At 37.1% G+C, this 144,179-nt stretch overlaps 7 protein-coding genes, 1 long non-coding RNA gene, 4 other non-coding genes and 1 pseudogene across 17 annotated transcripts; 9 read left to right on the top strand and 4 right to left on the bottom strand.

Moving 5' to 3' along the window:
- The first annotated feature begins 8,197 nt into the window (after nt 1-8,197).
- On the top strand, nt 8,198-8,928 carry LOC122136063 (C-type mannose receptor 2). The gene has a single exon (XM_042717595.1). It carries the CDS (start codon nt 8,204-8,206, stop codon nt 8,924-8,926), a length of 723 nt encoding a protein of 240 aa, XP_042573529.1. The 5' UTR covers nt 8,198-8,203; the 3' UTR covers nt 8,927-8,928.
- A 17,263-nt stretch (nt 8,929-26,191) lies between these two features.
- Nucleotides 26,192-27,720, bottom strand: LOC122136062. The gene is made up of 2 exons (XR_006153891.1): nt 26,975-27,720; nt 26,192-26,680 (listed from the first exon to the last, which is right to left on the bottom strand). It is a non-coding gene; the product is annotated as an uncharacterized LOC122136062 (long non-coding RNA).
- Nucleotides 27,721-36,755: 9,035 nt separating this feature from the next.
- LOC109105031 lies at nt 36,756-60,972 on the top strand. Of its 3 annotated transcripts, XM_042716486.1 has the most exons (7): nt 58,306-58,696; nt 58,829-58,886; nt 59,710-60,036; nt 60,376-60,420; nt 60,516-60,647; nt 60,734-60,774; nt 60,862-60,972. In XM_042716486.1, the coding sequence occupies exons 1-7, from the start codon at nt 58,694-58,696 to the stop codon at nt 60,949-60,951; spliced, it is 696 nt and encodes a 231-aa protein (XP_042572420.1). In that variant the 5' UTR covers nt 58,306-58,693; the 3' UTR covers nt 60,952-60,972. The 3 variants fall into 3 exon arrangements, with proteins under 3 accessions (XP_042572419.1, XP_042572421.1, XP_042572420.1); XM_042716485.1 differs by lacking the exons at nt 58,306-58,696; nt 58,829-58,886 and adding an exon at nt 36,756-36,936; XM_042716487.1 differs by lacking the exons at nt 58,306-58,696; nt 58,829-58,886; nt 60,376-60,420 and adding an exon at nt 36,756-36,936.
- Nucleotides 60,973-61,851: 879 nt separating this feature from the next.
- sc:d189 (uncharacterized protein LOC100002334 homolog) lies at nt 61,852-73,423 on the bottom strand. 2 transcript variants are annotated; one of them, XM_019116418.2, is made up of 8 exons: nt 73,266-73,423; nt 71,968-72,031; nt 71,630-71,705; nt 70,389-70,721; nt 69,196-69,525; nt 66,405-66,686; nt 66,202-66,307; nt 61,852-62,494 (listed from the first exon to the last, which is right to left on the bottom strand). In XM_019116418.2, exons 2-7 carry the CDS (start codon nt 72,004-72,006, stop codon nt 66,219-66,221), a joined length of 1,149 nt encoding a protein of 382 aa, XP_018971963.2. In that variant the 5' UTR covers nt 72,007-72,031; nt 73,266-73,423; the 3' UTR covers nt 61,852-62,494; nt 66,202-66,218. The 2 variants fall into 2 exon arrangements, with proteins under 2 accessions (XP_018971963.2, XP_018971966.2); XM_019116421.2 differs by having other exon boundaries at nt 66,202-66,277.
- Nucleotides 73,424-75,910: 2,487 nt separating this feature from the next.
- On the top strand, nt 75,911-79,961 carry tpt1 (tumor protein, translationally-controlled 1). Its single transcript, XM_019116427.2, has 6 exons — nt 75,911-76,066; nt 77,377-77,450; nt 77,764-77,951; nt 78,283-78,388; nt 79,021-79,137; nt 79,504-79,961. The coding sequence occupies exons 1-6, from the start codon at nt 76,039-76,041 to the stop codon at nt 79,504-79,506; spliced, it is 516 nt and encodes a 171-aa protein (XP_018971972.1). The 5' UTR covers nt 75,911-76,038; the 3' UTR covers nt 79,507-79,961.
- LOC122136106 lies at nt 77,516-77,586 on the top strand. The gene has a single exon (XR_006153929.1). It is a non-coding gene; the product is annotated as a small nucleolar RNA SNORD58 (small nucleolar RNA).
- On the top strand, nt 78,059-78,192 carry LOC122136109. Its single transcript, XR_006153932.1, has one exon. It is a non-coding gene; the product is annotated as a small nucleolar RNA SNORA31 (small nucleolar RNA).
- Nucleotides 78,663-78,732, top strand: LOC122136105. Its single transcript, XR_006153928.1, has one exon. It is a non-coding gene; the product is annotated as a small nucleolar RNA SNORD58 (small nucleolar RNA).
- On the top strand, nt 79,247-79,379 carry LOC122136108. Its single transcript, XR_006153931.1, has one exon. It is a non-coding gene; the product is annotated as a small nucleolar RNA SNORA31 (small nucleolar RNA).
- Nucleotides 79,962-81,737: 1,776 nt separating the features above from the next.
- On the bottom strand, nt 81,738-88,294 carry LOC109103091 (general transcription factor IIF subunit 2-like). Of its 3 annotated transcripts, XM_042716484.1 has the most exons (10): nt 88,078-88,294; nt 87,827-87,900; nt 87,722-87,740; nt 87,489-87,633; nt 85,936-85,947; nt 84,790-84,831; nt 84,408-84,489; nt 83,047-83,146; nt 82,806-82,949; nt 81,738-82,296 (listed from the first exon to the last, which is right to left on the bottom strand). In XM_042716484.1, exons 1-10 carry the CDS (start codon nt 88,141-88,143, stop codon nt 82,177-82,179), a joined length of 804 nt encoding a protein of 267 aa, XP_042572418.1. In that variant the 5' UTR covers nt 88,144-88,294; the 3' UTR covers nt 81,738-82,176. The 3 variants fall into 3 exon arrangements, with proteins under 3 accessions (XP_042572418.1, XP_018971968.1, XP_018971969.1); XM_019116423.2 differs by lacking the exon at nt 85,936-85,947 and having other exon boundaries at nt 88,078-88,293; XM_019116424.2 differs by lacking the exons at nt 84,790-84,831; nt 85,936-85,947 and having other exon boundaries at nt 88,078-88,291.
- A 1,034-nt stretch (nt 88,295-89,328) lies between these two features.
- LOC109067704 lies at nt 89,329-92,865 on the bottom strand (annotated as a pseudogene).
- A 314-nt stretch (nt 92,866-93,179) lies between these two features.
- Nucleotides 93,180-123,488, top strand: pibf1 (progesterone immunomodulatory binding factor 1). Its single transcript, XM_042716483.1, has 17 exons — nt 93,180-93,630; nt 93,730-93,830; nt 94,921-95,119; nt 95,256-95,375; nt 97,061-97,194; nt 97,452-97,560; nt 97,890-98,071; nt 98,311-98,436; nt 99,349-99,447; nt 105,944-106,109; nt 107,342-107,492; nt 109,097-109,187; nt 109,306-109,408; nt 116,869-116,999; nt 118,311-118,395; nt 122,822-123,001; nt 123,259-123,488. The coding sequence occupies exons 1-17, from the start codon at nt 93,382-93,384 to the stop codon at nt 123,310-123,312; spliced, it is 2,280 nt and encodes a 759-aa protein (XP_042572417.1). The 5' UTR covers nt 93,180-93,381; the 3' UTR covers nt 123,313-123,488.
- A 140-nt stretch (nt 123,489-123,628) lies between these two features.
- On the top strand, nt 123,629-134,598 carry klf5a (Kruppel-like factor 5a). The gene is made up of 4 exons (XM_019084620.2): nt 123,629-125,329; nt 127,968-128,862; nt 129,950-130,009; nt 133,148-134,598. The coding sequence occupies exons 1-4, from the start codon at nt 125,159-125,161 to the stop codon at nt 133,324-133,326; spliced, it is 1,305 nt and encodes a 434-aa protein (XP_018940165.2). The 5' UTR covers nt 123,629-125,158; the 3' UTR covers nt 133,327-134,598.
- Nucleotides 134,599-144,179: the final 9,581 nt, after the last annotated feature.

The following is a 144,179-nucleotide window of genomic DNA, read 5'->3' as shown; positions in this document are numbered from 1 at the left end:
CCATGGATTGGCTCAGCTGTAGGGATGAAGATGGCAAAATATGAAAATATGGTAAAAAAATAATAAAAATATGGTCTTTTACAACATGCATTGTTGTAGATTAAACTGCCCAACTGTATATGAAGTAGGCTATTTTAAATTTATCAGTTTAATTTATCAATTCAATTTATCAAACTTGAACATATTCAGAAGCAAAATGCAACAGACACAGTAGTGTAGCATTAGCCTAATGTTAATGTTAAACCATCCTGATAAGTTCTTTTTCAAAACAATATTGTACATACCTCTTTTACTCTTAATACCTTAAGTATATTAAATTATGCAATATAATGCTTTTACTTAAAGGGTAGTTCACCCAAAAATGAAAATTCTGTAATCATTTACTAACCAGGTTTGGAACATCTTTAAGGTGAGTAAATGATTACAGAATTTTCATTTTTGGGTGAACTACCCCTTTAACTAAGGTTTTAAATATGACCAGTAGCTTTTCCCCAATGTGGTATTAGTAGTAACTAAAAGTAGTTTACTAAAGTATCTCAATATTTTTTTCTACCAATTACATTGTCAAAGCTCTAAACAATGTTGCCCATGCTGAACAGGTTTTTTAATGGTTTCCGGCTGAGCAGGATGGCCCTGGCAGTGCTGCTGGATCTTCTTGGAAGTGAGGCAACACGGATAGGGTGCCACAGTCCAGATCCTGGTGTCTCTTTTCTGTTCGGCCAGTGGTACAGATGGTCTCCAGAGTGTTTGACATGCCTCGTTCCACTGCCAACGTATGTCCTCTGAGTCACTGAGGAGGTGGTGGCCATTCACCACCAAGAGATTCACCTTCCAAAATCCCCAGAACACATGGAGGCAGTTTGCCGTGGGTTTGCAGGGCTAGGCTTAGATTTTTTGTTGTTTTTTCTGATGTTAAACATAAGCCATGTTGTAAATAGTTGTAAAAAGTACTTTCAGTAAGGTATAGAACAGTTTGTATTAATGTGTAAATGGACAATAAATAAATAAATAAATTTAAACATATCGAAGAAATGTTTGTGTAAAAAAAAAAATATAAATAAATAAAAAAAAAAACCTGTTTTCTCTTGCCTAATAGAGAATGGCTTATAAATAATTTATTTGTTAACCATTCTCTCAAGAAGAAAAAACATTTTTTCTATTCTCTCACTGCCCTCCTGTGCTCTTCTCTGTCTCTCTATGGAGTTTGATGTCTTCCCTGCTGAGCAACTCCACCTGCTCACCAGTCACTCGCTTGTTTCACTAGGTATTTGAGTAAATGAAAACAGAATATTTACATTGCAATGTGAATTCCTCTCATCCGCCATGTTCTTGTAATATAAATTTGTCGTCGTCTGCGTGCAAGTGCTTCTGGCATATGGTAGGGTGCGAAGTGTCCATCAGATGTACACTTAATTTCCATGGGAAACGGTGGGCGCATTTGAAGTCACTTTCGAATTATGGCAGCCTTCATCATGCCGCTGTGACGTAACTGGCTGTGGAACGTGGTCTTTGGAGGGTGTATCCTAAATTGGGAGAGCTTACGTTGTGCTGCTGTGACGCAATTGCATTTCAAATGCGCACTTTGGAGTGCGCGCACTTCACATTGGGACAGCTTACTTTGTGATGCTGTGACGCAATCGCACTTCAAATACGCACTTCGCTTTGGGACAGCTACTGAGTTTGTAATCTCCACAGATTCAGACAGAGCAATCAGGTTTCTTAACAAGCACTATGGGAGCTAGCCACTCAGCAAATTTCACTGGTTCGATGATTCTCTTAACCAAGGGCTTGATGGCAAATGGAATTTGTCTGGGGTTTGACATGAATTTGCACTGTGGTGCCTTTGAGCTGCTCCAGCTCTTCTTTAAACACCTTTGCATGACTGTCAAGCACATCTGCTATCTTTAGTGCTGGTACTGCTGTACAAGCCATGATCAGAATTAATGCTAGTGATTTCTTCTAACCGCATAAACTCCGGCGCTCCCGTCCCCCACTCACGGAATTCATATCATACGTTGCCTTTGTTATTATAAACACTAGTTGTGCCACTGTTTTCATGTGGGTGTGTGGTGCTGCTTTTCTTAAAGACGCCAGTATTGACACCATTCATATACTTTTAATGATAGCCAACATTACAACCCCCATTGAACGTGTATGAGTTGATAATGTAGAACTCCAAACAAGTTTTAGCACGTCTTCACTGTCGTACAGTCTGACATTAATGACAACTGAGATTCCACAGTGTGACATGATCATCATGTTTGTACAGTCTGACAAGTACAAATCGCACAGTGTGAGCCTGGCTTTCCTTGATTCACCATCTGTGGCAACAGCCTGAAGTCTTTTAGCCAGCCTTGCCCCAAAAAGTTGGGGCCCTCTCCATCTACCACAACCATTATCATTTCTTTTCTTACTTTTTGAATTTCCGCTGTTACTGTTGCTTGGCCCAGTACTTCCATCTTTTCCCCTGTATATGTCTTCAGTTTCAAACTGCAGGGTCTCCATTCTGACATGTCTGTCTGTTTCAACAACTTAGAATATTGGTCTTTGCTTTTGATTGTCACTCCACATCCTGTGTCGACTTCAAAGTCCACTTCCATGTCATTCACCTTCACTTTCTGTGTGATAAGAACCACTTTAGGTTGGACTTGGGTTACACTGTATATTGTGTTAATATCACTCATATCCTCTCTCTCATTACTTTCCTTCTCTCTAACAAGATAAGTCTTCTCTTTTTTCTCCCCTTTTTTTACTTTGAACTGCATGCTCTTTTTATGTGTCCCTTCTTTCCACATTTATGCCAGAGATCATTCAGAAACTTACATTCCTCTGGCGCATGTTGTCCTTTGCATCTGTAACACACCATGTATTTTTGTCTGCCCTTTTTCTCAGCTGAGTACACTTTATTCACTGCCGTTGTTTCTTTAAATGACTTCATATTTTGTCCTCCCTCATCAACTAACAATCCTTGCAAATCTCTCAGGTTTTTGTTCGCAGACTCCATTGCCTGGCAGATGTTAAGTGCGTTCTCAAACGTCAACTCTACTTCTGCCAGTAGCCATCTCTGCATCTGGTCAATGACAGACGAGTCTGTCCAGCAGTATTTGTGTAAGTGTGGCCCCGTACTCGCAGTGCCATGCTAACTTTTTCAATTCTGCCTCAAAATCAGCAACAGTCTTACCATCTTTCCGTGTACATGAGTTAAACTTAAATCTTTGTACAATTTCACTTGGCTTAGGATTGTGAAGATTTTTTAGGACAGTCACCAGTTCGTTATAAGTCTTGTCTCCTGGCTTTTCAGGACAGAGAAAGCTTCTTAATAAACTATATGTGGATGCCCCAACTCCACTCAACAGCACCGCTTTCTTTTTATAAACTCCCTCAATTTCATTAGCTTGGAAAAAATACTCCAGCATTTCAAAATATTCATCCTATAACTGTGATGCACCATCAAAAGGACTCACCGTCCCCACCGTTGTAGTAATTTTTTCTTGTTAATTATCGATTAGGTCTCTTTGCAAGCGGTCTGTTTATTCTTCAGTACCGGTGTTTCAGTGGCCACCAGGCACCCACATCAACTATTTCCTCCGACACCGACTCATTATGCAGACTCGAAACTCATCTGTTTAGCTGTGCATTTATTGAATGAGTCAAGTCAAGTCAAGTCTGCTTTAGTGTCAATTCTTCCATGTGTACATTACATACATACAGAGAATTGAAATTGCATTACTCTCAGACCCTTGGTGCATACAGATAACACTAACAGTAGAACATTAAATACAGATAAAATATAAAATACAAATTAGTCTGATTGAAGTGTCAAAAATCTCAGAGAGCTCATTGCTCCCTACTCCCTGAGAAGAGGTAGTTGAATGAGGTCAGTTAAATGCTGAATGAGGCAGTGAGCAGACCAATGCTGCACAAAGTGTCTGGTGCAGGTCACAGTGTGTTAGTGGGAGCTGAGCAGACCAATGCTGCACAAAGTGTCTGGTTCAGGTCAAGTTGTGTTAGTGGGAGGGGGGAAAAGAGGGGAGGGGGGGGGCAATGTTGGGAGAGTGTTCAGCTTCTTGACAGCCTGATGAATGAAGCTGTTCTTCAGTCTGCTGGTCCTGGCCTGGAGACTCTGCAGTCTCCTCCCTGATGGCAGCAGACTGAAGAACCTGTGTGTCGGGTGGGTGGGATCACCTGCAATGCAGAGGGCGTTACAGGGTGAGATGGGTTCCATAAATGTCCTGGAGGGAGGGGAGGGAGACACCAACTATCTTCTCAGCTGCTCTCAGTATGTGTTGAAGTGACTTGCGGCAGGGCGTGTTGCAGGTGCCATACCACACAGTGATGCGGGCAGAATGCTCTCGATGGTGCCTCTGTAGAAGGTGCACATGATGGGAGCCGGAGCTCTGGCTCTTCTCATTTTGCAGAGAAAGTAGAGACACTGCTGTGCTTTCTTGGCCAGTGCTGCAGTGTTGTAGGTCCAGGAGATGTCCTCTGTGATGTGCACACCCAGGAACTTGGTGCTGCTCACTCTCTCCACAGTCGCACCATTGATGGTCAGAGGAGCATGCTGAGTGTGCACTCTCCTGAAGTCAACAACAATCTCTGTCTTCTCCACATTTAGAGAGATATGAGCACTGTGCAGTGTCCGAACTGATTGCACTATATTTTATGTATAATCATTTTCTATTCTTAACTGTTTTAAATGCATTTTAAGTCTTTTAAATCAATTTTTAAATCATGTCGTTTTTTAAATTCCTTTTTTTATTGTTGTGATTATTTTTTATTATTTTCTTTTCTTTTATGTAAAGCACTTTGAATTGCCATTGTGTATGAAATGTGCTATTTAAATAAACATGCCATGCCTTGCCTTGCCTTTCCTAAGTCCTTGTCGGCAGTTATGTGATATCCTATGAGGCAGCAGAATATGGAGACAGAGGGATGCAATTTACATTTCTTTATTTTACAGATGCTGAACACTGCAACCACAAGCAGGGGCATGGGCATCACTAGGCCATTTTTAGGGGGGCTATAGCATATACAGCGGGGAAAATAAGTATTTGACACATCAGCATTTTTATCAGTAAGGGTATTTCTAAGTGGGCTATTGACACAAAATTTCCACCAGATGTAGCCATCAAGCCAAATATTGAATTCATACAAAGAAATCAGAACATTTAAGTATACAAGTTGAGTTATAATAAATAAAGTGAAATGACACAGGGAATAAGTATTGAACACATGAAGATAACAAGGTGCAAAATGGCATAGAAAGGCAGGAGATCACCTGAAATCTGTCAGTATTGAGAGAGAAACCCTGCCCACTATCAGTACTAATTGATATCAGCTGCTTTAGTCCTAATTGATGGCCTATAAAGGATTCTCATTACCCAGGAGGCACACAGGAAAGACTTCATGATGGGTAAAAGCAAAGAACTCTCTCAAGATCTTCGTAATCTTATCGTTGAAAAGCATTTTGATGGGAATGGTTATAGGTGCATTTCCAGAATGCTGAATGTTCCTGTGAGCACTGTGGGGGCCATTATCTGGAAATGGAAAGAGAATCAGTTCACCATAAACCGGCCACGATCAGGTGCTCCACGTAAGATCCCTGTCCGAGGAGTTCAAAGAATAATCAGGAGAGTTCTCCAAGAGCCAAGAACCACTTGGGCAACTTCAGGAAGACCTTGCATCAGCAGGTACTGTTGTTTCAAAGAAAACTATAAGCAATGCACTGAACTGCCATGGCGTCCATGCACGCTCACCACGCAAGACACCATTGCTGAACAAAAAGCATGTTGAGGCTCGGTTAAAGTTTGCAAAAGAGCATTTGGAGAAGCCTGTGGATTATTGGGAGACAGATGAAAGCAAAATTAAACTTTTTGGCAGTCATTCTACACACCATGTTTGGAGAAGAAATGGCACTGCCCACCACCCCAAGAACACCATACCAACAGTTAAGTTTGGGGGTGGAAGCATCATGGTTTGGGGCTGCTTTTCAGCAAGGGATACTGGCAGACTTCATATTATTGAAGGCATGATGAATGGAGAAATGTACCGGGACATTCTGGATAAAAATCTGCTGCCATCTACCAGAAAGCTGAAAATGAAAAGAGGATGGACATTTCAGCAAGATAATGATCCCAAACACAAGGCCAAGGAAACAATGAAATGGTTTCAAAGAAAGAAAATCAAGTTGCTTGAATGGTCCAGTCAATCACCTGACCTAAATCCCATAGAAAATCTATGGAGAGAACTGAAGATCAAAGTTTATAAAAGAGGCCCAAGGAACCTTCAAGATTTAAATACCATTTGTGTGGAAGAATGGGCCAGAATCACTCCTGAGCAATGCAGACGACTGGTCTCTCCCTACAAGAGGCATCTAGAAGCTGTAATGACCAACAAAGGCTTTTCTTCAAAGTATTAAATAAAGTGTTCAATACTTATTCCCTGTGTCATTTCACTTTAATTATTATGACTCAACTTGTATACTTAAATGTTCTGATATCTTTGTATGAATTCAATATTTGGCTTGATGGCTACATCTGGTGGAAATTGTGTCAATAGCCCACTTAAAATTTCCCCTTTACTGATAAAAATGCTGATGTGTCAAATACTTATCTTCCCCACTGTATACTCGGAGTTGAATGAACTTACTCCCAGATGCGTTTTTTGGAACCAGCATACCTCGAGTAAGGAAGGTTTGGGTTAATCAACTGGGAGTTTGGGGTGTAGCACATGGTAATTTAACCTTGCTTTCCGAAATACCCCCCTGGTTTTGGCTAGGACAACAACAACTCTTCTCAACTCTCAGTGGTAAATTCGGTCCAACTTTATATTAAGTGGCCTTAACTACTATGCACTTACATTTTAATTAATCATTTGGTACAATGTACTTATTGTGTACATACATGTTTTTACATTGTACTTATACTTTAAAAATACCTGCATGTAATTACATCTGTAATTAATTTCTGTAATTACATTTATAATTACACTGTTGACCCATCTCTTACACCTTAACCCACCCTTAAACCTACCCATACCACCAAACCTGTCCCTAACCTTACCCATATTCCACCTTAATAGCAGCAAAAGTGTTTTGCAATACAAGTATGAACACAATAAGTACATTGTACTTATTTTTTGATGCAAGTACATAGTAGTTAAGGCCACTTAATATAAAGTGGGACCGTAAATTCTCTGTTAACCTAGAACGCCCTCTAGTGGTCACACTCCCAAATTACATAATACTTAATACTTCACTACAGTTCCAAAGGAAAACATAAATGTTTTGAAATCACGTAATGCAGAATGCACAATATGCAGAAATAACACTCAGGACTGTACTATGAGGTTACACAAGACGTAGAAAGATGTAAATAATTTACATTATTTCGGTGTGAGCAGGCAGGAGATGCTGGCCTCTTCTGGAAAAATGACAGTAGTGCAGCAGTAGATCTAGGATGCCTAATAAATTAATAAGTTTATTTCATAAATTAATAAGGTTGCTTCATATTCAATAAATTTTAATCATGTTAATATGTATGAAATATGATACACCAGGCTTTTGAGGAACATTTCATCTTATTATTGTGCATTTCTGTTCCCTAATTATTGCACGTATTATTGTTTATTTACCCAGCAGGCACAGGACACCAATATAACGTCAGATTGACGTTGGACATGATGTCAGACAGACGTGCATTTTGGTTGAGAATGAAAATCTGGTTGAAGTGTATTTGACATTGACTTAATGTTGGATTTTGGTTATACAACCAAAAACAACAAATATTAAGGACAGATGACCTTGGTATTGGACATTACATTAAGATTGATAATTAAAATAACATTGAATTTTGGACATCCGATGTTGCAACTGAAAATTAACCAAATATATATTTATAGCCTGAATAAGTTGTAAACATTGGTTGATGTACAAAAGTTTATTTATTGTTGATCTGTGACTCATCTGTGACATTTATCAACAAAAATTAGAAGAAAATAAATAGTTTTAGCCAAATGTGCTTGCGTGAAGTAGGGTTGGATAGACATAAAAACCTGGTGAAATTTTCATGAATGAAAATTAGTTTGTCTGGGTGTGTGGCCTGACTGAATTTTATTTGCGTGTGTAATTTACACGTGATACATTTGCTGAACTCACTGAACTCACTCAGTCATTCCAATACTAATTCAACACCTCACCAGAAAGATGAAAGCATACATCATTCTCTTGATTGTCATCTGTGGACTGACTAAAGCTTTGATTAGAGAGCATGTCTATTTGAGGATACCCAAGAACTGGACTGATGCTCAGAGTTACTGCAGGACATATTATGAAGATTTGTCAACCATCACAAGTCAAGAAGAACAAGACATGCTTATACAGCTGTCAGGAGGAAACCAAATATTTCAATGGATCGGGCTCTACAGTCACATACAACACACTAGAAACTGGCTGTGGTCTGATGGAAATTCAGTCTCCTTCACTGACTGGGACAAAGGCCAGCCTAATAATGTGAATGGAAGTCAGTACTGTGTCGCAACAATCAACAAGTGGAATGATTATTACTGTAATTATTTGTTGCCTTTCTTCTGTATTAAAACCAAATTCATCCTGGTGAAAGAGAAGATGACATGGGCGGAAGCGCTGCAGTACTGCAGGACTAACCACACTGATCTGGCCAGCATCACCACTGAGAGACAATTACAGCTGACAAAAAATGAGACAAGAGAATCTCAGACAGAAAGTGTGTGGACAGGCCTGCGTTACCTGGTTGGTCAGTGGTTCTGGATCAACAACAAGCCTATAGGGATTCAGATTTCACTGCCAGAGTGCCCAACTCAGCCCTGTCGTTGTGGAGCCCGTAACACAAAAACTGACAAATGGGAGAACAGAGACTGTGACGAGAAGCTCAACTTCCTCTGCAACTGATCAGGAAGGTAATGCAATTCACATGCAGTAAATTAAACAATTACTTAGAATTAGAATAATTAAGCATTTTGAACTATTAAACTAAAGAAAAAATTTAAATTAAAAGAGTCATATGACGTTGCTAAAATGAACATTATGTCATGTATTTGGTGTAATGCAGGGTTCCTCAATAGTTTTCATCGAGGGCTGAATTCTGCCAACAATACCAAGCCAAGGGCCACTGACATACAGTATATATATATATATATATATATATATATATATATATATATATATATATATATATATATATATATATATATATATATATATATATATAAGATTATTATTATTTCAATTATTAGGCTATATTATTGTTGCTTTTGTTAAGAGGTTAAAATAATCAAAAGATGGTCACAAGATAAATATTCAGATTTTTTTCTCCCAGTAGTCTATTTTATTCAAACAATTATGAACATTTGCATATAGATACAGAAGAACTTTGCCTGATGAATATTAAAAACAAGTAAACAAACAAAAAATCTGGATCTCCACGTCTGCCATGGCGGCGGCAACAGCGAGAATCAAAGTAACGCCTTCTTTCTTTGCGTGAACATTTGGGCAGCATTATGCAAATCTTCCCAGATCATGACGTAGACATGTGGGGCGTGTTAGAATGAGCCGTTTTAGGAGGGTTTAGACGAGTCTTAACTTTTATCCAGAATATCTCTTTGGATTTGAGACTTTAGTCTTTGTGACTTTACAGATCTTCTTTATGCACTGTGAGCTTGTAACACTCCGAAGACAAAGGAAAAATTGAAATCGCATCATATGACCCTTTAAAAAAATATATATATATATATTATATTATAATATATATATATATATATATATATATATATATATAAATTAAATAAAATTACAATCAAGATCTAAAAATATAAATGGTAGAAAGATCATAAATGTAAGGTGCTTGCATTCTTGTTCATTCATTCTTTTCTTTCTTTCTTTCTTTCTTTCAGCAGAAGGCTGGCCATGATGAAGTTGATTTTGAATTGGAACTACTGAACTTATATTTTATTTATATAATAAATTTTTGTTTTTCCCACATTAATATAATTAATATTTTAAATTACATCTATCTAGGCATTGATGTCCATTTTCTATACATTTTCAGAAATTCTTTTTGATGTTTACTTTTTATGTGTACGCTGAAAAGTGACCACTTTAATCACTATTTTAACTAATGGAAATATACTGATTGAATTAGTTTCTCTTATCCAATTTACATACTCAAATTCCTGCTGTATCTACAAAAGGCAAAAGTTTTAAAATTGTGTACTTTGTATGTGCTTTAAATATTGGCACAAGTTGAAAGAGTACATATGGTGAGTTTTTCAACTGGCCCTGACTGTTTCTATCTAATTATACTTGAATGCTCCAAGCTTATTTGTCTCAGGTAAATCATTTTTCAGTTAAGTTAACGAACAGGGTATATTGAGTTGCTGTTGCTCTGAAGACCAGCACGCAATAGCAATATTGTGCTAATTTATTTGTTTTCTTGCTTAGTCTTAACCTTTCATTTTAATAATGTATTAGTAAATGTGAAAATCAACATTCTCTAAGATTAATAAATGCCTTTTTCATTGTATTTTCATTGTTAGTCTATGTTAACTAATGTAGTTAACTAATGTTAACAAATAGAATCTTACTGTAAAGTATTACCATAATCAACTGAATAATTTGTGCTTATGCTACAAATTATTAAGTTTCTGAAATCCTCTGAAAAGTTATAGCCATAGGAACCAAAACATGAGATAGTCTCCATTAATTTTAACCAATAAGAAATGGATTGCAGCTTGAACGACTTTATTCTCGTTTTCATAGTTCGAGGCAGTTTTTGGCGTTATTTTAATGGCAAATGTAGAGAGTGCATTATTGTAATACGAGCGGGTGCCAGCACAAATCTCTCGGCTTGCAGTGGGCTTGCTCTCCCATATAGAGATCATGGCTCTGTGCTCCCTCAAATATTAGGGATTATATTACATGATTATCACATATTACATGTGCGCCCTCAAACTTTGTCCTGTGTACACATGAATAAGTGCTAATTGTTAACAGTTATTTATTAAATAATTGTATTGTATTTAACACTTATAGAAAGAATGGGCCTCATTCATAAAACACAAGCAAATTAATTTTTGTGTACATTGTTCATAAAGCTGTTCTGACGTAAATTTCGTATTTTCAAAATTTATGTCAAACAGCTTTACGAACAATTTACACAAAAATTCATTTGCTTGTGTTTTATGTACACCAGGGGCCGGATTCACAAAAATCTTCTTAAAGGGATAGTTCAGCCAAAAATTTAAATTCTGTTATTAATTACTCACCCTCATGTTGTTTCAAACCCGTAAAACCTTCGTTCATCTTCGGAACACAAATTAAGTTATTTTTGATGGAATCTGAGAGCTGTCTGACCCTGCATAGACAGCAACGCAACTGAAATGTTCCCAAGTCTAGAAACGTAGCAAGGAGATCTGAAAAATAATTCATGTGACATCAGTGGTTCATCCACAATTATACGAAGCTACAAGAATACTTTTTGCGCACAAAAGAAAAAAAAAATAACGATTTTATTGAACAATTTGTCTCCACCCTGGTGCCATTTTGGAGAATATCTGCTGGACGTATGCTGTTCTATGCTGGACCGATATGCTGTTTCCGTTCAGATCAAATCACAACAACAGGAAACAGATCTGGCATGATGCAGGTGGAAATCAGAGGTAAAAAATGATATAAATACTGTTCAGTTTATTGCACAGACTGATCGTTTTGTGTCTGTACACATCAATGTATCGTCACAAGCCGCAGTCTTTAATTAGATTTTTTTTTTGTATGTTTTTTTGACTCCCAAACCATGATTCCCATCCACTTACATTATAAGACTGATAGACTGCAATGATTTGAGTTCAAAATCTTTGTTTGTGTTCTACTGAAGAAACAAAGTCACCTACATCTTGGGAGCCCTGAGAGGAAGGGTTGGGTATCGAAAACCGGTTCCATTTTAGAACCTGTTCCAAATTTCCAAGAACCGGGTATTCAATAAGACGTGTGCATTTAGATTCTGCTTAACGATTCCTGCGTTCACATTTTAATGTGATTTAAAACTGTTTAATTGCAGGAATGGAAATAACATGTGCCTTGTTTGTGTGCAGCGCACACGAAGCACGAGAACAGCATGAAAAAAAGAAAATGCACATGTACAGTATTTTAGATCTGCGTGCATTTGGTGTTAAAGAGACAGCAGCCTAATAAACACGCTGCCTGTCATTAATGTTAATCAAAGAACTAACGGAAATCATTCACTGATCTTGACTGAATATATTTAATAGCTTTAATTGATTAATCTATATTTTATTTATGAAAAGAAAACTATGCAGTGTTTTTAAAACTTTAAATTACAGTTTCTGTACCTGAAATTTGGTTCACTTGTATTTATTTATGCTATTGCTAATTGTTCCTATTTTATTACTGACTGTTTACTTGTCTTTAACACTTTAATATTTGAAATTTATATTAATCTAGTTGTTTTTGCTGAGGTCTTTTTTTTTTTAAAGCATAGGCATTCCTCTTGTAGTGTTCTGTAAGCTGCTGATTTTTGTTCACACTTTATTGTCTTTTTGCACTTTCTCCAGATTACCCTAATAATCATAATAAGCATGCACACTATTTTTTGATTTGTGCTCAGCTTCACATTTTTAATGCGGCATGTTTTTGAAGAGTTACTTTTAAATAGCCTGTCTCAAACTGCAGCGATATGTTTCATTCATTTTTGTGCACTTTTTTTGCGCTCTCATCCGGGTGAACGCTTTCAGTATGTGTGTCCGTGCATCTTCAACAAATGTGTCCTGCGCATTCATATGTGCTGAATACTGCCAAAGATTATGTCGTATTTACAGGCTTAAATTAAAAGCATTCAGTTAACCCATTTAAGCCCACTGGCAACTATAGTTGCCACAGTTTATAGTTGTAATTTTCCTTTTGTTAATATTTTTCTCGATGTTATCCATATTTTATTTCTCAATGTCATGCAAGCAAGCAACCAAAGGTATTCACTTCCTTCCTGTCACATGAGGCTGTAAAGGTCCTACCCCTACTTCCAGGAAGCACGGAGGAGGCAAACCTTCCCAAAGAAATGTTATTTTCATGTTACTAATAAGTATTTTTTGTTGACATATATATATCTACATAATCATGAAGGTCTCTAGAATTATCCAAATTTTACAGGAGATCTATAGTTTTTTGTATATTTCGTCAAAAGTCCAAGCAGAAACTATAGTTGACTTGTAAGTACATATTATAGGGGAATGGGGTATACTGTGTTAATAGGTTAATAAATCAAGGTTATTGGTCTTGTTTAGTGCTTTTTGCTTTCATAATATCTCACCTAAAACATAACTGACATCTCTACTGTACAGTAGACCTTAATTTGATAGGGAATAAATCTGTTCAAAGGAGGAGATGACAGAGCAATCTTTCCACAGCTCTACTGCCTCACTTCTGTTTCTGCTTTTGCCATGGGGGGTGGGAATTTCCAGTTTTCAAGTGACAGCAGCAGTTTACAAACTTCAGTCAGTCACACAAAAGGAAGAATGAAAAGATAAACGCATGAAATTAATTGCTGTAGATTATCTTTTTCTCCCTTTTATGACATTATGTCTTGAAAGGGGCAAAATATTGAGGCCCCTTTATCCAGTTCGGATGCGTTTCATTATAATTGGTCAAGGACCCTAATTCGTTTTATGACTAGTAGCTTATGATTCCATTATAATGTTGAAATTCAGTCAATTCAGGAATGAGTTTAAATTTACATTATTATATGAATCACCTACTACAGCCAGCCATTGAATACTGTTGAATACTGTACCATCAGAGATGCAGGCTTCTGAACTGAGCGCTGATAACAACTTGGGTTGTCCTTGTCCTCTTTAGTCCGGATGACATGGCGTCCCAGTTTTCCAAAAAGAACTTTAAATTTTGATTCGTCTGACCACAGAGCTGTTTTCCACTTTGCCACAGTCCATTTTTAATGAGCCTTGGCCCAGAGAAAACGCCTGTGCCTCTGGATCATGTTTAGATATGGCTTATTTTTTGACCTAAAGAATGGCACGGTGGATTGTGTTCACCGACAATGTTTTCTGGAAGTATTCCTGAGCCCATGTTGTGATTTCCATTACAGTATAATTCCTGTATGTGATGCAGTGCCGTCTAAGGGCCCGAAGATCATAGGCATCCAATATGGTTTTCCCGCCTTGACCCTTACGCACAGAGATTGTTCCAGATTCTCTGAATCTTTGGATGATATTATGCACTGCAGATGATGATAACTTCAAACTCTTTGCAATTTTTCTCTGAGTTCATTATTTAAAAACTCCTTTCTGATATTGCTCCACTATTTTTCGCCGCAGCATTGGGGGAATTGGTGATCCTCTGCCTGTCTTGACTTCTGAGAGAGACTGCCACTCTGAGAGGCTGCCAAAATACCTTTTTATACCCCCAATCATGTTGCTAGTCTACCTAATAAGTTGCAAATCCTCCAGCTGTTCCTTATATGTACATTTAACTTTCCGGCCTCTTATTGCTACCTGTCCCAACTGTGGGATTTTTTGGAATGTGTAAGCTCTCATGAAATCCAAAATGAGCCAATATTTGGCATGACATTTCAAAATGTCTCACTTTCAACATTTGATATGTTATCTATACTATGCAAGGACCTGTATTATTTTTTGTGAATAAAATATAAGTTTATGAGATTTGTAAATTATTCCATTCCTTTTTTACTCAAAATTTGTACAGTGTCCCAGCTTTTTTGGAATCGGGTTTGTAAAACATATATTTTAGATTTTTATAGAAATATGACAGCAATCACATATATTACACAGAGATCGCACTGTTATAGTGTTTGGGAATATTCATGCATAATTTAAACACATATAATCGAATGAAATCAGATAAAAAATAAATTAAACATTTTAGAAGAGAATGCAACATCACAGTTGTCTGAACCAATGATCATTAAGCTGTTCCCATCATGCTTTTGATCAGCACAGTTGGTGGAGAGCAACTGCGGAAAAACAGCAAAAGCAGCAATAGGATTAAAATCCTTGATGGTCTGTTCTGTAGTGGAAGAAAATAAATGGATAAAAGGAGTAATCTCCTATTGTTTGTATGTGATGAGACAATAAAAAAGGATATTACATGGGCATCAGCGAGCAATGCCAGAAGGTTGAAATGTGTTAGAAATAAGGAAAGAAGGGATAGTTTGTCAGTCATGTTGCAATTTGAAAAGGAGAAGTTACCAGCTAGAGAGTTTCTTGGATATGTAAGTTATATGGTACGGCCATATATTCCTCCTCTGCTCAGATGCTACAAATGCCAAATGTATGGTCATATATGGATATATATGTATATATATATGTATATATAGCCTACATGTTTAAACAAGCCAGCAGTTTTTAAAATTAAAGGCTGATTTATACTTCTGCGTCTGACCTACGCTGTAGCCATAGGCTATGCATCAGCAATCGAGATGTTCCTTTTCATAGGTCACTTCAATGCTGCGGCTGACGTCACCGTATGGGAATGCTATACCATCATGCCTGACATACCTGAGATAGCTGGGATCCAAGGAAACATCTGCTCAAGCGGAAAGAACCCGGGGACCAGGGGCCGTCCTCACATCCAGGCTGTAGAATTTGACAAAAGTGCTCGATGAGGACCATCCTGCTGCAGCACATATCATCCATAGAATATCCACTAAGGAAGGCTTACGACGAAGCCACCGCCCTCATGGAATGAGCTAGGATTCCTAAAGGCGAAGCGTGCCCGCGCACCTCATAGGCTAAGGATATAGCCTCCACCAGCCAATGGAACATACGTTGCTTTGTGACAGCACAACTTTTAATTTTTGCTCCCAAAACAGACAAACAGCTGGTCAGACTCACGTCATAGGGCTGTACAATCAACATAGATCTTCAGCGCCCTCATAGGACAAAGGCTTAGATCTTCTGACCCCGCCACTGTGGGGGAGAAAGCTTCCAAGACCACCTGCTGGAAGCGAAAAGGATTCGAAGCAACTTTAGGAACATAATCAGGCCTTGGTCGCAGCAAAACCTTCACCGATCCTGGTGCGAAGTACATGCACGAAGGTGAGATAGAAAGAGCTTGTAAATCCCCAACTTTCTTGAGGGAGGATAAAGCTATCAGTAGGACTGTTTGTAGAGTCAGGATCTTTTCAGTCACAGTTTACAAGGGCTCAAACAGATGTACTGATAGCCCTTGTAATACAATGGACAGATCACATGATGGAACTCGCGCAGGGCGGAAAGACCGCAGCCGTCGTGAACCCTACATAAATCAAGAGACCAGGGGATGACGGCCCACTGAAACACTGTCTATGTATGCGTGGTTAGCGGATACCTTATAAGAGTATACTTTAAAAGTGGCTGGCGTTACGCCCTCTGAAAAATGACTTTGAAGAAAATCCAGTACTAAAGCAACAGGGTAGTAAGCTGGATCCATATCACAACGTCTACACCAGGTGGTAGTAAGCTTTTTTATTTTGGGGGTATTTTAAGATTTTGTAGAAACCACTCTAGAATTAATTATAGTCTCGGTAACCTCCACTGAAAGACCAGGAAATATTAACTCTCTACTCTGAGGGGACTCTGTGGGTGCCAGATCATTCCCCATGCTTGCTTCAGCATGTTTTTTCTGAGTGGTTTCTCCTACTGAGAGCCCGCTAAACAGACTTCCGCTTTTTCAAACCATGGCTGAGTGGGCCACCCGGAGCTACCAACATATCCACTCTGCTTACCATTTGGATAGGGGAATTAGCCGAATGCATACAACCTCGTGGGCTAGAGCATCCAGTCCCAGGGGCGATGGTTGGATAGGGAGAACTCGTGGTGGGTGAATTAGTCATTCTTGATTAGTGTGGGTACAATTCCACTTTTTTTTTTTCAATCACTATATATTGTTTACTTTTTGTTTGTGGGTGCTAGATCCATCCCCCTTCCTCCAGGCTCTGTCTCGAGAGCATATCCACTCCGAAGGTCAGGTGTCTGGGAGATGTCTCGTCACAACTTTTACAACTCTCTCAGGGCAGCCGATCAGCTGTGGAGTACGCCATTGAATTCAAAACTCTTGCAGCTCAGAGTGGTTGGAACGATGTCGCACTCAAGGCTGTATTCCAACGCAGTCTGAATGTTGAATTACAGGCGGAACTTGCATGCAAGGGTGAGAACCAGTCGTTTTCGGATTATGTGACACTTGCTATCAGGATTGATAACCTCATGCGCAGCAACCCCACTAAATTCAAGCCACAAGCACTGAGAGTATCTTCAGCCAACCCGACTTTTCCTTATTTCCAATCCTGCCCTTCCCACTGTTCCATCCAATCCTGAACCTATGCAGCTGGGGGTTACAAAACTCTCCACGGAGGAAAAATCATGCCGGCTGTTTCACAACCTGTGCTTTTACTGTGGAGAGTCAGGCCATATTAACAACGGTTGTCCTCTAAAGGCCCTGAGGACCACCAAAATGACCAGCCGGGTGAGTGTTGACAATCTTTCTCTCCCCATCATGAAATTTCTCACTGTAGGCCATTTACCACGGATCTTCACTCTGACTCCGATTTCACAGCGTTGATTGACTCCGGATCTGCTCCAACATTGGGCCAATTCGCCAAGAAGTAATTTTGGGTTACCCATGGTTGTCTGTTCACGACCCAGCCGTCTCTTGGCATCATGGTAAGATTACACAATGGCCACAATTCTGCTTTTCCTACTGTCTGCACCCCAAAGTTATCAAGTCTTGTCTGTCTACAAGTATTGAAAGCCCAGATGCGAGATCAGTCACCATTCCATTGTGCTACCAGGAGTATCAAGAAGTCTTCAGCAAGATTAAAGCCACCCAGCTTCCGCTATATCGTTCCTGGGATTGTGCCATAGACCTCCTGCACAAGACAATGCCTCCCAAGAGTAAGATCTACCGCTTATCACAACCAGGAGCCCAGGCAATGGAGGAATACATAGAAGAAGCTCTCAGTTCTGGTTTCATTCGCCCATCGACTTCTCCAGCAGCAGCTGGCTTCTTTTTTGTGGAAAAGAAAGATGGAGGACTTCGACCTTGCATAGACTACCGTGGTTTAAACAATGTCACAGTTAAATTCCGCTACCCACTCCCCCTAGTGCCTGATCCCAACCTGCCATTTGTCGTAGAAGTTGATGCTTTGGATAGAGGAATTGGTGTTGTGCTCTCTCAATGCCACAGACAGCCAGGGACGCTCTTTTTTTTTACAAGATTCCAGTTTACAGTCACATACAGACCAGGCAGTAAAAACAGTAAGGCCGATGCACTTTCCAGATGACATGATCATCCTCGAACCGAATCCCAGCCAGAATCCATCTTACCCTCATCAATAATCATTGCGCCCATTTCATGGGACCTGATGGATGAGATTCAAAGAGAGCAACAGAAGGAACCCGCACCACAAGGTTGTCCCCCCAACAAGCACTATGTACCTGGAAATCATCGGTTTAGAGTCATGCAATGGGTCCACACATCACTTTGCTCTGGCCACCCAGGTATCTCAAGAACTCTCCATCTCACACAGAACTTTCTGGTGGCCATCAATGATTAAAGATGTAGCTAACTATGTCAAGTCTTGCTCAGTCTGTGCCCAGTTCAAAACACCCAAGGAGTTACCCTCTGGTTTGCTACAGCCTTTGCCGATTTCCCAACGCCCTTGGTCACACCTTTCAATAGACTTTGTCCCTGATCTAACTATGTCTAATGAATTCACTACAATTTTAGTTATTATTGATCGCTTCTCAAAAGCCTGCCGTCTCATTCCGATGAAAGCCCTCCCCACGGCCATGGAAACCGCATTAGCCTGGTTCCATCACGTTTTCAGAGTTTATGGCATACCTGAAGACATTGTCTCTGACAGAGGAACACAGTTCAATTCACAAGTATGGAAAGCCTTTTGCAGACATCTGGACATCAATGTCAGTCTAACATCTGGATATCATCCTCAGTCCAATGGACAAGTGAAAAAACTGAACCAAGAAATTGGCAGCTATCTACTATCATACTGTAGTCGTGAACAGCATTGTTGGTCAGAGTTTCTACTGTGGGCCGAGTATGCGCAGAACTCATTAAGGCATTCTTCGACTGGTCTCATCCCATTTCAGTGTGTGCTTGGATACCAACCCCCTATGTTCCCGTGGTCAGGAGAACCATCATTAGTACCTGCAATAGACGACTGGATTCATTGTAGTGAGAGGGTGTGGGACAGTGCTCATGTACGTCTGCAGAGGGCGGTCAGGAACCAGGAGATTCAGGCCAATAGGCGGTGTCGCCCACACCCTCCCTACCAACCTGGACAGAGGGTCTGGCTCTCTACACGGGTCCTCAAGCTGCGGCTACCAAGCAGGAAGCTCACCCCAAGGTATGTAGGCCCATTTAAAATCCTAAAGCAGATTAACATACAGGTCACATACCAGTTGGAGCTTCCTGCTAATTATCATGTTTCTCCATCCTTCCATGTTTCCCTCCTGAAACTGGTCCACCTGAGCGCTAACCCCAACGTTGAGAATCAGGAGCCACCTCCGCAGCTGGACATTGATGGATCTCCTGCATATGCGGGGAGGGAGTTGTTGGACTCCAGATGGAGAGGGGGTCGCTCCAATACTTGGTGGACTGGGAGGGTTACGGACCTGAGGAGAGATCTTGGGTAGCTGCACATGACATCTTGGATCCTTCGCTCATCGGGGACTTTCATCAAGCCAGACCCGATCGTCCAGCACCACGACCAAGGGGACTTCCTCGTCAAGCACCAGGAGTCACTACTGGGGGGGGGGGGGGGGGCAGTGTTATTTGTAGTGTCTGCAATACAGATTCCGAATAGTGTGCATTCTAGTGATCCCCCTGCTTCTACATTCATTACCTGTTTGAACAGTATTTAAACAAGAGTCTGTGTGTTTGCTCCTTGCGAAGTATTGCCAGTTCTCCTGTCTTACTGAGCGTTTACCCCTCTTGTCTTGACTATTGTGTGTATGACCATTGACTGCCTTGTTCTGTTTGGTCGCTGTGGATTTTAATAAACATCTGCACATCGATCCAAACACGGCCTCAGCCTCGTTACAGCTGCTTTGTTTTCTGTATGGCCGTTTACAAGCCGCGAGCTTCTCGTGGAACATTAGCGTTCTGCGCGTGGGTGTGATCACATTAGATATAATGAAGGGAGACGTGAAAGATGGACATTGCGTTGTTTTCATATGGATTACTTTATCACAGAATATTTGTTTTAGGTAGCACTTGCTTAGTTTAAAAGTAGACATGTCAAGCTTTCTATAGATATATCTCTCATGTCTCTTCGTTGAGTATTCACTGAGTTACAGTTCATTTTAATGACGCATTTCTAAATGAAGATCACTGCAGACCAAGGCTGCAGACAGCGCACCTTGTTTGTTTTCTTTATTTTATAAATGCACAAAGTTTTGTTGTTATTATGTGTGGATACAAATAAAAGTAGACCCTTTACAGATTCGATTGATGTATTGCTCTTATCTGTACGATCAAAACTGAAAGTGTAATTTAAGTTCTTTTCGGGGTTATTTGGAGAAGATGCCTCAATACACTGTGGGCTCCTAGGGTGAAATTAGGTTTTAGTTGCCGCAAAACACAACCACCAAGAAAGGCAGATGCAGAGTTAACCAAACTGAGGCTTTTATTCAGCCAAGGAAAATGGAGGGTCCAAAAAGAAATCTAAACGCAAACTTAAGTTCTTCCAAGTCTGGGGTATCTTCTTTATCTTTATTGGAGGTGTTCACTCTGTCCATTTCATGGCAGGGCCACCTTAGAAAGGGAGACAGAGCATAGAAAAAGCAGGTCAGTAAGCAACATGTAACAAAATTCACCCGCTTTGCTCTTCAGCCAGTTGCCTTCAGTTACTCTTCAGCTTGTCCACTCTAGACCATCCAAAGGTTTCAGCACCTTCTCCTGTGGCCACCCACCCAGACTGAAGCAGAGATCCTAACTTTATGACGACCTCCATCAGGTCATCATTGACTACAGCTGTGAGTGGTTCCATGTCTGGAGGGTAAGCAGGTGGAAGTACTCATGCTTGATGACCTTTCCTAGCCGGGGCCTGCTCCTCTGTTCTGGGGTTTCTCCTTCCCACATTGGCTTACCACAGTTATTTGGGGAAGATGCCTCAACCAGAGGGTTAAGCCTAGACGGATTACAGGGGACGCTGCTGCCAATAGACCCAAAAGTCTGAGGTCACTGTATGGCCTGCTTTGAAGTGGTGAAGGCATGACTTGAAAGACTGAATGTGCATGGGAGACAATCATGCCCTCATCGCGCAAAAATCCAGATCTATCCCCAAAAAGGTTATCCCTTGGGAAGGGATCAAAATGCTCTTTTGGAGATTCGTTCATAAGCCCAGGCTGCTTAGATGATTTAGCACGAGATCTCAGTGAGAGTGTGCTTGAGTCTGTGATTGCGCTAATACCAGCCAATCGTCCAGGTAATTTAGCACATAAACGCCCTGGAGCCGCAACAGGGCCAGAACTACATCCATGCATTTCGTGATTAGGTTCATGGAGCCAGGACTAATCCGAAATGAAGAACACGGTATTGATACGCTTTGCCCTCTATAGCGAATCTGAGGAACTTCCTGTGTCTCTTGATGATCTGAATATGGAAGTATGCATCCTTCAGATCGATCATGACAAACCAGTCATTTGGTTGAATCTGAGACAGAATAGATTTCACCGTCAACATCTTGAATTTGCTCATTCTGAATGCAAGATTCAAACGGCGTAAATCCAATATTGCCCTTAAGCCACCATCTTTTTTTGAGGGGGGCACAACACAATATCTGCTGTAAAAACCTAACTCCATCTGAGAGGGGTGTACCACGGTCATGGGACGAATTGTGCGTAATACCCATTGCGGAATGTCGGGCAAGCATTCCCACACTGCTCGAAAATGCTTTAATGGACTCAAGACCTCTGTCTGTGGCTGTGATGTCTCCGTATGCCTTAGAATTTCAGAGCACGGAAAGCTTGCGGCGTCCGTAAGAACGGGAAATGCATGTGTCCAGGTCGCTGCGTGTCATTGTATAGGATCCTGAGGCGTGTATACGGCAGGATTTATTCAAACAGGATGCACATCGGGCCCCACTGCTAGCACCCAAGCGGTCGCTTTGTGGGCTGTCATAAACTGGCCATCTTTGCCAGACCCTTGGGCCATCCCTCGAACCTTGAAGGCCGAAGTGCGCAGAGTGTTTGAGGGGGCGTTCGGAGTGGTGGCTCGCTCCAATGCTGCTTGAGGTGCATTCTGCGGCAAACCAGTCAATGGGGGACTGCAAGGACTGCAAGGAGAAGGTTGGATGCACATTAGCGGTCCAACAGCACTCTCTAGTGGAGGGCACAGTCCCAGACGAACAGCAGAAGGATAGGAACTGCTGTTAGGAGCCTGAGGACGAGAGGTTTTCGCCGTTGAGCTCAGGTCCAGTCATTTCCTTTATATCGGTGAGGTTGAGCCAAAGGTGGCACTCAACTATCACCATCCCCGCCATCAAACGGTCGACTGCTCGGGTGGTGTGCTTGATAGCAAAGAGCGTCAAGTCCGTTGCCCGCCGCAGTTCCTTCACAACCTCCAGGGTGATGCCTTCCCCCTTATTGAGCTCTTTCAATCGCTCCGCCTGGTAGCCCGACATCGCGTCCGTGAAGAGGAGTTGAACACTGCTGGAAGAAGTTGTCACTGTGAACGCAAGATGCTTTTCTAGGGCACAGAAAATGTTGCATAAAATTTGCTTTTGAGTGAAATAGCGCGTGGCATGCAGGTATACTATGCTTACGCATGCGTAAGGTGGTGCCAAGTGCTATTTGGCCAATAGGATTGGCGGGATGGTACAGGGCTTCAGACATTCATCACACCAAAGGGTGTTCCCATACGGTGATGTCACCACAGCATTAAAGTGACCTATGAAAGGGGACATTATTTAAAACTACAAAAAGGAGACAACAACGGAAAAAGAGAAGATGGCATTCTTTCAATCTCCACAAGGACTTGTACCATGGCAGATCAACATTGTTGGTCACAACTAGTGATGTATAATGCTGTGTAGTATAATAAATGATAAGACACTTGTTCTTTGCTTTGTTTTATTTTATATAAGAAGGTGTAACATTAAAATATATTAAAGTCCACATAAACACACACAAAACTCAAGTACATACGGAGGGAGGGGTTCTAGCAGACCAATCACAGCACTTGTGGTCCGCATAGAATTGACGCGCTGTTAGATTTTTGGAGAGGTGCACATCAGGCTACGCCGTAGTACACATAGTCTACAGCGTAGTGACGCATAAGCATAAGTTGGGATTACCTGTGGATGCACATTTCCTTTTCAAGTGTTTTCCTCAACAATGTACAGGGAATTCCTGTGGCATCTGCATGATGATGGTAAGAATGTTTCATTTGTCACAGCTGTGAAATAATTAAATCAAAGTCTTACAGTGTTATTTGTATTTTTTGTTATTGTATGTTATCTCATGTATTTTATGTCATTTAAATTTATTTTATTTGAGGTAGATTTTCCCTATAATATACCAAATTACTGTTATGTGGCTTTTTTTTCTTGCACTCTTTTAGGAGGAGGTGCCATTGATTCGCCAGTGGTGGTGCATTCAGCTGATGGAGAGGTTATCTTTACAGATAAAATTTCAGTATCTCAGCTGTATTGAGTCACTGTTGGCGAAGGGATACTACAAATGTGTTATACAAACAGAGTGCATATACATTTACATATTTTACAAAGGCACGGACAGAGATTTGCAACCAGGACAGAAGAAGCATCCAAACTCATTCAGGGAACCATTGAGCCTGTCTTTAGGGTGTCAAAATCCACCATCACCAGACATTCACCCAGCAGAAGAGCTGTGGTTAAAGAGGACAATGATAAGGTAAATGATTGTAGTGGTTATATATCAAGGAGTTGTATGCAAGTTGGATAAACAGTTAAAAAAAAAAAAATGCCATTATATATTTATATTTATATTTTATATTATACTGTTCTTCACCAGGTGCAACAGCCTACCATTGTGAGAGACCTTCATACAACTTGGTTCTTGTACACAATCACAGAGACTTATTCAGTGGAGAGGTGACAGAGACTGCTTTTCGGCTTATTTTGAACTGGGGAGTCCTAAAGCAAAGGATGACTTTTTATTTATATTGCAGTCTCAAGATGACATGGAAACATTTTTGTCATACTGTGTTGATGAACCAGGACTAAAGGTCAATGCCTTGTTCCTCAATCAGCAATTGTTGTAGATGAATGGGAAAGGGAGGGAATGAAGGAATGAAGGATGGAAGGAATTAATTTATTTATGAATAAATTAAATAAATAAACATTTTGTGTATCTTAGATGCAGACATTTGTTAAAGTATGCTGAAATAAGTAAAACATATATTTAGAAAATTAAATTTAAAACACACACTTACAAACACATCAGTATTACCCAAATAGAGTCTAACAAATGTAAACTTTATTTTTCTTTTATTTAATTTTACTGAATTAATTTGTGCAAATTTAATCAATCACTCTATTTCATCAATATAATTTAATTGATATATTTTATTAAAAAAAAGTGTATTTATATCAAGAGAATCACTAGTAAAGAAGTATTTTTGGTACAGATTGGGTAGTGTCAACAACACATGAAAACATTACATTATTATTAGTATTATAACAACAATATTATAACTACCCAAAACTGCCGTAAATTGTTTCATCATACTTCAAATGTAAACACATTTCTGCACATGCGCAGTACAAATCGGGATTCCAGTATGGATCAAGTAGAGGTAGCGCCCGACTGCGCAATCTGACACAGCTGCCTCGCCATCGCGAGAGCTTTCTAGCACCTTTCAGCATGACATCAGAGCAAGTCGGACGTAGCTCAGACACTTTTCTAACCGACATGCATATCGCGGTGCAATTAACTGCACTTAAAGCTTTCATAAAATTAAAAATTAAACCATTCATCATCACGAAGACAAACTATATGTTTATGCCTGAAATTCTGGAGGGGATATCAGATGGCATTATGTGGGGACGTAATGACGTGCCATTAATCGATCTGTGAAAACCAATAGAACGTTCCATTGCAACAGCGGTGCCCAGCAGCAGCCCTATGCTCAAAGAGTATAGAAGACCAAGAGGTGAAACTCTGATGCCAATAGGTGGCACTTCAGTAGTGCGACCACCATTTTGGAGTGAAAATTCCAACTGGACAACAGCACAGATACACAGAAACAGACAGAATAATAATGAAAGGGAAGTCAAAGTGGAATAAAAGAACACAATTTTGGGCAATCCACTACAGAAACTATCAGTGTGACAGTAAAAGTCTTGCCTTTCATTGTTTTCTCATAGACACTGACAGGTAATTATTCCCAAAAGTGTACAAATATTGTGTGTTTTGGAGTGGGACGTAACGCTGTTTTATGCACCTGCTGACTTTAACTGTTTTTAGTCTAGAAGTAAACTTAATTCCTTTTAGGAACTGCAGGTCCTAGCCATAGAAACCATAGTCTCAGCCTCAGACATCATACCCACGGACCGTTGGCTAAACGTCTGAAATATATGAGACACAAAAGTGGAAACACTTTAGGAGTGTCGAGTTCGTCATTGGATTGGTTGAATTCCACAGGATTTCCAAGAGACGTGTGTGTCGCTTTCTTTAACGTTCCACCTGGAAATAAAGATGCCGTGGTGCCAAACCCCCTCACGAAAGAAGAAAGCCGTTGTGTTTACAACTGTAACGACAAGCACTTATCCGGATCAACTAAACGCTGGATTCTCAGAAGTTTGTGAAATTTTTAATGTTTGCAGCATAGAATCATTACAATACGTCCAAGAGTTTAACACACCGGACTGTTATTGTGGCGACATTTCCACGCCCCGAAATGTGACCATAAACCAAACAATCTGTGATTGGTTGTTTGACATGTCGGTCAAACAGCCTCATGGGAGGTCTTAGCCAATGAAAGCTGCCATGAATTCCAGACCTTCAGCCATCAGTCTGAACCTAACAGTTTGTGGTTGGTTGTTTGTGTTGTGAGTCACGCCCCTTCCTAATTTCCACCTCGAGGAGGTCCCAAGAACACCCCAATGACCAGACACACGAGAGCCGGTAAGTAAATTTTAAAACAGACTTTATTAAATTACAAAAAAAAGGGTATGGGGAAGGGAGGCTAAAATCCAACCCTCCTTTTGGAGAGTAACAGTCTCGAGTCTCTTAGACTCCGTCACGGGAGATCTCAGGTGAGTCCTTCACTCCTCTTTCCTTCTGGCTATGTGACGACAATCAGCTTATTCACAAGTGCCCCTTTGTTCTGGCTTGCAGGACGACTGTCCAGGGCCCTCTCCTTTCCTGGACGTAACAGATACAAGTGGTAAGTATTGAGAGTTTGGATGCACAATGAATACCTGCTGCTACTTTTGACGAACTCCGAGGCGGCCCAGCGGGTTGTACTCCCGATCGTCCAGATGCTGGTGGAACTGCACAAGGGCTGCCGGGATCCAACTAAAACCGTACTGGTAAGTGTACGGGAGGGGGTTTCCGCGGTCTCTGTATCCTGAGTGACGAGTCGACATGCAGGTAGACGCTTCAAAGGGACCCGCTAGATCTGCACAAGAGCATAAAGGTAAGTGTAACAGGACTGGACACGGATAGTGGCTCTTCACTCGGGGGCACAAGTAAGTCCGTAGGAAAGACAACTCGGGCTTCACTTGAGCATACAGGCGAGTGTACAACACAATATGCTGGCTTTAGCTTTGGGCATAAGGTAAGTACATCCAATATATCTGGGACTTCACTCTGGGCAGACAGGCGAGTGGACAACACAATATGCTGACTTTAGCTTTGGGCATACGCTTACGGTGAATATACAGGGAAACAGGAAGTGATGTAACTCACAGACCTTCGAGGGAAGAGACGCCAGACGTTCCTTTTCTGAGGCTTCTACCAACTGCTGATAGAGAGGCGAATCGAAAACTGTTGCGTTGGGCCGAACACGGCCTCCGCTGGCGTCACACACAGGTAAGTTGTTTCACCCGGGGTGTACTATACTGGATGGGTCGAACGCTTCCCTCTTCTTTCTACCAACCGACAAGTCAAGAGATCTAGACAGGGGCGAACCTTTGAAGAACTCCACAGCAGGTAATACACGCACAGCTGATTTCCTCCTACAGCAGCCAACTCCTCACCATTAATACTTCCCAGGAGATCCACACTGTTCTTACTTGAAATTGTTTCCCACCACCGTCCCGTGGGGAAGAAGGGTCAGGATGTCATCGACGGCATATAATTGGAGATGTTTTCTTCGCCCGCCTCGGTACTCACTTTCCTTCACAGGATTTCGTCGGGCCGGAAAGGTGGTTGTTGACGACACAGCACAGCACTTTTCAAGTGTATACACTCACAGCAAAGGACAAAGACTCACCCACTGCACTCCACACACTCTGGTGAATTTAGGGTCAACACCCCGTCTGACCAAAGACTCTTCCTGGGAGTCGTGAAGACACTGATGCCACGAATATTCAGATTTAAACGTTGCCGCCACAACAGCCCAACATCCTCTCTCACTCACTGGTCCCGGCTCACCCACAATCCTCCTCCACGGTGGGGCCGCTCACATACTATGCCACAAACTCACAAAACGCTCACAGATGGAAACTCTAGAGTGAACACTCTAGATGATTATATGCTGTACGATGGTTTAGGGTACTCACACTGTTACTACATGAGGTCTCTTTTTCCCTCTTCTTTCCAGCTCCTGGATACTTCTCCTGCTACCACGTGCCCTGTCGAAAAGGCCTCCTTCGGCGATACTTCCAGTGAGTCTTCCTGTTTTCAACCACTCAGAATTTGTTACACATGTCCATGGAGCATTTCACAGTTAAGTAGACATCCCAATATACTCAGCCCGGTGTCTGTTTCTGCCAAACCCTTGTCTCCGTCTTTGCCCAGCCAACAATATCCTCTGCCTTCTTTCCACTGTACTCGCCCAAACACTCCAACTCACTCGCCGTATCAGCTGAAATAAAACAAAGAACTTCCTGCCCTCTGCAGTTTCTGAAGCCCTCTTTGTACTCCTCCTTCTCTTCATACTGCCCAATCCACGATCGCCCCACTCATCTATCCACCTGCGATCAATAAAACCCTGATTTCCCTTCCCGGAGCTCCCGGTGTTCGAGAATTATGGTCCGGGCGGAACCAATCTCTGTCATTTTTTTAGTTCCGCCCTTACGAAGTCACCCCGTGACACAATGAAAGCTGCCATGAATTCCAGACCTTCAGCCATCAGTATTTATATGGATATGACACTAAGTTAGAATGCACTCATGCGACTTCACACATTTACAATTATTATATTATTAGTAACTATTGCTCCACTACGTCTAAGATACATATATTGTATGTTTTAATACCCTGGAACACAGTACAAACATTATGATCTTATAGAACATGATGGATTGCCGTGTCTTTCATAATTAAATATATAAGTAATTTTGGAGACAGTGGCTGTACGTGTTTTTTTTTGTTTTTGTTTTTTTTTTACATACAAAAAGTTTTTTTTGTTTACAGTCTTCCTTTAACGGACATACTGCAAAAACAGTTTAGTGTCAAGCTGTTATATTCCTGTTATATATTTATTTTCCAACATTCCCAATTTTTCTGATGCATATATCATTAATTTAATTTCATATGTTGGTATTACTTAAAATGAACTTAAAATAATTTCAACCGAAACTGACATGGTTTCTACACTCTAAAAAAAGTGAAAGTGAAAGTAAAAGTCATGACATTTGCCAAGTATGGTAACCCATACTCAAAGTTACGGAAACTAAGCAACCAAAAGCAATAAATGTCTTCCTCAGATGTAATGTTAGTTCTGTACTTCAGCTTTGGGTAAAATAACATTATAATCCCCTTTATGGTAAAGAAAGCTGCTTACGGGAAACAGCGAAGATGTTGAATCAAACATACATGGTCTGGGTACGTTTTGATCATTTAATTTCCTATTTGAAATGGAATAACGAGAAACGAAAAGATGGCTCGTTTATTCGTTTTTTTGTTTAGCTTAACAAACGGAAAATTAGATTTCAGCTCAATTGCTTATGTTTCATTTCTGGTTTACAAGTTGGTGTATAGTTTCAATATTTCATTCACACACTGTGGATAATAGAAAGAGACTTTAATAGAATCCTACACAGAGGGTAAATCCAACACAGGGAACAGGAGGTTGACACACGTACATCACTGGTAGACCCGACAGAGAGAAACTGAACAGACTAGGACTATTAAACACAGGGCAATCAGGGGAACACAGGTGACATCAATGGAACATAATCAAACTAATTAACAAAACAAGGACAGGAACATGACCAAATAAGGGAACAGGAACAAGGGAAAACATGACACAGACAGTCCATGATCCAGGGGGTGCTTGGAGCAGGAGGAGCCCAGCTGGACCCAGGCCACAGCCATAATGTCGACCCACGGTGGAGCCGACAGATGGGGAGCCATAGAGGAGGAATGGTGAAACACACAAACAAAGGCATGGATACATGCGCACACCAAAACACGGTCGAAAGCATGACACATCTCCACACGCACACACAAACAAAGGGATGAATACACGCGCTAACCAAAACACAGTCGAAAGCGTGATGTCTCAAACACACACACACACACACACAAACACACACACAAACAAAGGCATGGATACATACGCACACCAAAACACGGTCGAAAGCATGACGCATTTCCAAACGCACACTCAAACAAAGGGATGAATACCTCACCAAAACACGGTCGAAAGCATGACGCATCTCCAAACGCACACACAAACAAAGGGATGAATACACGCGCTAACCAAAACACCGTCGAAAGCGTGACGTCTCAAACACACACACACACACACACACACACACACAAACAAACAAACGCATGGATACATGCGCACACCAAAACACGGTCGAAAGCATGATGCATCTGCAAACGCACACTCAAACAAAGGGATGAATACCTCACCAAAACACGGTCGAAAGCGTGACACCTCAAACACACAAACAAACACAGGCATGGATAAATGCGCACACCAAAACCAAACTTTTGTATGAGCGAATAAGTGAGTCTCACCACATACATACAGTAAATGTTTTCAAATATAATGAAACACTTACTTGTCGAGAGTGACGTCCTCCCCGTCCAAAAACAGATCCTCCGCTATGGAGTCAACAGATGAAACATCGCTCTCTCCGTCACTAATGTCATCTTCCGACTCATCACTGTCACGCCGAGTGCATTGTTCCACAACTTCTTCAAGTGAAAAGTTTGTCTTCATCGTTCTCTTCGCCATTTCTCTCTTCGTCAAACTCTCTCCAAACTCAAAAACTCTCTGTGAACGGTCCACTATATGAGCAGAGCCCGTCTACGGAGAGCCTTCCCACTCCCTATTAAGTCTTATTGTACCGAATTTTGGTTGCAGTTCCACCAGAGTTCCACTGGGGGCGATCGCCATGAGTGCAAAATGAATGGGAGTCTATGGGGCTAGACGGCTAAATTTGTCCCTTTCACCCGACTGCCGTTGAGAAATCTCAGATTTGATTGTAGGTTTTGCAAGTTCAACATGGGTTATAGGTCGAAAGTTGAATGAACGAGTACTTATGTCCTTTCGATTTCTTACATGTTGAGTTGTTGTTGCCCATAACACGCTAGCATTCTGCTAATGAACGTATAACGTATGACGTCATTGACATTTTTAAAGCAAATAAGTGACTCTAAAAAATCTAACACCCAGCAATGTGTAATTTCTTTGCATCTCCTTTCGAATACAACATTCAAATTACTAGACAAAAAATTATATCCTGAGAAAAGTGGATTTTGAGGGGTATACCGCCATTGACCTCCATTCATTCTGCACTCGTCCTGTGAGTGCCCTCATATGGAATCAGAGTGGAACTGCAACCAGTGCAGAAGCCGGAAGTGTAGTGAGAGTGAATCTTCTCACCATATTAGACATTCTCTGATATGAGTGTCTTTTGCGCACGCCCCATGGCGCATGACGCACGAGGTACTTTCACACATTGTGCACAGAGCTATGTGTTGATAGGTTGATCCCCCTGGCTAAAAATGCATATTAATCTTCTCAGAATTTCATTGGCTATCAGAAACGACAGTCATTTCCAAACTCTGATGCAATAGGCTCGATCTATTGTCCATCAAAGAGAGGCTGACCAGTCCATTGAAGGTGAAGCTTATTGGCTATAACTGGCCATAAACACCTCATAGAAGCAGCTATTGGCTCAAGAGAGGTGTCTATCAAAAGGGCAGAGTTCAGCGGCCATTTTAAGACAGGCTTCTGAGGCAGCGTAACATACGTCGTTGCTATGTTACCAGCAGCTCGTTACCGCCACCTGGTGTATTCAGTCAGTGATTTAATTTAATAAAAATGGAAATAAAACAGCTAATACAGTTATGTATGAACTCTATGATGATTTTTGAAGAACTTGATGAACTCGCTCGCCAAAGGTCTGTGCACCGGAGGAGGAGGTTGAGAATGGCAGCTACTTTTTACTTAAATGGAAGCACAGTGGTAAGCCTTAATTGAAGGTTAGGTATTTGTTCTCATTTTCTAAAATAAACTTATATTATAAACAGCAATACTGTTTTTTTTATAATTTCAAATGTTGTTTGTGGGGTATAAAGGAAATATATTTTGGGGTATTTCAAAATATACATTTTGAAAATTAAAATACCAATTGATTTGTTTTGGTAAAGCATATCTAGTTGTGTGGCTACAATGATACCTTAGAATAATTCTTTACTATGAAAATACTGCTTAAAAGTGGAAACCTTGTATTTTATAATGACAGTACTGTGTTTATCTGAGGTGAATGTGAAGAATTTTGTTTAATTTGGCTGTCAACTAAAATAATAACTTGTATTTGTCATCTCTTTTGAGGTTTTTCACCGGTTTACTGCTACCAAGGAATGGTAAATAAAAGACAAACAACTGTTCCCATGGCTGTTCATTGAGTGAAATCCAGTTAAGATCTTCATGTGGAGGGACTGTCCTTTTCAAGTGAGGAATTGCACAAGTAGTAAATCAAAACTTGACAATTACAGATGACAAAAATTGAGATAAGGGAATCTCAGAAAGACAGTTGTTTTGTCCAAATACCCACACTTGCAGTCTTGGCCACTTGAGAGCCTGTGCACTTGACAGGCAGTAAGTGCACAAGACAACAGTCCTTGTCCAGGTCTTAAAAACACCAAAGCAAAGTGCTCTTTACGCACACTAAATCTATACTATCTCAAGCGCGTATCCTGTCATGCATCATATTCTGGAAATAAATTGTGAGACTTTTTGCCGAGATCTTGTGAGAGGTCACAGAAACCTTTCCAATGTAAGTTAAATATTAATATAATAACTAGATATTGCATATAATTTGTTATAAAAACAAAGTGTTTTTTGTTGGTGCAAAGATGAGTAGTGGTGATATTTATTTTGTGCAACATTTGCAACTGCTTTTTATCACTTAATTAAAAGCACCGCAAAGTAAATTGTGTCATGTTATAGGGACTACTGAACAGACATTAAGAAGTTGATTTTAAAATGCAAAGTATTTAAAATAAAAATAAAGCTATATGTAAATGCTTGCATGTTTACATCACTTAGTGTGTCTCATCAGGTGAGGAAAAGTTTGACACACACATGTGGTCTTCATTCTCACTTGAACACTTGGGCCAAATACAGGAACTGCGTCATATAAGTAGTCAAGTGGTCAAGTGCAAAGAATGCAAGTGTGAGTATTTGGACAAGGCAAGTATGTGGACAGGCCTGTGTTACCTGGCAGGTCAATGGTTCTGGGTCAGTAACCAGTTATAGTGATAAAAAGATAAATAGTTGATTTTTTTTCTTCCTTTACATTTTATTTTGGTAAGTTCCATTCAAGTTACTTACACCAGAAGAAGGTTCGAAATCTGTCTCAGCAGCAATACCCTTTCAGAAATAATTAATAGGAATTAATATAAATCAGAATGTACACTTTAGTTACTATTATGCACCATTTATAATTAAATAAGGTACAAAGGTGTACCTTTAAAAAAGGTACTGCTCCTCTGATAGATTTTGTACTCGTTTTTTATTTGAGAGTGTACAAATCATGTCAAAAATGTTTTCAGACAATTGGGGAGGTTGTACTTACTGTATACTAATCTCTGATAAGTATGTTTATAAGAGTTAATATAATTTATATAAAAAAAAAATGTAAAGGAAAAGCCAAAGTGTTATATATAACCTTTATTAAAAAGTTAATAGTCCTGAAATGCTAAATATAAAGGCAGATATTAATATTATTCAGGCAATACAGAGTCAGATAAATGTTTTAAATGTTGAATAAAGTTTATGCATGTTATAGTTTTATAAACTAAGTATTAAGTATTTATAAACTCATGTATTTATTCAGTCTGCTTGTTACTCGCATACATTGGTGTTCTTCGATCACAGTGTGTTAAATTGCAGCTGGTGAAGACAGTATTGCTCTGAAACCTTAGACAGTGATTCTGAGTGAATGAGAAACTTCTGAGCGATGAAGTCCCAGTACCTGATTGTAAAGCCCAAAACCTACCAAATGGGAGAGCCTTAAATTCTCTACTGAAAATAGAGTGGTGAAGACACATATTATTTGCATTTCTTTTAAATAAGCTTGACGTGAATGTATCACTGAGTAAACTGAAGACATTAAAGAATCAACAGATTTACATGTTCCATGCAAGCATGACTTTGATGAATTTGTATAAATTAATTTGTTAGAACGATGACTCATCAGTGTCATCATCGTGACACAGCATCTCGGAGCCTCACGGTTATCCTTCGTAAAATAACTACAGAAAACACAGCTTTCACTTCCTTTGCTTAACACTTCCTTCGCCAGCTGAGGAAATTCAACCTGCCCCAAGAGCTGCTGAAACAGTTCTACTCCGCCATCATCCGTCATGAATCCGTCCTCTGCACTTCAGTAACTGTCTGGTTCAGCTCAGCTACCAAATCTGACCTCAGAAGACTACAGAGGGTAGTCTGGACTGCTGAGCGAATCATCGGTACAACCCTCCCTTCTATTCAAGAACTGTACTTATCCAGAGTGAGAAAAAGGGCTGGCAAAATCACTCTGGACCCCTCACATCCAGCACACTTCCTCTTTGAACTGTTGCCATCTGGTCGACGCTACAGAGCTCTGAGCACCAGAACGGCCAGACACAGGAACAGTTTCTACCCCTGGGCAATCCATCTAATGAACACTTGACAATAACTGTGGAACACACAACACTATTTATACACACATACACTTATTTATCTAACACACATACTTAGTCTACACTTCAAATTTGCACATAATATACCTGTACATACAAAACTGCCTATTTTAATATACCTGCTCATTGTCAGTTTGTATATTGTTATTTCTTACCTACTTATTTGTATTTTTTATTATTTTATTATGTGTTTTTTGTTCTGTCGCTGTCATTCTGTTGCACTCTGGAAGCTTCTGTCACGTAAACAAATTATTTGTATGTGTAAACATACCTGGCAATAAAGCTCATTCTGATTCTGATTCTTTGTTGCCAATGTCAAAAACAAAGCAGATCAAAAAAGCAAATAACCTATAGCATTTGCAGAGTGCCTTTCATGGAGAAAAAAAAAGCTTTAATCTAGTTCTAGGTATGAATTTGCATGCATTTAAAATGACTTACCAGTTTTAAGCAGGATTTGCATAGTAATCAAGAAATCACCGTCCTTGAGGAACATGTTTGCATAGTTTCCAATCTCCATCTAAGTCATAATTTACATCAAACAATAATGTGGTTTATTTTTTTATTGCGATTAGGAAGAACACAGATAAGTTAAGTGGGGTTACGTAGAGTTTGACACAATCTAACTTAACGTTTATCATAGCAACAACAACACAAACTCACTGAACTTGACACTCCTTGTACACATTAACACAGTGCTATTCACATCTCAGCAACAAAAATCGTTTGACTTAATCCTAATAAAGCAACCTGCTGGAAGATATTCCGAACAAGAGTCAGTCAGGAGAAGTGTAGCAGATGCATATAAAATGGTAAAAAATCTTAAGGTAAAATAAATTTGATTCTTTTACGTGCTTTTCTTATATTACATACATTGCACATGTTTTATTCACAAGAAAAGCAGACTTTTTATCAGACTTTGTGTTTTTGTATTCTCAATTTAAAGAGTGCAGTATCGAAGTATTCTCCACTTGAACGTGTGCATGAATACAAGCATTCAGACATTCGCAGACTACAAAGTTTTATCTTTGTGCAGTGTTTGCACTATTTCTCTCCAGAAGTTATGACTAATCAAAATGTCTTGGTACCCGTTAAAGTCAACATGAAATCAGAATTGATATTTCTTTTTTCTCATTCAAGAAGCTGTGACACAATAGGGAAGAAAAGACAAACACAACCTCCACTGCAGGCTGAATTTAAATTAGGAAGGTTTTTTTTTAAACTAGCAAGTTTTTCTTTTGGGATACTCCATCCCAAAATGAAAATTGTGTCATTAATCACTTACCCCCATGTCGTTCCAAACCCCTAAAAGCTTCGTTCATCTTCAGAACACAATTTAAGATATTTTGGATGAAAACAGGGAGGCTTGAGACTGTCCCATAGACTGCCAAATAAATAACAGTGTTAAGGTCCAGGAAAGTATGAAAAGCATCATCAGAATAGTCCATCTGCCAAGCCTCCCTGTTTTCATCCAAAATATCTTAAATTGTGTTCCAAAGATGAACAAAGCTTTTACGGGTTTCGAATGACATGGGGGTAAGTGATTAATGATAAAATTTTCATTTTGGGATGGAGCAACCCCTTAACCCCATCACACAAGTGCTTGTCAATGCAGGGGACTGTTATTGTTGCTTGGGCCAGTGTAGCCACCTTGTGGCCATTTATGACCTGCACTTCCAAAGAAAAAATCAGCTTCATGTGCAGTATGTGTACTGTATGTATACCCTAATGTACTGGTGAAAAACAAACTATACTTTGGGCTTATGCACAATCATATCTCTTTCCAGTGTCACTGGAGACATAGGTATTAATGCCACGCATATCTCTTCAAAGAGACCTGAAAAATGGTTAATAACAAACTTGGACTGGTAAAAAACAAGTTCTCATTTCTGCATCAGTCAAGCAACTGCCATTTAAATAAAAATAAATTCTAACAAATAGGCTAATTGTGTAGACCTCCTTGGAGAGAAAAGACAGTTTGCTCTGGTGTTCAGTCATTGTCCACAAGGAGGTGTCACTGAGTTCATTGTCTTTCTGTTTCGTCATTCTTTTTCTCTTTAACATATGCATGAAAGTTCAACCAACCTGGACAAGGTTCAGACAACTTGAAACCACTACAAGCACACTAGAAGAGGTTTGACACTGTCAATGACGAAAGAAAGCAAACCAAAAAGAACAACCATCAAAAACGGACACAAAGACGACTAAAAAAATCAAAGAAATGCTGAGGAATAATACAGGTGAAAAGAGCCTATGATCAAAGAAGGTGAAGATAAAAGGTGTAAGAGAAGAGAGAGAGAAAAAAAATGTTGTGAGAGGTGTTATTGTGGTTTATTTATTGCTTACAGCACTTTTACTTTTCTCTTTTTGTTTTTAATATACGCGTTTTCGGACATACAGTCGTGACAAACAATGTGCACAGCTCTCATTTTGGACATTAGTTTTTAAACACACATTGTCTGATAAAACATTAGATCATGGGCAAATGTGTCTTCCAGATCATCTATAATCTTGCTGTTTCTCTCCTACTGCTATCGCTTAGTGTCAGCGGCACCACAAATGGTAAGTATTAAGATCTGCTCTATGATGCCCTATTACTGACTAATGTCGGTCAGTAATATATTGTTAATTGTGATTTCTAGGGAACATTGTGGTATGTGTATGGTTTTGTGTGTTACTATTTAACCTTTCATCTGACAAACTGTTTTCTGACCTGATGTTAATGTCATGGTATATTATGCATAGTAGCTGGTAAATATTTTCTTGAAGTACTTAAATATGAAAATTAATTTTAGATTAAACATTCTTTTTACTTTCAAAACCTTTTGACGATAAGCTGATTTCATTTTACCTTTCCAGGATTGGAAGTTGTGATGTGAATATTACACTTATTGTCAATGCTGATACCACCTTTCCAGGATTGGAAGTTGTTGTTAAAAATAAGCAGATTTAATATTGTCAATGCCGATACCAAACTTACTTGAAATCTCTATAGGCTTTTCTTGGCCTTACCTACATTTTTGGATTTTGTTTAATTGTTTTTGGGTGTTAGGTGTGTTGTGATTCAGTGTTTTTATTGCTACTGTTAGGAGCGTGTTGAAGATAAACAGTACTATAACTATACATGGATGTCACAGGAACCCAAGAGTCTCATGGTGCAAACTCTATGGAGATGACTGTAAAGCTTTAAATTACTCAAATCACATAAGAACTGAGTGGAAGAACATCACAGAAAATGAATGGATGGCTTTCCTGGTTTTCCTGAACATATCAATGGAGGATGCAGGTTTCTACAGATGTAAAGAAGGCATGTCTATAGGCCACACTATTAATGTGACTGTGACAGGTAAGAGACATTATCTTTAGATTCACTGATAAACTGTAAACATACACATATTTTGTTAAACGTAAATAAAGACATTACTAGGACATTTATTATATTTTTAATAGATAAGGAGGATGAGGTTTCACACAATCAAAGCAACACAAGTAAGGGCATGACCATTACTGGTAACGTTTTGTTCGGACAAATGCATCTTCATTCGTTGATAAGAACCATAAATTGATAAAGACAACAACTCTTAAATATCATTTTATTCAATTCCTTCAGTATTAGGTGATCTGAATTCAGGTCCAACTGATGATCTACAGTGGCTCTGGCCATATGTGTACATCTGCAGTGGAATAGCAGGGCTGGTGGTGATAGTTATTACTGTAACATTGTTTATCATCAGATGCCAAGGTAAGTGGTTTGAGAGTTTAAACAAAACTTTACTGTTCTAGATATATACATTACAATACAACTAGATATAGTTTGAATAAAATTCTGCTTTTAATTATCTTTTTCCTTGGATGATCCTGTAGGGACCAAATCAACAAGAAAAGATATGACAGTTAAAAATAAGGTATCTTTTATCTGTTCAGTGAAACTGTTTATTGTATCTTTTGAAAATAATGTTTTGGTTTTAAAGGTTGTTTTTTTATGTTTTCACTTCCACAGTACATGGAAACACAAAGAAGTGATCTGCCTCCTCTTCCTCATCACAACACCCGTTCCCCTTCTGATCAGCTGATCTCTGCTTCATATCGTTGCTGTGAAACTCCACCTATCAGAGGATCATCATTAGCTGGAAGAGTTTCAGATGGTAGACACAACACTGTTGGCACAGAAAGAGGAGAAGAAGAGAATGCTCTGGTTTATGCTTCTTTGAATCACCAGACTATGCCAAGAGGGCCGAGAAGAACAGCAAGATATGAACCAGAACCTTCAGAATATGCTGCAATCCGGTTCCAGTGATTCAGTTAATCATTTATTGGACAATTTTATAATAATACTGAGAAATGGCCAGTGAAAAATTTTCTGCCCTACTGAAAGAAAATAATAATAATAATAAATAAAATAATAAATAATTGTGGCCAATGATGTTGTAAATTGTGGAAGGTAATAAACCACTAAACAAATGACAACAGCTTCTACAATGGATTATCTTATATGTCTATATGTAATATGTTATTTTATTAGTAAGTAGTGTCGTGTAAGTAGTGTAATATGTTATTTTATTAGTAAGTAGTGTTTTTTTTTTTTAGGCTGAACTTTTATTTATTATTTCCATGTGGTTTAGTGGTTCATATAATTTCCTAAAGTTCATAAAACAGTTACTGAATGACTTAAGGCTTTGGTAACTTTATGTAAAGGTGTCCTTGTTACATGTTACATGTACTTTCTATTATAATAACAATTAATTATGCATAATTACATGCAAGTAACCCTAAACCAAACTATAATCCTAACCCTAACCATAAATTCATGTAGTTAATTAATATTAATCCGAACTTAAATGTATAATTACACTGTAACAAGGACACCCTATAAAGTGTAACCAAGGCTTATACGCAAAAGGCAAATATTCGGTATGGAAATTCAGAGTGATAAATTTTATTTTGAATGAACAGATGTTTATATGTCTGTTCAGACTGATAAGTTTTTTGTTTTTTTATAAGAGAGGGGTTCTAATATCTTTTACATTGCATTGCGAAGAAAACTGGCTAACCAATCCACCTTTTCTTGTCGTAAAATGGGCGTGGCGATTTGTGAATTCTGTGGGTCTGGCTTCTGGTCTCATCTGTGTCTATTCCATCAACAAAACAGTTTGTTTTGCTGCTTGATATTTAAAGCTGATGTGTCTTATCATATTATTTTAATGTTTTATCTTAATTATGAACACACTGGTTTGTAGTGCAAACAGTTTTACCGTTTACTGCACGTTTGTTATTCTCCTCGTTATTTACCTATAGCGGCTAATGAACCGGAAGTCTCACCCACAGGCTTACTTCCGCGTTGAAGAAAATGGTGGATAAGAATTATTTTTTTCCTTTGGTCACCGAGCTGTTACATAAAATGAGTCATGGTGTTGTTTGATAAACACCATAGTGAATACAAAAATCTGAACTGCTGCTTGAAAAATCATGCTGAATTTACATGCCAAACACTTGAGTTGTTTAGAGAGGCCTTAAGCGATAAGAATAATTGTTCCTTTGTGTTGTTATAGTTACATTGGTGGTGTAAACTTCCATATTATCATAGAACTATAAAAATGTATAGCAGTAGATGTCATCATAGGGCCTTTACAGTAAAGTAAAGGCCCTATGATAATATTTAGTACAGTAAATATTTTACTTCATTCCTTTAGAAACAGAATTGTATAACTAAATCATTTTTTCTACTCATAAATGTATTGTAAAGTGTATTGTTATGTTTTTTTGTTTGTTTGTTTTATGCTTCTAATAGATCACCAGGCATAAGTATGTTCAAAGTTATGATTTGTATAGTATCTACACAGAGTACAAACTGAGAAGCCCACAAGAGCAAAAGCATGCAAACACATTTCCTGTATGAGCAGGGGGGAGAATGCAACTTACCAGATATGATGGTGGGATTCTTTACCACCCACAATGAAGAATAGTACATACAACCTCCTTAAAGGTCAATGAGTATAATCACTTCTATTTATACTGTACACCCACAATAAAGAACAGTAGGTATATATGACCTCCTACTGTCAATGAATTAAAGATGAATGAGTAACATACTCCCTTCTATTTATACTGTACATACTGAGTGTTTGTGTGAATGTGTGTGTGTGTGTGTGTGTGTGTGTGTGTGTGTGTGTGTGTGTGTGTGTGTGTGTGTGTGTGTGTGTGTGAATAACTTAACCCGACAGCCTATTCCTTATCAAGCTCAATGCTTACGTGCAAGTTTATAAATCAGTGTGCTGATGTTGTATTTCTGTGTGTGTGTCTATGTGTTGGTGTGTCTAGACTGGTTTCACCCAAGACTGTGACTCATTCCATTGAAGGGACCTTCCAGAAATGATTTCCTTATTTAATCTCAACACTTTATTTACCTTGACATGAGTCAGTTAGAGCATGGTTTCTCTTGGAATACGTACTAGAAGCACAGTTATAGAATGTATTTGAAAGACTTTCTTCTCATAGGGGAGCCCTTTGCTCCTAGATATTTTTAAATAATAAAAAAATGGAATAAATGTGAATATGTATGTTTGCTGCAGACTGTTGTCTGTAAATAACTAAACTGGGGTAGTATTTAAAAATAATTCAAGCAACCATCATTAATAAATGTTAATATCTTACTTTCCATCATAAATTCACCATAAAACCCCAAGAAAAGACATTCAATTTGCACTTTAAAGTGTGAATTGAATTCACAGTGTGATGTAACTGTATTAGATAGAAAACATCAAACCAAGTGGCATCTGCAAACAAATCATGCAACCTAGCTTTCTTCACTTTTTTGCAATGCCTTTTAACTGCTGTCAAGGTGATTTTATAGCGGATGTATGAAGACGAGTTCACCTAGCAGAGTAACCACAGGTGTAGTTTATCATATTAGCATATATGGTATAAACACAAGTTTGACAACAATTTTTTCTTAATTTTGAACAATAAATAGATTATTTTATAATTTGGTGAAAATGTATGTAAAGATGTGTGTATGTTTAGAAAATAAATACCACTTGATTTTATTTATTTATTTATTTTTATAATCCAATGACATAAAGTATCCATAAACTTTTGGGGACACTGTATATGACGTTTCCAGTTATGTCAAAAAAGTTCTTTCCAGTTCTGTCAGAAAGCAGAAATCTTTTCTCATTTCCCTGTAACAGGTTTTAGGTCACATGTTTTGAGTTATCCTGAGAATCATTCACCAGTATAGATTTACTTTTGGTTGTCTCTCTTCTGTTTTTCAAAATAACACCGCAAAACCTTATAGAGATCTGAGAATACAAAACGCACAAGACCACTTAAAAAAAAAAAAAAAAAAAAAAAAAAAAAAATGAGTCTAAGACTCAAATTATCAATTGCAACATTACTAAGTTATGTGAACGTTATATGTTGAAGGAATAGTTCACCCAAAATGAAAATTTTCTGAAAATGTACTCACCCTCAGGCCATCGAATGTAGATGAGTTTGTTGCTTCATTGTAACATATTTAGATAAATTTAGCATTACATCACTTGCTCACCAATGGATCCTCTGCAGTGAATGTTGTCAAAATGAGCACAAAAACAGCTGATAAAAACATCATAATAATCCACAATTAAGACGATTAACTTGAAATCATTGTTTCTGGCTAAAATGCAAGTCCTATATTCATAACATTACTTTCTCCAGATATTAGAAATTATTATTATATAGTAATAGAAACGTCAATGTCAATGTTTCAGAAGTGAAATATGCAAACATATTTGTGTCTTAAGATGGCTGCACTCAGCAGTGTTATGTTTGAGAATGAGTGTTTATAACAAACCTTTGAACAATTCTGTGAATATAAACCAAGGAAAATTTTAGATCTGCTAAGATGTTAGTTTCAGAATGCATAAATGCTCTTTCTGGAGATTATCTTCTTCAGTCTTAAGTCAGACAAATGACTCACCATATGATGCCATAAATCATTTGTCACCACCTACTGGCATAATGATATAACCTTAAGGGTCAGTGAATGAATGAGTATCGTTTACATGCACCCTCGTAATGTGATTATAATGAGATTTTGGCAATATTGCAATTAAATGCAATTCTTTGATTTAAATGATGTGAATAAACTCATAATGGCAGAAAGCATAATAGTATTAACATAGGTGGTATACGCCAATTTTAATCGAAATATACAGGCATGTAAACACCTTAATCGCAGTAATGCCACTCTGACCAAAGTGCGCATGTGCTTGTGACATACATAAATGATGTGACCTGCATCTGTAATAATACGCAGATTAGTCTCAGCCTCAGACGACACACCCACGGACCGTTGGCTAAACGTCTGATGCATATGAGACACAAAAGTGGAAACACTTCAGGAGTGTCAAAGTCATCATCGGATTGGTTGAATTCTACAGGATTTCCGGATGACTTGTGTGTCGCGTTCTTTAACATTCCACCTGGAAACAAAGATGCCGTGGCACCAAACCCCCTCACGAAAGAAGAAAGCCGTAGTGTTAACAACTGTAACGACGAGCGCTTATCAGGATCAACTAAACACTAGAGTTTCAAAAGTATGTGAAATATTTAAAGTTTGCGGCATACAATCTTTCAAATATGTCAGAGAGTTTTACACACCGGTCTGTTATTGTGACGACATTTCCACACCCCGAAACGTGATGCTGAAACTAAACAAACTGTGAATGGTTGTTTGACATGTCAGTCAAACGGACTCATGGGTGGGCCTTGGTCAAAGCAAGCTGCCATGAATTCCAGACCTTCAGCCGTCAGTCTGAAGGTCTGGCTACGCGAGACTATACGCAGATTAGAAATGATGGCTGGGAAGAAAGAATCACATTTCTGGGGAAAACATCTAGAAACGGCAAGTAGAATGCGACGGAAGTGTAGGCAAACGAATTGCCATCACATTTCTATGGCACTGAAAAAGCATGGAATACAACCGTGTTTTGCATTAGATGTAGCCTAAATAAATTAAAACAGTGGCCTAACACACCTGTTCTTTCTGAATCCATTATTTGTGCGGTGCAGTGGGGTATGTGAATAATGGTAGTGAAAAAATACCCACAATTCATCATTTGTAATCTGCGTACTGCAGGTGAATGTCACGTCATTCATGTATGTCACAAGCACATGTGCACTTTGGTCAGAGCAGCAATACTGCAATTAAGGTGTTTTTACATACCTGTATATTTTGATTAAAATCAGAGTACGCCTATGTTAATACGCTTATGCTTGCTGCGAATATGAGTTTAATCACATTATTTAAATTGAAGTATCGCGTTCACATGAGGTAAAGTTTAATCGCAATATTGCCAAAATCTCTTTATAATCGCATTAAGAGGGTGCATGTAAATGCACTCATTGGCCGAATCTTTTGGGTGAAAGGATTTAACAAGAATATTTTGCTGTTTTTTTTTCTTTCTTTTTTGCTATTTTGATTATGACTTTGCACCCCAACCCTAAAATAAAACCAATACCCACGGCAATTTGCACATATTTTACAAGGTGGCTAATTCATACGAAATTCATACAACTTCACTCATTCGAATTTGCACTTTTTGTGACAAACCATACGTATTTTACGAGGTGGCAAATTTGTAGGAATAAGTACAAAGGACCACCCCTTAACCTACCCCTCACAGAAATTGTAAAAAGAATAAGCCACCTTATACAATAAGTATGAAATTGTTGTTTTATTTTTTTTTTTATTTTTTTTTTTTTTTTTTTTTTTTTTGCAGATTTAGAAAATGTGGCTCAGCTTCAACATACAGTCATGGCCAAAAATATTGGCACCCTTGGTAAATATGATCATAGAAGGCTGTGAAAATTAATCTGCATTGTTAATCCTTTTGATCTTTTATTTTAAAAAAATCACAAAAATATAACCTTTCATTGGTTAATAAGAGTTTAAAATGGGGGGAAATATCATAATGAAATTAATGTTTTTCTCAAATACACGTTGGACACAATTATTGGCACCCCTAGAAATTCTTATGAGTAAAATATATCAGAAGTATATTCCCATACATATTCACAATTTTGAGCTCTCCAAGGTGATTATGAACATGAAATTATCCATCCAAGGCTTCCTGTTTCACAGAAATATAAATATGAGGGAAAACAAAGCCCAAATTCCCTTAATATATTTCTGAAATTAGTCAAGTGGCTTTAAGAAAAGAGCTAGAGCAGTGAAAATTCCCATTTCCACCATCAGGGCAATAATTAAGAATTTCCAATCAACAGAAAATGTTATAAATCTGTGTGGAAGAGGATGTGTCTCTATGTTGTCCTAATGCACAGTGAGAAGGAGAGTTTGAGTGGCTAAAGACTCTCCAATGACCACAGCGGAGAATTGCAGTCTTGGGGTCAGAAAACCTTAAAAAAAAAAATTGTCAAACAGCACCTACTGTACATCACCACATGTTGTTTGGGAGGGTTTCAAGAAAAATTCTCCTCGCTCATCCAAAAACAAACTCCAACATATTCAGTTATCAGACACGACTGGAACTTCAAATGGGACTGGCTTCTATGGTCAGATGAAACTAAAAAATGAGCTTTTTAGCAGCAAACACTCAAGATGGGTTTGTGAACACACGGATAAAAGTACCCCATGTGTACAATGAAAAATACTGCTGTTTTTTTGATGTTGTGGGCCTATATTTCTGCTGGAGGTCCTGGACATCTTGTTTAGACACATGGCATCATGGATTCTATCAAATACCAACAGATAAAAAAAATCAGTGACTGACTCTTATAATGGCCATGTTTGGATCTTCCACCGTACAATAATCCAAACACAAACACTCAAAAAACACACAAAATGGGTCACTGAGCACAAAACCAAGCTTCTATCTGCTATGGCCATTCCAGTCCTCTGACCTGAACCCTATAGAAAAATGAGTGTGGTGAACTGAAAGAGAAGAAGCACCAACATGGAGCTGGGAATCTAAAGGGTCTGGAGTGATTCTGGATGAAGGCATGGTCTCTGATCTCTTGTCAGGTGTTCTCTAACCTCATCAGGCATTATAGGAGAACATTTAGAGCTGTTAAACTGGCAAATGGAGGTTTCAAAAAGAATTGAATAAAAGGGTGCCGTTAATTGTGACCAATTTGTATTAGAGAAAAACATTTATTTCATAATGATATTTACCCCCATTTTTTAATTCTTATTATCCAATGAAAGGTTAGATTTTTGGTGATTTTTTTTTTAAATAATAGATCAAAAGGATTAACAATGCACATTAATTTTCACAGCCTTCTTTGGTCATATTTACCAAGGGTGCTTTTCCCAAAAGCATTGTTAGTTAACTATGGTTGCAAGTTCCTTTGAACTCTATTGGTAACAAAAGAACTTGAGAGCATAGTTGCTTTTGGGAAACATGCCCCAGATTAGCAAACCAATGTGTGAAGATAATAATAATGTCTTCAAATAAAATTCCTTTTGCATAATAAAGAAATCCCTTTTGCATAATATAGAAATCCCAATGGCTTTTATATACACTACAACCATTTAACAAGTTATGAACATCACTTGTAGACCCGGTGAAGTAACTGTGAAATGTGGTGTGACTTTTTTTTTTATTTCCTTAATGAGTAGGTGGATGAAAACACACAAGGTAGATGCCTCTGACCTAATATCACCTTGTGTTTCTCTTTCAGAAAACAAACTACACACAGTATTGTGTGATTGACAGTGTTTGGCAGACTTCGGTTAACAAAGTGTTTATTTCCTTTTTTATTTCAAAGAACTTTATATACAAAACAAATGAAACTTTTGGTTGGGTGAAAAGGAATAGAAACACTCAAATTACATGAGTGAGCTTAGCATTTTCAGTTATGAGTACACTTCCCCCTAGAGGGACCACAGTTTAAGTAAAACTTCCCTTTCCTTATTTTTTTTAACTACTTACACACAAAATATTTACTTGTGACACAATTTTTGAAACCTGACACTCAAACATCAAACATCAAACTTCACACAAAATCTGCAAAAACATATACTAATTCTCAGCCTTTAACTCGGTTTTCAATTTCATAAAACACCTTTTTTTTGCAAAACAACACACAATTCTGTATGTAACACACACAAATCTAACATGAATTAATATTATGGCAAATGTGTTTGCAAATGTTTGCTTTTGAGGTGTGTTTGTGATATTTTGAATGCATTGCTTCATTTTGAAAGTGATGTGAGGCTTTTTGTGTGTGCAATTCTTGGATTTGTGTGTAAAGTTTTGAAAGAAGAGGCAAAGTTTTGAAAATGTAAGCAGTTGAAAAAAACTGTAATGTAAACATTAAGAAAACAATAACCAGAAGATGCTCGTGTAAAAAAAGTGTTAAAACTGTTGTTTCATAAACACACCAACAAATCAGTAAAGCATTTTCTCTATTGATTTTGGTTACTGAGAATGTTACAGACAGAAGTTCTCTGTCTGTCTGTCTGTCTGTGTGTGTGTGTGTGTGTGTATGTGTGTGTGTGTGTGTGTGTGTGTGTGTGTGTGTGTGAGAGAGAGAGAGAGAGAGAGAGAGAGAGAGCAATAAGGTATGAGAGGACATGTGTCACGGTTGGTAGAACTGTCGTCTCTGCTGATTACTGTGTTGGTGGAGTTTTGTGTGTCTCTCGTTTGCACTGATTGTTTCATGTGGGCGTCTCCATTAATTGTTCATCAGTCACAGCTGCCACTCATTACCTGCTCCCTATTTATTGCCCTGTCTTCCGTCTTGTGTTTGTCAGATCATTGTTTGAAGCTCCTTGTGTTTATGCCTGGTTTCTTGTCCTTGTTCTGCCTGTTATCATTTACGCTGGATTGCTTCACTTCTGGAACCCCATCCACTCACCTCTCCACTAGATCGCCCATCTCAGTTCCTCTCCTGCTGTCTGGTTCCACCTCTACTTCCTGGCCTCCCATGACTGTATCTATCAGCATCCGGTTGTCCTGTTGGTTTCCTGTCATCATCTGTGTCAAATTCATTAAACCTTATTTTACTTGCATTTGCTTCCACACCCATTCCTTTTCATTACAACATGCAGTATCATGAAGTCACGACTGAAGAGCGTTGTAAGGCATGACACAAAGTGCACTTCAGAAACCAGACAGAAGTAATGTCATTCAAGTACTTTTGCCTAAATTTTTTGAATACTGTGAATTCGACTTACTGCACTTTTGGTGTACTGTTTTTTGTATACTATATAGTAGGAAAGTGTTTGATTTCAGACATGGTGGAAGTGTGAAATGTTGGACACTTCATGCACTCAACTGTTGTCTCCCTCAACAGGGGGATGGGCTATCACATTTGATTGTGAATGACATTATATATATATATATATATATATATGTTTGTATACAGTGCATCTCAATAAATTAGAATGTCGTGGAAAAGTTCATTTATTTCATTAATTCAACTCAAATTGTGAAACTTGTTTATTAAATAAATTCAGTGAACATAGACTGAAGTAGTTTAAGTCTTTGTTTTTTTTTTTAATTGTGATGATTTTGGCCTACATTTAACAAAAACCCACCAATTCAAACAAATTAGAATACTTCATAAGACCAATAAAAAAAATAAAAAATATACATTTTGTGAATTGTTGGCCTTCTAGTAAGCATGTTCATTTACTGTACATGTACTCAATACTTGGTAAGGGCTCCTTTTGCTTTAATAACTGTCTCAGTTTGGCATGGCATGAAGGTGATCAGTTTGTGGCACTGCTGAGGTGGTAAGCAAGCCCAGGTTTCTTTGACAGTGGCCTTCAGCTCATCTGCATTTTTTGGTCTCTTGTTTCTCATTTTCCTCTTGACAATACTCCATCGATTCTCTATGGGGTTCAGGTCTGGTGAGTTTGCGGGCCAGTCAAGCACACCAACACCATGGTCATTTAACCAACTTTTGGTGCTTTTGGCAGTGTGGGCAGGTGCCAAATCCTGCTGGAAAATGAAATCAGCATCTTTAAAAAAGCTGGTCAGCAGAAGGAAGCATGAAGTGCTCCAAAATTTCTTGGTAAACGGGTGCAGTGACTTTGGTTTTCAAAAAACACAATGGACCAACACCAGCAGATGACACTGCACCCCAAATCATCACAGACTTTGGAAACTTAACACTGGACTTCAAGCAACTTTGGCTATGAGCTTCTCCACCCTTCCTCCAGACTCTAGGACCTTGTTTTCCAAATGAAATACAAAACTTGCTCTCATCTGAAAAGAGAACTTTGGACCACTGGGCAACAGTCCAGTTCTTCTTCTCCTTAGCCCAGGTAAGACGCCTCTGACGTTGTCTGTGGTTCAGGAGTGGCTAAACAAGAGGAATACGTCAACTGTAGCCAAATTCCTTGACACGTCTGTGTGTGGTGGCTCTTGATGCCTTGACCCCAGCCTCAGTCCATTCCTTGTGAAGTTCACTCAAATTCTTGAATCGATTTTGCTTGACAATCCTCATAACACTGCGGTTCTCCCGGTTAGTTGTGCATCTTTTTCTTCCACACTTTTTCCTTCCACTCAACTTTCTGTTAACATGCTTGGATACAGCACTCTGTGAAGAGCCAGCTTCTTTGGCAATGAATGTTTGTGGCTTACCCTCCTTGTGAAGGGTGTCAATGATTGTCTTCTGGACAATTGTCAGATCAGCAGTCTTCCCCATGATTGTGTAGCCTAGTGATCCAAACTGAGAGACCATTTTAAAGGCTCAAGAAACCTTTGCAGGTGTTTTGAGTTGATTAGCTGATTGGCATGTCACCATATTCTAATTTGTTGAAATGGTGAATTGGTGGGTTTTTGTTAAATGTGAGCCAAAATCATCACAATTAAAAGAACCAAAGACTTAAACTACTTAAGTCTGTGTGCATTGAATTCATTTAATACACAAGTTTCACAATTTGAGTTGAATTACTGAAATAAATTAACTTTTCCACAACATTCTAATTTATTGAAATGCACCCGTATGTATATACATACACACATATATGTTACAGGTCCTGGGCAGTCGGGAAGACTGTAAGCAGTAATCAACTGGACATTAAATGAGAGAGAGAGACAAGAGTTAGTTGTTTCCTTAACGGTCCTCTTTGTTGTCTGAGGATGCGCTGCAATCGCCATGGTAACTCTAATCTCTCAACTGCCACCCAGAGTTCAGAAAATGCAGCTGAACTATTCAGTGCAAACTCATCATATATTTAAGCAATTAAAAAGATTAAATTTGTCAGACTGTGTACCGCTCATTCAGGGGAGGAGTTACGCTGTTAGAGTGGGGGGGGGGTTGCTGTTCCAGTTTAAAAGTATTAGCAGTGCACATTAGGAATATTTCAATATGATAATATCAAAACTAGCTTTAAGTTGACATGCTCTTGTAAGTTAACTATCAATCTGATGGCTGACTTGACGCTCTTTATTTCCTTCCTGTCAGGTTCCATTCTATTAAAATTATGAAATTGAATGACAATAATAAGTGCAAGTGCTTGTCAAGAGCATATTTATAGATTAATTCTCCTACAGGCAGAGCAGTTTTTGATAGCGCCACAACATTACACACACTTTAGCACTTCAGAATTTATATGCTTTTCCTCTGAAATAACTTTTCTTTTTTGCTGATATCACATAGGCCTTGAGGTGTATTGCATAATGTTAACCAATATACCAAACAGCTACTTAGGTATTGTTTTTTTTTTTTTTTTTACTTGCATTGGTCTCACTCCATTCTGGTATGTAACGTTCACTTTCTTGATCTAAACATTAACCCATAAATAAAGTATTTTCTTGTTGAATATCCTGTATCACTTGTATATGGGTGACATTATGAGAGTATGACTGGCAATAAATGACACTTCACATTGATTTTAAGTAGTTTGTCAAAACAAGTGAACATATTTATTTGAATCTGTAGAAGCACTTTATTGAGGTGATTTATGATGATTTTAAGCAATTTTTTCCTGTTACCAATGACAACTAAAAAGCCATCAGTCATGGTATAAGGTAAGCTTAGGGCTTCTTGCAAGAGACAGGAAGTGGTAACTCCTTAGACTTCCTGTGGTTCTGTACATAAACAAAGTTCTGTTAAAACTACTTTGGTTGCACTAGATATTTTGTTATAGTTCACTCATACAAATTATCATCTCATTCATAGTTAATATTCATTTCATACTCATGGTTTAACACATATATTTTTGTATGTTTGCATATATACTAAAATGTATAATATTGATGTATTGGTAGTGTGATGGCTCGTAAAAGAGGAGGAGGCAAATGCAGGCAATCAGAAGAAGTTTATTGATAATAGAGTCCAGTATGTAGGCAATGGTGAGAGAAGGTCTACGGTGGCGTGAGAAGTGCTGATGGTGAAGTCGGTGGTGAATGTGAAGGCGGTCGATGGATGAAACCAGGAACAGACCGGAACACTCACACGAAGACGACAACACGAACACAATCCAGAACACGAACACGGGAGACGGTAATCCAACTGGGAAGCTGAGACATGAATGAGGATCTGACAACAGACAGAGAGATGAGTGAGTTTATGTAGCTGAGTGGAGATGAGGATCAGCTGGAGCGAGACAATCAACACACAGGTGACAACAATCAACCAAACGAGCACATGGAGACTACGTGAGTACAAAAACAAACACAAAACATGACACGGAGGAACCAATGGATTTCCTACCGTGACAGTACCCCCTCCCCTAGGACGTCACCTGACGTTCCCAGCCTGCTTTACCTGTAGATTGTGATCATCAATAAGGCGGTGATCCAGTATGTCCCGAGCAGGAACCCACCTTCTCTCCTCCGGACCGTAACCTTCCCAATCCAGCAAGTACTGAAATCCGCGTCCCCTCCGTCTAGAGTCCAGAATACGATTAACCAAATATGTGGTTTCCCCCTTTAACGATACGAGGCGGGGGGGGAACCGGGGCAGGCGGGTTAACGGGGAAAAAAATCACCGGTTTAATTTTGGACACATGGAACACGGGATGAACCCTCCTGTACGCCGGAGGAAGGCTAAGACGCACTGTTACCGGATTAATGATTTTGGTAACAGAAAACGGGCCAATAAATTTGGGAGCAAGCTTATTCGAAACGGAACGCATCTGAATATTCTGGGTTGAAAGCCACACTCTTTGACCGACGACGTAACGGGGAGGCTTCGACCGGTGGCGATCGGCCTTAGCCTTGGTGCGCGACCTAGCCTGGAGCAGAGCTCTGCGAGCTCTGGTCCAGGTGCGGTGACACCTCTGGACTAGTGCGTGTGCGGAGGGGACCGAAACCTCGGATTCCGTAATGACAAAATTAGGTGGTTGGTACCCTAAACTACACTTAAATGGAGACATGCCCGTAGATGACACTGGTAAAGAATTGTGTGCGTACTCCACAATTGAGAGTTGCTGACACCAGGACGAAGGATTATTGGAAAGCCAAACATCGCAAAACCCTTTCGACATCCTGATTGGCTCGCTCGGTTTGACCATTGCTCTGGGGATGGAACCCGGAAGAAAGACTAACAGTCGCTCCTAACAATTTACAAAATTCTCGCCAAAATTTGGACACAAATTGGGGACCCCTGTCAGAAACCACGTCTGTCGGAAGGCCATGTATACGGAAGACGTGGTCAATGACAGCTACCGCTGTTTCCTTGGCTGATGGTAATTTGGGCAAGGGAATAAAATGAGTCGCCGCCTTCGAGAACCGGTCCACTACGGTTAAAATCACCGTATTGCCCTTAGAGGGCGGGAGGGCGGTAATGAAATCTAGCGAAATGTGGGGACCAGGGTCTCGAAGGGACAGACAGCGGTAAGAGTAACCCATCTGGAGGTCGATTGGAAGTCTTACCAATAGCGCAAACTGAACAAGCCAAGACGAAGTTGTGGACGTCACGAGCCATCCCAGGCCACCAAAATCGTTGCTTGACTAGAAACCTAGTTCTACTAACCCCTGGGTGACAAGCAACACTGGAACAATGACCCCACTGGAGAACGTCTGACCGTAACCCCTCCGGCACAAACAATCGGTTCGGTGGGCAACGAGCCGGGGGCGTTACCCCTTCTAAGGCAGTCAACACCTTCGATTCAACCTCCCATCTGAGCGCGGAGATAATGATGGTCCCCGGTAAAATGGGCCCGGGAGTAGCAGTACGATCGGAACGCTCAAAAAGACGGGATAAAGCATTGGGTTTGATGTTTTTGGAACCCGGCCGGTAAGAAAGTGTAAAATCGAAATGACTGAAAAACAATGCCCACCGAGCCTGCCTGGAGTTAAGTCTTTTGGCAGTTCTAATGTATTCGAGATTCTTATGGTCCGTCCATACAATGAAAGGTACACCCGACCCTTCAAGCCAGTGACGCCATTCTTCCAGTGCAAGTTTGACTGCCAACAACTCTCGATTGCCAATGTCATAATTAACTTCTGCAGGAGATAAACGGTGAGAATAATACGCGCAAGGATGCACCTTTCCGTCTGAGGATGCGCGTTGGGACAACACTGCTCCTACCCCCACCTCTGACGCGTCGACCTCCACTATGAATTGACGTGAGCGATCAGGGGTGACGAGAATGGGAGCTGAAACAAAGCAGCTTTTCAGTTTGGCAAACGCAGCCTCGGCTCGGCTGCGTTTGACCACCTGAACGTCAAACTAGGGGAGGTCAAGGCGGTCAGAGGAGCGGCTAGTTGGCTGAAATTGCGAATGAAACGCCGGTAAAAATTGGCGAACCCCAGAAATCTCTGCAGGGCCTTGCGAGACTCTGGGGATGGCCAATTTACCACAGCCTTAACCTTCTCAGGATCCATGCGAACACCCTCAGTCGAAATGATGTGTCCTAGAAAAGAAACAGACTGTGCATGAAAAACGCATTTCTCCGCCTTGACAAACAATCCATTCTCTAGCAACCGCAGAAGCACTCGTCGTACGTGTTGCACGTGTTCCTGGAGAGACGAAGAAAAAATCAATATGTCATCCAGGTAAACATATATGAACAGATCGACCATGTCTCGCAACACGTCATTAACGAGTGCTTGGAAGACTGCCGGCGAGTTCGTTAGCCCGAAAGGCATCACGCAGTACTCAAAATGGCCTCTAGGGGTGTTAAAGGCAGTCTTCCACTCATCCCCCTCCCTGATGCGGACCAAATGATAAGCATTACGTAAGTCCAATTTAGTGAAAACGGACGCTCCCTGCAACCTCTCAAAAGCTGAAGACATAAGCGGCAAAGGATAGGTATTCTTTACCGTTATGTTGTTCAGCCCTCGGTAGTCAATGCAAGGTCGCAAGGATCCGTCCTTCTTTCCCACAAAAAAGAACCCCGCCCCCGCTGGAGAAGAAGAAGGGCGGATGAACCCCGTTGCTAGAGAACTGGATATATATTTCTCCATGGCCGCCGTCTCTGGAATAGACAAAGAATATAACTTGCCCTTAGGCGGAGGAAGTTCCTGGCAATAACTCTATCGCACAGTCATAGGGACGATGAGGAGGAAGAGAATCAGCACGAGACTTCCTGAACACCTCCTTCAGGTCGTGGTACTCCGCGGGCACGTTAGCCAAATCCACTGCTTCCCCCTGAAACACAGACTCAGAAACATTAACACCAGCAGACAAAAGACAAGACCAATGACACTCCTCGCTCCAGCTAGCCACAGATCCGAGGCGCCAATCGATCCTGGGGTTGTGTTTCTGGAGCCAGGTGTGACCGAGAACAATGGGAGATTGAGGTGAGTCCGTGATGTAAAATGAAATCTCCTCCGTATGGTTGCCAGATGTGATGAGAGAAACAGGTAAAGTGGTCTGTGTGATGACTGGCAGTCTGTGTCCGTTGAGTGCAAAAGGTGCAATGGGGTGTTTGAGGGAGGTGAGAGGAATGTTGAGTCTAGTAGCAAACTTAAAGTCCATGAAACTACCCTCGGCCCCAGAATCCAACAAAGCGTGATGATCGAGTGTGTGGGTGGACCACCGTAGACTCACCGGAAGGAGTGTCGATGTAGATGAGGTCTTCCTGGCAGAGATCCCACCCGATAGTAGCCTCCGTTTTACTATCGGGCTTGGTCTTTTACCGGACAGCGCTGGATGTGATGTTCTTGGCTGAAGCAGTATAAACACAGTCCCAGGGATCTCCGCCTGATCCTCTCCTCCCGGGAGAGCCGAGCTCGCCCCACCTGCATGGGTTCAAGATCTCCCGGTGGGCTGACCGCAACCTCTGAGCGCTGACGCTGAGCCTCTGGTCTGGTCGCGAGAACTGTTCTCCCCCTCCGTCTGGCGGCTTGGTCGAGTCGGTTGTCTACTCTGATGGTGAGGTCGATCAGGCCATTGAGAGAAGTGGGGAGCTCGATGGCGCGGATCTCCTGTTGGATGTGGTCAGCCAACCCATGCAGGAAGTGATCCCACTGCGCCTCTTCGTTCCACTTACACTCCGCCGCCAGGGTGCGGAACTCAATGGAATAGTCGGATACGGACCTGTCTTCCTGACGTAGGTCCGTAAGAAGTCTAGCCGCCTCCCTCCCGGCGACGGAGCGTTCGAAGACCCGTCTCATCTCCTCCGAAAGGGCGTGGAACGAGGCACAGCAGCTGTCTTGGTTCTCCCACACCGCCGTCCCCCAGAGGGCAGCCCTCCCCGTCAGTAGTGACAAGACGAATGCCACCTTCTTTTCCTCGGTGTTAAACGTGCGGGGCTGCAGGGCGAAGTGCAGAGAACAATGAGACAGAAATGATCGACAAAACTTTGGCTCACCCGCATATTTCTCAGGGATGGGGAGGCGTGGTTCGGACTGGGAAATCCCCCCCGGAGACGATCGGCGGTGTGGGTGGCGTGGGAGGCGCAGCGGGTGGCGGTTGTTGTTGTTGTTGAGCCTGGAGAGCGAGCTCGGACACCTTCGTCACCATTGCTTGGAAAGCTCGACCCATCTCATCTATCGCCTTGTCTTGGCGATCCATACGACCAACGGCTCTCTGCAGAAACTCCTCCAGATGAGATGGGGAGCGATCGCCTGCTGCTTCCATGATGTTCAGATCCTACTGTGATGGCTCGTAAAAGAGGAGGAAGCAATTGCAGGCAATCAGAAGAAGTTTATTGATAATAGAGTCCAGTATGTAGGCAATGGTGAGAGAAGGTCTACGGTGGCGTGAGAAGTGCTGATGGTGAAGTCGGTGGTGAATGTGAAGGCGGTCGATGGATGAAACCAGGAACAGACCGGGAACACTCACATGAAGACGACAACACGAACACAATCCAGAACACGAACACGGGAGACGGTAATCCAACTGGGAAGCTGAGACATGAATGAGAATCTGACAACAGACAGAGAGATGAGTGAGTTTATGTAGCTGAGTGGAGATGAGGATCAGCTGGAGCGAAACAATCAACACACAGGTGACAACAATCAACCAAACGAGCACATGGAGACTACGTGAGTACAAAAACAAACACAAAACATGACACGGAGGAACCAATGGATTTCCTACCGTGACAGGTAGCATATAAAATGTAAAAATGTTTAACAATTCTCACAATTTTTATATTTTTATTATAAATATATAATTACATTTTTAGTATTATATAGATATATTGAGAGTCCCTTAACCACCCCTACCTTAAATCTTATATATACATATATACACTCACTAGCCACTTTATTAATAACACCTATTCAATTGCTTGGTAACACAAATTGCTAATCAGCCAATCACATGGCAGCAACTCAATGCATTTAGGTATCTAGATGTGGTGAAGAAGACTTGCTGAAGTTCAAACCGAGCATCAGAATGGGGAAGAAAGGGGATTTAAGTGACTGTGAACGAATGGTTGTTGGTGCCAGACGGGCTGGTCTGAGTATTTTAAAAACTGCTGATCTACTGGGATTTTCACACATAACTATCTCCAAGGTTTACAGAGAATGGTCTGAAAAAGAGAAAATATCCAGTGAGCGGCAGTTGTGTGGAATAAAATGCCTTGTTGATGTCAGAGGTCAGAGGAGAATGGACAGACTGGTTAGAGATGATAGAAAGGCAACAGTGACTCAAATAACCACTCGTTACAATCAAGGTATGCAGAATAGCATCTCTGAACGCACAACACGTCGAACCCTGAAGCAGATGGGCTACAGCAGCAGAATACCACAATGGGTGCCGCTCCTGACAGCTAAGAACTGGAAACGGAGAGTACAATTCGCACACGCTCACCAAAATTGGACAATAGAAGATTGGAAAAACGTTGTCTGGTCTGATGAGTCTCGATTTCTGCCGTGACATTCAGATGGTAGGGTCAGAATTTGGCGTAAAGAACACGAAAGCATGGATCCATCCTGCAGTCACCAGATCTCAATCCAATAGAGCAGCTTTGGGATGTGGTGGAACGGGAGATTCGTATCATGGATGTGCAGCGGACAAATCTGGGAGAGGAGAAGCACCAACATGGAGCTGGGAATCTAAAGGGTCTGGAGTGATTCTGAATAAAGGAATGGTCTCTGATCTCTTGTCAGGTGTTCTCTAACCTCATCAGGCATTATAGGAGAACATTTAGAGCTGTTAAACTGGCAAATGGAGGTTAAAAAAAAAAAAAAACATTTATTTCATAATGATATTTCCCCCCATTTTAAATTCTTATTATCCAATTAAAGGATACATTTTTGTGATTTTTTTTTTTTAAATAAAAGACCAAAAGGATTAACAATGCAGAAGAATTTTCACAGCCTTTTTTGATCATATTTACAAAGGGGGCCAATATTTTTGGCCACGACTGTATATATATATATATATGTGTGTGTGTGTGTGTGTGTGTGTGTGTGTGTGTGTGTGTGTGTGTGTGTGTGTGTGTGTGTGTGTGTGTGTGTTTACAATAGAAACATATGGGGGAAAACATAATTAGGCTGCAAACATATGTGTAATGGCAATAAAAAGGCTTCTTCAGTGCAAACACCACAACAATGACCTTTCATTGCCCTACTTGTTACACACAAGGTAAAGAATTGATATTTTCCGTTATAGACTGTAGAATGTGCTACTTGAAAGGGAACCACATCACAAACATACAAATAATGTGGTTGATTTTTGATTGAGATTATGATAGGAGGAGCACAGAAGAATGTTAAAAAACACTGAACAATCTAACATTTCTAGATCAATGTAGGATTTATGATGCAAAAAATGTAACGTACTTATGTCTTGTAGTAAGGTCTTTTTTTTTTTTTCTTTTTAAAATTTAAAATTCTGCACACTGTGTATCTCTGAAAGCTAATTTAGGCCTTTGTTTAGGTCACAATTAATGTGTGTATTCTGACTGTGCTGCTGTTCAGTCATTATCCACGAGGAGGTGCCACTGAGTTCATTTGAACTCATTGTGCTACAGTCAGTGTTGCCAACCAATTTTCAGTGGAAGTTGCTTAAAGGTAGGTTGATTTGTTGATAAATGAGGTTGAAATGTCATTACACGATAACGTCATTATGTAACAACATAAAATTGGTAAAATCGTGTAATTGCATGAAATAACTCAAAGTGACTAGCCATCTCAGTGAAAAATTAGATTCGAAATATGTTCATTTAGAAAAGTAATTTAAAAGTAATATAAACATATTATTTGTAGTTAAACACTGCATTGGATTATTGAAGTTACATGTTCATAAACAATTACATTGAATGTATGTTCATAATAAATATTAAAACCACACAATAGGCTATAGATTTAATTAGTATATTTTTAATTAATTATTAGAAAGGTTTGTGAAAAAAAATGGGCACATTTACTGTCAATATGAAATAATTTTCAGTATTAGTTTTCAGTTATTTTACCTATATTTTTAATTATGCTTTGCAATTTGTTGTGTTGTAGGGTTACAGGAAATGTCTTTTTATTGATTGAATCACTTTTCAAAAGTTGCTAAAAGTTGCCAAATACATTTCAAAAATAGCTAAATTAAATTAAATAAAATAGATAGTTGCTAAGTGCTTTTTGGAAAGAATATTTTTTTCTATAGGGTAGTCTAGAGAACCAAAGTTACCAAATCTAGCAACAAAACTGCTAAATTGGCAACACTGCCTACTTTTTCTTAATCCCTTTTATCTTCAATATTTGCATGAAAGTTCAAACACCCTGGACGAGGTTCAGACAACATGAAAACACTACAACTTGAAACCACTACAGACACACAAGAAGAGGTCTGACACTGTCAATGTCGAAGGAAGACAAACTAAGAAGAACAATGATCAGAAACGGACACAGACACAAAGCCGACTAACAAATAAAAATGATTGGTGAGAAACAACACAAGTGAAAAGCACCTGTGATTCAAGGATTTGAAGATACAAGTTAAGAAGTACAAGAAAAGAGAAACAGAGATGGTAAGAGATGTCTTGGAAGAACTTACAGCTTCACAAACATATGAAAGTGTGCACTGCTTTCATTTTTATATTAGATTTTAAATACGCATTTTCTGATAAAAGACCTTCAACATTAAGCAGCTCTGTCTTCAGATTATCCTGGCCACTATTGTGATATTGATGTGTGTCACTGCCAGCGGCACCATGGATGGTGAGTATTCAGACCTGCCCTATAGACTGACTGATGTTAGTCAGATATATATTCCTAAATGTGATGTGTTGGGATGTATTATGGTATATTTGTTAAATGTAATGCCATGGCATGTGTGCAATGCATATGGCAGATAATGTTCAGAGGGTTTTATGAGTAGTACCTGACCTTACAAAAGTTACAAAAGAAGAAAAAAAAAATCACTGATGTATAATAGTTTTATATACAAATATTATGTGTTATACATTTATTTATAATATACATGCTTGTAAATGTTTGCTTATAAATTTGAATACCAGAATTTTCATTTATATTTTAGATACCACTGTATACTTTGAATAATTATCTAAATGATCTTAAATCAGATTAATTTAGATGAAGAACCTTTGACTTGTCCAAAAGCATAGAATAATCAAAGGTAAAGCCTCAGACATTAACGTGCTGCATTACACTAATGGGTGTGATGCACGATTACTATGAAATGCTAAACCACCTCTATGAAAAAAAAAATTAAAAATCTAAACAAATCATCAGATGTTTAGGGTGATGTGTTTCAGCATTTGTACAAACACGTACACTTGAGATTTGTTCTTTATTTGTTCTATAAAGTTGTTCTATTAATGTTTATACCAGTAAATATTCTTGTTAGTTTAAATAACAGTATCAAAAACTTTTTTTCAGGATTGTATGAAAATTCTGCTTGTGGTCTTAAACAGTTTAATTTAGTGGATGATGTCAATACAGCTATCTAAAGACCTGACATACTAAAAAAGATTACTCTCTACTTTTTTTCTTGACCTATTTTTTTTCTTCATTCCTTTAGGGTCTGAGATGAATTGTCATTCAGTGGTCAGAGTGCCACGAAACACAGTGTTTCTAGCTCCTGTTAGGAGCGTGTTGAAGATAAACTGTACTATTACTCTAGATGGATGTCACAGGAACCCAAGAGTCTCATGGTGCAAACGCTATGGAGATGACTGTAAATCTTTAAATTACTCAAATCACATAACAACTGAGTGGAAGAACATCACAGAACATCAAGGGATGGCTTTCCTGGTTTTCCTGAACATATCAATGGAGGATGCAGGTTTCTACAGATGTAAAGAAAGCGACATGTCTATAGGCCATGTTATTAATGTGACTGTGACAGGTAAGAGACATTAGGAAAAGAAAGACATGTTTCTACATTATATAGGCCAATATATTTGTAATAGAATAAGGAGGATGAGGTTTACACATTCAAAAGCAACACAGGTAAGTTTTTTTTTTTTTTTTTTGGACAAATGCATTCATTGTTGATAAGAACCATAAGTTGATAATGACAACAACTCGACATGTCTATAGGCCACACTATTAATGTGACTGTGACAGGTAAGAGACATTATTATTAGATTCAATAATAGAATGTAAATATTCACACATTTTGTTGATTATAAATTGTAAACTATTATTTAATGTCTTTACTAAGACATTTTTATTATATTTTCAGCTGATAATAAGAATGAAGAGTTTTCACCCACTCCGAACAACACAAGTAAGGACATGACCTTTACAACATGGTATTATTGTTTTTTATTTATAATTATTACATCTCTTTAATATTTTCTCCTTGTTATGTACCTACAACAGTACATGATCTAAATACACCTCCAAACGATGGTCTGCAGCGGCTTTGGTATTCTGTATACATCTGCAGTGGAATAGTGGGGCTGGTCTTCATAGTTATGATTGTATCATTTCTTTATATCTTTAGACGCCAAGGTGAGTGATTTGAGTGTTTTAACTAAACATAACAGTTGCTTTATAAATGATACTAGTTTTTTTTTCCTTGCATAACACTTTTTTAGGGAGAAAGTCTACAAGAAAAGATATGGCAAATAAAAATCAGGTACGTTTTGTTTTAAATATGTCTGTGGAAATTTTTATCGTATCTGTTGAAACATTTTTTTTTTAAATGCTGTTTTCACTTCCACAGTTCATGGAAACACAAAAAAATGACCTGCTTCTTCCTCCCCATCTCTATCTGAACTCAGACGTGCTGACCTCTGTTGTATACCGTGTTTAAGAATCTATACTCTCACAGAAATAAGTTACAAAGCTGTCACTGGGATGATGCCCTAAGTTACAAAAGCTAAAATGTACATCTTTGTACCCTATTTACCCCCTACAGTACATATACTTCATATGTACACATTAATACTTTAAACATACATACATACGTACTAAACCTTTATAAAGGGTACGGCCCGAGTGACAGTTTTGTACCAGTGTACCTGTGCACTGATGCAGAGCAACATCAGAAGAACAGAATTATATTTAATATGCTTCTGAATCACAGGCAATGTGAAGAGAATTTTTTTTTTTTTTTTTTTTTTTGCCCATTCAGTTGTTAATGTTCAGTGTAAAGATTAAGTGATTGTAATGCTTCAGAAATTCGGTTCATATATTGCAGTTCAGATTGCTTTGAAGTAGTAATATGAGAAACTGTGGAAATTATTACCCCACAGTTGCTTCAGAAATGTTGTGCTGTTGTATTTGTGAATTGCTGATTGTAAATACATTTTTTCTTTAATAAATTCCTTATACAACATGACGAAACACAATATATTCACCGTTTTGTTTTTATATCAATAAGATATCTAGATAAACCCATTATCCACAAAAAATAAATAAATATAAATACAGCATATAACAATAAGTTCAGAAAGAGATATGTATAAAGATATGAAACTGATAAGGAATTATTAGTTATACATTTTTATTGTATGTAATTATTAGTTATGAATTTTTTATGTATAAATATTTGATACTTTTATTGTTTTTATTATCATTATTATTATTATTATTATTATTATTATTAGAGTGTGTGGATGAAAACACAGTGTACACCTCTGACTCACCTGATGTTTATCTTTTAACAATGCAAAATTAAATAAAGTCTCTTTTGTCCGACAATGTCACACAGTTTAAAATTAACAAAGTGCATGTTTACTTTATTATTTGAGAGATTTCAGAGAACTAATATAAAACACATAACATACAAAGAGGTGTGAAGGAGAATGGAAATATATAATTTCAGAATGAGGAGGGTGGGCTAAGTGTTTTTAACTCCCTCTAGTGGAAAAAATGTTTGTAATACTTTAATCACTTTAATCCAAACATAAAGACAATAACTTGGCACAAAGGACCATGTAGGTGCTCATGTCTGTAAGAGTGTTCCCCTGATAAAACTCTGCTATTTATTAAACATATCAAAATATCAGTAAAGATAACAATAATATTTTCTGGTTATTGACTTTTCTATGATTACAGAATGGCTGCATTCAGATAATGTAAGTCTGCTTATATTTAGGTCACTTTAAAGAGTATGATTTAGTACAGATTCGCTAAGAAATAATGCTTTACTAAAATATACAGTCTATAATAAATAAGGCATTTAGTGTTGAAAGTGTTGTGATTAAATGTTTGTTTTTATACTGTTACACTGAATATCAGTTATATTAGAAGACGTTGACTCAGATTCGTCTGTGATTCAGACAGAGGGAACACTGTTGTTTGGTCAGGGTGAACATCTGAACATAGCAGCAGTTCCTTTCATTTCAGTCAGCCTGAAGAAAGAAAAGACAGGGGGAAAAATGTTTTAATATCCTATAATTACACAGCAAAAGCCCTTTTTAACAACAACAAGTGTTCAATATAATCCTCCAGCTCCTACAGCTAATGTTTTACTTAATGTTCTCCATCTTGAGTTGATACAGGCCTGGGTTGAGTGATGAACAATGTTTCTTTATTATTCCAGTTGAGGCTTTTAACTGTCTCACATGAGATTGCATCAATATTGAAACGGAATGAAAAATTATCTACTTTTACAGCTTAAAACTACTGCTGCCTGGGTTCATTTCTACTGTGTGGTACATCTTCATGACTCCATCATATAAGTCTTACAATAATTGGTAACATCAAAGTTAGTTTTATTTTATCATTATATCACATAATTAAAAAAAAAAGAAAAAAGAAAATCAGTAATTTTGTTCAAGCAGATGTGACCATTTTCCCATGTCCTGAGGTGCTTCCAATGTGAAAACCTGGATTGTTCCCCCCTCTCTCTATGAAAATATTGTTTAAAGTGAAAAAGAAAAAAGAAAAAAAAACCCTTTGTATTCAGTTTTTGTAATTGGCTATGCTTTTAACTGTGAACACTACAGCATAAACATGGGCAAGTCTATTTATAGAGTATATTTGTGGTCTGTTATACAATTAAAATATTTATTTAAATGATATTCATTTTTCTAAATGTTACAGAGGTCAAAAATAAACTAGTAAATTCTGGAATTAACAAGTTACTACATATAGTTGAGCTCAGACTGATTGAGCTTGATTTTTATTTTTGTAAATGTTAAAGTGGTAAATTATGGAATTGTACACATACACACCACTATACAGCAGAAGCAGTGTTTTGACAAACACAACAGAGCCACAATGTTTCCACTGTTCACAGAATTCAATGTATGAACAGATCTGCAAAATACACTGGGTTAAAAAAAAAAAAGCTCTGCAGTTTTCAACTTCCAAAGGTCCAATGCTGTAAAAAGACATTTAAGATCAAAGCAGGTGTAGAGACATTTATTCCTTGGGAAGCAAGTCAAAGATGATAGTAGCAAAGGAAAGCTCAATAAAGATGTTTATGTGAAGAGGGAGAACAATCTTGGGAGGAACCAGGCTCAACTGGAGGAGCTCATCCTCTGGAAACTTAAGACAGATGAGACACTCAACTTTTAAGAAACAGCAATACAGTTTTGGGTCAAATGGAATGTAACATTGAGTTATAAAGGGCCAAGTAACTTTCTCCAATCTTCTTATTGTGAATGATTCATCAGAGCTTGTTATTGGGAGAAAAAAAATAATGATTCATCAGAGCAAAAAAAAAAAAAAAAATAGTTATATAGACATCATCTACTATCTCAATATATATATAACATCCCTTTTATATAATATTGCAAGTGATAATATAAATATATATCCCCTCATATTTAATCAAGTTGATGAATAAATAATATCCCCTCCAGTTTAATCAAGTTGATGAATAAATAATATCATTAACTTTGTGTTCATTGTGTTCTTTAACTCTGTAAAGCATTTTAAATATTAAACGGTCATGATATAAGATGGGCTTCTTGCAAGAGACAGGAAGTGGTAACACTTTAGGCTTCCTGTGATTCTCTACATAAACAGGGCTTTGTATAAACACAATTCACCCCTGGCTTTGGTTTCACTATAACCTTTGCTACTATACTATTTTTTACATTTTATCTGACAACAAAACATATTTAGTGCTTACTAAATTACTTACTTATTTTAGTTACTTTCTAATGCAATAAAATTCAAACCAGAAATCACAACTGAGCAGAAGAAATTTAGGACCACTTCACTGATTATAAGTCATGTGTTTAGTGCAGTAATGAGCTATAAGAGAATGACTCCGTGAACACAATCTGAAAAGAATGATTTGACTTCCCGTATGATGGGCCTGAGGCACTTTTTTCACTCCCCAAGGCCTCTTGGGCAGATTTAGCTTCTTTAGTTTGAATGTAAAACTAATATGAAATGCTTTTTTTCCTTTTGAGCCTCTCAGGTGACCTGCAGATTTTAGGAGAGGAAAGTTGAAGAGAATGAAGCAGGAAGGAAGACTTGGATAAAGAATACAGATTGTGCGAGGTTCATTCTGGCGTCTCTCTCTCTCTCTACTTCCAGTTATACATTTCTCCAATAGCTATTTTCATCATCTCCTCTGTAAAAGGCATCTGGGGTATTTATTAACAATAGTGCAGTCTTTAACTTAATTAACTTTAACTTAGAGTGAAACACAATATATCACATCTAAATCTAAATTCCATCTAAAAATCTAAAATGTATGAAGTATTGACTATTATATTATATTATACTACGGAGGCATTGAATGCTTGCACAAACGTAGATTGGCTGACGCATTACAGTTCCATAACACTTCGCATATATACAGTGAAGCAGCTTAAAGGCTACACATGACATTTCTCACTAGCAATGTAATAACAGCGCTCTTTAGAGACGCTGCAGCAGAAGAGTGTTTAGAGACACACAGAGGTACGTTAGCCTAATTCACACAATCTCTCTCTCTCTCTCTCTGTGTCTCTGTCTCTCTCACTCTCTTTCTAATAACTTCATTAATGACTGCATTAGAATGCTATCAACGTCTCAAGCCTCCATTACCAGTTTAAAACAATGTTTTGGTACTAGCAAAAGAGGCATTGGATGAGATGCGGAAGAAATAGTCCTACTCACAATAGCGATTTAAGTACAAAAACCGAAAAAAAAAAAAAAAAAACCTCCCGCTCCCACTTCGTGGCAAAAAAAAAAAAAAAACTCCACTTCTCGTTTATTTTTCTAATAATTCAATGGCCCGTCCTCTATTATTCCTTACTTATATTATATATTATTGGACTATTTCCATCTGAAAATGAGATATGACAAACTGGAATACATCAAGAGTGATATTACCATATATGTAACATAAAGGGCAATATATCATTTTCATACATACTTACATTAACTGGGTAGATATAATTTAGTTGATAACATACATAAAATCCCCATTGTAAATTTGTATATGTACATATGTTAATAACATCTATATAATGATTTTTTTGCTATCATATGTAACAACCACTTTTTATTTTATATATCTAACTTCATTAAAACAACATATTAAAAATCTGTATGTTTATATATGTTTTTGTAATACATTTATTAAATACATGTATATCTTTTATATTGACATGACAGGTTTACACATACATAAACGGTAACACTTTAGTGTAGGGACCAATTCTCACTATTAACTAGTTGCTTATTAGCATGCCTATTATTAACATATTGGCTGTTTATTAGTGCTTATAAAGCAAATATTCTGCATTACCATATTCTACATCCCTAATTCTACCCAATACGTAAACTTAACAACGACTTACTAACTATTAAGCAGCATATAAGGAGTTTTTGAGGCAAAAGTTTTTTTTATTTGTTTTTTTGGTGAAGGTAGTTTGTTAATGTTTTTTTAGTGTGAAGAATTGGACATACATATTTGCAAGAACTAGATATATATGTCAATATATAAAATTGTTAAAATTTCTAATAGACTTCAAATATGTTTTTACTTCATATGACAGCATATTTCATATGTGGAAATTAAGACTTAATTAAGAATTATTCAGAATTAAGAATTAAGAATTATTCAGAATTAAATTAATATAAGACATGATATTAAAGAGGACCTACTGACCATATCAGCAGGTGAAGTTAGCACCTCTTCAGGCAGACACACAGACATATGAGCAGCACAAGGGCCACACAGCTGGCTGAAATGAGAATGACATGGACGTTCCTGGCTGCAATAATAAAACACACACAAATATTCACAACAGTCTAGAAACAAAACCAGAACATAACAGGACAAAAACATAGAGTTGAGTAAGTTTCACTCACATTTATTCAGAGAGACGTAGATGGCAGACTCAAGGCCTTGGTGATGAACTTCACACTTCACAAGTTCATCGTGCAGTAGCTCAGTCTGCATTTCAATGGAACTGACCACCAGGGTGGTGCCGTCCCCTAGCTGATAAAGTGATGTGACGGCAGGGCCCAGAGTTTGATTATGACCCGGGACTTTCCACGAGAGTGCTGCTGTTTTGTGTGATACGGCTGAGCAGTTCGCCTCAACAATGCCCTGCGATACGGTGATGTAACTGGCCTCAGGTTTGGGTAAGACTAGAAAAATGACATGAAATTCCTTATGTAATTATATAAGACATTAACATAGTATTTTTTTAAACAGTGTAAAGATTTTTAAATATGACTGTGAATCAATTAAGCATTTAATTAACAACATTAATCACACATCAGTGTATTTGCTGGAAATTTGCCCCAAATGAACATATCTTAAAGACACTGAAACATTGAAAAGACATTATGAAAGGTGGTTTTAATAGTATTGTTTAAAATTAGCACTTAAAGCTTAAACAATAATTTAACACATTCAATTTACAGTCCTAATTTTAACATTTGTTTACTTTTTAAATCTTTAGACTTAAAATCCATAGAGATATCCTGTTTAGCTGGGAACCCTCACAACAGTCTAAAGTGTGCCAAATATGTGAACTTTGTATATGTCCATTACAACATCTGTATGGGTCATGTTGAACTTTTCTTTGTTGTATTGTAAGTGGTAGCTTCATTCAGAAGACAAAAGAAGGCACTTGTGTTGTAATGCTGATTACAAGCCGTCAGACGCTGGTCATGTCTGCGGTAGACTCCATCAAAGAGGGACTGTGTGACATAAGTCAGATACAAGAGAAAGAGACAAACCATAACAAGACGAGGGGAGAGTGAGGCTCTGTCCACTTCTGTGGCTGTGTGAGCTTTTTGGGGACAACAGCCAGACTGTTTGGGGAATATCAACAGAGGGAAAGCAAACACAGTGGAGCTCTGTTCTAGAGGAACAGAGACGCAGTAATCGCACTGGCCCTTATCCCAATCTATCATACAATCACAGCCAAGCATTATAACCAGTGTCAGCTTTGAGTGATTGTGAGCTTCCTCCCCAAAAAGAACTAACTATTCTCTTAATTGTATTTTTTTTTTCAGGTATATATATATATATATATATATATATATATATATATATATAGATATATATATATATAGACAGTACATACCAAAAGTTTGGAAACATTACTATTTTTAATGTTTTTGAAAGAAGTTTCTTCTGCTCATCAAGCCTGCATTTATTTGATCAAAAATACAGAATAAAAAAATAGTATTGTTGTGTATTATTATTACTTGTTATAATAGTTTTTTTTTTGTTTGTATTTTATTTAAATGATTTATTTATTTGTTTGATGGATGGATTTTTTTTCAGCATCATCCAGCCTTCAGTGTCACATGTAACATCCAGTCTATCACATGATCATTTAGAAATCATTCTAATATTCTGATTTATTATGAGTGTTGGAAACAGTTCTGCTGTCTAATATGTTTGATGAATAAAAGGTTAAAACTGCATTTATTCAAAAAAAAAAAAAAAAAAATTCTAATAATATATATTCTAATAAATATATTTTCTTTACTATCACTTTTTATCAATTTAAAACACATCCTTGCTGAATAAAAGTATTGATTTTTATTAAAAAAAAAAAAAAAAAGAAAAAAAAAAATTACTGACCCCAAATTACTGACCAGTAGTGTATATTGTTATTACAAAATATTTATATTTTAAAAACATAGCTTCTTTTTTTTTTTTTTTTTTTACTTTTTATTCATCAAAGTATCCTAAAAAAGTATCACATGTTCTGAAAAAATATTAGGCAGCAGAACTGTTTTCCAACTTTGAAAATGAATCATCATATTAGAATGATTTCTAAAGGATCATGTGATAATGATCCTAAAAAATTCAGCTTTGCATCACAGAAATAAATGATAATTTAAAGTATAATAAATTTAAAAAACAATTATTTTACATTATAATAATATATCACAGTATTAAATTTTTTTTTCTGTATTTTTGATCAAATAAATGCAGGCTTGTTGAGCAGAAGAAACTTCTTTCAAAAACATTAAAAATAGTAATGTTTCCAAACTTTTGGTCTGTACTGTATAAACACTTATTTTTTTTTTTTTTTTGCATTTTTACTTTTTAATTACAGCATTTACTCTGTAGCCAAAACCTGAATGACACACACACAAACACTTTATCTCCCTTTCTCACTCTCACTGCATCTTTTACTTTATTGCAAATACACCCCGAAGAGAGGCAAGGGGGCTGTTAAATACCCAAACCATGCTAATGGAAAAAGCACATTGATTTTCCGCTTGTTATCATATTCTACACACGTGTGAAATGTTCCAAACCCACATGTGTGAGATTTGACGCAAAATTACACGTGTGAAATGTATGTACCTTTTAGCTGTCGCAGCTTAATTCTGCAGCAGTGCTATTTACTGTAGTAACATCCGTGTGGGTATTATAAAACATCAAGGTTCAGTTTAATTCAGCAATTAAAAACACATATTAGAAGAGGTACATGCAAGCTTTTTAAGTACCTGTTCCTTTTATTTTAACTAAATCATGACAAAAAAATATATAAAGAGAAAAATATTCAAAAGTGTCAGTCTTCGATGCACTTTCAAAAGAACATTTCTTTTTTGGGTAACTATCTCTTGAATTTTAAAGCAAATAAACATGCCTGTAAGTACTGCCATTACTACTCTTTGCACTTACCATAAACTGACAGACAACCTGTCGCACTCTTAATGCCATCTGGATACGTGTGGAACTCGCAGGTGTAACAGCCCTCATCCTCTGTCTGAGCCCGGTGTATGGAGAGCTTGGTTTGCCCAAGTGATGGATTTAGTGTGATCCGATTCTTAAAAGGGGTTTCGATGATGGGTCTGTCATTCTTCACATAAGAAGCAACAGTGGCAGTGTCCCCTTGCTCAGCTGTTTTTTTCCATAAAACCTGCCGGACTCGCTTACTGAGAATGTACTTGCACAAAAGAGTAACAGGCTTTCCGCTCACAACTGTTTTATTGTCCATCATTTCCACCATTGCTGAAAGGAATACAAAAAGAAAAGTGAAGAGATTTTACATGCTCTTTAACTATTAAGTAGGAATGTTCACCCAAAAATGAAAATCATGTCATTGTTTACATCATAGTTCACTCATAAAGGTGCTTCACGATGCCAAAGAAGAACCTTTTTGTCTAAATGGTTCCATAAAGTACCTTTAACATCTGAAGAACCTTTCTGTTTCACAAAAGGTTTTTTGTGGCGAATGAAGGTTCTTCAGATTATGAAAAGGTAAGAAAGAGATGGTTCTTTAAAGAACCTTTGACTGAATGGTTCTTTGGGGAAAAATCTTATTCATGTTCCACAGAAAAAAAGAAAGTCATACAGGTTTGGAAAGACATGAAAGTGAGTAAATGATAACAAAGTTTTCATTTTTGGGTGAACTATGCCTTTAAGACTTCGTTCGGGTTAATATTTGGAATAATATATGCCTTCAGTTGTAACCCACACTCACTTAGGCTGATTAAAATGAACTTATCAGAAACCCAATGGCAGTTTTTATCTGATGTAGAGTCTTGTGGTTTTCATGATAGTTTGTTACTAGTTTTTTAAGTAAAAGAGGCCAGGCAGGAAAGTGGTTCTCACCACTTCCTGTTGGGGCACTATTTATAACTTATCGTCAATGTTTTGTGAGCGCAATGTGATTACCACCAATAACAGCCATTCATATGATGAAACCATCATAGTGCAGGTCTAAAAAAATAGCATTTCCCCTGACACACTTTTGCAGTCCTTTTGATGAGTAATATTTCCTTCTAAATTCATATTTTCAAATCATCAGTGGGGAAAAATATCAAGAGCACAGAAACATTTTAGAAAGTTTGAAAGTGATTACCAAGCCTCACCCATAAGTGAAAGACACGTCCTTCCTCTCTGCTGCCCGGTTGGGTACACGTCAAAAAGACACTGGTAGCAGCCCTCGTTGGCTGGTGCGACTCTTCTGATGGTGATGACGCTGGTGTGAGCTTGCAGTCCTATGATCTGCTTTGAAAGCTCGACCCCATCCACTTGGGTGACGTCGTTATACTTATCAGGCTGATAGTGTAGTATCGTTTTATTTGTCACGTCTAACCACAGCACTTGTTTTAAAGTCTCTCCTGTCTCCAAGGTAATATTGCAGGCCAGCATGAAGGGAACTCCAGTCATCGCCTGCAGATGAGACGGTGCAAGGACCTTACCTAGGACATATTGACCAAACAGATATGTTTTAAAATGGTATCATTTTGTAAATATTATAATAATATTTAACCACGTGGGTCAATAATTTTTTATTCCATTTTTTATTCATTCATTCGTAAATTTTTAAGTCATTTTTTATTCATACCTATTAATTTATTAAAAAATACATTTAAAATGCAATGAATGTATCAACCTCTTCTATGATGAGCATTTATATTTTTAATTAAAACTTAATTTTGTTATTTTTATAGTGGCCATAAAGTATAAAACTATACAACTGTCCTGTTCTTTTCATAATGAAGATAAAAAGCAATTCTTTTGTTTATAATCTGTATTCATTAGATTTTTTTTTTTTTTACTTTTATAATCATGTGGCACAACCAACCTGCAGAAAAAAATAGAAGAAAAAAAGTAAATGGTAAAACAGTAAATGTGTGTTATAATGAGCTCTTGTAGATAAGGAAGCATATTTCCACCACCACCACCACCACCAAAAAAAAAAAAAAAAGGCTTCTTTTTTTGAGTTGATAACCTTTTTTATTTTGTGGCACAAAGGAGATTTGTTAGATGTAAACCTCGATTTGGAAGGGGGGGAAAATCTAAATCAATTTTCACAAGGTGAAGAATGGTGGATTTTCACATTTTAGATCTCACAATTCTAATTTGTTTTTCTCAGAAAAATATTTATTACATTTAAGGGTTACACTACTCAGTTTAATCTCTAGAGGTTGATCAAAACCATATAAAACCAACACAAACACAAAAAATACATTTCTAAGAACCATCTGCTACATGTGTTTTAAGATTTGTCCTTTTCTTTTATCATGGTCACTCTTACATGTCACTGATCTACATTCTGTTCGAGATCTTAGATACTCTAATGCTCAGAAAGGAAACAAACAGGCACCTTGAAGTCGAGAGAGCAACATCAGTGTCACCCAGACTCGCAGAGATACTGCAGACATAGATCCACACATCTTGACCTGCAAGATCATTTCGCAAATAAATTTCACCAAAAAAACAAACAAACATTCGAGTTAGACAAATAGTGTTTTACCAAATAGATTTCCAGAATCCTGTCGCTGTATTAGTCTTGTACATTAAATCAGATTCTACATAAACAAGTTTCACAACGGCATAGTTCATTACAATGGGTAACCAAGGAAGTACCGCCGTAATGAGCACTACTACATTGTGTGAAAAAATATACGACACTAACAAATCCAGAGAATTCAAGTTACTTACAGCCACAGATTTGTATAGAGCAGACAGTTCACACGACATCAGTTCAGCTCCTCAACAGCCATTGCTTTGTAACAAAAAAAAAAAAATAAGAAAATAGTTTATTAAACATTAATAAAATAAGATAAATTCAAATGTCCAACAAAAAGGTTTTTGTTCTGGTGTGTTATATAAAGATACATTTTCTATTTGGTAGCATACAGCCCAGATTCATATCAGACTTCAAGGAAAATATTTGTCGTGCAAGTCTGGTCTTTGTTGCAATTTGAGGATTCAGTGCACTATTTATGGCATTCTCAGTGGTAACAGTGCAATTCAGCATTTTTGGATTGTTTGGAAATGTGATTGTTATTTGCCAGGTGTATTTATGGCATGAAAAGCAAAATCTCCAACCACCTGCATCCTGTCAAGGTTTATAACCTTTCTGGCACTTTAACAACAGTTTAGGTACCATCAAACTACCACTTTATAGTCTAGACTAACATTAACTTGAGGAAATAGTTTCCCCTGCCCTTTACACAAACTATATGATTAAAATCACTTGTGGCTTAACTCTGCCAGTAAATCCACAGAAAGAGTGGTTCTAGCAGATGATTTTAGGGCCACATGGCAAATACTTCCAGGCAGCCACACACCCCTGCTGACCTCAAAAGATCATGGTTGGGCTTTTTTTTTTTTTTTTGGGTTGTTGTTGTTGTTGTTGTCCACAATCCCCCAGCCCCCATACATTTCAGAATAGCATCCATTAATCATTTTAATGTGCAAAACAGATCCGTGGTGTATGTTAATTATAGGCATGTTATAAAAATATATATATAAGTAAACGTTTTATATTATATGTAAGGATTTGAATAACATTCTATAAATCATGATCTGTTAAACGATATAATAATTAACATTATATTTAATCTGTAATCTATCTTAAAAGACTAGTTTTCTGAATAAAAGTCTTCATAAAATATGTGATATGGACAGTTTCACTGAATTTCACTGATTTATAACTCCTTTGCTAGAATAGAAGAAAAAAAAACACACTCAAAGGTCCATAATTAAAGTAATTTAAAGATGAATGGACAGAATCCATAGACGTGGAAACCCCTATGTACAGTTAAGTGTAATGTTAACTCACGCAAGCAAATTTGAGGTCTACTTTAACCTCTTAATTTAAAAATTAGTCGACTAAGAATATATGGATGATTATTTCTGAAACTTAAGAAGAAATTAAAAACTTCAGCACCTGGTTAGGTTTTACCTTTATCAAGAAACTAGTTTTAATATTATATTTAGAATAAGCGACTCACCTTGCAATGCATGTCTGCTTTCATCCGTATTGTAAAAACACAAGCGTTGGCAAATCCAGTGGCTCAGCGTTATTCTGGCATGTGTGAGATTCGGGATACGAATCGAAGTGGAAGTGAGGAAGTTGGGCACGCAGTCGTGGGAAGCATAGCAATCAGTGCTTAGAAAGGCCCAGTGACGCTGAGCGCATGAAAGCGTGCAATTACGAGACCGAGTAAACAGCGACATCTAGTGGTGTGAGCCTTCTGCGATCAATATCCACAAAAATATCTCCTTTTTGGTAAAATGCCAGCCTGGCCCAATTACAAAATATATACTTTGAGGACTATACCTTTAAATAAATATGCTTTGGTTATGTTATGTTAGCCATGCTATATGAGCGACTGAGAACTAGTTTATGTATTTTGATAATGTCATGCCGATTTTTAAATTGTCTGTACTGGGGGTTATGTTTAAAGTGGGAAAGGCAATACTACAAAACACTGAGCCTTTGTAATTATAGGCTAAACAATAAACATGAAATAAATCAAATCTATTTATGACTAAAACTTTTAACAGTAGACTATATAATTGTAATATAATTGTTATTTAAGATGTTATTTTATTTAATAATTCCACATCTTAAGAACAATACTGTAAACTTCATGTGTTATCATTAACAACCTAAATCTGGAATAATTCTGTCTCACTTCATTATTATACTGTTAACTATTGCTATTATGTGACATGTTTTCAGGTTTAAAATGTGTTGGGTGTAATTGTCTTTCAAGCACTTATTGTAACTGCTTCATTGAGGAGATTAGGAAACATCCCATTTCAGTAAATTTATTCAAATTACTTTGTCAGGATGCACAATTTCACCAATTTAGTTAAAGTAATGGCATTAATTACTACATGAAATATTAGGATTCATTTGACCTTTAGATAAAATGTTCTGTAAAGGTCGGATGACTGTGCCAAGATGGCCCCCTTTCATAATGTTCAATTTTGTTCCATTACAACTAAATTGTTAATTGTTTTCATTTGATTCCCATAATAGTATGTTGGGTGATGCATAATGATCCTCTACATGCTAAACTCACATGCAAATTTGTTACAATTTATCAGTATATGGACGCTGATCTCAAGAGGGGCATCTTCCCCATGTGCCAATAACACTTTTTTGAACAGATATACAACAAATAGAAAATGAGGAAAAAATAAAGAAAAAGAAAAATAACAATAGCAAAATGATTTGAGACCATCATATAAAAATTTTAGCTTCACATAGATGCCTTGTGAACATGTTGCTTAATACCTCCTGTTAATGATCTTAAGGCAGTTGGGACCAAAGTCACCAAACAAACCATTGCACACTACACCTCAATGGACTGAAATCCTGCAGCGCCCGCAAGGCCCCCCTGCTACAGAAGACACATGTACGGGCCCGTTTAAAGTTTGCCAATGACCATCTAAATGATTCAGAGAAGGCTTGGGAGAAAGTGCTGTGGTCAGATGAGACCAAAATTGAGCTCTTTGACATTAATTCGACTCGCCGTGTTTGGAGGGAGAGAAATGCTGACTATGACCCCAAGAGCACCATACAGTCAAGCACGGAGGTGGAAACATTATGCTTTGGGGCTGTTTTTCTGCTAAGGTCCAGGACGACTTCACCGCATTGAGGGGCAAATGGATAGGGGTAGGATAGGGGCATAGATAATTTGCAGTCCCTTTCAGAGTGTTAAATTAGCTGTATTAACCTGAATTGAATGTTTTCTATTTTGTATTTAATAAATCCATTGATTTTAAATCCCTTTGACTACTGTGCATATTTGAAAATACAGACATTAGTTATGTGGTGACTGCATCCATTTCAGATGTATAATAAGTTTTCCCCAAAGACTTAAGTTATAGTAGCTAAAAAGTATTTATATTGAAATTTATTGTTGTTGAGCCCTGTGTGGGCCTAGTGAGGGCTTCCTGGGGGCTAAATGAGGGCTGCCCTGCAGGGCCAGTGCTAAAGGGCCAACGTTTTGGCAGTGAGCAAAGTTTCAGAGGCCCTGTGCTGGCATCCCGCTGAGGGCTAAAGGCCCATGGCAGGATTGTTTGCAGGGTGAGTCTCTGCTTTGTGCTGTTGTTTTTCCTCCAGTAGTGATGTCACTTCCTGGAGGATGATAGGATTGAAAAGTAGAAATTGATTACTTTCATAAAAACATGATTGAAGTATTTAGAATAGGGAATGAAAAAAAATCATTAATTTGGGGGATAAAATTAACATGACTTGGATTATTTTTAGTTACAGTTACCTGTTATATACCAAAAATATCTAAGATGACTAACTTCAATTCTATGAAGTTAAAGTATTCTGTCCCCATTCATCCAAAACCAACAAAAGACACAAAAATAGCTGTACTGTGACTACTTTGATCATTATTTCCAGACAGAGAGACAGAGAGAGAGAACATATTATGCCAGTCATATTTATTTATTTACATGGAACATCACATTATCATCAACACAGGCCAAAAATAAATTTAACTAATGATCTTAAAAAAAGGCATAAAATCTAAAAGCAGTGGGATCCCAAAAAATATTACAAAAATAAGTTAATATTTTAATATGCTAATATGCTAAAAGTTATAATGCTATGGTTTCGTGTTGAACCATGAGAGGGCGCCCGTGTCTTCCAGCGCATATATAAAACGCTCAATCCAAGCGCCGGCCTTTTTCAGCTGAGTCCACGATCAGGTCACAGCCTGCGCTGTTCTCCTCGCGCCCCAGACACAATCCAACAAAATGATCATCTACAAGGACATCATCACCGGTAAGGATAGCCTCTAACACAACGGTCCGGGACAGATTGTTACGGTTCTACCAATATTTTTGTCGTCAAATGTTGTGAAATTGTTTAAAAGGACCGCTGCTCCATTCCTTCTCTCTGCGGCCTAACTTTATTGAATGCAGTTAGCATAGAGGCTAATGAAGCCTCCAAATCGTGTAGGCGCGCGCGTTTCATCGCTGAGCTCTTTAAATTATTATTATTATTATTGTCAGTGTTAGTATTACTAATTATTATAGGCCAAAACTACTTCGGGATATGAACGTCTTTGGATATATTCAAGCAAATCGGGCGGTAAATGGGAGTGTTAGCAGCGGAGTTAAAACGCCGGTCTGCCAGTTTGGTGCTGTTAGAAGTTGTGCCATTAGTCACTTTAAAACCAGGAACAGGTCCTCTTCCAAATTACGTTACAGTTTGGTCAAAATAATATATACTTTTTTGAGTTTTTTTTATTTATTTTAATGACAGAAACGGACGATGTTGGAAACGCAAGTAGTGTGTGTGTGTGTGTGTGTGTGTATATATATATATATATATATATAATATATATATATAATATCGTATATATATATATAAATATATGTAAATATATTTTTTTTTTTTTTTTTTTTTAAAATAATTTCACAAATCGTTGAGAGATGATGAAATATGCGCTAAACAGGGCGTGTTATTAGTCGAGTCAGTTCACTGTAACGTTAACAGTTACTCCTCCCTTATCTTTTCTCAGGCCTTTAAATGTAAAGTTGGGCTTAAATATAACCGGCATTTTGTGAGCTAAAATGTCCCGTCGTTATCTGGAACTTTGATGGGTATCATTTCGGCTTTATATAAATCACATTCAGGTTTTGTTTTTTTTTCTGCGTTAAGAAAATTCCAGTGAACACTGCTCACGGGAATTAGAAGCGAAAATGCGAGAAATTTGCTCACGGGAATTTGGGGGTTGGGGGGGGGGGGGGGGGGAGGGGGGGGGGGGGGGGGGATGCGAGAAATTTGTTTAAAAAGTGGGTAAGGAGCAGAAGTATTTAGAGAGAAAACGAGATTATTGGTGCATTGTTCATTGGATGTTAATTAACCACTGTGCTGAAAACACTAAAAGAAAAGAATAAAATTGTTGTACGTATACCCTGTTAGCAAAGTCAGTAAGTTTTAGATTAAAGTGATACCATGATCCAAAAAATCCTCTCAGGGCCAAAATAGCCAAAACACAACACGATGGTTAATCTGATTTATTGTAATTGCTAAATGTTCTATTATGTTTTATCTGTTATTTAATTTATTTAATTTGTTTCCCACAGGGGATGAGATGTTCTCCGACATCTACAAAATCAAAGAGTCTGAGAATGGAATGATGATTGAAGTTGAGGGAAAGGTATGTGGGTTATATTTTAACCAAATAACTTTATTGATTTTGCAAGCAAAGGCCCTCTTATGGACGTACAATGATGACAAACTTAGGACACCATTGTAGGCAACGACCAATGAAAACAACACATATTCGGAGTACGTTTGTTTGATGGGCTACAGAACTGATTGTGAGACCAAACTTAGTCTAAACATTTTTCTAATCAGTTCTGCAGATATTGGCATTGCTTGTACAATTGCCAATCAGTATGTTAGTACTGAAGTTTTTATCTTGAGTGATAGGTCTGAGATCAGCAGCAGTCTTTGCTTCTGTTTTGTAGATGATCAGCAGGGCGGAGGGAGACATAGATGATGCACTGATTGGTGGCAATGCGTCAGCAGAAGTTCTGGATGAGGGCTGCGACTCTACCACTGTCAGCGGTGTAGATATCGTCCTCAACCATAAACTTCAGGAGACCTCCTATGACAAGAAGTCTTACACGGCCTACATCAAGGACTACATGAAGGCGTAAGTCATGACTTCATCATTGTGAAGTGTGTTGTACCTTGCAACAGGCTTGTTGAACTGTAAATATAGTGAATGTTCATTTTCCTGTAAAATTATGACTTGAGTTTTTGCATCATTGACAGCTCAGAGTCTTGCATTGTGGCCACCTGGGTTTCAAAATGTTTAGATGCCAAATTAAATGTCCTCGCGCTTTCTGCCTGCCCTATGAGTGGCATGTAAGATTGAATTGAGGACTACAAAACTTTTACTTAAAACAGCTGTACTTGGCAATTTGCAAACTAGATGAGACCCATATATATTGTTAATAATTGCTTTTTTTTTATTAATACAGAGTGAAAGCCAAGCTACAGGAAAGTGCACCTGACAGGGTAGACCCCTTTATGGCTAACGCACCGGCTGAGGTCAAGAAAATTCTAGGCAACATCAAAAACTATCAGGTAGGCCACAGTAATGGGTGAAACGGTCACTTCTCCATATTTGTATATGCTCAAAAGTTTGGGATTGGTAAGATTAAGTTTGTGAAGTCTCTTCAATCAAAAACACAGTAAAACTGAAATATTGCAAGTAAAACTTTTCTATTTATTAATGTGAAGAATCCTTTGAAGAATAGTTCAAAAGAACAGCATTTCTGAATGAAAGTGTTGATTTCTTTAAAATCTTACTGACCCCAAACTTTTGAACGGTTGCTAAAGTGAAAGCCCTCTAATGGACGTACAATGATGACCAACTTAGGACACCTTTGTAGGTTACGACCGATGAAAACAAACCATTTCTGAGTACGTATCCTTGAGGGCTACAACAAGCTGATTTTAGACACAAATTTGTGCATTTCAATACTGTATTTTCTAATCTGTTTTGTAGATATTGGCATTGGTTGTAAAATTGCCACTCTATACGTTAGTACTGAAGTATTTTCCCGGAGTGACTCGGTACAGTCGTTGTCAAATTTATTTTCAAAAGTATCATTGCCCCAAAGTTCTACTGAAGTTGGCTTCTATTGAAACTAAAGAGATTTTGCGTCAGTCTGCAGTGATTTGAAGACTAATTTGTTTCTCTCCACCTCCTACAGTTTTTCACTGGCGAATCCATGAACCCAGATGGCATGATTGGTCTCCTTGACTTCCGTGAGGATGGCGTCACACCGTACATGCTTTTCTTTAAGGATGGTCTGGAGATTGAGAAATGCGTAAGTTTATGAAGTCATGTGTCTCTTATATAAGCGTTGTACTTGAGTAGAGTTGTATATATAAATATCAAATTGTTTATAAATAGTGTTTGGGAAATCATGCTTGGTGTAGCATCCACTGATAGGCCTGTTGCCATAATTGGATGGCCTCTGGGTTTGCACAAGGATGCAACAGTAATCATCCTCATGATGTCTGGCCATCTGGAAGGTGGCTGGAAAGGACTGAATTGAGGAGAATAGGACAACTGCATTAGCTTTTGAAAGCTTCTGAAAAAATCTACTGACGTGAATGATAGCTTGGTCTGCTGAATGAAATGTTAGCTTGACGCAAAACTGATTCTTTTGTGTTTTTCTTTCTGATCATAGTAAACTTCCCAAGTATCTACAAGTTACCCCTCCAATTCTGGCCTCTGCTTGGTGGATTGGGCCCGTGGATTAAACCAGGCATTCCCCCTCATCCTTTCCATCAGGACCAGAGGCTCTTTTAACTTCACGAGGCCACTGTTTTCATTTCTTGATTGGCTTATGCCCGTCTACGACAAGACGTGAACTGTCCTTTCATGAAATTAAAAACAGGACTTTTAGCAAGCCAAACCGCAATGTGACAAGGTTGTGGAAAAATAAACTGAGTATTTTTGAGGTTCTCTTTTATTTCTTTGTCATTGAGGTGAAGTTGACTGCTGGCTTCTCATTTGCTGTGCATGTCATCTTCTTGTTTCAGCATATGTACAGTTGTAATTTTCCCCGTTCCATATTGAATCACAGGATTGTATAGGATTTCTTGGCACCATTATTGAATAAAGTCAAGCTGCTGGCTAATTGAAGTTTTTGCTTGTTAACTGTTTAACTTGTCTTATTGTAAGTTGCTCAGCTTTCAGTTGTTCTGTGATTGACAAAATGATAAAGAAAACTATTCTAATCAAGGGTGAAACTGGGAGCCTTTTACAATACAGGTGCCCAAACAGTAACCCTATGAATGGCGATGGGCTGAAACAAAATGCTCCTTTTAGTCCAACTAATGATGTTGGTTTAATCAAATTCACTGAAATTTCTATATACATTTAATGCAAAAAAATGATGCAAACAAAAAGCTAAATTAGAAATGATGTAAAAAAAAAAAATTATAAAAAAAATGCAAAAACGGAGAGAGAAGGGAAAAACAACTACGTAGTTTATCCTAGAGACCCCAAAGTTGGTCCAGGTTCTATTGAGAACCACCCCAATAAATGTGCCAATTTTCATAATTTTCCTATGTTCTGTTCATAGGGCTGCCATAAACTTCTGTTTAGGAAGAAAAAGGATAAAACATACAAACACTTTAGGATCTACTGGCCCTTATGATGCAACAAATATAATTAGGAATTGAAGCTATGCAATTTTATTAAAATTATTTCACTTACATTCTCTACATTTAAAAGCAAAAATAAGAATTGAAGAGCTATTTAAAATGTAACCCAATTTTTCCGCCCACGTTATATGGCATGGTGGGCAAAATGAGCGGTTTGGGTAACTCTTCATTACACAATGAACAGTTGCATCTACTATTTTAAATCAGGAACTAGAACAAAAAAAAAAAAAAATTTTAAAATGATGTTATGCTGTAGTGGTAGATTCTGAGTTATTACAAAAGACGTTTATATGTAGACCATACGGTTTGATAAGGTTTTTCTGTTTAATAAGAAGTTTAGGATTTAGGTTTGATATTCATTATATTAGCTGTTTGACTTGCCAGGAAGGAAGTAATTACAAATTTTTACAACAAAAGCAGATGATTAAATGTTTATATAGTTCTACAGGGTTAAGTGAATGAGGAACAGTTAAAATCTTTAGCCTTCATAAGGCTCTTAATGAGTTTCCACAAGCAAAAAAAAAAATAAAAAAAATTCAGTTATATAACCTGCAAAATTAGGCCACACACAGCACAATTAATACAAAAGTTATACCAAATTACAGATCATGATAAAAGTGCATCTGTGTGATCAAATGGTTGTGGCTTGCTCAGATGCGTATTGAAAGCACAAATGCCCCTGTTTTTTGAAGACAGGGTGTGTCTGACATCTGCATGTGAAAGCGATGATGTAAATTGTCTTAAGTCTTTGATAAGCACATGAAAGTGTTTTTAGCATCAGTATAGAGAATGTCAAATGCATCACAATGCAGTGTAGCATCAAGCTTCACCCCTGCAATTATTCAGGCTGATCTTTAATGTTCTGCAGATGAACACTTTAACTGCTTATCCAGTTTGGTGATATCATCTGTAACCAAACCAGCCATGTAGACTTTGTTGCGCACCCACTTGTAAACCTATAGAATTATGTATGTAAAGTAGATTTGCTGATGTACGCAATATCACTGGTTCTGGTGGCTGCAAATAAGCCTAAATAATGACCCCATTATTGATAATGAGCTGCGTTGAGTTTCTTAATGCCATAAATGTTGTGTTCATAATGATTACGCTTTATTTTTAACAAATCGAATATATTACATTTATTTAAACTTAAATATTTAAACATTTTACTTAAATATTTAACCCCAGTCCTGCTGTGTGAATTGTAAAAAAAAAAAAAAAGTTTCACAATGTGTGCAGATACATGGAAAGATTTTTTTTTGTACAAAAACCTTTATTTCAAGAGCATTTAAGAACATGAAATACCATATAAAATAAGTGTTTCAATCACAAAACTAAATCTGAATAAAACAACTGTTTACCATTAATCTATCAGTATTCTTAAAAAAAAAAAAAACACTTCACCCTTTTAATACACAACATTTAGATGAGAAGATTCTAAGTTCTTTTCATGTCAGATGACTGAAGATACCTCTATCACTAGTTTTTTTTTTTTTTTTTTTTTCATGGGAATCCCTTGATATGCATAATACAACTGTTTAGCATTGTAAAATGCCACATAGTTTTCTGATACACCTGTAAAAACAACTGAATCATCCTTGAAGAAATGATCCAGAAACAACATTTTAAACTTATTGGGGAAGTTGGCTTTTTGAGTTTTCATAGCCACTGGTAACAGGCTTTGAAAATGATCAGTCGCTCTTCTCTTCGTTCTGGTAGTGTCGGTACTCTGGTTTGAGCTCCCAGGTGTTCTTGTGGGTGCCTTTGACATTGTATATGCCAATGTCTCGGAGAATCTCCTTCAGGTAAATCTAGAAATTAAGAAAGGAAGATTTTAGAGGTAGCCCCTCGTCGTGGGACTCTCGTGAATGGACATCAAAGATTGACACGGAAGAGAAGAATTGTTGAATAAAGTTATTTGTTTTCTTTGCGCACAAAAAGTATTCTCATAGCATCATAAAACTAAGGTTGAACCGCTGATGTCACATGGACTATTTTAATGATGTCCTTACTACCTTTCTGGGCTTTGAACGTGTCAGTTGCATTGCTGTCTATGGAGGGTCAGAAAGCTCTCGGATTTCATCAAAAATATCTTAATTTGTGTTCCGAAGATGAATGAAAGTCTTATGGGTTTGGAATGCCGTGAGGGTAATTAATGACAGAATTTTCATTTTTGGCTAAACTATCCCTTTTAAGCAGCAAATCAACACAAGAATGATTTCTACAGGATCATGTGACACTGAAGACTGGGAGAAATGGACATACCAACCCCAAACTTTTGAACAGTAGTGTATATGTGTTATTATGTAATGTAACTCACCACAGGCTGTTTTGTGATGTCCACCAGATCCTTTATGTTATAATACTGGTGCTTCTCAAAAGCAGAGAACAGCATGTCCAGCACTTGCTGTTTATCTGCTCGTGCCCTCTTCCCTTCTTCTTTCTTCTTCTTTTCATAATCCAGCTGAGGGGAAAGAAAAAGAACAAAGAGTGTGCATCAACAATCAGCTGCATATCAGAATATTCAGACATCTGCTGGATGATGCAAAAGCTTGACCTACATTATAGGCGTGATTAGCTACAGGTTTGTAGTTGGTGGTAACTGCTTTGTCGAGCTGTTGAGAGAACCTGAGGGGTTTAGATAACTCCTCGATCTGCAGTCTGCAAATACAACAACATCCTTTATGAGTTCTAGCTATGAGCATATTAAAGTTTGTATCAGTCATCACAGATCTTGAAAAAAAGATTGTGTGTGGACCTGTATAGATGTAATAAAATCTATTTTCGGTCTCATTTAAGGCTTAGAGTTAGGTTAGTGCTCACTTGCTAGTGTTGGAGTTCAGAGTTGCTAAACATTAAGGCTGACCTCGGCTAAGGATTTTTCTGGTGAACTAGTAGTCATTCATTTGAAACATTAGTTGACTAATCGCATGTTTATTAATAAAGTATTTTAATCACAATAATGAGCCTTTAATTGCTTACATTGCCTAATAAGTGCTCAAGTGCACGCATAAAGCTTGCCACAGCATACTGGCAGAAGTAATGATTATAATTGTGTCAGGGAAAAACAGCAAGGAGGCTCCATTAGCATTTTAATAATTCATTGATAAACTAGTGCTTTTTTTGTTCTTGGTTTAAAATATTAAGTCGGCGACACTGACTCGTCATCTCCACAGTAGTGGATGCGCCTGTATGCATATGGATTACATAATCTGAGAATATCTGTTTTTCATTTGAATTGGTTTATTTGATAGTAGACATTTCACTCTCTAAATTCTTTTATGTCTGGAAGGCAAGCATACGCAGATTTTCTGAGTTTCACGCTCAAGTTCACAGAGACCGAGACGGCAGAAAGCGCATCCTGTTTGCTTTCATTATCTTACAAAAGCGCAATATATTGTTGTTATTGTGAGTGCACACAAATAAACATATAATCTTTACAGATTTGAAATATATATTACTCTTATCTGTATGACCAAAAATGAGGGTGTATTTTAAAAGTAAGCGCACCGGCGCCTCCATCCGTCCTGCAGAGAGCGCGCTGCTGTTCAGCTTCCACATTTCTCTAGGTTAACATTAGATTGAGCGGCCATGTAAAGTTTTTGCTACTTTCATATTTCAGAGGATAAGCCATATTTAAGGTCGATGAATGGTATGCGAGCATATGGACGTCCTGCCCAAGTACTGCATTACCACAAAGACCAGCAGTCTTGGCCAATGTGGATTTTTATTTATCTATTTTTTTTTTTTTTTTTTTATTTAAGGTTTGTGGTTTGTTAAGTGTTAGGGGTACTAAACATACAGTATAGTTTTTGGCTCACACATTAAACACGTATGAGTTTCTATGACATTTATAATGTTGTTTGTGTAGGCAGCTCACAAAATTTTGGAACAGAGCTAGTGTGTGCATATGTGAACATACTTCTTCAGCCTCATGTAGTTTTCACTGACGGCCGGTCTGCATTCAGCTCTCTGCACCACCACTCCTTCCAGTGCAATTTTATCTTTGTGAAAGAAGAGAGACATTAATACTCAATGACAGTTGTAACTGTGTGCAATCGCTGCTGCAACACACAGCCTGTTACTGCTCAGTTGTTACATTAGCAGTGAGAGGTGCAACAGTGCATTCGCTGCTCCAGGCTGTGAAATTTTCAATGTACCAATTCTTTAAATTAGGCCATAGAAAGCATTTATAATTGCTGTTTTGCTGGCTGATTGTCAAATCAATGGCCATTAACAGTACAAGGCTTGATGTGGTCCTTCCTGGACCTCCACTCAAGCAGGGGGCGACGGTGAGCACTCACCTGGGCCTGTACCTGAGCCGCCGGCCTCGGGATCTGACTGCCCTATGAGAGGGATGGCAACATGAGAACGAGGGGGAGTATATGCCAAAGTAATCACGGCAGGCCAAGCCTCACGGCAGCTTCTTACACAGCAGTCAGCGAAAGCAAACGCACAAATAGACACAAACCACGCAGATATGACCAACAAGCCACACAGAACCTCTGATCAGTCAGTTTATGAGTTAGCTTCATTGAAACCAATGAGGAAACTGATCTAAATTAATCCAAAACCACACACCAAAGGTACCCTTGTCTTCAAGGATGTGGAGATTCATATAAATCGTTGGATTTATTCATTTTTTTAAGGAAGAAATTAATACTTCTATTCAAAGATGCATTAAATTGATCAAAAGTGACAGTAAAGACTTTTTTAACATTGTTATTTATTTATTTTTTTACTTTTTATTCATTATCCTGTATTATAACTGCTTTCAACACTGATAAAAAGAATGGATGCTTAATTCATCATTGCAATCACAGGAAGAAATTACAATTTAACATTTATTAATGTAGAAAAAAAACGCAATAACAATATATTATTTCACACACACAAAAAAAGTGTATTTTTGATCAAATAAATGCAGCATTAAAATTTTAAAAATAAAAATCATTCAGCCTCATGTTTGAATAACTGCTCCCAGGACACTTAACAGAAGAGAAGTGACCAGGCTTTGGAACTCAAGCACATTCACAACCACTAAAGAAATCCTACCTGTCACTACAAAAAACAAAACATGAATTAGCATGGCAACTACACAGAGTTGGTCATGCACACACAACACCCAAGCTACACAACACAACTCCATGTTAATCAAGGAATAATTAAGGCAGTGAGCAGATTTGGTTTCCAAAATCAGTGATAGTTGAAGGCCCATTCTAATGTCTTCTACTATTAATACACCACAATCACATACACTGATCGAGAGGCAGAGGTTAGCAACTGCAAAAGCTTAAGAGATCAGATGAAAGCTATTACAACCTAATATCTGATTCATCTCACACAACAGACAACGAGTAGAGAGAGAAACGGAATAGAACTGGAGGAAGAGAGTATGAGGCAACTGAAGTATGTTCAGGAAATCCCAGAGATGGCACGACATGACTTACCCAATGAGCTGTCTGAAAGCAAAAGTTCAGTGAACAGGAAAAAACTATGATACTTTATAATAACTTTTATTAAAATGTGAATAACTAACATTATACAAGTCTTAGCATGGTTCACACATATTCAGAAATAATTAACATTTTCTTGATCACGGATGGCACAAAATCTAATCTGAACACATTTAATGAGTGGCTATGCTATATTTTAATTTGTAAGACTTAGTCAAAACAGTTTTGAGGTTAATTTACTTGATTTTGTGTCTTTTTGTTAATAAAGGATTTGTAAACACAATGTTTTTAGATTTGTGAGGTAAAAATTATACTTTTGTTGTAACCAGAATTGGTACGAAATGCCCCAAGTGGCATGTTGTTACTAGTGTTCAATTTAATACATATTGTAATTACTGGGATTATTATTTAGTATTTTCATAAATTAGATGCACATTTCAGGCATCTCCTTTTTTTTTTATTAAAACCTATAGGTTAAATGAGTGAACTCATCCACTTGAAAGTGTTGTTGCTATTATGAATATTTTCAATTGAAATATGGGCATTTAAATATGTATATGAACATTTCAGGCATCTCTGATATATATATATATATATATATATATATATATATATATATATATATATATATATATATATATATATATATATATACATACATACATATATATACACACACACACACACATTATATTTATGTTTAAGTTTAGAGTTGAGTTTTGTGCTATGAAAATTTTTTGATTTGACAAATGATTATTTTTTTTGTATATGCTTATATTTATTTTTTATTTAAAAGATTACCTAGAGAGTTTTATAACACACAAGCTGATTCATCTTCATCCTGCACATGCTAAAAGTGTGTTAAGATTTATAGTTAATTGCACACTGTTAGTTTATGTGAACTATGTTATTAATTTTTATTTAAAGTATAACAGCATTTTTAGATATACAGTGGTTCAAATTATGCCCCACCAAAAGTACCAAAACTCTTCATCATAAAAAAGTAAAAATGCTCCTACAATCAAAATCTAAAGATATTAACATAACATTAAATAATAGTAATGATCAAATAATTAGTAATCATTTTTTAAATGACTACATAACATTACTATGCATTACTAATAATGGTCATCTAACTTATTCAGTTTATATTTATATTTTTTGCACTTGTTATAATTCACTTTTTACAACATATCACTACATTAATGTACTACATGAACATTCTCATGAATCATTTTTACAACATATCACTACATTAATGTACTACATGAACATTCTCATGAATTATTGAAAATTAATTAAACATTTTGTACTTTGTTTTCTCTTCTTTGTTCATGAACATTCTCATGAATTATTGAAAATTAATTAAACATTTTGTATTTTGTTTTTTATTCTTTTTTACAGTCTATGGAGGGGACATGATGTACATTTCACTGGTTATGTAATCTCTATGTACCTGTATGTACGTTACATGAATTTACTTTAACTTCACGTCATTTAAATGCACAGCAGTTCAGTTTTACATGTAGTGACATCCTGGTTCTCACCTGAAGAGTTTTCAGTAAACACAGCCAGAGTCTGTCCACCAACCGTCTGCAGAGTGAATGGATGCTCTCTAGGGGCTCGTACCATAGAGGATTTCTGTCCTATCGTGTCTAAGGTGGTCAGCTCCTCATTGAGTGTGAAAGACACCTGTCAATCAATCAGAAAAACACTGAACCCACCTATAGACTCAAGTCTCAAATATAAAACACTGAATGTTTAAAGACATACTAGTTACCTCTGCTTTGCCTTGATTCCTGCACAAACAACAATTGTATAAATATTGTTTTAAATGAACGCTGTATTTCATAACATGTAGATGGTAGTTATTTTTGCTACATACTTGCATATTCGGAGCTTTCCAACTTCTCCTCTCCCTGTTGCTTTGGCCCATTGCTGTGACAAATACTTTGGGACCTTTATGAAGTTTATGCAAACATAGCTTTAAACCAATGCCCATATTTAACATGGTTATAATAATTATCACAGCAAAACATATAAACCACACTGTCATGCGTGTTATTGTAGATGCTAAGCCATGTACAAAAACCGGCTGCACTAGCAGTTCATCATCGAGCTATTTAAAGCACTTACTTTGACCAGCCATACGCCCGTGTTCTGTTTTGCCCCCGTTAAATCCACTTCTCCTTTGTCTGACATGTTTGTTAATACTTTCAATATTTATATTCTAGTTATTTCATGTGGATTTAATACGCCGCTTCCACGCTGCACACTCGCTAGCTGACACACCATCAACAACAGCACAGCCAGCGCAGGTTGTATGGTAGCCTGTTAGGACAAAAAAAAGAAACACGCGTTCTTCTTCTTCTTAAGGTTTTATTGGCGGTTGACAAGCAACAAAATGGTGTATTACCGCCACCAACTGGTATGGAGTGTGGATCAAAATAACATTTTATATCCTTTCATACAAATTATTTTTTCTAAGATATTGAAAAATAAAACTATAACATTAATTTCCAGATTTATTTTGTAAAATATCCCCTAGTATAAATCGCATTTTTATTTTTTTATTTTTCTATTAAAATCCTTCTTTCAAACTCGTATTTCTGACAGTATATCATAACATGTTTAGTATATCATTTCTTCTTGCCCACAAAATGTACACCTTCCCGTATCATGTTTACCCATTTTATAAAGTGTACCGTTTAATCTTGTATGTCCAAATCTCATCCTTGATATTACTATCTCATCTCTCCTGTTTTTTCCTGCACTTCTCATCTCTCTCCACTTTCCTTTGAATTCTGTAAAACCATCGACCCTTTCTTCTCCATATCCCATTGTTTTTGCCACCTTTACCTTCAACCTTTCCTTAATAATACTCTTGATTTCATTCTTACTTATACTAACACTTAAGTTAATTCCATTATTTTTAATGGCTTCCTTTGCTGCCTTATCTGCCATTTCATTTCCTTGGATACCAATATGTGCAGGTACCCATAAAAAATTCACTGTAAGTCCCATCATTTGTATTCTGTATAATGTTTGCTGTATTTCTATTAAAATATCTGGTCTACTTTCCGAATGACTGTACTGTATTAGGACCATCATGATTATTTGCATTGTAACATTATCACTATGAATGTTGATTCACATTAATATAGTAATAGTGTACTGTACAGGAAATATGTCATGGGTTTAAATGGTAAACTTGACAACTGCATAAATCAAAGTACTACAAAAAACTAGTGATATGAATACTTTAGAATTTCAATTGTTAGCATCATAGTGCTGAGTTTTTTTTCATTTTGGTTATGGTAATTTTGGTTTGGGATTTATGGTTATGATAAAAAAAAAAAGTTTTAATGGGTCTAAAATGGTCTTAACTTTCATTAAGCAAAATAGAAATGTATTTTATTGTTAGGGTGAAGTACATGCGATCTGAACTTAGTCTGTGGGGAAAGCACACTCTGGTGAACAAACTGTGACCCCAAAACATAATACACAGAATTCAGGGGAATTCACTTGATATAAACAATAACAGTTAAGTATTCATTACCTATTAATAAAAAGGCAGCCTAAAAACTTATAGAAGTCACAAAATGTCAAAACTTTTACTGCATTATCTCTGACAATTTGACACTGGGAGAAAAAAAAAGAAGCAAATTCAGGAGGAACAGTCGGTCCTCCTAATTTTACATATAACTGTCAACAAAAGCTCATAATGTTTTGATGATAAGGATGCTTCAGAGAATCCAATGCAGTACAACATTCATTAAAAAAAATAAAAAAATCTTAAGATATAAATTAGTTGAATGTCCCTCATAGAAACATGCGGTCTTTGCTGTGTGAAAAGCGGGTGTTCAGCTCTTGAGACTTCTTGAGCAAAGCTTTTTTCTGAGCCTCATCAAACCGATTGACTTGGAGGTCCGTGTCTCTGTCGAAAGGTCTTCTTTCCACAGGCTTGTTGGCATCCTCCTCAGCTTTTCTTTTCATCTTTTTAGTGTGCATACTGATGAGAGATTCACCACGCTTGGACTCCTAAAAAGATTTTTTTTTATACTTAAGCTTCATCTAGCAAACTAAAGGTGTGGTCCATCAGAGTGAGCTACTCCAAAACAAATTGTTTACTGTATTTTTGATCAAATAATAATAATAATAATAATAATAATAAAACTAGCTTAATGTTTTTAATATTTTTTATAATTATAAAAATAGAAAAAAAAAAAAAATATATATATATATTATATATATATATATATTGTAGAATGTGTAGAAAACAGCTGGATTTAACTGAACTTACATTAAATTTTGAAACTTTTTCAGCCATCTCAAGCTCTTTCTGAGACAGATGAGGTCCATCATCCTTGACAGATTCACCTTTTTCCTTAGCCTCTAGTCGCTCCTGGAAAGACAAACAGAAGGGAATTTCCAAACAATCCCTGAAATGCCTCTTTTCCAAAAACCCAGTGTAAAAAAAGCTTGTATTACCTGCTGAATCACATATGATGTCACTGGGAAATCTATGATGACTCTACAACAATCCCCACATTTCACATCTGAACTCAATTACATTTAGTGCTAGCTCACCCTAGCTTTTCGCTCTTGGTCAGCGGGAGTGTCAGTCCAAACTGAGCGGTCTTTGTTCTCAGGGCCTGATTTTTTCTTAAAGGTTCGTGCTTCCAGGCCCACGTGCTGCAACTCAGGAGGCAACTCTGTCATCCAGCTCTCTCTGGAGAGCACTTTGGGGCCAGTCTAAAAGCAGACGAGTCCCAGATTGTTTAGTCCGCCCACTGATGGGATTAAATCCAAATCTATTTTAATGTTGAACAAAATGAATCAGTCAAGTTCTTTATTATCATTGTGCAAGTACGGCAAAAGGACTTGTCCTGGGGTATGAAGTATGTGAACAGAAATAAAAACTTAAAGTATATAAGGCTTAAAATTAGAAGCATGTTCAAATATAGAAAAATACAAAAGTGAGAAGTGAGAAGAAATAATAAAAACAAATTATAACATAGTAATTTAAATAATGTTTAATAATAATAATATATCCAAAATACTAGCTGAATTAATAGATTTAAAAAAGCACTTACATCCACTCCTGTAAGTTTGTCTTTCATTCTTTGAGCTCTTCTTTCAAAGTCCAATGCCACAGAGTCCTGGGACGGTCCTTTTGATGGCATGGGTCCAACGACATAGTCCTCTTCTTCTTCTTCTTCTTCTTCTTCATCACTTGACACTGCTGGTGGTAGAGCTGGTCCTAAAGATCCTCTAGCATCTTCTTTAACCTCCTCTTCATCTTCATCTGCATCTTATCTCTTAAAGCCTGGAGGTAGAGCAGGTCCTATTACAGGTAGTCTGCATTGAGAGGAGAAAGAAAAAATAAATAAATAATTCTACATTTACATTTGCATGTAAAATTAGAATAAATATAGCAGTGTGCAATACTACCAACTTTACAAAACAAAAATGTACAGAGCAGTCATAATGTCTACTGTCTTTGTTTAATTCCAGGATAAATTCCTGTTACCGTTCAGGAGATCTGGCTTGCTTTCGATATCCTGGTGGTAAAGCTGGCCCTAAAAACCCTCTGGTATCATCTTTTTCATCTTCATCAAGATCTTGACTTTTAAATCCTGGAGGGAGTGCAGGTCCTAGTAAAGGTGGCCTGGTGATGCAAAATCCAAGACTTAGATTGGGATGCTTAAATTGCTCTACAAATGGCCACGTGGGATACTATTATTAAGTGTTTATTACCCTTCAGGTGATTTTTTCTCCCTTTTGATATCCTGGGGGATGAGCTGGACCAAAGAAATCATCATCCTCCTCCTCCTCATCATCATCATCGACTTGCTTTATATCCATCTCATCTTTCACACTGCCCCTGCTGCTGTTAAAGAACCATGAAAAAGACACATAAATATCAGCTGTCATCCCAAATCCATCTTAAGATGATAAATGCTTAGTTTTATGATCAAAGCTCTGTAGTTTTCATTGTGGAGGCAAAACACACTGTATAATGCAATGCAATACAATGCTGACTGACAAATGAACAAATAAATGTTCCTCAAAAGCCTGATGGATCATACTTACATTTAAAGCAAGGCCTTTTACTTAAAAGTATAAAGTATCAATCGGACTACAGAAGGCATGTAGTAGATTATGCACAGCACATTTTTTTTTTAGCAGTTTGATCAAACTAATTATTTAGGTCTTAGAAATGTATGTATCAAATATAATACATTATGATTTATAGGGCTGACTATCTCTCAAAAGCCTAAAAAATACATTGGATATATCAAAAGTGGTTCGTGACCACCAAACACCTTATTAAATATGAATCCCTGAGAAACACTTGGAGACCCGTCAAGCATCATACTTTGAAGAAGGCCGGTTCCTAGATGATGAGGAGTATTTGGCTCTCTTGAACACGACCTCCTCTTGATCGCTGTCTTCACATGAGCTGGAGGACTCTGAAGCTTTATATCTTGAAGGAAAAGCTGGACCTATAACTGGAGGCAGCATGTATTATTAATTACAATCTAAAATAATGTACTGAATGACTTAACTGATGTTGGGAAAAAAGGGGGGAAACACCTAAAGGCAATCAGCTTTGTTATGCATTTGCAAAAACAAAATTTAATATATATATATATATATATATATAATTGCAGTTGAAGCAGCTGACGTTACTACAATGTGTATGTGTCAACATACTTGCCCCTTCTTCGTCTGAATCATCATTTTTGCTTTTTCCCATCGTCGGTGGCAAAGCGGGTCCAATTGTGTTTTGATTAGACATCGTAAAAATTATTGTGTCAGAAAAAAACATAAAAAACACATGTATTCGTTCACAAACCCAGAAATGCTACGATATATAGAACACATTATTTCCGGTCTCGAATTTTAGGTCGATTTCAAACTAAGAGTCCTGTTCCGGCGGAGCCCTATAGGTGGCGCGTTATCTTCCATCAAAAGCGTTTCTGAGGCAGACGCTCTTTAACGCAAACTTCACTTCTCTTCTCTGTTGTCAGCCGTCGTTGTTTCTAGGGAGGCGGGACACTTAAAAACAACAGTCAGTGTAATGAAATTGTTTTGATTTTTTTTTATCTTAAAAGACCTTTTTAAAGCATTTTAAAGTTTGACGTCTCACATAAATTATTACGGTGTCGTGTTTTCTTTTTGTAAATGTGCTGAGGGTGTGGTGTAGTTTTGTTTTTTTTAATGTGATATCCGAATTTGTCTTCTTGCTTTGTCCATCTGTCATCGCTTAGCGACCAGCGCTTTATCCGTTAATTCTTCCCTTGAGCTTCTGAGCTTCTCTCCTGACGGCTGACTGCTAATAACATACCCTTTAACAGTTGTAGAAATTAGAGGAACAGTCTTATTTCTTTACATGACGAGTCGGTAGGACGGTTGGACCGGAGCTGTGTTGAGATGCCTCCTAAGAAGCCAAAGGACGCCAAGGCAAACATCTCCAGCTCCATCGAGTCTGAGGACATCAGTCTGGAGACAACAGTCCCCACAGAGGACATATCGTCTTCAGACGAGAAATATGGAGCAGGGAAGGTCACAAAACAGCTCCTGGAAAGAAAAGAGCTGCTTCATAACCTTCAAAAACTGAAGATAGAGCTGTCACAGAAAAATCTGCTCATAGACAACCTCAAAGTGGACCATCTTACCAAGGTGATGGATGGTGAATGCAGAACTGATGTGTGAGATACGTTTGAAAAGTATCTGAACTTTGCTTTTTCACCTATAAGTGTTTTGCACATTCATTTGTAGATAGAAGAGCTGGAGGAAAGGCTGAACGATGCTCTCCATCAGAAGCAGGTGCTCGCTCTGCGTCTGGACAGCCAGCTCAAACTACAGCAGGATGAAAACAGGTTCATTTGCACAGTTTTACTGAGAAAAAGATACATTGGAAGCAGGGATGTACAATATATCAAGGGTTAAATTGGTGAAAAAAAGGTTACTCAGTTTTAATTCTGCCATATGGGATGTTCAAAATAATAATAATTATAATTAATAATTGCTTAATAATCCCTTGTCATGGAAAATGTGTACAGCAGCAGGCGCAGGGTCAATGCTGACTGTAAAAATGTTCTCCTTTAATTCTGTAGAGGATTATCTAATATATATATATATATATATATATATATATATATATATATATATATATATATATATATATATATATATATATTATATATTTTAATGTATCTAAAAAAAAAAAAAGATTAATGGAACCGTTTTTTTTGAAGCTTTAGAGAAAATATATAAAATAAAAAGTTTGCACACTTTGCATATGTGTTTTATCATATTTGATACAACAGGATTTTATGGCTCATATATAGTATGATGTAGTGAGAATATGGAGCTCATACTCGAGGAGGAAAAAACACCAATGATATCCAATTTGGTACAGATGTTTTTATTTATATGGCCAAAAAATGCCTATAAATATCAGTCTTCACTCTATATCTCCCTATAATATGTCTTAGTACAATGATTTTTAAATGCTCAGAATTATTATCAAAGCTTTATAGTTTTTTTTTTTATTGTGGCGGCAAAACATATCATGCAATGCAATACAATGATGATTGATAAATGAACAAATAAACCTTCCTCAAAAGGCTGATGTATCATATTTGATACTCACATTTTAATATAATAATAATAAAAAAAGCTTAATCAAGTAAACCTACATTGATGCAGTCCAGTCAATGTTCATTTTGAAATATTCCTACTTTTAATTTGTAAAAATTTGATTTCACAGCAAAAGGGCTGAAGATATTTTACTTGTTAAAAAGTATGGACTCTTAATCAGATGACACAAGGCATGTAGAAGATTGTGCACAACAGGATTTTCAACAAAGTTTTGATCATGTCTGTCATTAAGAGGTCTTCTAAATTCATATATCAGATATGATGCAGTAGGCTTTATAGGGTTGAATGTGTCTTCTGCTTATGCAGGAAGCAGCAAGTCTTGAGGAAGCAGGAGATGGACACCATCATGCTCAGACAGAAGCAGCTGGAAGAGACAAACTGTCAGCTGTGCGATCGAGCAGGTGATCTCCGCAGGAGCTTGAGGGACCTGGAGCTGTCTGAGGAGAAGTACGCTGAGCTGAAGGAGCTGCCTGAGGACAAACTCACCATCCCTGAATATGTGGCAGTAAGCACTGAATTATCAACTGGAAATGAAGATATGTCTTTAGAAACATTCATTGGTGCTATTAGTTCTTCCCAGTTCTTAAAAGCTATAATGTGTGTACATATGTGTTTTTTTTTTTTTTTTTTTTCCCACATAGATTCGGTTCTACGAGGTTGTGAACCCTCTGAGGGCTCTTGTGACTGAGCTGCAGGTGAAAAAGTCTAACCTGAGTGAGGATCTGGACAGTCATCGTAACCAAACTAGATCACTAATGGAGGTGTGAAAAAAAAAAAAACTTCCCTTTTTGGATACTAGTTTTACTACAGTCTTTAAAGTCAGCATGGAATTTAAAATTCATCTATCTATCTATCTATCTATCTATCTATCTATCTATCTATCTATCTATCTATCTATCTATCTATCTATCTATCTATCTGTCTATCTATCTATCTATCTATCTATCTATCTATCTATCTATCTATCTATCTATCTATCTATCTATATTTATGTATGTCTTTTTTATCTATTTTTTTTTTTTTTTATCTTTTTTTTTTTTGTGTGTGTGTGAGATTTATTTTATTTTATTTTTTTCTTAAATGTATGTTATAAATTTAATTTAAAAGTCGTGGCCTAGTGGTAAGAGAGTTTGACTCCTAACTGTGCGTTCACACCGCCAGCGTCGAGAGCGTCAAAGTGGCCGGAAGTCATTCATTTTCAATGAGAGCCGGCGTCGAGCAGCGGCGAGGACCGGCGCGGCGCGACTTGGCCGTTAAGAGCGTCGAGGAGAGTTGAAATCAGGGCAACTTTATGGTAATGAGCTATGACGCGGTTGGGCAGCAACCAATCAGAACGTAGAAGTCCACCGCTTGAGAGGATTCCAGAGAACGCAGCTCCGAACACATTAGTTCTCAAAACAAAAGGTTGATTACTGTTGTGGCGGGTTTGCAGTAATGATGTGTCCCTGTTTGCGTACAGGGACATAAAAAATAAATAAATTAAAAATGCACCAAGGTGGACCAATGGACCAAGGTGTCTGAAATTGTTCATTATTCTGGTGAGTTGCTGATGTGCAGTAATGATATAAGAATAATAATCTAATGATATCATAAATAATAGTACAGTATTCCCAGTTTACTTTTAAACAAATTTCCTTGATTATACTTACATTAAGTAATGTTCATACTTGATTATATTTACTTAAGTAACATTTTTAATGCAGGACTTTTACTTGCATCAGAGTATTTTTAGAGTGCTTTATACATTATTAGGTAAAGGATCTTAATACTTTGTCCACAACAATATTTAATGAGGTTAGCTTATAACGTTACTCTTATTGTGGTTAGTCTGCACAAGACCAACAAGTTTGTTTGCTTTGCGGCCGCATTAAATACAAGATAAGCATTCGATCTACGTCAGAGCGTCAGGGCGCTCACGAATCTTTCTGCAGCGTTGTGTGCAGAGCGGCCAGAGCGATTTTTGACGCTCCCGACGCCGGCGGTGTGAACGCACAGTAACCCTAAGGTTGTGGGTTCGAGACTCAGGCCAGCAATACCACGACTGAGGTGCCCTTGAGCAAGGCACCAAGCCCCCAACTGCTCCCCGGGCGCTGCAGCATAAATGGCTGCCCATTGCTCCGGGTCACTTTTATTTGAACAATTCTTCTGTGCATATGTTTAATCTTGTCTAATGTTTAACCTGGTAAGATTTAATCAAAATGAACGTTTAATCAAAGTGGTTTTCTAATGAAAGCGACAGACTTCTCTCTGGTGATATATTTATCATTTAGTCCGCTTTAACAGCTTAAGCAGTTTTTAATTTGAAGATATCAATTATTTTGATTGGCTGTTCTAATTTGCACTGCTATAAATGCAGAATCAAGTATTCCAGAGAACTGTGAAATAATCTTTCTTATTGGCATTACTGTCACTTGCATTTATTGCTGCTTTCCCATATCCCAACCAGAGCTATGAGGAAGAGAGGAGAGCGCGCTCAGAGCTGGAGATCCGCTGTCAGAGAGTCACGCTGGAACTCGCTGACACCAAGCAGCTTATTCAGGAAGGAGACTACAAACGAGAGAACTATGACAAAATCAAAAGGTGAGTGAAATGTCCTGCATTGTTTTTGTGAGTCCACAAGAGCAGGCAACCCTTCTCTCTTAGTATCCCTTTAGTATCCCCTGTCCACATGAACACTCCATTCAAAAGACTTTTACATTATTGCAAAAACAAAAAAAGATCAAATAAATGCAGCCCTGGTGAGCGAAAGAGACTTCTTTCAAAAACATTACAAACGTTCTAATGCTGTGGATGTGTGTGCATAATTACGAATATAACCTCTCTTACTGTGTCCACAGAGAGAGAGATGGGTATGAAACTGAGGTTAGAGAGTTGAGGAAGAAGTTGGAAATGCTGGACCTCACACACACTGCCCTGACCAAAGAGAGGAATGACCTAAATAAGGAGGTAAGATGACTGACAGGTTAGCATATTCATAAGGCCAGTTATTCAGTTAACCGATTGAGCAATGTTTAAATGATCAACATCTGAGATTGACAATAAACAATGTTTCAGTTTATTTTCTTTTTAGACATATGTAGATGTATTTAGAGAGCAAAAAGAAAGAAAGTCCATTATCCATTGACAAGGATGACAGTACATGTTATAACTGGCACACTAGTCATGAGGGCAACTGGTAGCCAAATGTCAACATAAATCTATCTGTCACAAATTTTCTCCTGTTACTTAATTTAACTCTTTCTCACTGTTTTTCCTTTTTTCCTTTTCCTTTGCAGGCAGCCACTCTGCAGCAGTCTGTAACATTGATGCAGAAAGACAAAGAATATTTAAACAGGCAGAACATGGAGCTTAATGTGCGCTGTGCTCATCAAGAAGACCGTCTGGACAGACTGCAGACCCAGCTTGAAGACACAAAGAAAGCCAGGGAAGATGCCTATGAGAAATATGTTGCTTCTAGGTATGTGTGATAAATAGTAAGGATGGTGCTTTCTTTTTACCATTTCCTGCTGTTAAGTTTAATGAGCAATACAGCATTGGTCTGTATTAAGAAGTTTGCATGATATAAATAAATGGGCCGAATCTGGTGAGTATTGTGGCAATCTACTTGGATTTGGAGCAGAGATCCATTAATACTGTCAAATCTTTTTGTGCAGTTATTACAGTTTGACAGTTGTGCTGTTTGCATCCCTCCACCAGAGATCACTATAAGACAGAGTATGAAAACAAACTGCGTGATGAACTGGAGCGCATTCGAATGAAGACCAGTCATGAAATCGAGAGCCTGCAGAGGGCATCTAAAGAGATGTATGAGAGAGAGAACAGGTGAGAGCATGCCTACATGTCTCTGAATGGACAGGGACAAATCCTTGAAAAAAAAAAAAAAAAAAAAATAAATGAATAAAAAAAAAATTATTATAATAACATGGATATTTTGTATGTAAGGTGGTTTTGTGATTGTGTTTTAGGAATGTATGTTATTATAATAGTATATTTATTAATTAATATAAATATTTCTAATCAGTCTTCTCTAAAATATTTCATTGGCTAGAAATAACTCTATAATGTTTAAGTCATTATCATTTTTTATTAATAATTATCCTTAATAATAAATGAGAAGAAATTGATATATAAAAAAAAATTGGGGAACTCTGTTTCTTATGTTTGCCTTCTAAACATTGTTAGGAAAATTAAGAAAAAATGCAACTAGATAATGAATACTTTATAGATTTAGTTTTTACAAAACTTAATCATATTTTCTATGATATTTCATCATTCTGAGTCAGCCGAGGGTTTGATCGCTGCACCCCTAGTGATCAAAGACAAAATAGTCTTAACATTAAAAATTAATGAAAGTTTAGTAGCTAAAACTAAAGAATATCTGATTAAAATCTAAAAACTCTGCATGCTTGCTTTATATTTACTCTTGCGCTGCCACAATGTCATTTTCTGTACAGTATCATAGCAACATTATACTTGTAAGTTTTTTTTTTTAAATTGGCATGTCTCGTTTCATGTCAGCCTCCAAATTTTACACATTGTTTCTCCACTTTTGTGGGACTATAATGCCTTTCTAACTAACTTGTTTGCTTGTTACATGTAACAAATGAATGGTGACATGAACAGGTAATGAATGATCATTCTTCATATTGTGTCAAGACTTTAAAGCACACTTAACCTAAACCTTTGCTACATAATATACAGTATTGTGTCAGGAAATGTTAATTACTCTTTCAGAAACCTTCGTGAAACCCGAGATAATGCTGTCATTGAGAAAGACAGAGCACTGAATGCAGAAAGAGATGTCCAAGGGAAATATGATCAACTCTTATACCAGTAAGTTCATACACACCTCTCACATATGCGTGACAATCTCTAGCTGTCTTTATATTCTGATTGACATTTACTCAATAAAATAACACTATTGAGCAAATACATGTGCAGGAATTGTTGCCAAATCATCATTCAGTGGAAAGAAGCATGACAGCTGAATTTGTGTGAATCATACAATTTTATTACACCAGTGAAATCTGTGAATAATGCGAAAATGCCATACATTCTTGGCATTTCGAAATCAGGATTAGGGTCGGTATCGTTTACATTTTATCGATACTGATATCGATACTATTTGGTGCAAAAATATATGATGTTAAAGCTGTTGAAAAAATCAAGTTATTTTATTACTTTTGAACTTTAGAATCTGTATTAAAGTTCTTCAGTCAAGAGCAGTGAATTATTTTTCTCAGTGTTTTATTTTATTAACGTTAGAGGAATAGTCCCCCCAAAAATGAAATGTGTGTCATCATTTACTCACTCTCAAGTTGTTTTAAACCTGAATGAGTTTCTTTCTTCTGTTGAACATAAAAAGTTATTTTGAAGAATGTGGGAAACCAAACAGCCGCTTGTCTCCTGTGACTTCCATATTTTCTTTCCTTTTATCAAATTCAGTGTGGACCAGCAACTGTTTGGTTACCCACATTCTTCAAAATATCTTCTTTTGTGTTCAGCACAAGAATAAATAAAAATGATAACAGGTTTGGTACAACATGACTGAGTAAATAATGACAGAATTTAAATTTTTGGGTGAACCGTCGCTTTAATGACAAGCGTCAGTATGTTTAGTACTGTCCCTTTAAGAGCTGCACGCATCTGTTTTTCTCTCATCTGTTTACTTTCACTTTAGACATAATTGAATGAATTTGTTTTTCTCTAATTTGAGGCATACGACAGCAATGCCTCTAATTAACTGTGTTTACATGTAAACATTGTGTGTTTTTTGTTTGTATATGTATGGATGCTTTCGGGTGTACACGCGCTAAATAAGCATGTCAGAACAGCACGTGAATGAAAGATTTAACCGGCAAGGCTTTAAAGCACATGCAAATAATGTACTATTGTGATTGCGAATAAGTGCAGTGTCTCATGAGTGTAACTCTACCGAATCAACATTTGATGTGAATGTGTTTCGCGAGTTGGGAGACATAGTACAGCACATTGCTTGAGGTAGATGTTTTTTTTTTTTAGTAAATGTTTCATTATATTACTAGTGTTGCCTCCTTTGTTCATTATTACACTACTGCATATATTGCATCTTACACTAGTGTTGCTTAGTTTTGTAACGTGAGCCCACACTTTTGAGCGTTTCACTCTTGCAAACACACACCGCACATGTGCATGGATATCACACGCACGTTGAGCAAACGTCAGCCACATCCAGGGTTGCCAGGTTTTCGCAACAAAACCCAGCCCAATTGCTACTCAAAAATAGCCCAAAAGTAGCCCAATCACGTTTTTGTTTGGGGTGGGTAGTCAAGTATAGATTTCTTTGTGGGAAAAATATGTATTTTTTTGTAATATGTATTTTTTTGTAAAATTTTCATTTCAGTGGCAAAATATCACGTTTTTGGGGTTGCTTCAACCCGTGGACATGCAGAACAACCTGCAGCCATAGTGTTAAAGTAGCCCAATTCTGTGGGAAAACCGCATCATTGAGTGAAGGGAAATGATAAGCAGCAGCTTCTAGAACTCAGTTTACATTGAAGTATACGGAAATAAAACAACGCAAGTATCGATAACAGTATCGTTTGTCCTGAAGCTTATCGGTACTCCGATATCGACCCAATTACGTACCGGTCCAAAAAAATACCAGTTCTCGGTACCCATTCCTAATCAGGATGGTAACTTTGTAAATGTCTTTCAAAATTTGGACCAGAGATCGACATCTACTTCAACTGTTATGCATTACAATATAATATCAAAGTATGCTACCATATAAAGTTTAAAAGGGTCAGTAAGATGTTTTTTTTTTTTTAAGAATTTAATACATTTATTCAGCAAGAATTGATCAAAAGAGACAGTAAAGACATTTGTAATGTTGCCAAAGATTTATGTCTTACAAATGCTTTGCGTTCAAATTAATGAAGAATCCTAAAATAATTAGTCACTTTCCACAAAAAATATTAAGCAGCCCAACTGTTTTCAACTTGATAATAATGAATGTTTTTTGGGCAGCAAATCAGCATATTAGACTGGTTTCTGAAGGATCATGTGACACTGAAGACTGGAGTACTGGCTGCTGAAAATTTAGCTTTGCACCACAGGAATAAATTACATTTTAATATATATTTGAATAGGGAAGAAAAAACTATTTTTGTAATAAACTGTAATAATATTTCACACTATTTCAGTTTTTATTTTAAATAAATGTAGCCTTGGTGACCAAAAGAGACTCTTTCAAAAGCAGACCAAAAAAAAAGACCCCAAACTTTTGAACGGTAGTGTAATTGGATCATTGTCATTTCCGCCCAAAGATTTTTATTTTATTTTTTATAATAATATTGTTTAACAGTAATCAAATTACTTAACTTTCGCATTTATATCAGTAGAGATGAGTTGTGGTGTTAATGCTGTTCTAGCCTTTGCGTGCATTTGTAAATCTGTGTAAAGGACCTTTCTTGTTTTTTCTTGGAGTCAAACATTTCCAGCTTGACTGGATTCCTCTAAGGCCAAATCAAGTAATCTTTGAGTTAACTGATGATAGACATGTCACTGTAAGTAAAAGTGGGTGTAGTCATGTTTTTTTTTACTGAGATGTCTATGTGTGATAATCAACAACTTTAAAAGTTGCAGGGAGACATATTTTAACCTCTGTTACCATCTCGAGAAAGTGTTCTTGAACATTAGTTCTTATTTAAGAAATGCCTGTCAAAATCAAAGCCAAGATTTTAAAATATTCTGATTGTTGTCCTCCCGGTTATGAGAGCTTTAATTATTTTTGGATCCTGGGTTCTTAAGGAGGAAATTGTCGTACAGTATATGTTCCCACGGTTTTAAAGCCTGTCTGACAGAGGTGCCGAACATGCCTTTGGTAGTCATTCTATTGTGATGAAATGCAGTTGAATCCTTGTGTCTACACTGTCAAGATCAGGACAGTATTGGTTCTGGACACTGGGCTGTGGTAGACGAATGTGAACAAATCGATGACATGACCAGAATTAATGAAAATAATCATTGAGTTGCTACAGCTCAGTCAAGACTCATTGACAGGCTAATTTAGCATTTGAGCTCTAGTTATAACAGCATTGGTAAATGTCAGGAGCGAGAAAACACGCTAAACTGGCTAGAAAAGACAAAAGATGGGTATTTGCATTTTGGTACGCTCTACTGAACCATGTCTGCAGCCAAAACATTGTCAAACTGGCAAAAATCTTTTGGTTAATTAAATGTAAATACTTTACTACCACTTTCTCTTTCTTTTTTTGCTGGTACCTCTCTTTTGCTGTTATCTGTATTTTCTGTTTTGTTATCTCTACACTTTAAGATGCGTTTTTTTTTTTAAAATGTGGTAGGTGATATGGGTGTCTAGAAGCCCAGGTTGTTGCCCCTCCTCTTTCTCCTGAGTGGTCAGCCCTTATTTGCCCATGTGAGAGGCTTACGGTGTCACTGAGCTCCAGCCACATGCCTAGCATACCAGCAGATACTCTACACACAGTTGTTGGGCATACCCCACGTTTTTCAGCCCCGGGGAACAGATTGCTCGCATTCACAGAGAAGCTCGATCGAGGGCAAAAACGACAGATGCTCCTTTACCCTGCTCTTGAGAGGTCAAGTCTACGATCCGTGAACATGTTGTCCAGCAACTCTATTTTGGGCTTACAAATTTAAGTGGGGGAAGGGAGAATAGAAATGAATGTTGCATTGCATTGCGTCATGCCGAGAAACAGAATGAAGCAGAATCAAATGTTTGCAGTTGTGTCAAATGTACTAGCAGGTGTGATTTCAAGATGACAAGATGCCTTTGTAGCAAAGCAAACAGCACAAACATAAATAGTGGTGTGTGACAGTTTATGAATCCTTTAAAATTTTCGATATTTCTCCATAAATATGACCCAAAAGATCATCCAATTTTCACGCAAATCCTGAAAGTTGACAAAGAAAACCTAATCAAACAATAGAGACAATGACAATGAAAGTATAAAAATTATACTTTGTCATTTATTTTTTCTAGAAAATGATCCAATATTACATATCTGTGAGTCCCATCTGTTCATAGTTGTTCTCAACCAATGGAATGACTATCAGGTGTGCTCTGTTTTATTTAAAGAACAGGGATCAATCAAAGTTTGATCATGTTTGTGGAAGTGTGAACAAAGGAGATCTTCGAGGACCTCAGAAAAAGTTATTGTTGCTTATCAGGCTGGAAAATGTTACAAACCATCTCTAAAGGATTTGGAATCCACAAATTTACAATCAGAGATTGTGTACAAATTGTAGGAAATTCACGACCGTTGTTGCCTTCCAGAAGTGATAGTCCACAAGGTTACAAAGGACCCTGAGGTAACTTCTAAGTGACTAAAGGCCTTTCTCACATCGGCTAATGTTAATGTTCATGAGTCCATTATCAGGAGAACACTGAACAACAATGGTTTGTATGTCAGAGTTGCAAATGGAAAGCCACTGCTCTCTAAAAAAGAATATTGCTGACGGTCTTAAGATCATATGGAGAAGCCAGGGGGTTATTGGAGAAAGGTTTAATGTACAAATGAGACCAAAATCGAAATTTAGGGTTTAAATGAGATGCGTTATGTTCAGAAAAAGGAAAACACTGTGTTCCAGCATAAGAACCTTATCTCATCTGTGAAACATGGGGCTGGTGGTATCTTTGTTTTACTGCATCTAGGCCAGGATGGCTTGCCATCATTGATGGAACAATGATTTCTGAATTATACCAGCAAGTTCTAAAGGAAAATGTCAGGGCATCCGTCTAAGAACTGAATCTCAAGAGAAAGTGGGTCATGCAGCAAGACAACAACCCCAAGCACACAAGTCATTCTACCAAAGAATGGTTAAAAGAAGAACAAAGTTAATGTTTTGGAATGGCAAGAATCAAAGTCTAGACCTTAATCCAACTGAAATGTTGTGGATGGACTTGTAGCAAGCAATTTATAGGAGGAAGCCCGCCAATTTCATAGAGTTGAAGTGGTTCAGTACAGAGGAATGGGCTAAAATTCCTACAAGCGTTTGAAACGTTTAGCTGCAGTTATTGATGCAAAAGGGGGTCACAACAGATATTGAAAGCAAAGATTCACATACGTTTGCTGCTCACAGATGTGTAACACTGGATAATTTCTCAATAAATAAATGACAAAGTATATAATTTTGGCTCAGTTGTTTGATTGGATTCTCTGTCTACTTTCAGAACTTGTGAAAATCTAATGATCTTTTGGGTCATATTTAAGTAGAAATATAGAAAGTTTTAAAGAGTTCACAAACTTTCAAGCACCACTGTATATGTATCAGACAACCACTCCTTACAACATACTGGTCCAAAAGCTTCCTCACCCTCCCTTTTCCCCTGCGTTTATGTAAATAAATAAGTTTAATATACTTTAAGCCAATAAATAGCTTAACAATATCCAGTCTTACTCCATAATGTATGATGGGAGTTGCCCAATTACATACAATTTGTCACAATTATTACATTAGGTGTTGGTCACCACTATGATGACATATCCTTTGTATTCTTCACAAAACTGCCTACATTTGGCTCGATGTTGGTGACAATGCACCAACAAAAGAAAAATCTTGACCTGCCAGTTTGGCCCCTCCGTAGGTGTGGTTTCGGTTTCAACCAAAACCCCTGGAGCTCTCCGAAATGTTTTAATCCTTTAGAGACCTGGCTATAAATGTAGGAGGACGCAAACAGATACTCAATCTGTTTGGGCATGTTGAGATTTGGGGTTTCAAGATAAAGCGGTGACTTTCTGCCCTAGGAAATACACTCGGAACGTTAGAGGTGGCTGCGTCAGAGCTTGGCATCACCATAATTTAGCAATCGCTTAGTTTAGCCTAAGGTGAGCCACAGCGCAGAGAAAATACATATTTCATGAACCCCACCTACCCCCCCCCCCCCATTTTATTTAAATCACTATTTAAATGAAACTATAAATGAAAGTATATTTCAAATAAATGCTATTCTTTTGAACTGACTTTTTATTTCAGAATATAAAAAAATAAAAAAATATAAAGCAGCAAAACTATTTTTGACATTGATAATAATAATGACCCTGAAGACTGGAGTAATGATGCTGAAAATTCAGCTTTGCTATAACAGCTGGTTGTGTAAACTTTTTCAATTAAGTTATGTTACATTTTTACTTTTTAGACTAACTTTGCATGGGAAAAGTTTGCAGAATCATTGAAAGTACAATGATTCTGCAAGCTTTTCCCATGCAAAGTTAGTCTCAAAACTAAAAAGTTTTCATTGTTTTCATGATGGACAGTGTGCAGAATGAGTGAATGCAGATGCATTTGTATCTGTGTTTTTGTCCAGGTTCAGGCAGTTGCAGCTGAGTTCAGACAGCAGGGTGGCAGAACTGCTTAACCAGGTGAAGCTGAAAAAGTTTGAGTTGGAGCGTTCCCAGATGGTCCAGGAGGAGACGGCCAGGAACCTCAGTCTTTGTCAAATTGAGTGTGAGAAACATCAGAAAAAACTGGAGGCAAGGCACTATAAGATAGAATCCGTATGGCAAAGATGAACCTGAACAAAGTGATATTATTTAGCCTCATTGCATGTTAAAACCTGTTAATTAATTAGTCATCATTAATTGTTAATTCCCTAAAGGATTACTTCTCCATTTTGTCATAATTTACAACACCTTCATGCCATTTCCAACTGGCATTACTGATTTTTCCAAGGAACACAAAAACAGAAAGAGATACTGAAGTTACTGGCTGTCTTTTTACCATATAATGAAGTAAATGGGACTAGCTCCAAAATGATAGAAAACGACATGAAAGTACTTTTTTAAGTCGTATGGGCCATACAAGTTTTTCCAAGTCTTCTGAAGCTGTGCAATTGGGATGCACAATATATGTTTTATTTTGGTTATTAAATTAAGAAAGTATTGGTATTAGTGGATAATGGATATTAGATACGTAATTCAACAATTTGTTAAAATTATATGTTAAAATAAATCATACAAAGATAATCTTGTGATCTAACAAGTTATTCTATAAAACATCAGTAATTTCATAACCCTGTTTAGAATGTTAAGCAATTAAATCTTCCCAGGAATCTTTAATAACTGTACATTTATAATGGATAAAACTGATATAAATTTTTAGATACCTAAATTCACTTAAAACAATTTAACTTTTTCAGTTGTATTTTTTGATTTTTTTGTTTTGTTTTGTTTTCAGACAAAATAGTGTAACATTTTCATATTATGAAATCATGACATTTTTGATACATTACATTATTTTCAGCTTTTCATGTTGTACAAAATGTTAATACTGGTGCATACATACATATGATTTGCATGAGGAGTTTTTTGGTCATTTTGCTTTTTGGATCTCAATTGAAAGACCAGTACATTCTTCAATTTTTTTCCCTCCTTTACTCCACAAAGAACAGGAAGTCTTTGAAATGGCATGAGGAAAAGTATTGACAGAATTGTTATTTTTGGGTGATCCGTTCATTAATCATTACCTTATGATTTAACTCTTCCAATATCAGGTTTAAATTTGACCGTGTAATTCTTGTAATGAGCTTCACACAAAATCTCTAAACATTTAGAACCAGACAAGGGTTGAACCCCATGCTAGCCTCATAGAATAAGGACTGTATTTGTCATCATCATAAAACTTATTTGAACATGATGTTATGACACCACCCTTGTTACTCAATTTCTGTTGTTATCTTTGTCCCTCTCTTGGTTTGCTTCTGTAGGTTCTAACAAAAGAGTTCTATGGGCTACAGACATCATCAGAGAAACGCATCACTGAATTGCAAGCCCAGAATTCTGAAAAGCAAGCGCGACTGGAGACATATGAGCGATTGGAGAAGGAGCTGGATGATGTTACCATGCAGGCTGCAGAGAGTAAGACCAGAGACCGATTCAGTCATTGCAATTGAAGACCAAAGATAAGATAAGACCAGCACATCAGCGAGGTCGCACACTGCAGTTTAGGAGTCTGTTTGGCCAAGTCCTCCTGAAACTCTTATCCGAGGGTCTTATTTCTGCATATACGATTCTGTAGATTTAAGGATGTCAGAGCTGTGGTGTTCTGTTTTGTTAAGTGCTACTGATTGTGTTTTTGTGTTGTTTTAATTGTGTACTCATGAGACAGTTGTGTTTTACTAGTATAATCAGTCCCATTATAAGTTCAAAATTTAAAACACATTAAATACGCTGCATGTCTGTTTTTTTTACAGATTTGCATTTTCAGAATGCCATACAAAATTAGTCCTGAAGACTGTTTGACAAAACGGCCCCAGGGCTTGTCCTTAAACAACCTTCTTCTCAACGTCAGTGAATATGCTGACACTGAACTGAGGTGATGCAAAGGGCTGGCCTAGCCAGGTTTTAAAATCCCTCAGGTTAACAACAGGTTTTTAGCCTCATCAAGTTAATAACAGGTTTTTAACGTCATCGAATCTGCATAGATCAAAAGAATGCCTAGTGCAAGGAATGCAGGTTGATACTGGATGCAATCCTTTGAAAAGTACATTCAAATCTTTAATATACATGAATACACACGACTTGAATACATTCAATGACTTGAATACACATCATGAGTCTGTTTTTAATTTCTGAATTAAGTTTAATTTTGACATTTGGACCATAAAGTAAAAAGTATATTAGGGTCCAAAAATCATTAATGGTTATTATTGTTCTTTATTATTTGTCCACCAAAATTACTAATCTGTTTGGTTACTCGATGCTTTCATGACAGGTAATAGCTCACAGGAGGGTTAAGATTATTAGTGAATGATGTGATCTTGAATTTCTATTTCTCATACAAAAAAATTGGATAAAATATTGCTGCTACTTATATATTATATATCATATGTTATTATATTCGTTATTATTATTATTATTTATGTTATGTATACATTTTGTAAGTAGTGAATAAGTTTGTTAATATTTTCATGATATCAAATATCAGAGAAATTGACCGTTTAATTTGTATTTGTTTGTATTTATTAGCTACATGCTTATTATTAGCTACAGCTTTTTATCTTGAGGAATTGTGTGTGTGTGTGTGTGTGTGTGTGTGTGTGTATGTATATATATATATATATATATATATATATATATATATATATATATATATATATATATATATATATATATATATATATATATATATATATATATATATTTATTTTCTAGTAACTTGACACACGATTTGTCCTATTCTTTATTTTGGACATTCTGATTTGTTATCACCCCTTATGTTTTTGTCCAGTTGGTTGTAAAAACTTGCTCCCGAGTCTCTAGGCCTTATTCTCTTTATAATCTGTTTAAACACCACTTCAACATTTTTCACTCATGCATAAACTTTTCTGCATAGTATGTGTTGTAAGAAGATAGAAAACTGTTTATAGTCCTATTAGTGCTCTCCCTTCTGGCCACGATACTAGCTGGGTGGTCTAGACATGCATGCTCTTAAACATACTTTTTCTCCTTTTTTTTTGTAGTGGAAAATGAAGATGAGGCAGAGAGGGTGCTGTTTTCATATGGTTACGGTGCAAACATTCCAACAACTGCCAAGAGAAGACTGAAGCAAAGGTGAAGTCTGAGGAGGTCACTCGTCTTTGAAAACCAGAAGCTCATCTTTGTGTTTACTGACTGTTTTCATGTCTGCGTGACTCTAATCATAGGTTTCTGAATGTGTGTGTGTGTGTAGTGTTCACTTGGCACGCAGGGTTCTGCAGCTGGAGAAACAGAACACACTGCTTAGGAGAGACCTGGAAAGACAGACGGCGCACAGCAGTCAGATCTCTGAAGAGGTGCTGCATTTCACTCTTTTGACAAGAATGCAGAAACACACACACACACACACACATATATTGCACCTGGGTGGGTGGGAGTAAAAAAATGTTGGCAGCAAAAAGCATCTTTCTTTCTTTCTTTCTTTCTTTCTTTTTCATTTATTCATTTGCATGGCCTCTAAAAGCAAGTGCCGCGAAGGGCAAACCTAATCAAGAAGCAGCAGTCAGTCACATATATATTGCATTTTGACTAACACAAAAAGAAAAAGTTTAAATAAAAAAACATATTTTGAATGAATGGGAACTAAATGAATGGGAACTAAATCTTTCAAGCTTAAAAAAAGGCCAAAAAAAACTATTGGAAATGTTGTACATGCACCCAGTTTTCTTTGGCGTGTTCATGAGAGAAGCAGTCTGTAAAAGTAGTGAGAGAATATTTAGTGATTTGTGAATTGATCTGGATTTTTAAGTCATTATATTCATTTAGTTCACAAAACTGATTTGTTCTTGAATGATTTTTTCATAAAAATGACTAATCTGGTTACTCAGTGATGCATTCATGACAGTTAATAGCTCACTGGAGGGGAAGATTATCAGTGAATGGCATGATCTTGAATTTCTATTTCTCTCTCTCTCACACACACACACACACACATACACACAAATCTAATAAAATTTCTAATTTCTCCTTTTGCATTCCATGGAAGAAAAAAGCATGCATTTGGAACAACATGACAGTAAATGATAACAGCATTTATTTCATTTTAGGCTTGAAATTCCCTCTGAAAAAGTATCTACAATGAATAAGCTGTATGAAATTAGTCCCAAAAACATGATATAATTCAGCCATAATATTTCTTGCCATGTAAAAAGCCACAGAAGCTTGAATGATGTTAAACACAAACAAACCACTGAAAAGGTTACATTTTTTAACTGCCTATAGCAAAGTGTGGTACACAGTGTGTTCTATTCCTAACTGCCTTTCAGTTTTCTATTTCATTCAAAATCCGTTCTATTTGCAGAGGGTCAGAGCTCAAACAAAACCACAATCAACCGTCTTGAAATGGCGAGAGAAAATTATCCCTAGAGTTTAGAAGGCATTATGAAATATTTAAACAGAAGTAAGACAGAGAACCACATTTACATTTAACTTTAAGCACAATATCTGTTTTCTGTTTTTGAGTCCCCTTTTTAAATCATCATTGTATTATGTTTGTTTTTAAAGATATTCAGTAACTTCAGCAGCATTTTTGTTAGTTCAGAAGGTCAGTTGTGTGGTTTCAAAAATAGCAGAAAGTACTACAAACTGTAACAGAAACATTCAAGGATCAGCTTTCATCAAAAATAGTGCTTTGGAAAGTCCAACTTCATGCTTTACATGCATTTATTCTCAAATTAACTGTGATAAAAATTAGAGCTGTAGGCAGTCTGTAGGACAAAAAAAAAAAAAAAAAAGTAAAAATGCTTTTAATGTTGACAGTTACATTTTAGATGTTGTCACCTGTTTTGTCCCTCTTGATTATGCCTTAAAAGTGCAATCCGATCTCTACAAAGTGATATAAAATAATTATGAATGTAAAGTATAATATAAAGAGATTTCATAAGTAGTCATTACATGCTAATCATCACTGGTGAGTCATCATTTTTTTCAAAACTTGCACATTTGGGGGGGGGGGGGGTGGCTGTGAAAGGCTGTCTTTTTCTGATTAAAACAAAAAAATGTAATCTTTTGTGGTTTAATATTGTAAAAGCATAAAACATTGCGACCTCAAAATCAGAAAATGTATGAATTTTTAACTCTGAAAATGCTTAAATACTAAATATACTATACTGAATAATATTCTATAACACTTTTGAGCTGTTAGTCATCATTTAGAACACATAATTGGTTTCAGTAGGTGATTTAAAGCACATCAGCTGCTTATTACTCAGATAGAATATAGCCTGTGATAAAGGAAGTGCTTAGTGAGTAGTCATTAATGTATATTACTTGTGATAACATGCATAGTATTCACTGGAACACAAGTTAACAACAGGCTCACTATGATAGCAGAATAATTTGTCTTGTCTTGGTTTCGGACTAACCCAAGCCCACAGATTAGGTTGTATTGTCAACAATGATTCTCTTTCTTAACTGTTGTTCAGTCCAAGTCTACAATCAAAACATCAACCAAGATGTCCCATATGCTTAAAACTGCACTGTTTACAATAGAAAACACTATCGGAAGAACCTTCAGTAGACCTTTATATTCACCAATTATTAGATCATTGTTATTAGATACAGTGATCCATTATATGATTTCTTTATTTTTATTTGCTTAGTTGCATCTATACATGTAACACTTTGCCCCGTTAACATTTATACAACTACAACATAAAATAAATTAAATCACACAAATAGAAAAATACACTACAAAACGAGAGCAATAGCAAAGCTGATATATGGCTGTTATACCGCAAAATAAATAAGATATTTATTTAGAGGGAACATTGATCTGATCTTGATATACCCCAAAAAAGGACTTTGCTTTTTAGATACAGCTGTTAAATTTTTCAATTCACATTCTGAATAACGTGACAGTGTCTTATTCCCATTTTATTACAATACATGTTTTGGCAGTTAGTAATAAAATTGCTGTAAGTTTTATGATGTGACACAGCCTGTGGTTAAAGTAACCCAGAAGACAGGTCTCTGGTTCTTGGAAAGACAGTTCCTTGAATTTTGGATGTTGCATATCTCTTGCCAAAATCAATGTACTCGAAGGCAGAGCTAAGTAAAACGTAAAGGTTTTTAAAGCCGAGGGATTAAATGCTAGTGGTAAATAATTTGTTCAGTTTAAATGGTGTGAAATTAGGCTGGTGCAGGAAGTTAAAATGAATTAATTTAAGGGATAGTTCACCCAAAAATGAAAATTTGATGTTTATCTGCTTACCCCCAGGGCATCCAAGATGTATGTGACTTTGTTTCTTCAGTAGAACACAAAATATGATTTTTAGCTTCAGGCATTGCAGTCTCTCAGCAGTACAATGCTTGGTAATGGTCACAGAATCTATGAGAGAGAAAAAAAAAAACCATGCACAGAAAAATCCAAATTAAACACTGCGGCTCGTGGCGATACATTGATGTGTAAAGACATTTTTTTTATATATGTTTTTGTTTTTTTAGTTTATTTTTGTAGTTTTTTGTAAGCGCTTCACAGCAGCCTGCATCATCATCTTCTTGTGGCTTTATGTCGGATCGCAGACTTATAAGTGCATTTCTGCCATCTATCTCTCAACTGGACCATTGACACTCCTGATTGAGATTGCAGATAGAGCGTCAATGGTCCATTTGAGAGATAGGTGGCGGTAATGCACTTATAATGCTGTGTTCACACCAAACGCGAATACAGCGCCTGGCGCGAATGATTTCAATGTTAAGTCAATATAGTCTAGTTCGCGCGAATGACGCGAATTGAGCGTCTGGCACGATATGTGCATTACGCGTGAATGTGCTTTTTGTGCATTTACGCGTTTGACGCGAATTCACGTCTGACGCCCGAGTTGAAAAATGTGAACTTTGGTTAACGCGGCGCGAATTGACGCCAATCAGGAGCCTGCTCAGGAGTCACTCATTTAATCCCCTCCTCCTCAGACTTGACGCACGCAGGTTTCCAGATTGACGACACAAACAGGAACGAGCACACTTGACGATGAATGAAATGAAATATGCTGTGTTTTCTGCCAACTGGCAACCCGGGGTGCCGAAATATAATTGGGTAAACTGGCAGTGAGCGGGTTTCACAAACCAAAACAGAGACCGACATTCCGGCCCGGAACGCACATTTTCAAAGGAGAATAACTGACATTGTTGCATTGTTTTTCAGATAAACAAGTATGTTTACTTAGCATGTTTCTTAAATATCTGCAAATATATTATGCCATTTTTATGCTTTAGTTGAGCCAAAAGGTTTTGTCTCATTAATCTGACACACCCTTACTTCACAGAGCACTTCAGTGTTTCTAGCTTTGTTTACTCTATAGAGCCATGTCAGAAGCAGCCATGCAAAATTTGTGAATGCTGTGTTTGCATTCTGAAATTAATGTGGTTTGAATAAAAAAAAAAAGAAGTCTATGTACTGAAAAATAATGGAAAGAAAACATGCCTTTTGAGTTGATTAATCAGTTTGTATGACAATGGGTACAGTAGTTAACAATACGCACACACATAGCTTGTGCTTTATACAAAATGTGAAATGCATTGGGAGGGGGTCAAGTGGGGTGGGGGGCTTCATATCGGAATACATTGAGAGCCATTGAATGACATAAAGTGTAATATAAACAATTTTTTTGGTTTTGACCTTCATATGGTCTTGTTAGATGCATTTGAAAAAAAAAATGCATTCATTTCACTTTTTGCATTCATTATAATTCCGTTTACTCAGCCCCAGTGACATCAAACCCCCATCCTTATTGCAATGTTCAAAACAACTAATTCTTTGATCAACCCATATTTTGAAATTCACATTCTGAAAGAGGGGGGAAAAAAGCACCATAACAGTGTTGTGGATGAAAGAAACTCCTGAACAAACATCAGCTGTAGTCTGCTCCACATCTGAATAATCAAGGGGTTATTAGTTATTCTTTTTCACGCCTTTTACAAAATGCTTTGTACACTGTTTTGTTTTTGTTTTTTGGGTAGAAGAAATTAATACTTTTATTGATGCATAAAGGATGCATAAAATTAATCAGAAGTGACCGTAAAAACGTTTATACAGTTACCGAAGATTATTTTTAAAATAAATAGTTATTCTGAACTTTCTATTCATCATAGAATTCTGAAAAAAATGTAGCAGTTTCCACGAAAATAAAAAGCAGCTATATTTTCAACATTGATAATAATAAGAAATATTTTTTGAGCACCAAATCAGCATATTAAAATGTTTTCTGAAGGATCATGTGACACTGGATGTAGACGTGTAGACTGGAGTAATGGCTGCTGAAAATTAAACTTTTCCTCCCAGGAATAAATTACAGTTTAAAACGTATTAAAGTAGAAAAAAAAGTTATACTAATATTTTACAATATTATTGTTTTTGCTGTATTGTAGATCAAAGAAGTGCAGCTTTGGTGAGCTTAAAAGTTCTTTGAAAAACATTATCAACCTTTAAACAGTGGTGTACATCTGAGCCATATGTCTAGATTAAGGTGTCCAATTATGCATATTTAAATTGGGAAGTCTTTGTCCTTTTGATCAGTCTAAAGCACAATTGCCAAGACTCATTGTAGGGATTTTACAATGCTAAATCATTGAAACTTTTATTGGTTGAAACTGAACATATGGGAATGTATTCTGATTACATTAAATTATATTCTTGCAAGAAAAGTGCTATATAAATACATATGAAATTTATATAAAATATATAGTAATTCCGGTAAATGAGAAAGACAGTTGCTTGAAATAGCTTGGATCAGCTTTTAAAAAAGAGACATCACAAGCCTATGCTCGTTCCTCTCTGCCCTCCTACACCACAGTTTAACCCTGGTACACTCTGTTCTCGACCTAATGTACTGATTTATGAATAAATGAACACATTCAGTCTTTAAAAAAGGGATAATAACAGATTGTCACCAAGGTAATTATAATTGTCCTATTAGGAGGGTGCTGAGACAAAAAGTGCTGAACGGTTTTGTTGCATGATCATATATTCTAAAAAAACAGGCTATTAGAAAATGGCCAGAGGGAGGAAAACCTAATTGCATCGTTTAAAACGAACCATAAGAAAAATCACTTGATATATATGACTTGCTTCACAGACATAACATTGGAGCTTTTCCTTTCATTGACGTTTAAAGCTGTCATAACAGGATCATAGCAGACTGTAACTGTCATGCTTGATGTTCTCACAAAGCACCTGAAACATTGATGTGTTGATGTACTGTATTTGGCCCTTGCACATGTGCCATGTTTACATATATCACGTTTCTCAAACGCATGTTCCATTCCTTGTAGGAATGAAGTGATCGCCCTTTTCCTTTGTCCTATCAGATGCACACTCGGGCTTACCCTCAGCCAATTGGAAGAGCCGGTGAGCTGTGTTAATGAGGTTACCGTGAACCTGGCCTCCGCTGTTAGCAAACAGACTTTTAGTATGTCAGACATGACTGATTGGCACTTTGTATGTCTTTTGTAATTCACCAAGGATGAAAACCAAGTTTTCTTTACAAAATTCCCTTAGGTTGCTCACTTAGCCACCCACACAGTGGAAGCCTCTCGTTGCATGCAGACTTTAAGAGCCCCACCCTGCCACAGCAGCCCAAAGATGGCAAGAGCTTACCTGTGAACTGGTCCACAAGTCATCTTCTGTGTCATGCTCTATATCTTATCACCCCTGACTGTCGCTGACTGATGGCTTGACATAATAACAATGGCAAAGGGGATTATAATTGATCAGTTAAAGGACTGTGCTTTAGATGTGTACTTTTGATGATCAGTTCATGTATGTCTGAAACAAAAACAAAGACAATCTTTTGCTATATCCTGCTTGCAAAATTATTTACTACAAAGAAATAAATCCCCTATATATACCATTCAAAAGTCTGGCATCAGTAAACTTATGTTTTTGAAAAAGGCTCTTATGCTCATCAAGGCTGCATTAGAATATTGTATAAATATTTTATAAATATAATATTATTACAATTTAACTTTTCTATTTAAATATATTTTAAAATCAGCAGCAATTACTCCAGTCTTTAGTGTCACATGATCCTTCAGAAATCATTTTAATATACTGATTTGCTGCTCAAGAAACATTTCATTTTATCACAGTTTGTGCCACTTTTTTATTTTATTATTTATTTATTTATTTATTTATTTTTGATGATTAGAAACTTCAAAAGAACATTTATGTGAAATGTATTTTTATAAGAATGTCTTTTTATATCATGTTTGAGCAGTTTAGTGTGTTCTTTTTGAATAAAAGTAATATTTTTAAAGTATTGACTTTTGAATGGTATTTATGCATGTGTGTGTAAAGTACATATTATATATTAAAAGTAAATAAAACACCTAAAAATGAATCTGTAAAACTATATAGCTAAAAATGCCTTTTTCTTTTTTTTTCTAAATGTATAAGCTTGAAAAATGAATATTTTTTTTTTTAGATTGGCTAAAGATTACATAACATAATATGGAAAATTAACATAAATATGGAAAATTAACATTTTACAATTAAATAAAAAATCTAGTATTGGTCTACAATTTATATGTAATATATATAAATCAATAGCTAGCTTTCCATCTAAACATGAAGTGAATTTTTGCTTAAGTGAGTGTAAAAGTGTTTTTACAAATTCAGCAATCCCCTCCCCCCCATTCTGATGGGATAGTTCAAAATGTGCATAAAAGCAGGGTGATGGAAGCATAGCAACTTTTACATCATGCATCAGTATAAAAAAGATTGAAATTATTATTATTATTTTTTTTTACTTTCTTTCAGTTGGAGGCAGCAAACCAGCTTCTCCAGCAGGCCCAGCAGCCACACAGCTACCTGATAGAGACCGTGCGACAGAGAGACACTCAGATCCAAACACTGAAAGAACGTCTCACGCGATTAGAAGAGGAAGTAAGGTAAAGGGGAAGTAAATGATTATCACAGATTTATGGATACATCCTGTTTTTAATACAACAGTACCATTTAAAATCTTTACAAAGCTTTTATTTTGAAAGGATATAGGTGGAGTCGCCCTAGAATCATTGCCATTGTTTTGTAACAATAGTCGCAACGGTTTCTGACCAGTAATATATATGCGTGTTCCAAGGTATGCATTTGTATTGGCCAAAGAAAGGTAGTTGGCAATATCTGAAATAACTTAAATACATTCCAAACTTATTGAGGAGCAAAAGTAATGCACCTGCCAATAAAGGTCAGGCTCCATCTGACAGGAGTGCATGTGCATGCATGCATGGCTGGATGTTTTTTCTTTGCTCTCTCACATGTCAATGACTGCTGTAATCCCGTACCTGTATATGCAAACTGTACAAGCAGGTTTTCTCCTGTATTAGTGTCTTTAGAGGTCCTCCTGGGGCTAATGTGAAAAATATACAAATGAATCTCCTAAATATCAGCATCTTGCAGCTTTCATTAGAAGGTTACTTGTGGCGGGGGGGGGTTGTTCTTGAATAAGGATCATTTCAAAGCTTTAGACCTTTATATTGAAGTGATGGAGAGGTTAGTCTCAGTGAAGGTTGTCTGTTCATTGCAAGCAGGTGCTGTGCAGTCAGTGAGGTGTATGCAATTCATTTATCGCTCACTGATTTCACATTAGTTTTATTTTTTCTTAATTAGTTCTGTCAAGCCCTCCAGCTTGTGTGTTTGTTCACAGCTCAGTGTTAATTCTGTAGAAATGGTAGAGATAAATACCTTGCCGCTCACTATGTTTGTCACCACTTATTACTCATGCCATATGTTTGACAAAGATTTGCTCTGCTGAAATGCAGTTTTTGTCATGTATGACCTTCAGTGCTGTATTTCACACGACAAGCAGGCGACTTTTACACTCATATACCCTGAAGAAAAACTGTGTACTAATACATCTCACATTTAGAAATCGCTGGTAAATTTAACAAATAATTCCAAAGAAAAGGAAAGTAACACGTGGAATTAAACATGAAATGTTGAAGTGTAAAGACTGAAATAGTATTTAGTAAAACATACTCTAGTAATCTAAATCATTTTTGCAATGTTGACACATTATCCTAAATGTATGCCACTGTTTTTAGCACATACGTAAAGTCACAAATAATTACTTGGTTGATACTTACATTGGGTTAAGTCATAAAAATTTAATGAATTTTGTAAATGTATGTTACAAATTACTACACAGACTTGTCAGAGTTCAAGACATCTTCTCTTAGACACTTTTGTATGAATTTTTACAGCGCACTACAGAAAGAGAAGATCACATTGCTGCAGGTGAAAAACAACATGGCAGCAGATTTGGAGAGACTCCTGAACCACAGAGAGGTAACTGTTGTGTCAGCTGATTAAAAGAAATGGCATAGTTATTCAATTCTCTCTTATTTCTACTCTCTCTTGAATAATAATAAGAAGTACTCTAACCTATTTAGCCCCCTAGGTTTCAAAACGCAGTTTTTTTTTTTCATACTTTGAAAGAAAAATAATCTAGAAGAACCGTAATATTGTGTCTTTGTTTATTTAACTGTTCCTTTGCTAAATGTTGTAAAACATACTGAACCCAAAATTTAGATTTGGATGTGTGCTGTGTATAGTTTGGCAGGATCACTATCCCTCAATGATCTGCCAGAAAAAAACAAAACAAAAAAAAAACATTTGTCTTGGGTGGACAGAGTTATACACATGATTAAGCTGAAAAATTGTGATTCATACATGAAGTACTGTACATTAATATGTCATTTTACAATTCCAATGGCGTTTCCATAAAATAATAATAATAATAATAATTCAACAATAATATGTTAAGCCTATCTTGCTATAATATATTAAAGTATTTTCATATTTCACACAATGTGTAAATAACAGGACAAAGTTTTATTTTGTTTGACTGACTGGCTCTTATGTAAGTGTTGTTACACCAAACTAAAGATCAGAGAAACCAGTAACCACTGACTAACTTCACAATACATTTGTTATTCATTTCCATATCAGATAGTAGGACTGTTTTCAATGTACAACCTTTTATAACTGGCATAATGGGGTGACACATAATTACCATTCAAAAACCCTGATACTGTAACATGTTGTTACTGATGGTTCAGTCAGAGCCAATCCCCCACATGACCTTTAGTCCAAGTCGGTTTTGTAGTGTTGATTTTGTAATGTTTGCCGTAGATTTATTTTTAAATAGTTCTACAGTTTATTATTTTAGTTAGTCAAATTTACTGTATTTTACAATGAACTTTTTTATTTTTTTAAAGAGGAAGTAGGTCCACTTAGGTGCATTTTAAAGCAATTTCATGCATATTTCTTTTTTTTTTTTTTTTAGCAAATTCAAAATGATTAATTATAAAAATAATACTACTACAAATTTTTCACTTAAAAACTGCTTTTTTGAAGAATGTTATCATACATTGTCCATTAAAGGTGTCCACACATGACTACAAGAGAGTAGTTCCCACAAACACTAACACAGAGTCTAGTTTAGGTGTGTCCTCTTCATTATTACTCATAATAATTTCATTATTATATTATTACTCACTCAGCCTGCCTTTCCAATTAGTAGTTACATTGCGTATCTGCAGTTTGCTCTCTAAACAAGTCATACCTTCATCATAAAACCTATCGTGCAAATTAGGAATCTGCAGCTCTAGTAACTGATAGATGCCTCAGCTTTGTATGTTTAGGAAGCTCAGCTCAGTTGCGACGACGGCTTTCCTAGAAGTTTCTGAGATGCAGTGAATAACTAGAAAATCCAGTCTCTCGGGTCAACTGTTTCCCATGCTCAAGTCATCAGATTAGTAATAACCTTGCTGCTTGTGGTTGTTTTTGATGACAGAGAACTAATACGTTGCCTTATTGAGGGGAACCCATGTGTAAAGCCAAAATCCACTTGACCCATAGATTGAGAATTTAGTGTTTTGAATGACAAGGTATGAAACAAAGAACATGTCAGTGCACAGTATGAATTTTTGTGAAATTTTGATTGTTGGATTGTGTTTCTATTAAATGAATGGAGTTGTGCTGTCTCTTAAAGGCACATGAAGGTACACTACACCTCCTCTGACATTCTGAACTCTTAAGGGCAGGGCATAACTTATTAAGCGCCGGTGCAATCTGGTGCTATTTTCAACCAAATACTGCTGGCACACACTGTGCCGACTTCACAACTTCCAGTGGCATGCTGGCAGAAAGCATTCGGTCCTCACAGACAGCTGCTCTTCACTGGCGCTTTTTGGCATGCCAGCGCATATGGTCGAGCAGTGATAAATAGAAATATTGAATGACTCTTACGCATCGGGCTGATCTACATTCGCATGAAGTGGGCGGTCATGTGCTAGCAGGGGATATTTTACATTGTCGTTGTACGTGTGAATAGTAACCGTTTGCGTACAATGCTATGCGTTTTTTTTTAGGTTTTTGTTTTGACACCAAGACTAGCGTTTCTTTAAACAAGCTTTTTTGTTTTCTGTACGTTTTTGTAGCTGCATTCCTGCTGCAAAACATGGAATGTCTGCCCCCTTTATTTTAAGACCTAAAGGGTTTTACTCAGGACAAGTATGTACAGTTTTTGTGCAGTATTGTGTAGCCTTAAAAATATCTTCTATATCTGTCACCAGTGCTATTCTGTGTAAAAAGCTTCTTGGCATCTGGGATTTTTATCAGCATGCTGGAACACGAGTATGAGCAGCAACTCACATCACACATTCTTTTTTTTTTTTTTTTTTTTTTTTTTCTATAAACATTTTTAATTTATTCACACAAGTCAGCTTTTTGTTTTTCCAATCTAGCCACAAATTGCTGGGAAGTTGTGGCTGAGACAAGACTGTGGTTGAACGCATTCATCGGGGAAGTCGTGGTCTAATGGTTAGAGAGTTTGACTCCTAATCCTAAGGTTGTGGGTTCGAGTCTCAGGTTGGCAATTCCACGACTGAGGTGCCCTTGAGCAAGGCACCGAACCCCCAACTGCTCCCCGAGCGCTGCAGCATAAATAGCTGCCCACTGCTCCGGGTGTGTGTTCACGGTGTGTGTGTGTTCACTGCTGTGTGTGTGCAAATGCAGAGCTTGAATTCTGAGTATGGGTCACCATACTTGGCTGTATGTCACATCACGTCCCGTCAGAACGGTATGATGTTAATTGGTTGTGTTGTCTTGGGATGCTTCATGCAACTGAATTAACTATGGGGCCATGAAAAGCTATACGTACATTAGATGGACTCATGGAGTTGGCTGTTGTTTGCCCATGAAGTTACATTTATTAATATGCAGTTGTCCACAAGTGTTTGTCTTTATTAAAACCTTATAGTAAAACACCAGATAGACAGTATTTTATTTATTTATTTATTTATTTTTACCTAGCAGATCTTCATAAACATTTTTTTTTTGTTTTTGATTTAGTTGTATTTCAATTTTTTTATTTTTTTATTTTTTTTTTTTTAAGTTTTATACAATGTGGTTTTTGTGTTTTTTAAAAAAATCTGTGTGTTATTTTTTTTAATGAGATACTGGGTAATTATTCTCCTTTGTGACATGTATGCAGCAACATTTTTCATCCAACCTGTATCTGTTCTCAGAACTGTATTACACTGATGACTTTAATGAAAGAACACTGTTGTGTTTGAGGGCGTTTCCTTCAATTGATTCAGAAGTATTTACACTAAAGCAGGGATGTGTGCTTTGTAGAGGTACTCTCAGGGCACCCCTTGTACTGGAGAGGTTATGACGATATGCCTCCAATTACTATTGAAGCTTTGAATGAAGTGTTTACATGAACCCCCAGGCTGCTCCAGCAGGTTTCTCTAATTTTTTTTTTGTATATGGGATGTATTGTGAGCCACTTCCAATTAGAACATTAGAAAGAGAACAAGAAAGAATGAAAGAAGTATCTACAAAAATTTAAATAGTATGTATTGTGAAAAAAAAAAAAAAACGCCATAAAGCAATAGTTCATCCAAAAATTATAATTCTGTCATTTATTCACATGTGTCATTTCACTGACATTGGCCATGTCTGGTCAAGTGGTAAAGCACCATAAAAGCACTATATAAGTAGTCCATATTATTCTCAATATCTGTCAAGCTCCAAAAAGAATAAAATAAAATAAAATAAAATAGTAGCCTAAGCAACTATACTTAAAGTCTTCTAATGTACTAAAATCACTTTATTTTTCAATTGTCCCGACTCCTGCAAATGTTTGATTAAAAGGCATGCAAAAGCAAATAGCATTTGGTGTCTATAATTAGCTTTTTTAATATCTGAACACAGTTGTGAGTAGGATTTCAGAACTTCAGTGAAGGGCACCACACATTTAAATTAATTTAAAATGTATTTTTGCTTTAGAATGGATTTTATGTGGCTTTGGAATATAGTGCGTAAGTTGCTCAGGCTTCTTTTATGCTGTTCTTTTATTTGTCGACAGATATTATCACTACAAGCTGTTGCATGATAAAAAGGTGTGAGGAAATTCCAAATTCTCCTTTTGTGTTTCATGGCAAAAAAATAAAAATATATGCAAATGACATGCGGTTTTGTGTATGACATTTTACACCAGGACACATGGGATGTTTGTGTTTGCAGTTTCAGTCTTAATTGCCCTACCTAAGGGCATAGCACTGCTGGCAAAACAAGACTGCAATCAAAGCACCATAGAAGCGACAGGCTCTTTCTTACCTGTTTTGAAGGGGAAGTAAACAAACATTAGGATGAAGCTCTTTAACCTTCAGGCTACCACTGATTTGTTCTTACTCTGTTGCAGGAACTTTCTGTTATGAAGCAAGTCCTGATTAGCATGCGCTCACAGCAGCACGGTGGGCCTCTGTCTGTGTCCCAACCTGAGCTTGAGACCGATGGCGTCGGTACAGCAGTTCATAGACCCAATGCTTTAAAAAGCACAGACAAGGAGCAATACATCTATGGTCCCAAACCCACAGTGTTTGTAAGTTTTACTTGACTTCCCATGTACAGAGCCTTTCAAGCGTATTTTGTCTTCTCTATGAATTAAAAAAACAACACATTTTAAAGCTTTTTTTTTTTACTTTCATATTCTTTCTATTTAGCTTTCTATTTGGGCTGATATCTCCTTACAGCTAGACTCACATTAACTTTTACAGATTTTTTTACTCAGAGTAAAGTCCAAAGAAATCATCAAAGATATTTAACAATGATGTTTTTTTCTGCTTCTTCTTTCAACAGACCAATAAAGAAGTTCCAGAATGGTACAGAAAAGTCGAACGGAAAACTAAATAGAGACTTGTTCAACTTGTTTAAGACTTAAAGAATGCTCTATGACATGCAATCACGGATGAAAGTGTGTTTAAAAAGACCTATTACATAACTAGATACACAGGTTTGATGTGTAGCCATGAATGTGAACCTCAAACTATGAATTTTTCCTTCTAATGGTAATAAATCAGTCAAACAGGCGTTTGAAATTGTTTTTAAAGTATGTCTATTTCAAACTGTATAAGCAACAAGTAGCTTTACAGTATCGGAATATAAGCATTTTTATCTTCTCCCTGTAGAGATATCAAAATATCTGAATGTATCATTTGATGGTAATAAGATCTGGATCCTTCCGTTTTGATTCGTAAGACGCGAGACACGCTGTTGATAAAAATAGAGGAGCGCGCGCATACCTTAATCGCAGCCGCATCGCGCGCTTATTTGTGTCATCTTAATGTTACGCGCCACAGGCTCGAATGTCCCAACAAGAACAGCGGTAGCAGTGAGCTGCATTTTATTGATTCATTTAATTGATTCAGTCTGCTTGGGGTGGATATTTTTATTTGTCGTGTTGTGTTACTTTTAAATGTGAAATTATGGTAAACATTTATTTTCCATTGGGATCGTTTATCGTTTGTAAATAAGCCTTATTTTACAGCTAAACAGTAAACGCAGACGTGCTGACAGACACGTATTTAAAACTTGGTAGCAGCTGTATCTAGTTATTAGGGATGAGAATCGTAAGGGATTTGAGGATTCCGTTCTTTAACGTTTCCATGAACTGTTATTTTAGTGCTTTCGATGAATAAACATTTGGGAGGGGGGAAAAACTGATTGTAGGATATTTACTGCTCTTGGCAGTAGGTTGCCAGATGATGAGATTTCAGATGAACAAAACGGATAACAAATCAGATATAATAATAATAATAATAGTAAGTGAAATTAATGTTACTGCAAAACGTGTATAACATTTTTAGAGGCGACAAAAAAAAGATATATGTTGTCCTATGTAGGCCTACTCATAAAAATAGCCTACTAAACAAATGTAGCCCTAAATGTGAAACGTGCATTAATTTAAAAATGCCACTGATTTCATCAGTTGTCATAATGTTTAGCCTATCACGTCATTTACGTATAACATAATATTTGCGTTCTGTAAGTGACTAACATACATTAATCCAATAAGAGATTCATAGGTGTTATTGATTCACTAAAAGAGTCGCGAATCGGACAACCCTTGCCACGCTGTATGTTGGTTCATTTAAAAGAACCGACTCACAAGAGTCATTCAATCGTTCACTGAAAAATATCTGTTTTTACGATTCGTGATTGGCTATTTACTTCTCTGCTGTAGCTAGTTATTTTGACAAACACACTTTTTCTGTATTGTATAAAATAAAGAATGTTATATCATAAAATGCACTTAGAATTAACCTATAAAAATAATGAATACAGTTCGAACAAATTAGTGTATTTCTGTTTATAGTCAGTTGTGATTTTATTAAGTAGCACATGCTGCACTGCTGTGATTATTTAAATGCTAAAAGAAATGCGTAAAGGGGTGGACAGATTTAACTCAGTGTTTTGACGGGTTTGTTGCGCTGTTACAGTAAGAGCAGTAGTAAAGGTGTAGCCGTGTAGTCACTTTCTCAGTGCCTGTCAGCCCGAGGCCCCGCCCTTCAGCGATTATGCACATATATCCCGGAGCTCCGGGAACGGAGCGAAGCGAAACGAACCGGGACATTACTACCGAAAGCGTGCGCACATACAAGCACGGGTGTCATTCCATGCACCAAACACTCAGCTCCCCTTCCTCAACGTCTATCAAAACACATCTTGCGGACCCTCTCTCCGTCACATCCACGGCTTTATGGCCGCTACGCTTCTTACGATGAGCGCCTCGCTCGCACCGGGACAAGATGACTTTCTCTCGCTTCTCAAACCCTCACTATCCGACGGCTTTCAGGAGGACTCCTCTCTGTTTTCATTTGAAACCAAGAATCCCGACACGGAAAGGATCTTATCAAACGACTATTCTCAGGTAATTGTTTTTTATCAGTTCTTTGAATGGAGCTTTGCGTTTTCGTTTTGCTCGAGATGTGACTGTATCACCGGATGCATTAAAGATCAAATGCATGCATGCAGTCTTGTGAAAGGTGGGCCGTTGTGGATGATGCGGCAGGCTACACGCCTGCAGTCCCATCAGCATCATGCCCCATCAAATGCATCAAGCCATGTGCCATTCTTTAATTTCTAATTTAATTGAATTGTAATCTAGTTTAAAATAAATGTAACTTTTAATTGTGTTTCCTTAGCCTTTCCTTAACTGTTTGTCGTTTTAATTTCTAAAAATTACTAAAATGTTACATTATCAGATGCTTGGAAATGTGTGATTTTGCCCCCCTTCCAGAATTATACTTTACGATTTTCAATAAATGTACAAAAAGTGTTAAATTCAGGACAACTCTACTTTACACTTTGTCATAAGAACGTATTTCAGTGTATTGGTTATACAGGCCAATTTTAACAAATAATCTGCTTGTATTTTTATAACAATCGCTAATTTCCATCATAACTAATTTATTTATTCATTAATTTATCTAGGCTATCAATTACACCAGGTCAGTTTAAAAATGAAAGATGATAAATTAACATCATGATTTGCATTGAGTTCTTCTAGGTGTTATTACCAAAGAAGGTTCTTATTTGTGAATCTAAATTTAGCCTAGATTAATTTTTTATTAGAAATTCAAAGTTAATCTGTAATTTGTGTTCGCTACATCAGTTATTATCCAAATCTCCAAATGCAAACAAACAGTAGCCTAAGTAAATAAACAAGTAGCCTACATAAATGTCATTACCATAACACATAGGGTAGCATAATATGAAGAATCACCACTGCTCAAAATTTGAAGTAGTCCAAAGCGTTCTCCAATGAAAAATCACTCGTGTATTTCAGAAGGATTTGGTGATGTTTTTGGGATTTCCCCGTGGCTGTAACGCAGGGGAGAGTCTGGGCTGGGTCGGGGAGCGCACAGACTCCTGTCAGTTGCTTGCAGTTGGTTTCTTGGCTACCGAACCATCAACAACTGACTCCCTCTCCTCACCCACGCTCGCTGATCTCGCGCTCCTGAAACTTCCCAGCAACGCCGAGCCTCAATCTGAAAACTTGTGAAAGAGATACATGTCCAGCTAACAGCTGGAAGATCTAAATCCAGAAATAGCTATGTGTAGCAGCCGCGTAAAGAGCACTTAAAGAGCTCTGGTATTCCGAGTGTCTGTAAGCATGTACGTGTGTGAGTGTTTTTATTTCCCCTCATGTTTATTCCTCTAATGACTCCATAGATGTTACTCTCAGGAAGTAATGAATGAGTCTTGATTTACTATGTTCTGCAGATTACGGTTTTATGATAATTGGGAGGCATTTATTTGGAAAGGCTGAGCAATCTCTCCAGCATGCTTTCCACCTGTCAGCAAGTCTGTTTTGAGCTTGTGGTATGAGCGCTGTTTTACAGTCTAAGGTGGAATGTAGCAGAGACATATCGAAGAAGACTTGATAAATGCTTTACCTCTGACTGCTACATACAGCAACAAACAATTCATGCTCTCAGTATATACACAATCGCAGATCAGCTGTTAAATCCTCAAATTCTGATTTTAATCAGAAAATCATACTTTCACTCAGACATTCATGTTGGTAGTGCAAATATACTGTAAACATAATACATTCGATGACAGCAAAATTAGATCAATTTTATATAAATAAATATATAATATAGATTTAGAAATTCATTATTAGTTAATAAGATTTAAAGACCTGTCTGTTAATTGTTCAGCAGGAATGATTATCAGTTACTTCAAAATGGCCAAATATCGGTCATTTACTTAGCCTGGCCGATATATCGGTGTATCACTAGATGTATATATTTAGTTTTACCTTTGCTAAAACTTGCATTTTCTTTCTTTTTACAAAAACTTTATTTCCTTTTTTTATACTGTACATTCAAGGTTAGTTGACTTCTACCATTATTACTATTACTATTGACTTACCATTACCCATAATATAGTTTGAAAAGTCATCAGTATTCAAGATTTCAAGTTGTCCAAAGCGTCCTCAATTTAAGAGGAAACAAAGGAATTATCTCCTAATTACTCAGCCTGGCCAATAAATCGGTTTATCGCTAGATGTATATGATATATTTAGTTTTACCTGCTCCAGCATGCTTGTTCATATGAAGAATAAATCTGCTTTTTTTTTTTTTTTTATCCCTTATATATATATTTTAGAACACAGATTAGCAAATAATTGCATAGCACAAGTGTACTGGGGAATATATATATATATATTTTATGCAAAATATATTTATAGTGTAAGCTAAATTAAGTGTCTGCTGTGTTTGGTAGTCCATATATTATTTTAGCTGAGTAAGCAGGCATGTTGGCCATTGTTGTAACAGTAAGTGAATATTTGCATTCTTGCAAGCTTTTCTAAAATTTGATGTACTGTGTTTGTGCTCGGCAAACACAAACAGTCCCAGGAGATCCTGCCAGCTTTGCTGACAGAAGCAGCGTGTGCACTATTCCAGCCGTTATTATTCTGAAATCTGTTTATCTTGTTTGCCTTTAATGGCCTTAACAACTGCATTTACAATTGTATGCCTCTCTCTTCTGCTCTCTAGGCTAAACTAGAGATGGATAAATATCTGTCTCCACAACCTGTGGCTCTCCCCGACCCAAAGAAGTCAAGACGAGAGAGCTTCTCTGAAATGGACCAGTTTTTCGGGGACGACCACGGGTCCCCCTACAGCATTAACATGAATGTCTTCCTCCCCGACATCGCTTATTTAAGAACGGGGATGTGCCGGCCAGCACGGCCTTCGGCCCCCAGCCAGATCAAAACTGAACCTGTAGTGGCGCCTTTCTCTCATCCCGAGTGTTCGGTGAGCTCGACCGGCCCCGTTTCATCTGCGCTGCCCAATTTCACCAGCATCTTTAACTCGAATTCCACTTCGGGATCTGAAATCAATGCCATGGACGATAACTCGGGGGTCTTTGTCAAGCAGGAGATGCAAGGCTTTGACATCCCGCAGGATGGGCCACTTTTCCAGCTCCTCAGCTCAGAGCTGGACGTCCCGCATCAAGCCGACTCGCACTCCCACCCTCACGCTCACTCTGTGCCCTCACAGATGGCTACTTTCCACGACCTGCACTTAGCGACCCAACAGACTGCTGCCAAGACGTACTGTGGCATGTCCAGCTACCCTCTCGGCCCGGGCCACTTTGTGCATCCTCAGGGTCAGGCCCACTCGCAGCTCAAAATGCCGTATCTTCCCCCCTCGCCTCCTACTTCAGAACCTGGCAGTCCTGACAGACAGAAGGAAATGCTTCACAATCTGACACCACCACCATCTTATGCCGCCACTATCGCCTCCAAAATGGCTGTCCCTGCACCCAGTCACCCAACACCCACCTCGACACGAGCTCCCGCCACCATTGGGTCCATGCCTGTCCGTTACAACCGAAGAACAAACCCAGACCTCGAGAAAAGACGGATACACCACTGTGATTTTCCAGGTACAAACTAATATTTTAAATTGAACTGGAGCAATATGTCAAAATCGTGATGTAGCCAAATTGACAAGATGCTGTGGTGTTTTCTGAAGCACTGTGTTGCTTTCTACTGCACTTTCTTACTCACACACTTGAATCCACTGTTAAATAATTCAGAGACGGCCAAAGCCTTTTAACCAGCGCTCAAAATGAATGCCAAAGAGTTGACGTCAGGCTGATTGTTATTGAATCCTGTTGCATCAAATTGACTGGGCAAATTGTAAAACAGACAAGCCTCACAGTGCCATTAATAGTGCATTTACGCTAAGAAGTTGCATGTCTGAAGCGACGAACATCGCAATTAAGAACCCATCACTGCTTTACTTCACTGAGTGGGGTTTTACAGCTAACGACTTGAGATGGGCTTTGGATTCCTAATTGGAAAAGAAAGCATACTGAAAGCAAATAACAGGATGCTCTTATATGTGACTGTGGCGATGAGTGAACCAACTGATTTTGTGTTGGTGACTAAAAAAATAAAAATAAAAAACACTCTCTTGTCCTGCTTTTAATGCATCAGACATTTTGTTTTATAATTTATTACTGAAATGTGTAATAATTTTAATGTTATTTTAACAATTATTTCTTGCTATCAAAAGCCTTACAGCTTTTTATCTGTGAACAGATTAAACCAATATCATTCTGTTTATGCATCAAGCATATTATCTGCATTTTATTAATATTAAATATAGTTTGTATTGTTTAATAATTTATGATTATTTTACTATTTTTTTATCAGTAGCCTTTCAGCATTTTATATCTCTCAAAAGATTACGCATCAAACATAATAATAGCATTGTTTTAAATACTTAGTTTATCATTTAAATATTTAATAATTGTTCTCACAGCTTTTATCTCTCAAAAAATATAAGCACTCTCGTCATGCTGTTTATGTATCAAATATAAAAATGTAATTTTTAATACTTTAAATCTATCATTTGAATATTTAATAATTTACAGATATTTTTTACATTTTGAACAGCTTCCCAACTTTTTTTGAACATGCAAATGCTTACTGTTGTGAGTAACAATAGCTGTTCTCTTTTTTTAGGTTGTAAGAAAGTTTACACCAAGTCGTCCCACCTGAAAGCTCACTTGAGGACACACACTGGTAAGAGTTCCCCAATTAAAAATGGTTTTATTTATGTTGGATAAAGCTGGCCTCCTATTTTGGCACTTTACTGTCATGTTGCTGGGCAGAAGTGCGTTGTTGGCATGCACATGCGTTCATTCTTGCACGCTGCCTGAAAGCTATCCTGCATCGCTTCCTAATATGAGACTGCACCAAAACCAGGCCCAAATACATCAGCAGGAACAGCCTATTCTACTTCCTTTTTCTATATCAATTCATAACGTCCAGTATTTGAATGACCTCTAGGCAGCATTTGAAATTACCAGTAGAAAAACATTTTCAGTCTCTATAAAAATATATTTGAAGATATAGATTTAGTATCTAAATGGAAGTAAACAGAAGAGCAGACCTCATTTGACCCAGAGGAGGGAATATCAATACATTCCGAAATGTGGCCTTTGGTTTGTGAACTTAATCAACTGCTAAACTACTGTACTTATCAGATAATTTTCATTTTGAAGGTATAGATTTATGTCACCAATTCTTGAGTCTAATTACAGGCTCATACTGGTTGTAAAGCACTATTACGATAAGATAACAACACCCACTCTTTTCTGAAAGACTTGACATGGCATGATTTAGACTTTTGACAGTGTTGCTCTATTTGAATAAACAGCTTGTCAAGGTGAGATTTATACACAATGCAAGTGCTTGTTTGAAATTCATTATGGCATTTAGTTTGTAATACATTTGTAAGAAGTAATTTATTTATTTTTCTCCTAGAAAACAGGTTGGGTCAATTTAATGATGCCAACATTTTTGGTAACCAAGATACACAAAATTGCTTAAAATAAATGCACAAAAATCCTAAATCGTAAAATATTTATACAAAGCTCACTAAATCATTTGAACTACATTATTTTAAGATTTTTTAACCTGTTAACTGTTCCAGTGTTTGAGCACAGATCTTAAATTGTTGTAAATCTTGATGTTTTGGACCACAAACTTCAGTTTGGTCTCTTTTAATGTAAAACATCCTCGCTGAATAGTTTTCATTTCTTCAAAAAAAATTACAAAAAATGGTAGTGTAGATTTAACACTCATTATCACTCATTTAGCAATTTTAGGAACTATTAATTTATTAATAATATTAAGTAGTATTTAACCATCATCAACAACTATCCTGTTATCTTTAACAGGTATGATTACTAAACAGATAAACATCACCTCTAATTTATTTGACTAAGAAAATCCACACCATGTCCAGATAACCAATGAAGATAAAACCCAATCCAACCAGTCCTTGGAGAGAAGAGAGGAGCCTCAGGCAGACAAACGCACAAGATGAGATACCCAAACAAGTCATTACAGGATTCCTGTTCAGGGCTCTCCTCACAAACGTTAAAGCTCAAGACAGCCACATGTTTTGACGTTTAGCTGCTTAATTGTTTTTGAGCACCACACCTACTGCATGAGGTTGAAACAGCTTAACTTACAGTATCACTCTTTATAGTCCATATTCTATTATTTAAAAGCCAATAGAGAATGTGAAGCTACGTCACGCTGCGTTGCAAGCTGGGGCGCCGCTGCCATTTTTAGAGGATCACCCTCTGCTACAAATTCTAATATGGATACCTGATTATCTATTGTTTTGTTTTTGCCTTTAAAGGGTCAAGGGTCATTTGGATTGTGCCGAACTCTTATTAAAAATCAAAAACAAACACTCTTCTTCGATCCATGAACGTTTCTGTCAATTAATGTGCGCAATGTCATCTCACAGTCTGAAACGTCTGTCATAGCAAATTAACACATGCTGTTGTGAATAATTAAGCGAAGCGTCTTCTCATAGGATAAGAACACGCAGTCTCATGAATAAGTTAATAGACACAGACGTGTCATCGATGTACTAAAATCCATTGCCACATCAAAAATTGTGACATCAACACGATATAGATTTTAAACTCGGAAGATGAAAATATAGTGCAAAAAAGATTAAAATTAACCAGTTTTCTCCAACAGTTAAAAATATTGGATGCTAGCATTGTCTTCTATGATAATTAGATTTTTTTTGTCTTAAGTTTTGTAGAATTCCGTTTACTTTGATCTGATTAGCGTCTTGCCCGCTGGACGCTCACTGCTGCTTCAGCCATCATATGGTAGATTATCCAAATAAGGTGTTTGTTCAACAAGCTGACAGAAGTCGATCCATTTTTTTGTTCACTTTAATGACACAAAGAAGTTTTTTGTTTTTGTCCATACAGTTAAAGTCATTGTGGTCAAATGTTGTTTTGGACCCCATTGACTTTCATTGTATTGGCAAAAATAGTTAAACATTCTTCAAAATATATTTTGTGTTCCACAGAATAAAGAAACTCAACTCAGGTTTGAAATGACATGAGGGTGAGAAACGCTCAAGTTGTTCCAAACTTATATGAGTTTAGGTAACCAAACAGTTGCCGGTAGCCATTGACTTCCATAGTATTTTTTTGGAAGTCACTTGCTACCAGCAACTGTTTGGTTACCAACATTCTTAAAAATATCTTCTTTTGCGTTCAACAGAAGAAAGAAACTCTCTTAGAGACTGAGTAAATGATGCAATGGTGAACTGTCCCTTTAAAGATACAAAATGAATTCACATTATTCATAATCATTCTAGAGACGTCTAAATGTAAGATTTGCATTTTTATTATCTGCCATCGACTATATGAATACCTCTTTTAATGCATGTGCTGAGCTATAAGGATTTTCCAAAAGCAATATCAAACCAATTAGATTTTTGGTAGAGAAAAGAAAAACAACCTTATCATCTTAAAAAAAAAAAACAAACACATTCTAAACCCGAGTTCTAGAAAGGCAAACATTGTGCTACTATTTATGGCCGACTATGAGTTGAGTCTTGTCAGCTTCCACAAACATACCAAAATACTGAAATACTTTAATCACAGAGATTGAGTTAAGTGAAGTTTATGTCCTCCACACCTCTCGGTATGTGTTTGTTATGGTTACTATAGTGATGACAGAGAAACCCTACCCACACAGATTACTCATTTAGTATTACTAATATATTAGTGAACAGAAACCTGTTTTCTTTTAACCATGAATGATAGTTTCTTCCGTGTTGTGTTCGTGACTTTATGTACCTAACCAAATGTGGTGTTCATTGTGTTCTGTGTTCAGGTGAGAAGCCGTATAGGTGCACGTGGGAGGGCTGCGACTGGCGCTTTGCTCGTTCCGATGAGCTGACGCGTCACTTCAGGAAACACACGGGAGCCAAACCCTTCCAGTGCGCCGTGTGCAGCCGCAGCTTCTCTCGCTCCGATCATCTCGCCCTGCATATGAAGAGGCACCAGAATTAGACACCAATACACACTAACTGCAAAATCCACAGATACTTATTATTATTATTATGCACTTGAAGTGATAACAAAACGACTTGTATCTTTCTCTACACCACGACGAACCTTATAATGTTTAGGGTAATCTTCTCTCTCTGACCTGTCGAGAGCTGTCGACTGTAAACTGAAAAGCTTTTGATATTACCACGAAATCTAGTTTCCTTATTCCTCTCTAGTTAGGATGTATAAAACACATTTCCGTTAGGACCCTCATCTCATTTTGACTTTAATACAAATAAGCTGTGTTTGTACATGAGACTCGGCTCTCGTCCTCTAATTGGAAGATGAAATGTTTTTAAACCTTATGAAATGAATGGATTCGTTCTTGTACATCTGCAAAGCACTAAGACACAACTCCCATTTTACTTTGCACTTGAATTAGACTGGAAAAGATGAATATCTATGTATGATAAATGCTTTTAATATATATATCACTGGAATAGTTACTGCTCATACCGGGGTTTCAGGTACAGAAGCAATTCCCTCTTTTTAGCTTTGGATGATAATGTGCTGCTACTGAACAGCAATTATTTCATGAATTATTAAACAATGGTATAGCAAAAGCAATGAGAGGTGGAAAAGGGCTTTAGACAGCTGTGTGATTTGTACAGTCTCCTTTATCTACACAGAAGCATGCCGAGCATTTGTTTTCCTACTGTCATTGATGCATAAGCTCATATGAATGTACGAGACCACAGTGACTGTTCTTTTGAACACATTTCATCTTAAAGTGCCTTTTCATGATTGTTTTTTATCAGCAGAACATGCTTAAATTTTTTGTTCATGAAAAGACACAATAAAAATTCAGCAGGATACCATTATTTCACCATTACTGCAATTTGGCTGCCTTTCATACATTTAAGAGAGGGTTAAAGCATCAGCTGGTTCTTTCTTGTAAAACCGATGTATTTATTGCATTGGCTTTGTGAAGTGGAATTTGACAAGTTTTGTGTAATTGAAATGCCTTAATGTAAATACTATGACATTTTATTGTACTGTAAATATTATTTTGATTCATTTTGTTGCTCTGTTCTTTTTCCTTCCTTTTTTTCCGGAAAAGGATCATAGTGCTCTGGATTGTGGCTGTGTGACTTTTTGTTGTTTTTAGATTTTTTTTTTTTTTTACATTTCACTTATTTTGTAGATTCTCAGATTATATTTCTAAATTGGTTGTCCTCTTGACAAAATGCTTTTTTTGAAATGAAACAATAAAATCAATTTTAGAATTTTTAATGCTTTTTACAAACCTCTCTCACATTTTTTTCTGTGTTCAGTTTCTACAGAATTAATGACAACACTACAAAAATAAAATACACAGAACGATCATTAATCAACCTCTCTCAAAGCAGATACACTACCTTTCTACAGTTTACATTGGTGTATTCCTAAGGGCTCCTGTTGACTCACTATACCATTTCTATTTGTTGATGTTTCTAAGGTCCAAGAAAAGAAATGCTACAAAGGAGTAAAGATAAAACTATCATCAAAGCAGAAAGTTAAGTTTCAAAGATCACTTGGACCTATGCCACTGAGTTTGAATGGCTCTTATCTGATGGTTGACATCGTAAAGAAACAATTTCCACAACTCAAACAAACCCTAAAGCTCTGAAAAAGAAAATTAATGGGAATTCCTTTTTATGTCAACATATGTCAAGAATGAGAGTGACGTTAGTACAATGCCTCAATGTTATTTTTTATTGCCTAGCGCAACCCATTTAAAATTGTACATTTTGCCCAACAAAAACATTAAGCAAGGAAGTGATAGTTCACCCCAAAAATGCCAATTGTGTCATCATTTATTCACCTTCATGTAGTTTCAAACCTGTATGACCTTAAAAGATATTTTGTGAAATGTCTGTTTTGAGAATGAGATGGAATAGAATGGAAGTCAACAGTAACCAAAATGCGTTACCAACATTCATATCATAGAATTGGTGATATTCAAAGAGTACAAACAATATTATTTACTCATATAAAATATAAGTGCTCATTTAGGACTTTAAATGTAATTTGATAGTAGAATTTAGTCTCGTAATTCAAGAAGATTTCTATTTTTAATATGGACATAGTGTGCAGCTCATGTACAAGACAGATCCCACAAACATCTCAAACTTTAGTTTACAGCTTTTAAAAATCAATCTTATCACTGGAATCTTAATGGTATCACTTCTGGAATGGATGATTTCTCTTCTCATAGGCTTGTAGATCCGGACCAGAGTCCACTGTGAATACTGAAAATGTCTTAGCAATCATATCAAACCTCTTTACAATAGTTCTGGAATTAGTATGATGCCCCTTTTTATCTGATTCTCAACCAGTATGTGGAATAGCAACAATCTGTTATGTTCAGAAACGATCAGCACGGATGGACACTAGGTGAACGCAATGTTTGTTTTAAGAGGCATCGCTGGTTTCTTGGGGTGCAACCGAATTACAAGCTGCCAAAACGTTGGGGACCCCTGTGAGCAAAGAAACAATACAGCTTTTGATATGAGATCAGGAAACACCGCAAAGGAAAATAAATGCTTTCATTGCTTTTAAAGAGAAGGGGAATTTCTCCCTCTCTACTACATATGTTCTTCGTTTGATTCCTCTGACAAAACCTCAGCCCCTGGACATAATGAACTTCAGATGTCAAAGACAGGCAAACAATGGAAGCTCCACTGGACCCAATCAGGAGGTTCTTTAAGATTCCTCCTGAGAATTGTTACTCCTACATGTCCCCTTCTCTAGTCCACTCTTTCTTCCTCTCCTACCTCCCCCTTTCCGTAGCCTACATGGAGGTTTTAAACCCCCAGGGTGAACATTATTTCTCTAATGCATAGGGCCCCTAGTTTTTTCTTCACTTTCAGCCCTTTCTGCACTTTCTCATAACCTGTCCCAGCCAGATCAATACAAATGAGTCTCCCGTTGCTGTAAACAAACAAAAGTGCCAAAGACGAAGGAAACAGCTTTATTTCTCACAGATTTGTACATGTTATGATATGGACAGTGTCAGAAAGAAAGACCAGTTATAATCGGGTTAGCCTAATCTATTCCAACTCTAAGACTTGATAGCTTTGTAGTTATGTGAATTGGGACAAGTCAAAGGCTTGTTAGCTTTACTTTTTAGACCAGCAAAGCCAAAGTAACAATTATATGGGCCTTTATATAAGCCAACAAAGTTCAAGCAGTCAAGGTGTCAGTTTCTGGGCAAAAATGTCTGATTTACAGCACGACACATATCACCCAATTTTTACCGCTTCCCTCAAGCACTAATCATGCAGCTGGATGGTCGGGTTAAATGTTCAAAAGGAAATCTAAATTACAGAATTAAATTTTTGTGGTCAAATTAATAGAGTGCTGTAGTGATAATGTATTTTTGCAGGACAACCTGTAAGTGAATATCATTCTGGTTTCTTCAATAAAAGATGGTATGTTTTTCCATTGACTTTTGGATTGCAGAAAATAAGCTCTGAGACCAACAAAAGTTCTTGCATGTTTTATTTATCATGATAATCTTCACAAATGAACACAACTTTAATGAATTTTGAAGCCTAAATCCAGTCGCCTGAAGTAAATTCTAACCGTAGACTATAAACAAACTACAGCATGGTTGCATGACTTCTCCATCACCACCATTAATATTCCAACAACTCTTTCAGTCTTTCTTTAAAAAAAAAAAAAAAAAAAAAAAAAAAACATTTACCTTGAAAGTCTGAGTTTTCAAGAGCTCAGTTAAAGCTTTAAAAAAAATCACATAGAAGTTGTACTGATGTATTTTATGTCATAGAAAAAACATGAAAATATGTTGAACTTGTGTTAACCATGACTTATTTAATGCATTTATTTAAGCACTAAGCCCTTTTAAAACAACCACGGACTTCAGGACATTGAGAACCGAAAATGCAAACGTTTCTGTGTTTTGACCTATGCAAAATTAGTCATCTCTGCAGCACTCTGTAATAATAGAATTATAGTCAGGGTTCAGAGTTAACGCTTGCCAAAGCACAAATTTTGAGTAAAAACTGACTTTGGCAAGTATAAAACTTCGTATTTGGCCAGTAACACAAATGCAATTCAAACCATGGGCTTTTCACACTTGAAATAGTTAACAGGGTTATTCTATGACCCAGTTAAATGGAATCCTGGGTTATCTTGATTCACATTTCACACTGCTCAAAATTTGCCCAGGGTTAACTTTTAATCATGGGTAGGCTATTCATAAATGGTGCATTCCTAAACCCTGGGTTAACGTTCCTATTTGCATATTAAAAGTGTCAGTGTCATTGACTGGATGAACGGAGCACTTGATCTGTATATATAACAGCTTTTTTTCTGGGTGTCAGTTGCTAAACATCTGAAACATACCTGGGATGTTAAAACGTGGGGTTTAGAACAGTGATATCCCAAAAAGCCCTCATGTGGTAGAATGGCGAATATTCCTTTCCTTTAAGCTACTAAAACTGTAGACGGTTTTGTGACAAATGCAATTTCACCAAAGACTGGCTCGTCTCTCAAGTGACAAAAACCTTTTGTTCTTTTCCTTTCTGGCTCTTACAACAAATTCCTTGTGATATTCCTCATTTGTAAGTAGTGTAAATTAATAAATGAATAGATTAATCAGACAAAATAGCCTATATTTGAAACAAACGCATCATTCTGATAAGACATATTTCTGTTTAATTCATCCTTGACAGGTGCAGAAGTGGATTTTGGATCCGCAGCCCACAGTCTGTCTTTTCACGAAACCAGTAGAGGTCATGTAACTTCTGGTTGAATTACTTTAAAAACATTACATTTCCTGTTCCTCTTTATTGAACTTAAATATAAGGTTTTATTGTTTAACTTACAAAGTCTACCCTATAGTTACTGAGTGTGAAAAGTGACTACTGGCTCATTGAGCAGATTACAAACAATTAATGTCACATCTGGGCTTCTGGCTGCGGGCCGATACAACATGCTGCTTTTGCTGCAATTTTTCCAGTGTAGCTTTACAGACCACCCACACAGACAGGAGGACCTGTTCCCAACACACTGTGGAAACATAATAAGCATTGAATGAACACATGGGAGCTTGAGCTTATGGTTCTAATCATGTTCTTAATACCTTAATGGACAGTGGTTTCAAATGGGTACTTTCCTCTCTTAAACATCAACAGTGCTGCTCCTGAGGGGGTTGTGTGTTGCTCATGGCTGCTCTTGACATTTGTTTGCCATAGCTGAAGACAAACTTAAGCTTCCAGAAGACAGCTTGGACGCTGATACGCATCTATGTGCTAAAAAGAGGGTGATTCAGTGGCCTGCAGGGTCCGTGTCCGTGATTCAGTCTCTCGGTACTCTCACACCTCAGCGTGAGGAAAACAAAATGGCAGATGGTGAACCATGAAGTACAGCAAGTTTCTCCATGACACTGAGAGGCAATCTCATGAGCTGATGTACTAAAACAGCTGCGGCTAAAGCAGTTAGCATGGGAACGCTTCAGAGCCTCAGTTGTTTGATTGTGTCATCGCGGAAACACATTCACATGTAGTGACTGCTTTGTTAATTCTGACCCTTTGTTTATTAAGTTAGTGGTCTGTGTAGGACTGGGCAGGATGATATTCAAGAACCATCAATGTCATATAGGAACAGATTATTTATAGATGATTTGATTGACAAATGAAGTCAACAGGAGAAAAAACTAGAGTGAAATGAGACTCTTAATGAACATTCAGAACCGTTCACATTAAATGAATTATGAAGAAACCTGGGGATAGTTGTCATAAGAGATATAGCTTTAAGGTTTCAGGTTTGGAGGCACATGTCTCATAAAAGTAGTTTCATAAAGGTAACTTTGTAGATAGATAGATAGATAGATAGATAGATAGATAGATAGATAGATAGATAGATAGATAGATAGATAGATAGATAGAAGACATTTTCATTCTTGAGACAGTGTCTTCCAATTGGTTTAACAAAAAAATAATCTTTATAAAAGTAGCTAAAAGTCCCTAATATGCTGTTCCCATAGTAACAACTTACCTCATATAGTGACTGCCCACCAAAAAAAAAAAAAACTGTATGATGTCAGTACCATTGATATGTTTTGCAGTTTGTTGAGGTTAGTAGATGACGTCATTTTTCATACAAAACTCCATTAATAATTATTCAACCAGCACTCTGCATTGATTTCTATAGATTTTTTGCTCAAAGTACACTCTACTAAGTCACCATTTTATCTGTTAATGTTTATGCAAATATAAAACTAAGGCTAAGACCCTCTTGAGTGTTCTTAAGAAAAAAAAAATGCCTACACACACTATGCAAAGCTACAGAAAATCAAAACAAGAATTATTTATTGATTTACTATCCAGTGTCTCGCAAACACACACACACACACACACACACACACACACACACATATGCCATAAACCTGATAGATTTCCTCAATGACTACTTATCAAATGTAGAACAGGGAGAACGGGAGACCTCCTCCTTCTGTAAACAGCCCAGTCACTATCCCGTTCTTACCTGCAGCACACATAAATGATTAATGCTAGTGATTCAGATATTAGATTAGTTTGAGGTGAAAGGCGAGTTTATGCCAAATCCCCATTATATTTCATAACTGAGTGCTTTCAGTAACTCTTTGTTGGATAAAGTATGTTTTATCCCCTTTTAAACAGCTTTCCTGTCAAACGAAAACAAAAAAACTTTCTGGTTCACATTCAATTGCCTATATTGCCTATATCATGATGGACAGGCCTATATGCAACACAGGTGTATTAAAAATTACTGATGACTTTACATTCATTCTTCAGTTTGTCTGAATGTTTTGCAGATCTCATTTGTTATAATTAAAGCTTTTAAACATCAATTATATAGGACTATTTTTGGGTTTAGCCATTGTAGAGGGCAGTCTGTGTCAACACATAGGTGTTAAGTGATAAAGTGTTTTTGACAAAAGAGCAGCAAGCACATGACAGTTTAAAGTGCACAATCATGCACAATAGACTAGCAAATGGCAAGCAAATGTCAAGCAAATAAGAGTAATTTCCCAAGATGTGTCATGCTTGAGCAGACTCATAAAAGTTTTGTTCAAGCAGTCCATGCTTCTAGTTTAAAAAAAAAAAAAAACGTTTATTGTCTCAAATATCTGAGTTCTATTAATGGGTAATCCATATGATGATTGGCGGCAGCCTAAGCTTCCATGACAACAGATAATTGAAGCTAATGGGTTCTCATAATGTTTTCATTCACTCACACACACACACACACACACACACACACACACACACACACACACACACACACACACACACACACAAACATGCAGCAAAGGTGAAAGGTGTTAACGCATATTAAAGGTTTAAACATTTGTGTAATGCCACAAACAATTTCTTTTTCCACCCGCTTTTTGTTGACGGAAAACAGATGTGGCAGGTGTCTCTGGCAAAAACAGGTTAGATGTGTATTGTGAGGAGATATGTGCATATTTAAGAGAAATGGACGCTACTGGTCAGTGACCCTGCCACAGGGCAGCAGAGAAGCTCCCTCAGATTCTTCCCTGCAGCCACTCAACCTCAAATAACACAGACCAGATGTAGCTTGTATAAAAAAAAAGAAAAAAAAAAAGTTTTTCTGTGGGAATGTGTGCAGTTGTTGAGTAAAGCAATTGTGAGCGAGTAGTTTCTGTATAATTCAATATTAAATCATGAGATATTGAATATTATTAAATTCTTTCATAATTCATTTTAAGCCAGTAATTATAGTTGTATTATTTAGATTTACTGTAATGATTTAATTTATATATATGTGACCCTGGACCACAAAACCAGTTTCAAGTCACACGGGAATATTTGTAGCAATAGACAACAATACATTGTATGGGTGATAATTATCGATTTTTCTTTTATGCCATAAATCATTAGGATGTTAAGTAAAGATCACATTCCATTAAGATATTTCGTAAATTTCCTACCGTAAATATATCAAAACTTAATTTCTGATTAGTAATATGCATTGTGGTCTAGTTTTGTGGTCTAGGGTCACACACACACACACACACACACACACACACACACACACACACACACACACACACACACACACACACACACACACATATATAGTCATTACATATTATTAAATACAATTGAAAAAATTTATATGAATAATATGTAGTATCATTTATTTAAAAAAGGGTCACACTTTACTTTAATATCCAATTCTTGCTTCACTGAAAAAAGTATTTTTTAAGTATATTTTAAGGTGGTTAAGTGGTTGCAATCAATTTATTTTAGCTACATTTAAATAAACTAATTTAGTTAACTAACTTTCAACATTTGTTCTTTTTAACTGTAGCTAAAAAAAAATTTTTCAACCACTTACCTTAAAAATATTTAGTGTTTAGTTTTTTTTTATTTCAGTGTAGAAACAAACTACGACTTTTGCTTCAATAAACTACTAATTTGCTGCTTATTAATAGTTAGTAAGGTAGTTGTTGAGTTTATTAAGTATGATTAGGGATGTAGAATATGGTCATGCAGAATATGCGCTTTACAAGTACTAATAAATAGCCAATGTTAATAATTGGTCCCTAAACTAAAGTGTTACCAAAAAATGGTATTTGTATTTAACAACTGATATATATATATATATATATATATATATATATATATATATATATATATATATATATATATATATATATATATATATATATATATATAACATTTAATTATTGGTGGTACTCTTAAAATCACAATATTAACAGTAAATACTGCATCAGCACAAAACTCATACTAAATCAATAACTAGATAGCATGGCAAAGAATCAAATATTATGAAATATATTAAATGCTACATAAAATAATTTTAAAATTCCATTATATTTCTGGGGCATTTTTGCTTGATTTCTGACACTGTATATGTAGGCTACATGAATGTATTAATATGAAGGTTGAATATTGTAACAATACACCAGTCAGGTTGACAGGAATTCATGAGCCATGAAAAGCCATGGAATGATCATTTTAAACCCTGTCCATAACTACTCAAAAAAAAAAAAAAAAAAAAAATCATCACGTAATCCAAGTTAGAAGTTCACGTAACCCAACCGGAACTCCTGCAATCTGCGGAGCTGTGCTTGTGTGGGTGGTAGGGATGTAAGAAGGTTCTGTTTGACTTTGAAAGTCTCAAGGCATTTCTTTTTTTTGTTAGTTTATGGTATGCATACATGTCTCAAAGGTGGCAAGGCAATTTGTGCGCGGGCGGACAGCCATTCCAAAACTTTCAGAGCGAATTGCTCTTCCCCCTCACTCTTTTCCTGGGGGCTCACTAATATGAACTGGCTGCTCTCATTTTCCCATGCTCTTGGAAGCTCTCATTTTTAATGCACACGCACACACACGATACACACGTGTACGCGCACTCTCTCACACACAAATGTAGTCTGCTTGTCTACTCTACAGATCAGACACTTGCAAATTTCTCCAAATCTCGCTCCCCTTTGCACACAGCTGTCGCATTTTCACTCTTCACATTCTCTCCAGTGTTGATGGAAAACAGCATTCCGAACTCCCTTTTCCAATGGTACATTAGAGACCTAAGACACAATAGCATAAAAAAACACCAAACAGAACTGTGCTAGCGACCCTTGAACCCTTGCCTCCCGCCCTCGCACACGCACACACACATCCACTGACCTGAGTGGGATGAAGCTCCTTAGCTCATTCCACAGAAGAATGACTGCAGATGTTCCTCAATCACTTCCATCGGGATCGCTGGCCAGATCAGGCTTAGCGTCACTATTCCCAGACATTCTAGAATGGCCTTATGGTCCATCACAGCTGAACAGGCATATCTGACATTTCCAAATCCATATCTGTCCTCTTGCATAGGCATTATGCCTCATGGCAAATGATAGCTACATGTTGTTCAGCATGTACTGTATTTTGAGATTGACTGGATGGGCATAAGGGGGGTTCAAAATTAACACTCGACTGTGTGGCAAATGTGAGATAAATGACTATGATAAAGTTTATAAGTCTGCAACTTTACAAGGAATTGGAACGTAATATATCATGTACACTATCATTTAAAAGTTTTTGAAAGAAGTCACTTCTTTCAAGGCTGCATTTATTTGAACAGAAATGCAATAAAACTGTAATATTGTAAAATACTATTACAATTGAAAATAACTGCCTTCTATAAATTAAAATGAAATTTATTCCTGTGATGCAAAGCCATTACTCCAGTCTTCAGTGTAACATGATGCATTCTAAAATGCTGCTCAAGAAACATTTCTTATTATTGTCAGTGTTGAAAACAGTTGTACTGCTTCATGTTTTTTGTGACAGGATTTTTTTTTTCAGGTTTATTTGAACAGAACTTCTAGAACAAGTGACAATTTTATATTGAAATAATTATTACAATTTCCTGTCCTTGCTAATGTTATGAATGTAATAGAAACATATGCTGTCTGTTTTCTATGTTTATTAATTGTATTAAATTTATGGTTTTGCTTACACACTACCATTCCAAAGGTCTGTGATTGTAAGTCGCTTTGGATAAAAGCGTCTGCCAAATGAATAAATGTAAATGTATGTAAATGTTCAGTTTGGGTTAGTAAATGTAAATCTTTTGTAACATTATTTGTATTCATGTCATTACTGTACATTACTATCACTTTTCATCATTTAAATTAATTTCCAAAGCAAACATTTTGATATTTTATATTTCTTGTCATAACACATATGTGGAATATTCATAACATTAAGCCACCAAAATAATTAAATAAATAAATAAAATATAATATAATAATCATATTTTTGTTCTTATTCTAAGAGGTG

The sequence above is a fragment of the Cyprinus carpio genome, chromosome B1, assembly GCF_018340385.1.
Source record: "Cyprinus carpio isolate SPL01 chromosome B1, ASM1834038v1, whole genome shotgun sequence".
Taxonomy (NCBI): domain Eukaryota; kingdom Metazoa; phylum Chordata; class Actinopteri; order Cypriniformes; family Cyprinidae; genus Cyprinus; species Cyprinus carpio.
The sequence above is the reverse complement of the archived record's forward strand: the minus strand, read 5'-3'. Positions and strand labels throughout refer to the sequence as shown.

Bases quoted from the DNA above. Each gene is read 5' to 3' on its own strand.
- LOC109105031 (XM_042716485.1), top strand. From the start codon at position 36,852: ATGGGCAAATGTGTCTTCCAGATCATCTATAATCTTGCTGTTTCTCTC. The intron at 60,648-60,733 runs GTGAGTGATTTG...ACACTTTTTTAG, and splicing joins TTATATCTTTAGACGCCAAG to GGAGAAAGTCTACAAGAAAA. The intron at 60,775-60,861 runs GTACGTTTTGTT...TCACTTCCACAG, and splicing joins ATATGGCAAATAAAAATCAG to TTCATGGAAACACAAAAAAA.
- klf5a (XM_019084620.2), top strand. From the start codon at position 125,159: ATGGCCGCTACGCTTCTTACGATGAGCGCCTCGCTCGCACCGGGACAA. The intron at 125,330-127,967 runs GTAATTGTTTTT...TCTGCTCTCTAG, and splicing joins TATCAAACGACTATTCTCAG to GCTAAACTAGAGATGGATAA. The intron at 130,010-133,147 runs GTAAGAGTTCCC...TTCTGTGTTCAG, and splicing joins TCACTTGAGGACACACACTG to GTGAGAAGCCGTATAGGTGC.
- sc:d189 (XM_019116418.2), bottom strand. From the start codon at position 72,006: ATGTCGTGTGAACTGTCTGCTCTATACAAATCTGTGGCT. The intron at 70,722-71,629 runs GTGCCTGTTTGT...AATATGTCCTAG, and splicing joins GTTGCTCTCTCGACTTCAAG to GTAAGGTCCTTGCACCGTCT. The intron at 66,687-69,195 runs GTAAGTGCAAAG...TCATTTTTCTAG, and splicing joins AGGTTGTCTGTCAGTTTATG to TCTTACCCAAACCTGAGGCC.
- pibf1 (XM_042716483.1), top strand. From the start codon at position 93,382: ATGCCTCCTAAGAAGCCAAAGGACGCCAAGGCAAACATCTCCAGCTCC. The intron at 93,631-93,729 runs GTGATGGATGGT...ATTCATTTGTAG, and splicing joins AAGTGGACCATCTTACCAAG to ATAGAAGAGCTGGAGGAAAG. The intron at 109,409-116,868 runs GTGCTGCATTTC...ACTTTCTTTCAG, and splicing joins GCAGTCAGATCTCTGAAGAG to TTGGAGGCAGCAAACCAGCT.
- tpt1 (XM_019116427.2), top strand. From the start codon at position 76,039: ATGATCATCTACAAGGACATCATCACCG. The intron at 76,067-77,376 runs GTAAGGATAGCC...TGTTTCCCACAG, and splicing joins CTACAAGGACATCATCACCG to GGGATGAGATGTTCTCCGAC. The intron at 77,451-77,763 runs GTATGTGGGTTA...TCTGTTTTGTAG, and splicing joins TGATTGAAGTTGAGGGAAAG to ATGATCAGCAGGGCGGAGGG.
- LOC109103091 (XM_042716484.1), bottom strand. From the start codon at position 88,143: ATGTCAGACAAAGGAGAAGTGGATTTAACGGGGGCAAAACAGAACACG. The intron at 87,901-88,077 runs GTAAGTGCTTTA...AACTTCATAAAG, and splicing joins CGGGCGTATGGCTGGTCAAA to GTCCCAAAGTATTTGTCACA. The intron at 82,950-83,046 runs GTAGGTCAAGCT...CTTTCCCCTCAG, and splicing joins TAGCTAATCACGCCTATAAT to CTGGATTATGAAAAGAAGAA.
- LOC122136063 (XM_042717595.1), top strand. From the start codon at position 8,204: ATGAAAGCATACATCATTCTCTTGATTGTCATCTGTGGACTGACTAAA.